The 126,582-nt window shown below is 33.3% G+C and overlaps 13 protein-coding genes across 20 annotated transcripts; 8 read left to right on the top strand and 5 right to left on the bottom strand.

The window, feature by feature from the left end:
- Window positions 1–9,711: 9,711 nt before the first annotated feature.
- LOC130640755 (alpha-1A adrenergic receptor-like) lies at window positions 9,712–19,276 on the top strand. 2 transcript variants are annotated; one of them, XM_057447294.1, is made up of 4 exons: window positions 9,712–12,756; window positions 13,146–13,221; window positions 13,300–14,448; window positions 18,065–19,276. In XM_057447294.1, exons 3-4 carry the CDS (start codon window positions 14,390–14,392, stop codon window positions 19,164–19,166), a joined length of 1,161 nt encoding a protein of 386 aa, XP_057303277.1. In that variant the 5' UTR covers window positions 9,712–12,756; window positions 13,146–13,221; window positions 13,300–14,389; the 3' UTR covers window positions 19,167–19,276. The 2 variants fall into 2 exon arrangements, with proteins under 2 accessions (XP_057303277.1, XP_057303276.1); XM_057447293.1 differs by having other exon boundaries at window positions 9,712–14,448.
- A 4,556-nt stretch (window positions 19,277–23,832) lies between these two features.
- LOC130642422 (alpha-1A adrenergic receptor-like) lies at window positions 23,833–25,377 on the top strand. The gene has a single exon (XM_057449512.1). The coding sequence runs from the start codon at window positions 24,143–24,145 to the stop codon at window positions 25,304–25,306; it is 1,164 nt and encodes a 387-aa protein (XP_057305495.1). The 5' UTR covers window positions 23,833–24,142; the 3' UTR covers window positions 25,307–25,377.
- Window positions 25,378–27,062: 1,685 nt separating this feature from the next.
- On the top strand, window positions 27,063–34,075 carry LOC130640754 (calmodulin-A-like). Its single transcript, XM_057447291.1, has 5 exons — window positions 27,063–27,375; window positions 27,641–27,919; window positions 28,488–28,754; window positions 33,389–33,545; window positions 33,916–34,075. The coding sequence occupies exons 1-5, from the start codon at window positions 27,373–27,375 to the stop codon at window positions 33,945–33,947; spliced, it is 738 nt and encodes a 245-aa protein (XP_057303274.1). The 5' UTR covers window positions 27,063–27,372; the 3' UTR covers window positions 33,948–34,075.
- A 980-nt stretch (window positions 34,076–35,055) lies between these two features.
- On the top strand, window positions 35,056–37,518 carry LOC130640705 (calmodulin-A-like). Its single transcript, XM_057447220.1, has 4 exons — window positions 35,056–35,097; window positions 35,201–35,449; window positions 36,140–36,296; window positions 37,362–37,518. Exons 1-4 carry the CDS (start codon window positions 35,056–35,058, stop codon window positions 37,388–37,390), a joined length of 477 nt encoding a protein of 158 aa, XP_057303203.1. The 3' UTR covers window positions 37,391–37,518.
- Window positions 37,500–67,663, bottom strand: LOC130640752 (dystrobrevin beta-like). 5 transcript variants are annotated; one of them, XM_057447289.1, is made up of 21 exons: window positions 67,572–67,663; window positions 52,537–52,588; window positions 51,127–51,191; window positions 50,009–50,089; window positions 49,442–49,655; window positions 49,035–49,120; window positions 48,378–48,457; window positions 48,223–48,297; window positions 47,917–48,034; window positions 47,539–47,593; window positions 47,394–47,433; window positions 46,820–46,891; window positions 44,903–45,033; window positions 44,676–44,816; window positions 44,248–44,289; window positions 43,934–43,961; window positions 42,866–42,957; window positions 42,364–42,571; window positions 40,157–40,307; window positions 39,573–39,683; window positions 37,500–38,997 (listed from the first exon to the last, which is right to left on the bottom strand). In XM_057447289.1, exons 2-21 carry the CDS (start codon window positions 52,566–52,568, stop codon window positions 38,879–38,881), a joined length of 1,941 nt encoding a protein of 646 aa, XP_057303272.1. In that variant the 5' UTR covers window positions 52,569–52,588; window positions 67,572–67,663; the 3' UTR covers window positions 37,500–38,878. The 5 variants fall into 5 exon arrangements, with proteins under 5 accessions (XP_057303272.1, XP_057303269.1, XP_057303271.1 ...); XM_057447286.1 differs by lacking the exon at window positions 67,572–67,663 and adding an exon at window positions 61,661–61,756; XM_057447288.1 differs by lacking the exon at window positions 67,572–67,663 and adding an exon at window positions 60,382–60,491.
- Window positions 67,664–69,348: 1,685 nt separating this feature from the next.
- Window positions 69,349–79,358, bottom strand: LOC130640750 (protein lin-9 homolog). 3 transcript variants are annotated; one of them, XM_057447283.1, is made up of 6 exons: window positions 79,236–79,358; window positions 74,487–74,647; window positions 73,658–74,180; window positions 72,659–72,806; window positions 71,306–71,430; window positions 69,349–70,498 (listed from the first exon to the last, which is right to left on the bottom strand). In XM_057447283.1, exons 2-6 carry the CDS (start codon window positions 74,634–74,636, stop codon window positions 69,699–69,701), a joined length of 1,746 nt encoding a protein of 581 aa, XP_057303266.1. In that variant the 5' UTR covers window positions 74,637–74,647; window positions 79,236–79,358; the 3' UTR covers window positions 69,349–69,698. The 3 variants fall into 3 exon arrangements, with proteins under 3 accessions (XP_057303266.1, XP_057303267.1, XP_057303265.1); XM_057447284.1 differs by lacking the exon at window positions 79,236–79,358 and adding an exon at window positions 78,556–78,922; XM_057447282.1 differs by lacking the exon at window positions 79,236–79,358 and adding an exon at window positions 78,539–78,921.
- A 75-nt stretch (window positions 79,359–79,433) lies between these two features.
- Window positions 79,434–86,348, bottom strand: LOC130640751 (TNF receptor-associated factor 3-like). Its single transcript, XM_057447285.1, has 7 exons — window positions 86,300–86,348; window positions 85,490–85,640; window positions 83,159–83,389; window positions 82,828–82,981; window positions 82,298–82,456; window positions 81,749–81,904; window positions 79,434–81,431 (listed from the first exon to the last, which is right to left on the bottom strand). Exons 3-7 carry the CDS (start codon window positions 83,341–83,343, stop codon window positions 80,412–80,414), a joined length of 1,674 nt encoding a protein of 557 aa, XP_057303268.1. The 5' UTR covers window positions 83,344–83,389; window positions 85,490–85,640; window positions 86,300–86,348; the 3' UTR covers window positions 79,434–80,411.
- Window positions 86,349–100,787: 14,439 nt separating this feature from the next.
- Window positions 100,788–101,462, top strand: LOC130640704 (uncharacterized protein DDB_G0290301-like). The gene has a single exon (XM_057447219.1). The coding sequence runs from the start codon at window positions 100,788–100,790 to the stop codon at window positions 101,460–101,462; it is 675 nt and encodes a 224-aa protein (XP_057303202.1).
- Window positions 101,463–102,190: 728 nt separating this feature from the next.
- LOC130640703 (trichohyalin-like) lies at window positions 102,191–103,000 on the top strand. The gene has a single exon (XM_057447218.1). It carries the CDS (start codon window positions 102,191–102,193, stop codon window positions 102,998–103,000), a length of 810 nt encoding a protein of 269 aa, XP_057303201.1.
- Window positions 103,001–103,396, top strand: LOC130640702 (uncharacterized protein DDB_G0290301-like). The gene has a single exon (XM_057447217.1). It carries the CDS (start codon window positions 103,001–103,003, stop codon window positions 103,394–103,396), a length of 396 nt encoding a protein of 131 aa, XP_057303200.1.
- Window positions 103,397–107,415: 4,019 nt separating this feature from the next.
- LOC130640749 (uncharacterized) lies at window positions 107,416–111,675 on the bottom strand. The gene is made up of 3 exons (XM_057447281.1): window positions 111,491–111,675; window positions 110,751–111,204; window positions 107,416–109,735 (listed from the first exon to the last, which is right to left on the bottom strand). The coding sequence occupies exons 1-3, from the start codon at window positions 111,555–111,557 to the stop codon at window positions 107,662–107,664; spliced, it is 2,595 nt and encodes an 864-aa protein (XP_057303264.1). The 5' UTR covers window positions 111,558–111,675; the 3' UTR covers window positions 107,416–107,661.
- An 8,030-nt stretch (window positions 111,676–119,705) lies between these two features.
- Window positions 119,706–121,267, bottom strand: LOC130640748 (THAP domain-containing protein 1 A-like). The gene is made up of 2 exons (XM_057447280.1): window positions 120,784–121,267; window positions 119,706–120,690 (listed from the first exon to the last, which is right to left on the bottom strand). Exons 1-2 carry the CDS (start codon window positions 120,982–120,984, stop codon window positions 120,421–120,423), a joined length of 471 nt encoding a protein of 156 aa, XP_057303263.1. The 5' UTR covers window positions 120,985–121,267; the 3' UTR covers window positions 119,706–120,420.
- Window positions 121,268–121,579: 312 nt separating this feature from the next.
- On the top strand, window positions 121,580–124,442 carry LOC130640747 (uncharacterized). The gene is made up of 3 exons (XM_057447278.1): window positions 121,580–122,153; window positions 122,896–122,986; window positions 123,884–124,442. Exons 1-3 carry the CDS (start codon window positions 121,866–121,868, stop codon window positions 124,330–124,332), a joined length of 828 nt encoding a protein of 275 aa, XP_057303261.1. The 5' UTR covers window positions 121,580–121,865; the 3' UTR covers window positions 124,333–124,442.
- Window positions 124,443–126,582: the final 2,140 nt, after the last annotated feature.

The raw sequence follows: 126,582 nt of genomic DNA, 5'->3' as shown, positions 1-126,582 counted from the left end.
GATGGTGTCGAAAAAAAATTAAAAGCATCTAAGCTTTGCGTTGTTCTGTCTGAAGTCCGTCCTTTCGAAGACAAATTTTTTAATCTCATTTTTCAGAACCCCTTAAAAGCCCAGTCTGGATAGGGTTAATAAGATTCATCCTTTTAGGTAATGTACAGCTAAAAAGGTTTAGTATGATTTTACTACTGTCTAAGGTTAGTCCCTGGGATTGGAGGTTAGAGTTACCGTAAATCCTCAAATGAACGCCCGGGCGTTTATTTACCTTTCCTAGTACTGAATGGGGGTGTTTATCAGTGAAAGACGTAGAAAAAGACGTTTAAAAATAAAAACTTTTATTTTTATCTTCAAACCAACCTCGGGTATTAAAAAAGCAAAAAATTGCCCTGGGAACGAGATTATGAAATCACTTTCCAACCTCGTTCCCTGGGCTCTTTGTCTCTCATTGGCGCTGCGCTTATTAATAGGTATGACAAAAAAGTTCGTCTCGCCGTCCGATATGCCAACAGAGACAACTTGTCCTGGGATCGAGGTTGATCATTTACTTCTGCACGAGAGTTTTCTTGTTGATTCGATGTCGTTTCACTGGTAAACACTGATGTCTCTGCGACGTCAGTGTTCTCAGTAGAAAGCTTGATGTTTAATAAGAACGCAGTATTAAAAGTGAAGTGTCACAAAACTTTTATGTGAAGCCTAAGAACCTCTTCCACCGTGGTTCAAGCCGGATAGTAAAGAATGCGGACCTCACGAAAACTGCCTGTGTACATGTCTTTTCTCTTCTAAGCCTAACGTATTCCAAAATATTCAAGCTTGGATAAAGGAGTATTTTTATGCATATGTTAATATATTGCTTAGTCTTTGGTGTTGGTATTGTTAGACATAATATTTTCTTTTTCCCTGTATACAAAAGATTATAATATAATATATTATATAAGAACATCAAGGCTAAAAATCGTTAAAAAATTAGGAATTTCCTAAGAATATGTCCAGGCTAAACTATTCTAAATTTTGTCCTTTCTATAATTTTTTTTGTGCTGAGAATATATTAGGAGATTAAGGCTAATAATCCAAAAAGGGTCAAAATGTTGTTTGCCTAGCCTGGACATCTACAAAGCTCTCGCAACCTACCGACTAAGGAGTATTGACAAGGTGACTCTGACTGAATCCAGAAATCAGAAAAAATATCGAAATTAAGTATCTTTAAACTTTGACATTTCAAGACTTCAAAATCTTCATAATGTCAGCAATCAATAGAATATCAATGAATAGGGGACATTGAAAAATCCTGCGACAAAATGTTGTGTTATTTATGAATATAATGATAAGTTGCATAATCATATCTATATCCAATAAAGTAGAGCTTCCTAAGAGATTTTTAGTTTCAGACAATATACATTATGTTGCAGGTGTCAAATATCAAAATTTTTCCAACAAATATAGAATAGGGTTATATATCACAAAAGTTTAAGTGAAAGCAGTTGAAACGTTTTATCAAGGCCAGTCACGTAAAAAATCTTCTTAAAATAGAAAACAGCCTTCATACGAGGAGTATTAAAAAAACAATAAAGTTAAATAAAAGCGAAATGAAACAGAACTATTTTTATAGCAGAACCTGACCAACATGTGTTTTTATACACGGCCTAATTAATTTTTAAATATTATTACGGAATAAAGAAATGGTTAATTTACTTTTTAATATTAATAAATATATTAATTTTCCAAAATAGCAACACTTACATTGAAAATTTCAAGGAGTCAAGATAGTTAAAATTTTGTTAATACACGTTTCCCGAATTACATGTTTTTAAAATTATAGTACTTTGATGTGTGGACTAGATCATATTCAGCATCATTGTATTAGTTTATCAACTTAATCCGACATGTAAAAATGCGGTTTTGGTGGTAATAATGTTACGGTAAAAAATAAGAAAAAACTGTTGTAATAGGTTGCTGTATGAATCTAAAGATTTCACATTTTATCAAGTTTCATGTGAGGATTTCAAAAATCATATTTATTTTGTTTAGTAAAATTGAGAAAAAGCAGCGGTACATCAAAGAAAATTAATTCGGGAAGGTGTATTAACCTCTAAACTAAGTCGCACACTATATCGATTGTATCACGTGTGTTTAAGTTTTGCAACCAACATATCGGCAAGTAAAAATTATCTTGAAGCTGGTAAGCCCTTTTTACTGCTTAGCTGTTTGTCAGCCATTTTTCCATGCATTTCTTGATGGTATCATTACTTAGGAGTCGTCGCTAATTTTAATTTTTGATTTTTGTACTTCCACCCTTCGCGTTTATTTCAGCAGCTCTTTATTAATTTCTTGTGATAAGCAAAGTATTAAAATAATTAGAAACATCTAGCCAATAAATATGTAAGTCGAAAACAGAATACCACGAAAACGGAAAAATACAATGTAGTCTGATGTCTCACGAAGGAAATTAAGAACGATCTTGCAGTGACGTGCTATTTAACTGAAAACCACAATGATCAGGGCTTTTTTCGAAATATCCTTGTTTTCTATTTTTGTAACCCATTTTGCCCTAATTCTTCCAACCCTCTCCTCAATTATTAAATATCGATACATTTTTCACTCCCACGTCACCACGTCCCCACCTAAATCCCTCCCCCCCACCGACTCACTTTTTTTTATTCTCAACTCTCCCCGTTTAGTAGGTATTTGTGCAGCCATTATTCGCAAGCGTATGGTCTGTTTTTATTCTTCTGAGCCTGTTCCACGGACTGGTTCAGAAGGCAAATCTCAATCAACTCTTTAATAACTTAATTCAAAATTCAACAAAAAAGCGTAAAGTAAATTAAAAATTTAAAACGTAAAATGCCTGAAGATACCCACTAAGAACTTTTTGAAACAAAATTGCAGTGGAAATAAACATTGTCTATAAATATAACCATAAACGTTTTACTTTACAAATGGGTAAATCTGTGAGAATTTAAGAAATATGGTACCACCGGTATTTTCATTAAAGATACACACTGTGTTCTCAAGGTTAAAGTTTCTTTTTTTTTCATTCAAATTTTCACTACAAATACTGTGAGAAAATATAAGAAAAAAAATGTGTTTTAAAATAAATATTTTAGTTTTGTATTTCTTTTCTTTTGAACTTGAACTTAATTGTTTACAGTTACCATTATATCTTGTGTTTTTTCTTTTCTCTTTAAATTATTAAAACCTTAAAATATAACGCGATGAAATATGCGAGTAAGTTACCCTAGTTCTCAGTCCTATGTTTAAAACACGTAGTGTCGTCAAAATGAAGAAGAACGAAGAATCTTGAACCGAGGTTGCAAGAGAGCACTTTTATTGCCTATAAGTGAATGTAAGCACCTGGTTTTAGAAAGTTGTTTATCATACTGTCAGTATGTCGGCACTTATAGAAATAAAATATCAAAAAGCAGCTTAAATCAGTAGGGAGCCAGTGTAAAACAGCTTTAAGAAGATGACCTTATAATTGACATTTTTAACCATGTAAAGTTTACGTTTGTGCTTTAAAGAAGAATCACTACAAGACACTTGCTTTGTTATATATACAAACTGGATGGTGCGAAAATTAGATTTAAAGCTTACAAGTTTTTCTGATTTGCATTAACGTTAAGAATTTATATGGAACAGTCATTAGGTAGACTAATGTTTGATTTTATGCTTCGTTGTGCATATAAAAAAATGACAACTACCTTTGATCAAATACACTTAAACTAAAAGGTAAGATTCCATTGCTTATACCTTGAAGGAAGATTCTTTTTTCTCTCCTCCAAGCATATACATAGTGTTTACATCAAAAACGTAAGTTTCTATTATTAATATATTATGTGAGTGTTTTTGTTGAATACAAATACCAACCAAAATGGTTTAATATCTTCTTATTTTATTTTTCTGCAATAGTTGAAGACGCAAAATGTCACAGCCCCAAAACGGTGTAATTAACAGAGAATCTAATATAGTGGAAAAAATTGTCGCAGCCAGGGACACCGCAACAATCTCTGTAGGGCTTCTTTTTTGTTTTGTGAATATAAAGTTAACGTTAAAAAAACAATCGTTACCAAAAAAGTAGACATAGGTATTGGATTTGTTTTGCGCATGCGCAGAGAAAACAAATTCCAGTGGGTGGTTTTAGTCAAAAAACGTGAAAACCTCACGTCAAACGTATATTCGAATCGGTGTTGAGACAAACAATATGAACTGTAATATTTATAACATTTCACACTTTTAAAAATATTTTTTTTCTTCTTTTTATATGTACAGTTTACTTGAAAATTAAATTCGTCTACAATGTTTGTGAATTAAATTGTTTTTCGACTAACATGAAAGAAATTGTGTAATTTGCTTTTGATGGAATGAAAATGGAGTTTGATTCGTCAGTAGTTGTTGGAATGACAAGTAGCTATGCATTGGCACAATGTAGCTAGTTAGTTAAAACTTTTTTATCCTAGTGGATATAACTTGAGCGAAATAAATTATGGCGTAGATTTACAATTTGGCGCACGACTCAACGACGAACAACGGTTAAAGAGGTATGATGTGAAAATAAATAAATAAAATAATTAAATTAAAAATAAAAAATTATTCATTTTAAAAATATTACCACTTATCTGTTCAGGCATCGTCATTGAATAATATAAATATTATCATGTCATGAACAAGCGAGTTTATCCTAGGCTAGTTTTCGACAGCTACAGCTGCCATCGACGGGCAATGATCGTAATCATCTTTGGCTATTTATTATTTGAAGAGATAATTAGATGATCGAAATTAATCAATCAGATCACAGCAATTAAAGTAATTAACTTTTTTACGGACCCAGATGGAAGCAATAAATTGATTAAAATATTTCCTTTTTCTAAAAGTTCGCTTTTTTGTTACGTTTGTCCCGAACCATTTTTTGCACTTTTTTCATAATGTTCGCTTTCCGAAGTGCGGGTAACCATATCTCTGGAAGTTGATAGGAAATACTATTAATATGAGTATTTCTATCTATACTATTTATGAGCTTCATGAACTTCTCTTCCAAAGAGCTTTCGGAGAAAGAGAGCAGTGTTCTATTAAAAGGAATGAATTATTGTCTAACTCCAACAAGTTTACCAACTAAAGAAATTGTTGCGAGTGCAGAACAGGCAATTAAATTATTGTCAAAGGAAGAAGCAGACACTGTCTGCCTTTACAAAATGCAAAAGTGCCAAAAAACAACATGACGAAACAGGAACGCATCACACTGTCTAAATTAAGAAAGGATAAAGATATCCAGCTGATAAAGGTCAAACGACGGTCATTTAAGACAAAAATGATTACCTTGATAAATGTTATGACCACATTAACAACGGTCCATACGCACGCCTCAAACGAGATTCAACAGAAACTATCAAGCGTGACACAAGGAATATCTTCCTATGTATACGGAATATACTATATATACGGAAAAGATTTTAAAGGTTTGGCTTTGTATGAAATAATTTGGTGTGTTTCTGTGCAATATTTAGAAGAAAATAGCTTGCTAGCTAGGCCAAAATAGTCACCGAAGTCAAAAATCAACAGCCACTTTTGTAGCCCCCTTAAACTCTTTAAACTTCTTGGGGATAGCGTTAGATCCTACTTTCCTCCTTTATGGGCCTTTAAAAGGTAAAAAAAATTAAAAATGGCTGACAAATTGGCTCTAATTTACAAAAGACCCTACGTGATGTGTTAGAATGGGTTCAAAGAATTAGTTTTGATGATGAAGAAATTATTTCGCAAACACTTCATACCGAGCAAATCTTGAATTTTTTTAACCCTATGTCAACTCCTCACCTAAGAATATCTGAAGAAAATCGATTACAACTTACACTTGTTTTAGATTTTTTGAAAGATTAGAGAATCAAGAAATGCAACAATCTGTACCATATTATAAGTATCTATTCATGCTGATAAAAGACAGGGCTGTCCGAAACTTGTTTCAGGTGACGTGTTGAAGAAGCTCAGAGGCCTTGGGTTCAGTTGGGACAAAAAAATGAAAAAAGCTGGACGTGTAAAGATTGACGACTATTTGAAGAGTCAGTGACAATGATCTTCAACACTTACAGCGTTTTGCTGATATGAGCGACGAAGGAATTGACAATTCATGGATCAACAACTGAAAATCCATTAATACCTCTTTTTTAAGAGTACAGAAAATTACAGTCAAAAGAAGAAAAAGAATATAAGATTGCTTCCCCTCGAATGAGCCCTAACCTAAAGAATTTTACCCCAAAAAATATCAGAAATATAAAATATTCTTTCCTTAGTTAAAGCTTGATTGGAATTGGATTCTGAAAACTAACATGCATTAGCATCAAAACTTTAAATAGCTGGTTGAAAGAAGACTGGATCAGTACCACACACGGTATAAGTAGTTCAACTGCAAAGGCTAGAGCAGGCCTCTGAGACGAAAGTGAAGCAAACTCATTGGGTTTCGCATATTTACTTTCTTGAACTAGAAACAGATTTTTTAGCATAATTTGTGTTATTTATGCTGCCCATGTTGTAAGGTGCAATTCTTCTCAGCCTTTCATTTCTAATTAAGGTGATTGAAGATTCTACTTGATAAACGTTGCTGTAACGTTGCTGTTACTTCTAATTTTCAAATTCCATGGAACCTTCTTCATTTCGAAGAAACTTTACCAGCTTATACAAGAAGCTTATGCAACTGGTTTTATTATTATATTAGACGCCATCTTTGATACATCACACCATCACGGTGGATAACATAAAATCGCGCTCGCCCGCACATAGTTTTTTGAAGCATTAAATTGTTTTACAATGATCGAATAGCTTAAAGAATTGATTCGTTTTTGAAAGGCTTGATAGTTTGAAAAGACTGAATGGTTTTTAAAGGAGTATATTTAAATAAATAAGTTTTTAAACCTAAAAATATTAAATTTGCATATATCATACACCTTTCTTTCCAAGAGATTGAATTTAAACAAAAAGATATGGTTGAATACTGTTGCAAAAGGGCAGGCCTTGGTTGTTACTTTTTTAAAAAGAAGTAGAAGCATAGAAAAATTTGATTGATTAAAATTAACATAATTCCGGCTATAATATCAATATCGCCAACGTAATTGACTGACAGGAGTAAATACAATATCTCGTATTTTACACCTGCCCAAAAACTCATCGTACACTATCGAATCTTTACTTACATGGCTTTCGTTAGTATCTTGTGTTTTTTGAAATTTCTTTAATTTTTTACAAAAGCACGTTTCTAATAAAATGACCATAAAAATTGTCATATAATAGTAGAAAAAAACATAATCTGTAAATCTCGTAGAAGTTTATTTGTTGATACACGCTAGACAAGATTGGGCTAGATTTTGTGTCTAGACAAAACAAATTAGTTGAAAGGGATGATAACAACCTCGCCCCCAGGATCTTGTTGCCCCTTATAACGGAGTTATCAACTTCACTAACAAGGCGAAATCCCCTAAGAACGAGGTTGGGATTACCTTTTTCCAGTCTTTTAGGAAACTAGCAACACTTCTTTTTTTTTGAAAAAAAAGACAAATAGCTAAAACAATTTTAATTTTAAATTTAAATTTAAAATAAAATAAATATTAAATAATTTTTTTTAACTGTAGAATAAATAAAAACACAAAAAGAAATTTAAAAGTAAACAAGAAAACTGTTGCTTTCAGATACTAGCTCTGGAAATGAGAAATCTGTTGTTGACTTTGGTCGACCAACAATCCAGGGGTGGCATTCGCGCGCTTTTAACTTTACTTTATCCCGCACGAGGGTGCAGGGTCAGTTATACCCCTGAAAAAAAATGTAATAGAACCTTATGAAGTTGCTATGTTAGGAAATATAAGGAGCGTTCTCTATGACTCAATGGGTCTGGAGACACAAATAGCGTATAGAGATTGATCTTATTATTATCAGGTCGCGGTCACTCCCAGCAGGCGCACGACGTCGTACAGACGTCTGTTGCTAGTCGCTGCTACGTCGCGACGTCGGCTACGTTGTTACAACGTCGCTTCGATGTCGTAATTTCTGACGCCGTATTTCGACCATAAACCGACGTCGATCCAACGTCAGGATTTCCGACGTCGCATATCAACCATAAACCGACGTCGATCCAACGTCAGGATTTCCGACGTCGCATATCGACCATAAACCGACGTCGATCCAACGTTAGGTTATCAGACGTCGGATTTGTACTTCGACACGACGTTGTACCAACGTCGCATCTCGTAAGATTCGATAAATCTTTCAGGGAAAAATTATTCTTAAAATTTTCTTAGAAACATAAAAAACGGTTTTTACAAATGCAATAACTTACTGACTTTTGGAGATTGTACGAGGGATACGTTTTTATTATAATTTTATTCTTAAGAGAGAAAGCGCAAAAGTTTCCAGTTCAAATTTATAATAGATGTGACCAAATCATGTGATAAAAATTGTGCAATTTAATTTGTTAAAACATCGTACTTTCGAACGAGGAAGTATCCGAACGGAAAAGAATCGCTTCGAATTTAAAAATACACACAACGTTTTTCTCTTTACTAAAGAAAGTTGAAGTTGCAAACGTTTTGAAATTTATTTGTCCAAACGACGTGATATATGTGTCCATTTCTTTCGCGCTAAAATCGTTGTGTGTTAATTTCAAGCATTTGTTGTTGGTAAAGTATTGTGGATTCTGTTTTTACGAAAATATAGAAGAAAAGAGAAAAGCGACAAAATGATTGCCGTTTTAAGAAGAAGAAACAGTAAGTAATTCTAGTTACTTTATAACTAACATTGTATCTAGGCACATCAATTGAAAAATGTACAATCTGTTAATATATATTTCTTTGAACATCTAGCTTTACAATTACACATCTTGTCATTTCTGAGAAATGTTCTTATATAAAAAGCGTGTATCTTCGCTATATGACTGCAATTTATATCACTAGTTAGATCATATTTTAATACCTTTACTTTCTTTCTATAGCAAACAGAAAAAATGTTGATGAACAATCGTTTCAATCCTGAAGACACACGTGAAAAATGCAGTGGTGATGAAAATGGTTTATGCTTGGGAACATAAAGTTATTACAAGCTCGTGAGCTTGTATTAAAACGCAAATGTGTCCTACAAGAATGGAAATTTTTGCCTCTCTGAGCACCGACACGGGAGTAGTCGTGTGTTCGAATCTCATCTTGGTAACTATTTTTACTTTTTTTTTTTTTTTTTACTATCTCGCCCGCGAGGACGTGTTTACAGACTGACCTAACGAAAATTGAAATTTCGAGAAATTTTCTATCAATATTATTGCCTATCCGAATAGCAAAATATGTCGTGTCTAACTTCAGCTTTTTATACACTTTTTTGGCGAGGTTGTTTGCGTATATCATACGTCTTGTTGTAAATAAATAGGAGTTATCAAGTGTCTTCTGATACTAGTGTAATTTAACGAATGTGAATGCTAGTGGATTATAAAAGAAAATAATTTTAATAATCACTTTTTGTTTTAAAGAGCCTCTCTTTTTGTTACGTCTGTTAACATCGCAGCTAAGTTAATGTAACGTCGTTTAACTTCGCAGCTATACGTTTGTAAAAGGTCGGCGGACGTCTTTACAACGTAGGAACGACGTCGATAGGACGTTGTGCTCTGACGTCGTACAGACGTCGAAGTCCGACGTCTGCGCGACTTTCCATTCTGACAGTGAGCGGACGTCGCACCGACGTTAAACTCGACGTCGCTACGACATCTCTGCGACGTTGGTGTGCCGGCTGGGCTCTATCAATAGTTTTGATGTACAGAGCTCTACAAAACTGTGCACAGCACCGTTTTTGAACATTAATTAAAGCTCAAACGAAATTAAAGAAGAGTAAATTACACTGTACCACAATCATACAGGTTCTTATTTGCTTCATTATGGTACCATCTTATTTTTATCGCATCCCTGAAATTACTCGCTGCTAACTCTTCAAAAAATATGCATAGTCTCCAAGGCACAGCCACTAGTTTCGCCTTGGTGTTCCCCAAATAAGGAAGTTTAGTCCTGGGAATAAGGTTGGTCTCTGATGCTTTTAACCAGGCCATTATTATTGAAAGGAATGAAAAAATATTTGAGTTGATTACGATTCGTAAAAATAGCTTTCAGTCGACTATCTTAAATTTTTTTAAATTTAATTACTTGGTAACGCTTTTTAAGTTTGCTGAGCTTAAAATGATTGATCATTCCAAATCAATGTCATATCGAAAACACGCGATGCCTTCAAGAATGATGACGAGGAAAAGACACGTTGCATTCCGTATACAACTTTGTTCCCAAGGCATTTTGCCTTATTGATAAGTTGATAGCAGGGAAAAACTCCGTCATAACAGCTCAGGGTCCACAAGAGTCTGGGTACGCGGTTGTTTGGTATAATGTGAAAAAAAACTAAAAAATAACTAAAAACAACTTTGGTCAAGTTGATGTTAAATGTGGTCAACCTCGTTGCCCTTGGGGACGAGGTTGACTCACTACTATACTATGTCCAAATCAGATACAGTTTTTATCAGTTTTGATAGTTATATTGTGATGTATTGGCTGAAGGGTTCGCTTATTCATTGGTGGATTTCTAATTAAGTATATTTTTCATAGAAAGTGTAATAGAAAGCTTAGCATTTTATTGATTTTCTCTTTTTAACTAAATGGTACATTGGGGTAGAGGGGTTTAAGATTGAAATATTTACACGACCATGTGACCTTTACATGTTGGGCAGTGGCTGATGTAATCCACAGAACGCATGAAACTGCAGACTTTACCGAACAATACAACAAACGTGGAAATATATCTTTAAAGGCGGAACTTTTCCAGAATCAGTTGTTGCAATTTGACGAAATCCGTGGCCTAACTTCTTAAATTTCATGTCGCTAAAATATTTTAATGTACTTTAAAATGGGTTTAAATACTAAAAACTCAGGGATAAAATAGGAACAGTTTAAGGCTGAACAAGTAGGTAATCTTTGTATTCAACGAATTAAAATGGTTATCTGCTTATGACTTTGTGATTAACACAGCTTGCGTTATTGATTAATACGGGATTATCCATGTGAAAATCAAAATCATAATTAATGGGTAGCTGATGTGACAAAATTATTTTGAAAATCACAAGTTCTATGCTTCACCAAGTCTCTGCGAATTGTGTCTGAACATCATTTCGTATATCTAAACGGTAATGTATACGTTTTTTATCAGAACCAGTAAAATTAAACCTAAGGCTGGTTGTTCTTATTTTCGAGCCTTTTTTTACCCTTATTTGTTCTCATTTTGTTCTACACAAAAACTTCAAAGCCTCCTTTTATTCTTAGTTATGGAAAACGTATAGGTTCATAATAGAAAAGGGAGTGTTTTTGTTGCTGAAAAAACTTTAAAACTGTGTCATGTACAAGAGGTTGTTCACAAATGATTCAACTGTTACAGGGAGAGGGGAGTTAAGGGTAAAGTTGGCGCTGACAGTGAAGAGGAGTGAAAGGTGACACAACTTTTGATTTTCTAATTAAGAAAGTTGAATTAATTAGATCAGTGTACACATTAGGTGTAAACGTTGTTTACACCTAATGTGTTAACTGAATCAGCAGCGTGTGAAAATCCTTCCCGTGTTGTTATTTTTGGATTTTTGTTCCAAAGTTCACTTAAAATAGACTTAATGGGTTTCTTTCCAAATGACGATGTCAACTCAGAGGGGGTAATGTAGTTGATCAAGTGGCGAGGGATTGTTGGTCACAATTTTTAAAACAATCCCATATGATATTTTAACATAAGAACAAAGCAAACAAGGGGCATTTTAAAATTTGACAAGCCTAAATTCGGTAAGCTCACAAACTTCGTGTGTGATAAGATGACATATTAAGACCTTGTTTCTTATATTTTTGGTGTTCCCAAAACAGGTTTCTGTTTCTTATTAAAAAAGCGTGTGTTTTGCGTGTTTCTGTTAATTAGTGTTACATGTTTCAGTTCAAACTGACGCATTTGTCAAAGTTTGTTTATAGTTTTGCGCCAGATTTCTTTATTGAATTACAGGATACATGTCAATTTCTTTTACATATGATTTCCGCGGGTTTTCTTTGCTTTTTGTTTAGGTCAGAATAACATCATTCTCTCTATTTCACCATCTTGTTTCACGAGCTCAAAAATCTTCTCCATCCTTTACCATAGAGTCAAACTTGGCTCGGAAAAGACTCTTGCTTGTCTGTCAGTTTACAAAAGGAATTTAGAATCCAAAAGCTGGTTGAGGTGCGACGCAATTTTAATCTCAAAGAAAACCGGAATAAAAAAAGTGTTTTTGGACATGCAATGTACACTTTCAATGTGTGAAGACATTCCAGTGAACTGCGAATATTTATAAAATGGTAGCAAAAACGAAACAAAACTTTACATCAGCTCTTACGTAAGACACTCGCCATTACTTGGTGGTAGAACTGTAGTTGCTAAGACACTGTTAAGACTAAGTTTTAAATATTTGCACATACTAAACAGTGAACAAATAAAAATTAAATTAAATGAATGTACAATTAAATTATAAATAGTTTTATTTGGTAACCTTGATGTAAGCAAACGAGTTCATTTCCAGGATGTTTTGTGAAAAGCAATTTTTCACTTTTTCATTAAACGCTGTCAGATCGTACTAAGATCGCAAGATATGTTAGATATACATGATTTAAACTACGTATACTGATAGATTTTTATAACAAACAATCAACCTTAGAGGATAGAGAAATAGAGTTTGGTTGGTTCTTTCTAGTAGAACCAACTGGGATGGTAAATTATTAGCTAATCTATTTTTAGTGATTTGTATATAAAGAAATTAAAAAGGAGCTTTTTGTTAAAGAAAAGTAAAATTTCATCAAACTAAAGTGATGACATCTGGTCGTTTAAGAAAAATTTTTTAAAAAACTATTCACTTGACGATTAAAATCTGTCACATATTCCCCATTGCGTTGAAATAATAAAATTATCTTCGGTTAAATTTATCTTTTGTTTTTCCACATAATAGTCAATATTATTCTGTTCTGTTTTAAAACGTTTTTTTAATGCATCGACTTTCCTAAATGGGTCAGTCTTACTTAATCAATATATGAAACGCGGCGTTGAGAATTTCAGTATATTATTTTTGAAACTTTTTTTAATGTTTTTTACATTTGTTTTAGATTTAGAGTTGATAATATATTGAGTTGGAAAGCAGAAGTGGTAAAGCTTGAAACTTGAAGTTTTAGAAGAACAAAAGTAGGATTTGTTTTTTATAAGTTATCACATTTACAAAAGTGTATCTTTATTTGAAGTAAGAAAATTCTTTTCCCTTAGTGTTACTATTACAGACAATGGATTTCGTATACAAACAGAGCTTATCTTTTTTGCGTGCTGTGGATATTAAAATATTTTAGGACTTATAGAGAAAAATGAAGGAAATGAAGAAAAAAGAAAAAGAAGAAAAAAGAAAAAAAAAGAATCGCAGAAAAAATTCTATATGGTATTTTCTCTATTAAACATTAGAAGATTAAGATGTGGGGCTCGTAAATTCTATTAACGTCTGCAACACTTGGAGTTACGGTGTTGCGATACACAAATAATTTATTTGCGCAGTTATTTTGCGACGTTATTTAAAGCCTTCTACACTCATGCACATTGCGTTACCGTTTTTTCAGCAATTACCAATGCATGCCGTCAAATTATACATAATTTGATTAAAATTTCGTTTCGTTTCGTTTTCGTACAAAGACGCTAAAATTAAAGATTAAAGATTATTGACTCAAAGATTTGCGTTGCCGTATTTTCATGCGTTTACATTAATCATAGAAAGCCATTAAATTTTTTCGCTTACTGGTCATGCGTAATATGATTTTCTAAAAATACCGTTGTGTTTACACGAAGTAAAACCTTCTCCAGGTTAGATTTCCTTTTCGAATTTACCCTTTCCATCAGAATTTCACCCAAAAAACGAACAATTTTTTTAAAAAATGGGTGTAAACACTATTCGGAAAATTTTCTATTTTTAGTAACATGACTAATGAAAATAGAAGAATTTGCTCCAGTGTAAACGCAGTATAAGTGAAGACAATTGGCTTAAAATTACGGAAGAATGATAAATTCGTAGTACTTTTTTTGCGCGAAAAAAATAAATAAAAAAATTACAAAACCTTTTTCTTTAATGAGATAAGAAAATGAAGTATAAAAAGGATATAAAGAGAATTTTTTTAATCATATGCGCCATTTTTTTTACTTTGCTTGGCATGTGCAAGTGCGGCGACATGCTGTAGTTGAAAATACTCATAGAGGATCAGCTGGTTTTATTTTATATTTCCTAATTTAAAACTCTTAAAACAGCTATATATACCGTTAGAGCAATTCCTTTTAAAACTTATTAAATCGGATTGCTAAAAAAAAGGCTTATTATATGAAACATGTGAAAATTTTTGTCACGCATTTTTTCTTTTGGTCTTCTAGCTGTTCGCGGTAAGTTATTTTTATATCTCGTCTCCTTTATTATTTTTTCATTTTCTGATTTTTCTGATTTTTTTCTGATCTTTTCCTAATTCTGACATTTTTTTCGTTATTAACAAGTAATTTCCTCACTTCAGAGCAAAAAAAATAAAAAATTTCAATACAGAATAGCCACTACTCCTGAAGACTTTTGGAAACCTCCGGAAACTTCTAGGTAATGTAATATGGAAAAACTTGGCCCATAAAAAGTGATAAGTTAAAAAGGTTGAATTTCTTATATTTGCATTTTTTACGTCAGAAATAGCAGCTGCATGTGCAATATTTTATGTTATTTATTTATCGATATTTCAGAAAGGTACATTTGAGTTGATATGATAGTTTTTTTAAGAATTTTTTATAACTCTTGGAATACTGTATTAAAACACTGGAATTTAAAAAGCAAGTGTATGCATGTATGCATGTACCAACCTCGTTTCAAGTCCATTTTGCCTTGTTGTTAGAGTCCAATCCGTAGTAACGGCTCAGGGGCCACAAGACCCTGGGAACAAGGTTGTGAAGGTTGGACCTAATTGTCTACACTTTATATAAAGAAATTATTTTTCGGCAATTTAAAATCTTGAGAATGGTTGGGTTTTTTAAAGAGCGGTAAGCTACTTGAAAATTTGGAATTTCGTATGAGTTTTAGAATCATAAGGAACTTTTTAGTAGCTGCAGAAATCTTCTTGACTAACTAAAGAAAATTATTTGGAACCGTATACGAACAATCAATGCTCGTGTAAATACCTTGCAATTTCGCGAATTTAAATTCTAGATTTCTTGAAAACGATTTTTCTGCTATGTTTTTAAAAACCAAAGCTGCCATCTGCAAGGAGATGTCCTAGTTTTTTGTTTTTAGGTAGTTCTGCTCCTTATATACCAATAAGCCGTTGTTCCACAATTTTTTTCCACGGGGTGTTTTGCTTACCCAGTAAAAGGGAATTGGGTGGGGTGGGCGGGCAAGCGGGCGCTGTGAAATATATTGAAAATTAACAACTGAGGTTTAGAATAGTTAATGGTTAGAAAATAGGAAATATTGGTATTTTGAGAAAAGCATTTATTGCTCATTTAGGACGTAGTGATGTGGTTAATTCATTTCTTCAGACTTTTTTTTATTTCAATGTGCTAATTAATCGAATGGATTAAAAAAATAAGTAAATTGACTGGATATTTAAACGAATTAAACACTTCAAATTAATAAATGACAAGGTAGGCTATGTTTAGCGCAGGAGGTTAGAAAAATTTCTAAAATTAACAATCGCGGGAGAAAGGGCTCTATATTATCTTTATATTGATGGTAATGGCTCCTGTTGACTTTCCACAGGTTAGCGACTACAATCCCGGACTTAATTTATTGGAAAAGAGGGCCAAATTTTATAGTTCGTCCCACAAGCAGTTATAAACACTGTTTCTACAAAAGTCAAAGTTATTACAAAATTTTCAAAGTTCACTTGTCAATGACTGCAAACGGACAAAGGTATTACGAACTTGTTAAAGCTCGCTTGTCAATGATCGCAAACGGACAAAGGTATTACGAACTTGTCAAAGCTCGCCTGTCAATGATCGCAAACGGACAAAGGTATTACGAACTTGTCAAAGCTCGCTTGTCATTGATCGCAAACGGACAAAGGTATTACGAACTTGTCAATGATCGCAAACGGACTTAGGACTTCGAATCTTAGGTGATATCATTAGTTTCAAATTCTCAACCCATACTAATTTTTGCTGACGTCAGCACACGCCGTTTCCCCGAATTTTAGCACCTTAGCGGGCCGACGTGTGGATTGTTCCGAAATGCGGACATGGCAGAAACTGCCGGTAGCGCATATTCGAGGCTATTTACCTGGCCTACACACCTCCCAAAGCGAAGCTTTTGCAGCCTGTCGGCTTGAGAGTTTTGACAAGGCGATTCCATTTGGCCAGTTCAAAAAATAGCCAAAAATCGACCTTTTCCCATAATGTTATGTCCAAGATTGTAGTCTCAATATAAACACTCTTTTTCTTTAATAATAGCCGTCGCCTGTCTGTCTGTAGGTCCGCGAAAGCCGTGTCCCGTAACGGAAACACGAAATTTTAAAAATGCGCAGCAATACCAAATGCGATATATTTCTGTCCACTTTGTTGCAACGGGTTAATTTAAAGGACGGGCGACCTCGTGGATTTTTCCACGGGTTAACTACTAATATATTAATAATAACCGTGATCCATCTGTCTGTTATAAGGCAAAAAGTTGGGTCGTGTTGCGAAAACACAAACCACGGACTAGTCTCTATAAAAAGACGTTGATCTGTCGGCTAAAACAGGGCCAATCTCAGCCACTCACGAAATCTCGTTAAGCTAAAAATAGCGACTAAAACTTGTTATAATTCCCGTTGTTAGTCTTTGAGTCAAATAAAAAGTAGCGACAAACAAATTTTCCACAACGACAACGGTTATTTTCAAGTATTTTGCTTCGAATCCAACAAAAATCATTTTCCCGCCAAAAACACTCAATTGTATTTTGGCTCTGTAATAAAAGTCCAGGTTCAAGACACCCTGAACATTCCTCTGGTCAGATGACAAGTAGTGACGGTGGAAAGTCGTGACGGTGATAACTCTGACGGCGAAAAGTCGTGACAGTGATAATTGTGACGGTGACAAGTCGTGACAGTGATAATTCTGACGGTGACAAGTCGTGACAGTGATAATTGTGACGGTGACAAGTCGAGACAGCGATAATTGGGACGATGATATGTAGTGACGGTGACAAGTCGTGACGGTGACAAGTCGTGACGGTGACAAGTTGTGACGATGACAATTCATGAAATTGACAAATCATGAAAGTGACAAATCGTAGCGGTGATAAGTTGTGATGGTGACAATTTCTGATATTCCAAAATTGCGATGTGTGGGAAAGCTTTCCCAGTATAGGTATCTCTGCCAGTAGAAAAAAAGCCTCAGGCGGAAAGAAAGAAATATGTAGCCATGTGAAAATATTAACCTTTCCGTTCCTACGTTCGTACAAACGATAAAGTTAATCATTTTATATTCATTACATAGCTGTCTGTATTTTTTGTAAACATTGTAATCGGAAAGAATGGTGTTTAGGTTACACGACATCATAACTTTAATGTCACGTTATCACGTTTTAATTTTGTGATTATATAGTCTTCCCAATGTCATAGCAATAGAAAGACAGATCTCGGTTGAGATAAGAAAGAAACACAGCAGCCTAAAAGGTTAACGTGAATGGATTTTAGTTTTTTATTATACTAAGCTGTTGTAGATTTCGTGCAGCATCTGGCAACGGGTAGTTTGTATTGTATTTACGTCCAGGAGGTTTGGTTTGCTTCTAACCTCGTTCCCAGGGCATTTTGCGTTGTTGATGAAGCTGGCCACTCCGTAATAACGGATCAGGGGCCACAAAATCCTGGCAACTAGGTTGGTTTGCTTCATTAAAAGCCAGGTTATATTAGTGTGTTGAATTGTTATGTGGAATTCTTTGCGTTTAATGCGTTCGTTTTCTTCATTTTAAAAAAAGCAGACTTGAGTTATTCTTTTTTTTCTGTTTTTGCGTACTGTCTAAATAAATTTTGTCGATTTTGTGTTTTAGTCTAGATTCAGTAAAAAGTTTGAGAGGGATGAATAATTCCACGATTGGTGCATATGGCCATAAATTGGGCACACCATTTGCAACATCGATGGCTATATATTTCATCTTCTTAACCATACTTGGTATAACATCCAACATGGCGCTTATTTACATAATCGTAGCCGCAAAAAGGCTTCACACTATTGCAAATGTGTTCATTGTCAATTTAGCAGTGTGTGATTTAATAATGGCAGCTTTGATCATGCCATTCGATGCGGAATTCTTATTGCGTGGATATTATTCTCATGGAGACATACTTTGTGGCTTTAAAGAAGTTGCTTTAATGTTTTCCTTACCGTCATCTGTAGTTAACTTGTTGTTATTAACGTTAGAACGCTTTATAACGGTAACATTTTCATTCCAAAGACATATTATATTTTCAAAACGGAATATTGCGTTATTGATTTTCGTATCGTGGTCATATACATTATTGGTGGCCATCTACCCTTTAATGCACAAAACTCACATTGTGTTTGTTGAGCAAGGTTTTTGCTGGATGGAGATACCATTCGAATACGTTCTGTATCAGCTCTCTGCAAACTTTCTGGCCCCGTTATTATGTATCATCATACTAAATATTCTGTTATTCAAAGTTGCAAGTAAACATGAAATTGCCATTCGAAATCAAATCCAAACATCACAGCGAAACCAGTCAATGTTGTCGTATATTGCGAACATGAAAGCAGCCAAAACTGTTTTGTTGTTAGTTGGTGTGTTCACATTCTGTTGGTTAACTTTCATCATCTTAGTGACAGCCAACGTCCTCTGCCATATTTGCCATCCAAGGGAAGTGACATGGACAGGCAATGCAGTAAACTACCTAAGCGTAGCATTGAACCCTTTGTTGTTTGGTCTCAGGAATAAACATATACGGAAGGAAATGGTTCGAAAGATTTCAAGCATTAGCTATTTTAGTAAATGGTCAAAAAAGGCGAATTCACATTCTGAATTTACTGCGGCTACTTTCTATTGCGCCGCTAATCCTGAATCCGCTAATTCATTATTACCGAGAACACCGAGGACATCTGCCAACACGGTTGAAAGCACGAAATCCTTATGTTAATATTTTGTCATGACATAGATGATCTTTGTAAATATGTAACCCTTCCTATATTAGCATGTTAATGTTTTCGTTTTGCTATAATTTGAATAGTGGTTATTTCCGTCTGTAAATACATCTCCTTTCTTTTTGGTTACAGCCGCTTCCTATACCAGCGCAAAATGGATGTCGCATAGTACCCCGTTAAATGGGACATATAATGCGGAACCAAAAACATAGATTTCGATATATTGATGACCATAACTAATATATTGTTTCACGTCAAGCTCTCAAGCACCTTCCAATTAAGTAGTCATTTAAGGTTGTTCCCCTAGAAAAAAAGTCTAAATTTCAAAAAATTTCTTTTACCTATTTTCAGACGACAAATTCATCTTAGAATACGGTAGTAAGTAGCGCTAATTATAAATTTCGGTTTATAATGTGCAACAAAACGTAAAAAAAACTGCGTAGCAACGCCCATAGCTGCATCTTCTTCCATGTTTACCGCTAAAATTGCTAGATGCCACTTTCCCGCCTCTCAAGACAATAAATTACAGTTTTAAATGCGAAACGTATTGTTGCACAAGCAGTCAGAAAGCTGCATTAACAGTGTACCCACCAAAGTGGACTCGTCATAAGGTCTTAGGTATTTGGTGTTTTACAGGTCGAAATAGTGCTGCCGTACACCTTTTGTCGGTCCACAAGTCAAGAATGTCCATAAATAATCTTTAAACAAGTCTTTTTGTCGTTTTACTTCAGAATCCACGCGAAACAAGAATTCTCAAGATCAAACCACACACACTTTACAATTTCTTCTGAGGTAGCAGGCATTATTACCACCTAGTTTTTAAATGAAAACGATTTTCAAATCGAAATTTTGCCTTTCAGCTATTTTGTCAAGATATTGCCTGTTTCGCCCTGTTTTAGCCTTTCCTTCGTCCAAGAAATACCGCATCAGTTCTTACGGCTGTTACTCTAAATCACCCCGATCTGGTATTAGACGAATTTTAAACTTCCGATATAATCATAATATATTTATCCATTTTGCTCGAAAGGAATTGACAGTTTATAATCAACCTTGACCCCAGTTCCTGTGGCGTTATTTTGATATGACATATCAAAAAATGCTACAGGCCCTGGGATCGAGGTTGATTTCATAATCATATTTAGCTGATTTAGTTAATAGACCTTTCCCGAATTTCCTAATTATTTCAAAACTAAATTAAAGAGGTCGATACTAAACATGATATTTATCTTTACGTTCTTTAGCAAAAGGTAGAATAAATTACCTAATTTTATAAATATTTATGTTCGTTAAGTGCCTCCAAAAACCACTAATTACTAATAAAGTCTGCTTTTTCTATTCCTAATGACTTATTTTTAAAACGCTTTACAGTTTTTTTTTATTTTTTACTCAAAAAGTTCACATTTTTTTTGCACACACAGATATAGAAAAATAAAGTCTTTTTTGTTTAAAACATAAATAATCAAAACAATTATCACAAGCATTATGCTGGTTTAAAAATTGAAATCGACAAGTCCAAATGTGATCTATTTTGTCGATTCAATGCATCACTGCTTTAATAGTTTAGGAAAAATTGATACACGACTTTAACAACAGCAAAGTATTACTATACCGTAAAAAAAATAAAATGTTTGAGGAATAATTATATATTTAAGGAAATTATTTTGTAGATTTTGGACCAAAATTAGTTCCGAAAAAGTCACACTTTTTAGAGCTCATCAAAATTCTGCTGCTGTTCAAAAAACGATTTTTAATTGATATATACATCTATTTATTGTTATACTTGTCAAACTAGCTAACCGTGATGATTAATTCAGTATTCTCATAAGAGCATCCAATCACAAAAATATATCAGCAAAAAGATATTCTTTGCAACTAAATTTTTCGTTTACTGGCATAATTTTAGGTTGAATCTTATCTGAGCTATTCCTGAGTGTGGAATAGCTAATTTTCTGAACCTGTATCTTGGTCAAAATTGATATGCTGTAGAAAACGGCTTATCGGCGTCTCTGAAAAGGGCTGAATTCTGAAACTCAGAAAGTATGATGATCATCAAACCAATCTACAACCATATCATACCAAATCTCAAGTCGATATTTTAATTTTTACTGAAGTTATGGGACGCTATATATACTATATACTCGGTTTAGACTTTTTTGTTATTTTTTATGTTCACTGTTTTGTAATTAGTATTAAATATTTTGAGATAATATATCACAGTGGTGAGCTGTTCAGTATCTACCACTTTCTTCAGTACATCCTGGATTTACCAATTGCCAGATTGAGCGCTCAATCAAAGTGTGACTTAAAATTTGATTGAGTTCGATTTTCTGATATTTCTACTTAGCGTGTTAAAAAAGGCCTAGCAAGAAATAGTTTAAGAAAGCCTTCCTACCTTTTCCCTTTCTAAATGGCTGTGTATTGTTTTATGCCTTGTGTAAAATTATCTTTTATCAGATTGGTTTAAAAGTACACCATAACAAGTTTCAGGCCAATAACTTTATTTTTTTACTGAAGTTCTGGTCACTTTGAAACAAGTTGAGTTCCTTTCTTTTGTTTTATCTTGATAGTTTGCTAGGTATAGTGTGCTAGCTAGCTACTTTTCTACTTTTATTAAACTTTCCCCGCTATTGAAATATTTCCATGTTAACACTTTGAAAAAAAAAATGATACTGATACAGCTCATTCGCCAGTTTAATACAAACAGCTTCCTCCTGTTCGTCATAGACTCGCCGCCTCGCCAAAATGTTTTGTATGACGCAATAATTATTTGACATATCCGCACCAATCAGGTTTCATATAGGACCAACCTCCTCCAGGGCCATGTTCATATCGCCGTCCCGGAGTCAGAAAAGATACAAAAGACGAAGTTATTAATTTATAAAATTTGGGAAAGGTGTATTCAGCCTAAAAATGGAATTTAGGTTATAGGAAACAATATTTTATAGTCACCATATGATTTTTATGTTAAGTGTACCAAAATTGTGTGGAAAACAAGAAATTTTCGATTTAGGTCAATCAACCTAGAACAGTACCAAAGTGGTTTTAACGTCATCGTTTTTTTAGTTTGCTTTTTGTTTACTTTGCCAAATTTTTGTCAAAAACAAAAACAACCCCCAGTCAGTAACTCATGTCGCATGCTACCAGAAAAACGGCGCTTCCTACAAAACGAGGCTTATTTAAAAGCGAGACTCTTGACCGCAAGAGCCAACCATGTTCTCAGATTTTTCTTTATAAAAAACCTTCGTCATGAAGAAAAAAAATCATGAGAACGAGGTTGTGCAGATACCTGTCCTTATATACAAAACGAGTTGCTGATTTTTTACTTACACACAGCTATGGCAGAAGAACGTTTTTGAGGACAAAATATATTATATTGGATACCAAAAAATAACCGAAAGCGCCAGAAAACTACTTTACAAATATTTCATATTTATAATTTCTTCTACATAACACTGACCTTGCATTTAAACAAAGTTTTCCGGTAACCTCGTTTTAAGTTTTGATTGTTTTCCAAATGGGTTATTACCGCAACTTAGTAGTAGCGACTACAGGGTGGGCGATTTTACTGACATAAAGTGCAACATTAACTTTTCTTTCACAATTCGCGACACTACAGACAAACAAAAACTAAGTTACAGAGACAAATAACACAGAACTAATGCCGAAAAATAATACCGAACAATACATTTTACATAAATATCAAACGCGAGAAAAACATATACTTACTACAACACAAAATTTCCCAAATTCCATCTATGTGTACACACACGGCACAGATACTTTACACACTGACGATCAGAAATTTATACGTACGCGAAACAGGACAAATACGCTATACCCAAGGGACAAAAACTTCATAAAATATAGCGCACAATAAACAAAGACAAACTGAACATATAAAAGTATTTACAAAAAAACGCAAAAAAGGAGATCCAGATACTCCCACGTAGAGCGTGAGGCCTACTCGTGCTTAATACGGGAACATCTATAAATATACAATCGTGTTATTTAGGCCACTGTTTATTTTTAATTCTAAGTTTTACTGAATGGTTGGCTAGCAATCCGTTACTTCTCTGGGTTGCCAAACTTGTGGCTAGCTACAAGTTGGGAAACTTGTTACTAAAAATATGCATTTCCATTCCGCAAAATACACAACCGGAATATACATACTAACATGAAAACGAGGTTTTACTTGTTATTAACGGAAACATGAAAATTAGAGTGGCGGGATTATTTTTTTAAAGCTGAAAAAAATTAACAAGTTTATGCGTATAAAAACACAATAAATAATTTCACAAAAAGCAATAAATTTAGCACAAATCTCGTGCGTGTAATATAAAAAAAAAACAACTTTTGCATCCTTTATAAAAAAACAAAAAAAAAACGCGCGAGAACAGTGACAAATAAGATATTTTTTAGGAGCATTTAACGTGCACTCTCTCATTCCTGAAAAGTGAATAAAAACAGCTTGGATTTTCAACAGTACAATATCATAATCACGTAGATAACATATTATTTAAACAGACTTGTTTGCCTTCCAAATTTTAATAAAAATGTCTTTTCAAAGAAATAAATATAAAAGAAAATGAAAAACAAATGATATGATAAATATAAACAAAAAAGGAACAAAAACCTAACATGTAGTGCATAGTTGCAAAGACTTTTGCGATAATATAAATGATTTTGTAGCAAAGAAATTATATACAAACACCTGCGTACGTCGTTTAAATTTCACGAGCTGTTAGCGTTCCTTAACACTTGATTGTTTATCACAGAGAAATGTAATCCAGTCATTATATTCTCTGAGAAAGCAATGCACCTATTATCATTCTCATGTATTTATTTTTAAAGTTGGAAGAAGCTATTTATGAAAGAAAAATTGTGTTGTTTTTGATGTGGAGTTATTTTCAAAGATCTTTTAGGCATTACAGAAAAAATAGCTAAATGTTTTTGCGCTGCAGGATTTATCATAATGACAATGACAACAGTGTTGCCATCGCTGTCATCATCATCATCATCATCATCATCATCCTCATCCTCATCCTACTTTTCATCCTCCTCATCACCAACAATTTCCACAACGAATTCTTTGAACTTAACTAAAGTAGGACACGATTTGAACAAAACTTTTGCATTAACAATATCAATATACTTTATAATTTTAATCATAGTTGGTACAATAACCAACGTCCTGTTGATAACCACCATAGTCTGCAGAAGAAAGCTACATACAACAGCAAACGCATTGATCGTCAATCTAGCAATATCAGATCTTCTCGTGACAGTTGTGGTTGTTTCGTCTGATGCGGAATTCATTTTACTTGGACATTATCCTCACGGGCAATTGTATTGTGGTATTAAAGAAGTTACCTTGATGTTTTGGTTGCCATTATCCGTTTACAATTTGCTGTTGTTGACAATAGAACGTTTTGTCACCATCAAATGGCCTTATCAAAAAAGTAGAATATTCTCAAGAATCAATACAGTTATTCTTGTATCTTTCGTTTGGTGCTATACCATTTCGGTTGGCATATTTCCTATTTTTGATGGTACCGATGTTGTTTATGCACAGCAAGGTTTTTGCTGGATGCGGATAACGTCCAATTATATTGTATATCAACTCTGTGCAAATTTTTTACCTCCTTTGCTATGTATCATCGTACTGAATATATTGTTATTCAAAGTTGCAAGTAAACATGAAATTGCAATTCGAAATCAAACCCAAACATCACAACAGTATCCTTCATTGATCTTCTTTCTTGCTGATATTAAAGCAACCAAAACAGTGATGATGCTTGTCGGGACGTTTTCCTTTTGTTGGTTGACATTTATTATTTTGGTCACTACCAATTTTCTTTGCAATATTTGCCATCCTAGAGAACTAACCTGGACTGGGAATGCGATAAATTACTTATCCATCGCGACGAATCCTCTCTTGTATGGATTGAAAAACAAAGCATTGCGTACGGAATTTTTGAGATTTATTCGAGACGTTTGTATAAAGTTAGCGGTGAACAAAAACAATCGAAGCAGCTGGAATGCCTCACTTACCCTTCACAAATCCTTGTTTGTGTCACATACTAACACAAGCAGTCAGCGAGCAAGTACATATGCCGAATCTGAAACATTTATTTGAGAAAAAATATTTTAATCTTATTTTAACTGTCTGGAAATTATTATTGTACATGATATACATACCCAACTTAACTTTTATTGATTCTTTCCTTTTCGTTTCTCTATTTACTAAACAAGGTCGAATGAGGACAGAGTTAAAGTATGTTTGATATTGAAGTTGCGTATTTCAATCAGTTAGAAACCAGATAGGGTGTAAGTTGTGGCAAAAATTCAGTTCTCTCTTTACATTAAAAAAATATAATTTTTTTTTTATTCAGAAGGCAAACTTGAGACCCTTAGCGCTAACTAGGGTAGCCTCTTAGGTAAAAATTACATTAAAGAAAGCGCGCGAAATGTGAAAACTCGTCACCAGGGTCTATCAACTTATGCACATCAAGATGAAATTCCAATAACTTGATGGGTTCTGGTGTGAGGTTGCGAAGTTTAATAAACACATAGATGTTCAATGATTTTTGATTTACAGCATGGTACTTTATATATCTTCATACGCCAACTGTTAAAATTAATAAAAACAAGGACCGCAAAAAAAAAAAAAAAAAAAAAAAACGAGGAACGAGAGCTTGCAAGAAAACGAAAACTGCCAAATACAAAAAAGAACTATTAAAAAAAATGTCAAAATATAAATGAGAACACTCAAAATGAAAACGAGGCCTGATAAAATAAAAAGGAAGTATGGCAAAATATTAACGAGAACTATCTGAATAAAAACAAAACCTGCAAAAAACGAGGCAAATAAACGCGCGAACTGCCAAGAGAATGAGTCCTGTCAAAAACGAAAACTTTCAAAATATGAACGAGACCTGTTAACGAGAACTGGGTGAATATAAACAAAGACTTTTAATAAAAAGTAAACTGTCTAAATATGGACGACAACTGTTAATAAAACGAGAACTCTCTAAATAGAAACGAGAACTGTCTAAATAGAAACGAGAACTGTATAAATAGAAACGAGAACAGTCATATAAACGAGAACTATAAAAATAAAAACGAGAACTATAAATATAAAAACGAGAACAGTCAAATAAACGAGAACTATAAAAATGAAAACGAGAACTATAAATATAAAAACGAGAACTGTCAAAATGAAAACGAGAACTGTCAAAATGAAAACGAGAACTTATACCTCAGGTTCATCGTAAAAATCAGTAGGAACTAGATTTATAGATACCAAAAAAGAACTAGCTGAAATTAAAAGATCAAACTTAATCTAGTTGACGTTTCCTACAATTAACGTTAATTATATGCCTAAGGATTCAGAATATACACTCTACGTTCCTGTTTCTTGTGACCTTTTTTTAAAAAAAACACCCTCCTCCGTGCCTGTATTTTAAGTCAAATAATATTAATATAATTAATTGGCAATATTCAAACTGTCTGAAAATCTCAGCATGCTATCAAAAAAGAATATAGTACCAATTATATTTTGTAATCTTATCCGATATATTAATAATATGTTTATCCGATCCATCCTCCTAAAAGTCCTCGATTGGCATTTAAAGGTTTTAACTTTACCATCAAAAAAATAAAAGTAAATCTCTTTACTTTCTTCATACTGGAGAGTTAGTTTTTTATCACTTTCCCTCATTTTTAATCGAATTATTAAAAACTATCGTAACTTTAATCTCTAATTTGTCTTTCTTTAAGAAATCATTCAAATTAATAATAACTTAGTTGACAAGAAAATTAAGATTATATTTCCATTATAAAGGTCCACCGTACTGTTACGTAGCGTCCATACGCCATGTATGGTTCATAATCTCACAGGAATTAAGTAATTATACTTTACATGCAGTCAAGATATGGAAATCAATCTTTGTTCTCTTTAAATCTGCTTATGTGATACCATAAATGAAGTTGTGATTGAGTAAAGATCGACTTGAATTGTAAACTATATAGCGACATGGAGTGAAGAGCAATTGAGCTTCTTGACTTCAAAGAAGAGTGTGTTTAAAATCCGCTTCTAGTAAAAGTTTCATTATATTGTATCTTACGACGTCTGACACTGAAAAAGTAGGAGATTTGACATATTGATATCAGAGATCAGAGGGTTCGTCTTTCGATGTGAATATGGTAGGTCTGTTGACGTGTTGTTTATTAACGTTATTGTTGTTATGTTATTTTTTTTCTGTTGTGTTGTTGTGCAGCCGCTGCTGTTGTTGTCTTTGTCGTTCTTGTTGTTGTTGTTGATGATGTTGTCTTGTTGTGCTGCCGCTGTTGTTATGTTGTTTTCATTGTCCTTGTATTGTTATTGTTGTTGACGTTGTTTTTATTTTCACTAGTGTTGTTGTTCTGGGTAATTTTACCCTTAAAAAACGGATCATCTCCTCACCTTTAGGCATACTTTAATTTCCATCAAGATGATATTGAAGAATTCAGAGCTGCTTTTCTTCTATTCGACGCTAGTGGAAAGGGACACATTACGATGAAAAACTTAGAGCTTTGTTTACGCTGCTTGGAACCAAAACCTACGGAATCAGAACTTCGCAAAATACTTCAAGAAGTTGAACGCGAACAAAAGAATGGTGGTGTTTCATTCTCTGATTATTTAAACACCTTACAAAAGACGATAGACACGTGTAAGAAACATAAAAAAGAAAAACCGAAAAGGAAAAGGGTAAATTCCAAAATAAATTATTTCCTTATAATTAATAAGTAACACAAAATAAAACAGTAATGATACCTATACTTTAAAATATTCTAGACTCGTTGCTACCTAGGGATGGAGCGAAGAGACATTTTCTAAAACGAAAAAACCAACATTACATCTTTTCTTTAATAAACACTAAAACCAAAAATGCAATTTTATAACTTTTATTGTTTTTAGATAATCTAAACAGTCTACTAAATGTTTACCCCCTAAGGGTTAACCATGGTAGCACTCCAAAAAGCTACTAAAGTCCCCTCCCTTTCTTAAAAAAGTTTGAGTCCCCAAAACCTGTTTTCGCAACCCGGGTGTTTTGCCTTGTTGATAAGTTGAAATAAAGTCAAATAAATTGATTTGTGCAGGAGCGTCATGTTCTTCTGCTTGCTTTGTTGCACTTCCGCCCTACTTTATTGCTTAGCCCCAAAAATTTTTTAAACTTTGAACTTCTTGTGTAACATTCGTCTGCCACAACTACAAGAACCAATTTCAGCCTTTATAGATGAGTTTTGAATTTATCAAGTTCCTATCTTGATTTTAGAGTTGTCACACGAATCTGTCTGAAGAACAGATCGAAGAAATAAGAGAAGCATTTAATAAGTTTGACCAGGATGGCGATGGTACAATCACAATAACTGAATTGAAAACAGTTTTAAGTAGCATGGGTCAGGATGTTAATGAAAATGACATCAAAGTCATGTTGGAGGATCTTGATACAACGAATGGTAATACAATTGAGTTTCCAGCCTTTTTGGCCATGATGACCAGGAAAGTGGATCAAAAGGATTTAAAAAATGAAATTTTACAGGTATGATTTCTTTCTCTTTTTGATCAACATAATGTATTATGACTGGGAATTTCAAATGTTATTTAAAATCCAGAAGCTTATGCAATTTTAAGTTGAAGTGCGGTTTTAATCATTTCACCATGAAAGTGCAGGAACTACAATTTTTTAATTAAATATGAAACATAATCTTGTGATAGGGAAAAATAAAATGTTATCATCAGTTTCATGTCTTGGTCAGAGATGCAATCAATGACCTTGAAGTATCGAAACTGCCAGTCTGTTTCCTGTTATCGATCTTACACTAGAAAAAATATATAAAAATATATCATTATTTATTAACATTTTTAATACCAGTAAAAAAACATCTCCTAAAAACGTATGGCAGGGAAGTGTGGCGAGAGAGATGTAAATATTTAACGTGAGATCTTCAAAAAAGATTTCAACCTTTTCTTTGGCGAGTTACTACTATTTGGCGAGTTACTACTATTTGGCGAGTTACTACTATTTGGCAAGTTGTGTCTTATTTGAGCTCAGAGGGATTTAAAACTATTATTTTTTGCGTCATTGTTTATCAAAAGAATATATCCGCTATATTGGCTTTATTTGATTTGTTTGACAGAAGTACAGAAAGAAAACGTCAAATTTCTAAAATGCTCCTTCTGTGTTGAGTAATGTTAATAAAATGTCTAATATGCGCATGCGTAGAGCTCTTGCATCCGCTTTGTCGGAGCAAAACAGGCTTAGAGTGGTAATGAGTGAGATTAACATATATTAATACAATAATTAACATCGCAGTAGATAAGTAATATGTTTGTAAAAGGTCAACAATAAGGCATGAAGCAAGTTGAGAAAGCAAACCTAATTACAGTACATTGAAACGATCATACTTAAAAAATGCTGATTCATTTATCAGCGCTTGCGCCATATTTTCCTTTTCTGTATTTAACACACAATAGTCCAGAAGGGTTAATATTATAAAACTGCGCACTCCTTAAATGATACTGCATACTTCTTTTCCAACACTGCGCATTCCCAACACCACAGTGTGCTCTTTTAACACGACAGTGCACACTTTTAACACGGCAGTGTGCACTTTTAACACGGCAGTGCGCACTTTTAACACGACAATGCGCACTTTTAACACGACAGTGCGCACTTTTAATACGGCAGTGCGCGCCTTTAACACGGCAGTGCGCACTTTTAACACGGCAGTGCGCACTTTTAACACGACAGTGCGCACTTCTACGCGACTGTGCGCACCTTTAACACGGCAATGCGCACTTCTACACAACAGTGCGCATTTTTAACACGACAGAGCACACTTCTTGAATATTTTTTGACATTTCTTGTCTTTTTTAAAACAATTCTCAGTAAAGTTTTTGGCAAATCAAATATTGGTCTGATATTGGTGCATGGTCTGTATTTTTTATGCATTTTGTGTATCTGGTACTTAAGTTATAGTTCTCTGTAAAAACATATATGCGAAACCTAAGTATGTAGTTACTTGTTTAGAGAACTGATAAAAAAAGATACTCCTTTGTTGCTGTACCTCAGCTAATCTGGGGATGCTTTTCCAAAGTGTAACTTTTCAGCTTACTTCTTTAACTACGTCTTAAAAGGTTGTAACATCAAAGAGGAGTAAACTAACAAATTTAGCAAACTATTTTGTAAAGATGTCAGGGTATTAAACTAACAAGGGATCCATAAATTTTTTAATTTTATCCATATCGATGATGGGCAGTCACAATTATATAGCTCTGGCAAAGAATATAATGTGTTTGACTTTACAAGTCGATTTATTTACAGTTATTTGTGTCTATTTGTATTGAAACAGTATCTTTAATATTCTTAACCTCCGTCAACAGGTTAAAGTGAGACCACAGGCTTTCTATTCGTTGATTGGCTGGTGCAGAACCAATCACAAAACTAAAATTTCGTCTGTAGAATGGTCTATAAAAACACAACATGACATGCAAAACTTCGATTAAGCTGACTTCTGTCCTTTCATCGGAATGGGTTCTAGTTAGAATGGCTTTCAGTTCCATTACTGTATTTAAAAAAAACACTTTTTTTCTTGTTGGGGGGTCCAACATGCAGCTTATTATCTTTCAGGGAAAACCTATCGATGGATCCATGTATACAGACAATGTATAGCTTCAGCTTGTCAAGTTTGGACCTGGAACAGAATACGCTTTTCCTTTCAATTCAATTCAATTCTTTCTCGTGGTTAGCATCTCTATCTGTCTCAAAACACTCTACATCTTTCTTCTACAAAGAAAAAAATGAGTGCAGCCTGTCGCGACTGTTTTACGTCTTCTCCTTTCCTTTTTCTACTAAGGACTCCAATATGTGTTAAATACATATAAATAAAACTTCTAAATTATTGAGTCCTTATCTCTCCTGTCGTGTCCCATTGGTACGTTGCGACGAAGACCAAGTGCTCCCAACTGTCTTTTAACCGTAGATAAACTCTTAACGATAAGACGCCTTAGGTTAAGATAGCCAACAATCTCCAAATTTTTGCATTCTTAATTGAAATACTTTGAGATCAAGGCATTATGTCCGTCTTTAGCAGCGACAGCCATATTGAATAATATTGACCTACTGACCTTTAAAACCAATTTTGAAGTCTTTTCTTTTTTTACTGTTTATGAAGAAAGGCATGGGGACGACATTGGTAAATATTGCATAGAATGTTCGGCAAAAGGAAAATCTTTGGAATCATGCATTCCTCTACTTTTGAGAAGTGCAGTGTTTGACAAGAAATGTGCAGTGTCGTGCAATAAGTGCGCAATGTTGGACAAGAAGTGCACAGAAGAAGGACAAAGTGCGCAGTTTTTGGTAAAAAGTGCGTAGTGTTAAGTATATTGACCCTCTTGGGCCATCGTATTAACAGGAATGAAAAATAACCATTTCTTCCACAGGGAGAGAAAAACAACGCAACTTCTCCAAAGTAGTCTTGCTTAGTATAAAAATCACATTTTTTTACATATAAACAAACGGCGCGCTGAGGGATTACGTAATGTTTTTTTGGTAAAATAGAGTGAATCCAGTTAAAATCCAGTGAAATGCGCATTGCACATGGTTTTCAAAGGAATGCTGAATGACAATTTGTTAACAACACTAGAGGCAATTTCGACAATATTTATAACCAAACCTCGTCTCCAGGGGTTCTCACCTTGTTGACGTCGAGGTTAGCCGTCAAGTAAGCGATAGCGTCTTTGACATCAGGCAACAAACCCTGGGAACGAAAATGTATTTTATAACACTAATTGTGTGGACTACTTTTGCGAGAAACCATATTTTTTTAAAATTCGTGAAAATAAATTTCGTAATTAAAGAAAAATGTGGAAAGAGAATATTTTTGTCTGTCAGTAACTTCTTTCCGCTCATTGCTGCTTTTATCGTGGTACAGACGTTCGGAGAAGAGAGAGAAAGAAATGAGGATGGGCATTTATGAAACTTATCACAGTCTAAGTTGAAGAAGATTGTCCTGTGAGTGGTGTTTAGTACCTCTTTTGACATTTCATTCTACCAGGAAACGTGTAGCGTGAAAAAAACAAGACGTTCGCTTACTTCTTCTATAAATGGTATTAGAGCTGTAATTTGGACACGACTGGTAGTTTTGTGGTAGAGCGTTTGCTTCTAGTGCCGGAGGTCTTGGGTGCAAACCCCGGACGAGTCATGCCAGAGACTATAAAAGTGTGAATCTATCCTTTCTGCTTAGCGCTCAGCATGAGAATAGGATTGATACCTTAGGCGGTTGTCTAGTTGAGCGATTGCTGTGCTTCCGCGACTTTCGTAGCTCAAATGGGAGCTTTAAATGCGCTAGGACCCCCTTCGCAGGACCCTCGTTGATAGCAGTACCAATAAGAACTGAAGAGGCTATCCTGGGTAAATAATAAATAATAATAATAATAATAATAGACATTACATTTCAACAATATTTCCCATACTATGAAAGCCATTCAAGTACAAAAAATCTGGGGTAGACAGTCTCAATCTTCTATCGTTTCTCTTTGTTCTACCGAAAAAAATCTGTACTAAAATCGATGTTGTAGATTTCGACCTAAAGGGTCCTCCAGTAGAAAAGCGAGTGTTCTCCGCTTCTATACTTTCATGCTTTGTCAAGCCGTTTTCTATTCGCGTTGCTCTAGCTCATTACAAAAGATATTACTTAATATATACAAGCGAAATTAAAACTAACGCTTGTTGGAGATAAAAACCAAAAGTTTCTAACTTTTTACTTTATTTGCGCGGGTAAAGGTGAGCTGAATCATGAATACAAAGGCCTTCAATTAAAGTTCTGAAAACTTTCCTTCATGCAACAAAACATGCCTGCTATTATTTGGAATAGCAGGCATGTTATAATCTGCTATTATAATCTGCTATTATTTTTATTATTTCCAAAAAAATTTCTTTATTTTCGGAGATATTCAAAGTTACTACTGTGTTACTAACAAAAAATTTGGTCCGCCATCTCGTGTTTCGGCACTCCCGGCACTGTGTTGCTGGCATTGATTATAATGACTACAATTCTGAGTATGAGAAACAATTGAAAATCAGTAACCCTTTTTTGCTGATTCTTCGCTTTATTTTACAGCTTTCTTGACAGGGGATAAACTTTTCTTTTTCAATTTATTTTTGCGTTATAGACATTTCAATTTTTTGACAAAGATGGTGATGGTTCGATTACTGGTGTTGAAGTAAAGGAAGCCATGTTAAAGCTAGGAGAAGATCTTACAGAAGAGGAAATCGCTGAGATGGTGAAAGAAGCCGATGTTGATGGTGATGGAAGAATTGATTATTCAGGTTATTTTAGTTGCTACTTATTTACATGTTGTTTCCTTGGTAACAGCTTTTACTAACTGCTCTCCAATCCTTATTCTTACGTTACAGAAACATGTTTTTAAAACCCCGTTTCCAGGCTTTTTCTAGGGAGCCCTAGGGAGAAGGTTTCCCTATAGATATGAAGTAAAACCAATGTTATGTGAGCTTAGTAGGTAGAGCATACGGGATGTCAGCAAATAAGTCTATTATTGGCACTTTACAAAAAATACAACGGGAACGAGGTTGGTGAATAAAAAGGAAAATGAACAAAAGATATTACTTTGTGCCCAGCTTTCGCAAAATAATTGTCCTTGAATAGAAGTTGAGTGATATTTTCTTTCTTTTTTTGTAGAATTCGTAAAAATGATATCCTGGCCGAAGTGAAACTTAACAATGAGGAGCTTTTCCTGGTAACGAAGATGTACATAGGGTTGGCGCGCAAACTAATTTCAACACATTGTATTTATATGTAAATTGTTACGCTTAAAAGAAATATCAGTAATTTTAACTTTTTTATTGTCGTTCTGTATTTTACTAATTTTACCGAAACCACTATGCGGCAATTGCGCGTAAAATATTTCAAACGGTGCCAGACGCAGTAGTCAAGCTGGGCATATACGAAAGTGAGTTTCACCACGATGGTAAGCAAAATATTTTTTCTTAGATCAAGTTTCATAAAGATACCTAAAATCTAATGTTCATCCACATATCCATCCTTTTTATGTATGGAGGATATATAAACAGTTTCCCTATCTGTTTATCTATCCTTTTAGCTGTAATATAGTTATGACGGTTATGTAATCAAGGTACCAAAGCTACAAAACGCATTCTAAAAAAACAAAAAAGTTAAAAGAAAATACAAAAGAAAATTTTGGAGATATATACCCTTTTCTGGTGTCTAGCATTTCTCCTTTTTTGAAAAAGAAGGGGGGGGCGGGGGCGGGGGGGGAGCAGATGGCATGCGATAATAACTTCGTTACCTCTCCCCTCCTAATTTAAAAAAAATAAAAAAACATTCTTCAAGCTTCGATCGAATCTTAAAACACATAAATGCATTGTTTTAAATGATATAACGATGTTTATAAATTTCTTATTCTCAAAGTTTAAAAAGATTATCATAACTTTATTATCAAGATTCTCAGTCTTTGTTTTCAGGTCCTGGGAACGAGGTTGTTGATTCGTTTTTATTGAACTAGTATCTCTCCCTACTTTTTTATGCTGCATGACACTCATTTTAACATGTAAGAACACTAAAGATTTTTGAATGATACCTACTTTTTTTTACATCAACTCAGTTCTTATACCTTTGGTCGTGGTTACACCCAAATGTACACCTCATATTAACGTTATTTTAATATTGTGCTGGTGTTTTAAAAGTTGGAAATTTTATTTGAATTGCTACTATCACAACCTTGTCTCCAGGACCCGTTAATAGGCTGGTGTTAAAATATTCATTGCTTAGAAAACGAGATTTGCTTTTTTTAAACTAAGTATGTTCCTACACAAAATCAAATCCGGTTTCTTTAATTTCTTGGTATCTAAAAGAAAGGACCAAAAAACAACTTGTTTATTTTTATGAACCAAACACCAAAACACCTCGATTATTTTCTTTTCTTGATTGACACGATGTATTTTAGTCCAGGTTATTTTCAAGTCAAGATGAGCAATCCTTTCGGGGAGCATTTAATAACGTCGACAGTGACTCCGATGGGCACATCACACTAGAAGAGGCTATACAAGCTATGAGCTTATGTGGCATTCGACCAACACAAAGCGAAATACAAGACATGTTTACTGAAAAACCGGGATCGCTGGATTTTCCGGATTTTTTGAAGTTGCTCTACAAAAGAATCAAAAATGTAGATGACAATTCGGAAATGTTACAGGTATATTAAGTAAATGATAATTCAACCCACAACTTTCAAGATAAGCCCAAAAAATTAGTATCACTCTTTTCTTACTGATTGCGCGTAACTCTGTTCCTGATTTAAACAATTTTTTTTATTGTAAAAATTTTGGCAAAGGCTAAGAACTACAAATTGCATTTTAAAGCCTACAAACATGGCAAAATGAGTACCATAAAAAAAATGTACAAATATATGTCCAAAGTCTCGTGTTCCTATATATGGTATGTTCTTATCACCAAAAAACATGTATACATTTGCACTTCCTTCAAAACCTTTTTAGGCGCCATATTGTTTACTATTTTTAACTGGTAAAGGTGCCACTTACCCGACTTTTTTTTACAAATATATTTTTTTCAAAAACCAAAAATATCAATAGAGGAATATTAGTTGTCGTGAAATCACTTTTTGCACAAGCATATGGTTTTTGCCATATTACCAAATGCAAGACATTTCCAAAAGGTCATTTGCACCCTCGTTCCTAGGCTTTTTGTATTTTCTGGCGCTGCGATAATCTGATGGGAATATCTGAACCTCAGATCTATCAAACAGCGTCAATGCAAAACAAAGTCCTGGGAACGAGGTAGCGGCATTCGATAATACTTTTAATCAGAAGTCCCTGATTTCAGATGTGAATAAAAAAATATTGAACTTGCGCCTAATTCGTTGTAGGCTTTTCGCATGTTCGATACTGAAGGCAATGGAACTATCAAGACAACAGAATTTCGTAATATTCTTCTTGCAATAAATGACCAATTTCAAAAAGAAGAAATTGATGAAATGCTTAAAGATGCTGATCCTGAAAAGAAAGGAGTAATCGAATATCAAAGTACGTTCTGTTTCGGGTCTTCCTGTTTTTTAAAAGACCATTACTACCTTATCAGTCCAAATTTCAAGTCGGAGAATATTTTTTGGTAGAAATTTGGGCTTGGGGATATACCAAGAGCCTTATCTTCATCGGCGAGTTTAAAAAAAAACATTTTTAATGATAAGATAAAAAGACTCGGTTTTCTATTTACTTAAAAGTGGATAAGGGTAAGAGTTTTTGGCACAATAAGTCAATTTGTCGGCCTTAATTTTTCGTCACTCCATAATTTTTCGCGAGGTTTAAATTTTTAATTTTTATTAATTAGACCTAGTGTGAACATCAAGGCATTTGAAAAATAATAAAGGTCAAAAATGGACCTTCAAAATGGTAACTGCTTCGCAGACTTTCAAATATGCCTTTGACTTATAAATTAATTTTTCTACGAATTTTGGTCATGACTGAAAATATATATATAGGATTAAGAGTCAACAAGAAAGTATTATTTTAACTTCACAGTTGATGTGTAATCCATAACTTCTTAACTTTGACATTCAAAGCAGTGATGGTGTAGTGGTAGCGCATTCAGCTTGTACTCGTAAGGTTTCAGGTTGGATTCCTCCCTCCGGCGCACTTTAAATGTAATGTTGTCAGCCCATTTGGTGGCATCTACTGACCGCAAATGGGCGTGGGCAGAAATCAAGTCAGAGCAATGTTATACATATCTCTGGTCGTAATGAACATAGTAACAGTCGGAGGGGAAAAAGAGCCAGTCGTTTGAATAGAATCCCAAGGACGTTAGATTTCCTGTTATACTTACTTATGATAAAGTAAAAAAATTAGGTGCAGCAAAATTTTCAATTCTTTTAGCGTTAAGTAGTTTTAACGGAGATTTTCTTTCACTTTCAAGGGCTTTAAGAACAATAAGGAAGCGTGGTCAAACTCTGCATTCAACCCAGCTCGTGTGTTTTTTGTTGAAAAAACATCTAACGTACATCAATCAGAGAAAAAACAAAAAAACATAAAATGATAAGATATAAGTTAATCCACTTTTTGCATTAACCTTATGTCGTATTTTTTATATTTTAGAATTTATTCACAAAATGAAACAATCATAGATAGATGGATAACGAGTGTTCAACACAACTCGAGTTTCGCGCCATTTTTATTGTTGTCATGAGAAGAGAAATTGAAATCAATCTTTATCAAGAAGAACAACAAAAATCATATAGTGTGATGAGTTGATTTTTTACTAAAAAAACTGTTAGCAAATATTACATGATGTGAAGAAACAATAACAATAATAATAACGAATAAAAATAATAACAATAGATATATAAATACGAATACTTTTATTGTACATGTGAAACAAATTATGGAGTTATTTTTTTACAATATTTAAATAAGAAACATTAAAAAAAGAAGAAGTTTCACTCTTGTTCTAAAAATTAATAAAAAAAGTAATAAAAAATCTCGCTCTTGATTTCCCAAAACTCGCACAAATCGTACCTACATTGTATAAAAGGGTTTTTTTGTGCGAGATTACTTTAATGGGATAAATTTTTGCGGAGATTAAATTTCGCGCATTTCGCGGATTTGGGTACTATCCGCGAAAATATGTCACTTTGAAAATTTTGAAACAGGCCATCCGCGAAAATTTGTCCCTGCGTATAGTTGAGTGAGAGGCTTCCTTTTTTGTAGGCTTAATTAATTAACCGAGTACTGAAGATGAAAAGATAACTTTTTTTGAAATCAATTAGAATTTAATTTCGTTTTTTATCTAATTGTGTTTATTCTACCTGACGTTATAGTTGTGTTGAAAGAGCTTTGAACTAAAATGCAAAACTACATTTTGTCTCGGTTCGGTGTAGAATTGACCGGTGTAACAAGGGTTGACGAGATAGTTCCATTCGGCTCAAACCCTTTAGACAACTTATTTTACTTTCTTCAAAAATTGCTATCATGACCTTATCCGCGAAATTAAGTCCCCGCAAATCCAGGGCAAGAATTCAAGTTCAACTTAAAAACTCTAAACTTATTATACCCCAGAACTATTACATTAACAACTATTAGTTTTCAAACAATGAGAAAAACAAATGTAAAAAAAGTTAAAATAAGAATAAACAAAACTGAAATTAAATAATATAAATTAAATAAGAGAATAAATTCCCGTCAAACGGTTGTTTCGCGCCGTTATTTAGCAAACGTAAACGGCGCGAATAAGCGTGCTAAATACGCAGAATTCGTGGATATAAATCCGCGCGAAAATTAATTCGCTTAACGTAGCTATCAATATATCCTAATAAGACCGTGGTTGAACGCGCTATAACATGATTTTGGTGCAGTTGCTAACGTGGAATAACATACCAGATTTCATTGATATATCATAGAATAACATGTTCTATCATGTTGTCATTTCTCTCCAGATACCAGATTAAAAACTTGTTGAGAAAACATTCGTTTTAGAAGTGTACCATCATCAGCTTTGCTTCGACATATTGTGTTTACCAGAATATACAATTATGCGAGTGTCGGTGACATTAAAGTCAATACAGTGTACACATCCTTGAGACCAAGTTGACGAACAAAAAACACAACCAAGTGATCTAGTATACGCGAACTTCGGTGTTGTTAATTTGAGTGCTATTCACAGGACGGATATCGGTTAGTTTTGCATCATCATTGCAAGACGTGGCGTGAGACGATGTTGTTGTTCTCCCTCCATCTAGCAGAAAAGAAAGATTACATAACTGACATTGGACAGTTTTCCATGCTGTACTGTCCAATACAAAGCTAAGACTCAAAAACATCGGCCAAGGTTACAATAACTTTGGATTTTGCAGCTTTATATTATTGGTAAATACAATAGCTAACAAAGACAATAATATGACAACACCAACAAAGGGAACGGCACAACGAAAACGACATTAAAAAACAACGACATTTACCATGACAATGACGACGGTAATTACAATAACAAAAATGATAACGACAATAAAAGCAAAAAAAATGACGAAGACGTAATAATTCTGGTCAGCAATGACGACGAAGACGAAGGCAAGGACACTTGCATAGTCAATAAACAGTGATTATTGCAGTCGAGCATCTTTAAATGAAGGAAGTCATTAAAAAACAACGACAACGTTATAACGACGACGACGACAAAGAACACATGGAAAGCAGAACCAACAACATTTGTTACACCAAAAACAGCACGGCAACAACAAATGACACAACAAACATAAAGTCAGCGATCAAATCTGGAAAATTCACAATGCTAACACAAATCCATAGTTTTACCTTTAAGTTCTTTGACAACACTCGTCATAGCAGTTGTAACCTCTTCAACTGCAGTCATCAAATCAACACGTAAATCCTGGCCGCACGAGCCTTCTTTGACTGTAGTTTTGCCTAATTCATAAAGTTAAAACAGAACTGTTAAAAGAACAGATACAAAATCATCACCCCGTACCTATGGTTGGGTTCTTCTTAGAAAACCAGTCCACAACCTACATTTGACGCACAGGAATCTTAGAAAAACAGTTCACGGACTAAATTCGACGCATAGACATCTTAAGAAAACCGTCCACACCCTAAATTTGACGCATAGATTTCTTAAGGAAAACAGTTCACGGTCACATTTGACGCATAGATTTATTAGAAAAACAGTCCATGGCATAAATTTAAGCACAGATTTTTTAGGAAAACAGTCTACGGCCTACATTTGACGCATAGATTTCTTAGAAAAACAGTCCACGGCCTACTTTCTACGCATAGATTTCTTTGATAAACAACTTATTATACATTATTGTACTGCATTATTGTACAACTCGTATTTTCTCTGCTTTTACTTTAGAAAACTAAAGGTAAGATAAATAAATTACCAAAGGCCTCTTTTACTTCGCCATTTACTCCGCGCATAAGTAACGAGTTACCACCAGCGGGCGGTCCAGAAGGGCGTTTAGATGCCATCTCACTGAGCCCTGCGCCTGATGCCACACGTGTCACGTGACGAGGACTATTCATCTGATTGTGCTAAAAAAATAGAATAAAAACTTAAAAAACAAAGTGTAGAGTGACAAATAAATAGCTTGGTGGATGTGTTGATACAGTTGAAATACTTATCTACAGAATTCACTTTTACATTTTGTAATTTTATTATGTATTATGTATGAACTAAAGTTACAAAGGCATAAAAATTTGAAAAATAACCTCTACTAACATAATTTTTTTTACAATGATAATAAGTCTATATCGCGACCTCGACACAGAACAACAAACATATTTAAGTACGCCAGAAAAGCAGGACTCGCGAGTCAATCAAATTAAAGACAATCTGTACGTTAGGTATTCAAAAGAATATCGCGCTAGGTATTTTTTTGGGGAATACAAGCAAAGCATACTTTCTGTTGTGGTAAATTTGGTGCAGCCCTTAAACAAGTGCAACCCTTTTGTAAACAAAAAATATTAATATAAACAATACAAATAAAAAAAAGTATAAACTTGAAAAAAATGTAAACAAAAAATTCTCTTCTATAATATTAAAACTAGAGTTCCCAAAAGCACCATTTCATTGGTGAAAAAGAAAGGCGAATTTTTATTGGTCAGCTGATAATTATAACGTTCTTATTGGCCAATAAAAAGAATTTTCGTGGTGCCTGGTTAAATGATAGTGTTTTTACAACTAACCTAAAGAAGTACATTGATAACATAAAAAATTTGTTTTTTACAAAAAAAGTAAATATGCAAAAAAATATATCTCTATTATTGATATTAAAGTTTTATTGCCGATCTTGGTGTATCGAGAAAAGTGGTGTGAACTAACTATAGAAAACTCTTGATTTAACGAGCCCTGTAGAGACACAAAGTTTAAAAATACTACAGTTCATTTCATCAAAGGGTTTCTTAAGGGACAAATTAATTTGGTTAAACCAAGATGTTTGTTAAATGACCCGAGGGGGTGGAGGGCGGTTATTGTATAGTACACATAATGCTAATGGAACCCAAAGAAATACCTGATTTGATCTCTCAAAATACTAACGCCCCCTGTTCAACAAAACCGGCAATAAATTATTCTATGTTATATACATAAATACACTACAACGTATCAAGAATTTGCTTTCGTGTGTGAGTATATGGCGCTAGTTATGAACTGAGAGTAGAAGTAAGAAACCAGTTTTATTATGTTCCGCCCTGTCTTTGCGCCCTATGAGTAACGCTCACACTACCAAAACTAAAAAGCACAAGACTGGCAACAGTATAACATCTAAAGTTATATATATATATATATATATATATATATGTTTATATATTTATATTAAACTATAAGAAAAATGTTTTGTGAGTATACTGTACAGAAAATTCATGTAGCCTTTTTTTAAGAGCAAATAATTTCTCTCTCTTCAAGCTGTCTATCCGTGTAAGTCTTCTGTAAACCCAAAAACAATGAACAACAATGTCTAATCTTGCTCAGTCAATTCCAATTAACACTCAATAACAGATGAATATCGCGGTAATCGAGTAAAACATTTTGTTTGTTTTTAGTTTTTTTAGTTCTCGTGCGTCGCGCCATTATTTGCATCTGAGTTCTGCAAAAAGAGAGGAAAAAACTTTAATAAAAATAAAAGAAAAATACCATAATGCTTTGATTAAACTTTCTCTTTTTTCAACGCCCTTTCTGTTTTGTGAAAAGACGCATCCTTCTAATTAACAACCTGTCTAATAAGAGGCGTTTATACAAATCTTTTTCCAATAAATAGGTAACTTCATTCGAAAATTGAAAACGACCACAAGTGCTTATAATTCAAAAAGTAAAACTTGACATACAAGCCCTAAATTTGATAAACGCAGGCTTAAATAAAAACAAAATTTAACAAGCGCACGCGAAAATAAATGACAAATGAACGCGCGGCATTTAATCGAAGCATTACAGTACACACATATATATTCGATCAAACTTTGAACAAAATAAAACAAGCTATGTGTATAGACGATGTGTTTGTTGTGATTAGTAATGAGATTTAGTGAGTTGTTAACACAAGAGCAAGATTAAACATTAATGTCACCATGAAAATTGTTACGTTAAACTCACCTTTAATAACTTCATCAAGCCCTCCAATTGGACCATGAGTTCGCGGCGAGTTTCTTGTAACGCCGACATTCTCATTTCAAGTTCGTCTTTTCTTTGACGTAATGCGTGCAACTCGGTCAATAGGTTAGGATCGCAGCCCATTTGCTGCGCGTTTTGAATGGCTTCTTCATGTTCGGCTTTTAACAGACGAATTTCTGATAGAAGGGACCTGAGTTAAATAAATGTCAACAACGCTGAGTCAGCATAAACTTTTTAAAAATAAGTACAAACCACAACATTTGTAAAATTACATATCCGCGAAAATTGTATGACAGAATGAACCTATGCATGATCGATATCAGTCGGATAAAAATAGAGTCCTAGAAACTAGGTTGCTTTTCTCTTTTTTACTAAGATTTTCCTTCAGTGCGAATAACCAACCAACAATCCTCAAAACGTCCCTTGTTGACATTTGTTTCACCAACCAATAAATAAATAAGAAAGTATTAATAAGCTGCGTTACTTGTTACGTTCTTCCAGATTCGAAATCAATTCTTTTTGTTCAGAAGTTGGTTCAGATGCTGTGATGCTGGAACTACTTGTTTTGCTCGGGCTCTATGAAGGGAACGCAGAGTGAAGAACACACTTTTGTCAGCATACACAAAAATATTTTTTGAAACCTGCAGAAACAAAAAAAGGAACTTTTAAATTTAATCAATTTCTTTTTTCGCTTTTAAATCCAATGAATTAGGCAACACTTCCCATTCTGTTGACACTACACCCGTTGTACTACCAGCAACACAATCATTTGGCAGCACATAGATCGAGTGCGTTGTACACAGTCATACAAACAGATGGATAGTAGCCGACAAAGCGAATAGCGTCAATTTTTTTTTAGAATACGTTCGCTTTATTAGTCAGTTAGGGCACGATATTTTCCCCCATATTATTCCGTTTTTTATGTATAGAGTTGAACTTTGGTGCGCAGATTTGGTGCCATGTTATCTATTGTTTTCGCGAGGCCAAAAAAACAGTACTCGTCGGATTTGGGAGATCATTTACACTCACTCAAACATATATGTTTGAAATGATCAGTCGCTACGCAGGAACGAGTTCTCGACGGTGATAACTAGTTTGTATAAGTGAAAGTAACACAGTGGAGCAGGTACACATGCGTAGGTTGCAACTCATTCTATTTAAACAAAAAAAAGTTGCCTGGCGGTTGCACCAATGTGTCACTGTACTGTAAAAAATCTGTTTGAGATTTCAGGTAAAAAACAAAAGGTTTATTATTTAGAAAAATAGACCAGCCTGGTTAGAATTATGATATTCTTATAAAGCATCTATGGCGACAGTCCTAAGTTTAAACGTCGGCGCTTAATAGGCTCGATTTTTATTACATTAAAACATAGGGCGTTCGGAATTTTTATTGGTTGTTAAAATGTTGTCCAGACGCAAAATTAAATAAATTCTTTTCCCTTTTTTATTACAAGTGATATGATGAACAATGAGACTGTAAGGTTATCAAGCAGTAACTTTTTCACACAACTAGTGTAAAACTAAACAGAGAAATGTTAGGTAGGACACATACCTTGCGGTTTAATGAGTCCTCAGCCAACCTATCGAAAAATAATCCGCACTATAAAGTAAGTATGACGAGAACTGACAGTTAAAAACTGCACGAGGATATTTCTTAAAGAGTAAAAACAACCATTCTATAATAGGCTACCTTTGCAATGTCATTTCAAGTTAGCATATTTTTCCCGACGCAAAATAAAAAATGAGAAACGAGCGTTGAAACAAGCAAGAAATAACATTCGCTCCATCTAACACATGATCGAATTAAAAACAAGAAACAACCGTTGTATTGTATACATACCAAATATGACACGAGATTTAACATACCTTTGCGCGTAAAGTGATATTAACCGGTGTTCGTCGTCTTGTCTAAAAACATTACAAGGGTTGGTGAAAAATATTTCATAACAAAATAATACACAGGTTTTATAATAGGCTAGCCACAAAACACAAATTAAAACGCCACCCTCAAAAACCGGAACCTACCAACATAACTGACATTCAAATTGTGCTTTCCTGTAGCATGTGGAAGATGCATTTGTTGCTGCACTTGCGCACTTTTATAGTTTTACATTTTTTAAGGAGAGCTGTAGACACGCCCTTTTGAAGCACCCTTATTAGAGCATCAGTACATAGTATATGATGATAAAATCGTATCATTCTGGGTACGGGTGTTAGTAAATTTACATGATTGATTTTGTTGAGGTTGAGTGAGTTATGGCATTGAAAACTAAATATTGTTGATGTTAAAATACCTTGTGACAGAATCCTGCGAGTATTTCGTGCTGCTGGTTCGTGATAAATTAGAATGCTGACTCACGCTGCCCATCATGAAGCGAGGCGTTCGAGTTAATGTTGCGTTTGGCGAGTTAGGCTCTGAAGAAGGTAGCGGTGGACTGAAAGAACACAAGACGAAAGTAATACTTGATTTTGTTTTACAATTACAAAATTTCCAAAGAAATGTGATTAGGTAATTACTTACACAATGTTGCTCAAATCGAGAGTTTTATTCGGTTCCGGTTCTTTGGGATAATCAGGAAGTTTTTGTCCACTAGCTTTCGAAGGAGAGCATAACAGTCTCTTCCTCACTGAAGTTCCTTTCTCACCCTTATTCTAAAGAAAGACATAGCAATCTACTTGTTACTTTTTCGTAAATACAACGTAAGGAATGTTGAATAAACAAGACCAGAAACCCCGCACGTCTGTCACCTAGTTTAACAACATTTTGAGAAACTATGCTTGACAACCCGTGACATAACCTCTTTTTTATAATCGGTAGAGATAACTAAAGTTTCAGGTTGCTTTTTTGTAAAACTCGTGCTTTCGACTTGAATATCAATAGTGACCACCAGGTTTGTTCCCAGGCTCTTTAGTAGTTCCTAACAAAGACGATAAAGTTGTACGTCTGAAAAACAAAGTACTTTAGATACGCTTTTTTGACGTCTTAAAATATAATTTGACGTCTTCTTTAAACACTATCTTGTGACGTCTCCATGACGGATTAAAAGACGGTCAATGTCATAAATTGCAACACCAGAAAAAGATAAAGTGTACGGATGGAAATTGTTCTACCTTACTGTGCAATGGCCTACAGAAAAACATACAAGATGGCGACCGGTTAGCTTCCATATTCCCAAGAAGTAATTACATAAACAAAGTTTCGTTCTTAACCTATTAATATCAATTTCATTTAAAACGATCTCGTCGCTTAAAAAATATTTGTTAAATTGAATAGTAGAGAAATAGATTTAGCATGCAGGTGTATCTGGGTGATTGCCTTTATTATAAGTTGTTCCAATTTTACTGGCATTACTCAAAACCACCTGCAGCAAAAAGAGATAAAAAGGAGAAGTGAAAGAATTAATTCTTTTGGAAAGAAATGTACAAAGAAGGTGAAGATCTTAACACGAAATATTTCACAACAAATAAAATTATTATTTCATTCTCAAATGTGTTGATCAACTTTGTCTCACTTACAGGAAGAACATGGTGGCCCAGATGTGCAAGGCCATCGTCAACAAATAACAACATGCAAATAGCAAAGTGGACTTACCCAAAAAAAACCTTGAAAAAATACCAGACATGCCATAACTTAATTTTAATATGAGTTTTACTGTGTTAAACATTTATTCCTTTGATAAAGATTTTTTTTTGCATATTCTGAACGTTCTAAAATTTGGTTCACTCATCTTTCATTATTAAAAGGTAAAAAATAAAGGGTCAAGGATTTACTTTTTGTGGTGTACGTACTTAAAAGAGATCGTTTTACGAATATTTTAACTAAACTTATTATTACATTCTCATAAATTATAAAACGAAATCCACAGATAAAATGATTTACTCCTATCTTCTAGCATAACCAATTCTTTCTTTTGTAATTTCATATAAACAGCCTATTGTTGCAAAATATACGATGAAATCATAAAAGAAACATCAATCTCATTTACACAAATTAAATAATCATTTAAACCAACTAGTTAGAAGTTTTTAAGTGGAATGGAAAACTGAGTAAACACAGTGCATGCTCCCCATTACTTAAGAGCAACAGTCGGTCAATCAAACAGCTTTGCTTGTTTGTATCAGCAAACATAACTTATAGTCAGTGTCAACTCTAAACATAGTCCAATGCCAGACGTTTCCCGATCAGATAATACTATTTTCTTATAAAAATGATTAATACACAGAAATAAAAATGGAAGAGAAAAATGCCAAATGATTTTTAACAGACTAGCGCGAAAATAATTTTTTTAGGGAAAGGCAACTTCAACGGACTCATGAATTTTTTATATTTTTTTGATTGGTTTAAATTTTGATCACTTTCTTAACTCTCTTCCAATTTTAATTAATTTGTTGCCAGCTTACTGAGCATGAGAATGACATTTTCAAATATCATACATACCCACGAGCTATACTCCTTCATATCATGGTCAGCCTTGTGAGATCCAGACACCCGCTCACGCCAAAAACAGTCCTAACACACAAAAAAATATACAGTGAACTCCAGGTAACTGAAACACCGTCTAATTTGAACCTTTAAACTTATCTCTATACTTTTTTATAAAAAAACCGGTTAACTTGAACTTTGGATAACTCAAACATTCGTCAACTTGACCTACTTTTTAGTTCTCCGAGGTTAATTTCTTCGGGTAAGTTTTTACTTGAGAAAAGGAAATCAAAGACAAACTAAATGTCCGATTTTAAGTTTCCTTAGCTTCATCAAATCATGACGTAATATAAATGTTCCCTTTCAAATGCAATTTACAAGGGACTTGCATGCTCTCTTAAAAAAAACCGCTCTAAATCGAACTACTATTTTTTGACTAAATTTGACTTAATGAAATTTTCGTTTAATTCAAACATTTAAGAAAAACTATTTCACTCAGTCCCTTGAAGATTCGAGTTATCGAGAGTTGACCGTGATCAACAAGTCTATTAATAGCTTTATATTAGATTTCATACTAAAAATAACCTACTTGGCAGAGTTGATAGTTGTAACATGTCAGGCATTTATATCTATAGAAAAACAAATTTTGTAAATAAATAAATAAAGGAATTAAAATAATTAAAACATTTATGATTCGGCAAAACAAAATCTTTATCAGGAAGAATTAAACATACCTTAAGCCTGTAAAATCCTTTTTGCCACAGCCTTTGCATAGGATAGCATGTTCAACTGATAAAGAAAGCAAAATACGAAATAAACTTTGAATTTATTTATTCTTTTGTTTCAAAGGTTCGGTAAAAACACTTTATTTCTACCTATAAAACTTGATGAATGCGCGACTAATACACATTCCTTCATTCTTTTTACGCTTATACAAAGCAAGTTAACGAATATAACTGATTTATGCAGGGTTTTAAAAAGTTTCAGCAAATGCAATGCTGCATGAAACATAATTCATTTATTCATTCATTCATTCATTCGTTCATTCATTCATTCATTCACTCATCCATTTATTCATTCATTCGCTCAAACATAAAACGAAACATTCTCACCACATGAAGCTTTTGAAATCTTATTGAACATATGTAACCACAACAGAACTCCATTTGCATTCTCATTCATAAAGGCGTTCAAGAAATCATCCAGTTTTGTATGTGTTCGATTTAATGCCTACAATGATCACAAAAGGTATATACTACAACACCATGGTTGCCTCGAATCAAAAACACGCGTTGAAGTATTTGAATAACGTTAAAACCGAGGGTAAAATTAGCCAATCAAAGCAACGGATTTCCCTTAAAACCGGTTGAAAATAGCTATCAGTTAATAATGATACATTATCCAAGTCTATAACTTACTCCAGGTTGAAAAAAAGAATCCAGTATATCCTCGCTATAACTGAAATTCGGTTCTTCGCCAACAGCACAAGGCAACTAAAAACAAAGAAACACAACTGAAATGTTTGCTGGGGGTAAATTCCAACAAAGCAATAATATTATAGTTAGCCACTCACCGTAAGTAGATCTCGCAAGTAATTGTCAAGTTTCGCTACACTTAAAATTCCGTTGCTTTCTGAAATTTGTGTGAACACATCTAAAATAGAAACATTGAGGATCTAACATAGAAACATTGAGGAAGAGGCACAATAAACAGTATGAACATAAATACACAAATAAAGAAGACACGCGAGAATGTTGGAAATATGTGGACGATCATTTCTTAACTCCTATTTAAGTAATTTTTTTTATTTTTTGCTTATTGTTCTTTTATAAAATACGCTGTTGTTAATGTGTACTTTACTGACAGTCCTGCAAAGCAGGCTCTAGTGCATTTAGAGCACCCATTTAAGCTACAGAAGATGTGCAAGCATAACAGCTACTCAACTAGCCAACCGCCTCAGATATCAATCCTATTATTCTTATGCTGAATATTAAGCAAAAAGGATAGATTTAAACTTTTATAGTCTCCAGCATGATTGGTCGAGGTTTGAACCACAAGATCAACAGTAGCATGTGGTGCAGAAAAGTAGCAACAATTTAACAAGACCTTCATTGAGCATGTCAAATTCCTAATTCACATACACTGTAATATCTTTAGTGATTTACATAAAATAATTAAGGCTCCTTATAGGACGGAATAATAAGTGCAATTAATTGATACATAAACTTACATCTGAATTTGTCAATAAGCCTTCCTTCACATAAAGTGGACAATGCTGTCTTTACAGATAAAACTCGAATCCTACCAATTCCATCACTACATGAAGAAAAGAAGGAGGTAAATACATTAAAATATATTTACTTTGTATCTGTTGCTATTCTTCAAAAACTTTCTTCAAATTCAGAATGAAGTCTGTAAGATCAATTCTTCATGATTTTATGGTGCCACTGCAGGGCAAAGCCAGCCATAATGATGCTTAATGTTCTCAACTTACAACTATGCACGACTTACAAGTCATGAAGAGCACCACAAAAAAATGGACTTCGGAAATGGTGTAGAGATAAATTCACAACCACTATTCACTGGAAACTTTTTCTAAAGTGTAAAAATGGCAAGGTAACAAAAAAGCATCATCACCTATCATATGTATGCATGATCCATTGTGTTAGTATCTCAATGCAATTTTCCACATCAACAGCATGTGTAGAAGGTAACCGTTTGTACAATGCATAGTAAATACTGGCTATGATGCATTCTAAGCGTGGCTCGTCAAGCTCAGCTGAATGATCTAATGTATTCAAACCATTTTCACGGAATGCTTCGATAATGTTATAAATATCCACAAGGTACACTAGAAATTATAAAAAAAACAAGTAAAAGATTAAGGACGCGCTTTATTGCCAAAAAAATGATGTATTGGTTCTTTTGTGTTGCATGTACACCATGGCAAAGATACTTAGAAGCTTTAAGTATCTTTGCCATGATAAAGAAAACTTTCTAGTATAAATTCCCCATCAATTATGTAGATGGTATCAATGATATGTGTAAACACTGGTGCCCATCATGAAATTACCTTCTCTACTTAAAAATTTTAACACCTGTGATGTGTTACCAATATCATCTATCTGCTTACTTTACTTCTACTAAAACCTCCATGAGACAAACATAAAAGTTTGGTTACAGATACAATCTAAAATAACTTACAGCTGGTTGCTCTTTGAACAAAAAATAACTTTGCAGCTGCACGGTTTGTAGCACGTTTTATATCATCAAAATTTTTACTTTCTAAAACATGATAAACAAATATCCTTGAAGATATGAAAGGAATAAATTAAAAAAATTACAACAAAATAAATAGTGTAATAAAATCAGTTCTCTTATATCAGCAAATGAAATTAATGTTAACAATACGACATAAGGGTGGAGACATTTTAAACAAATTCCCCATTCCCACCTAAAGTTAAAACATGTTTTAATGTGGTTTTATAAAACCATGTTTTATATATACCGTTCATACCACAGTAAAACCTGTTATAATGAAGCCTATTTTAATAAACTTAGTTTTAATAAAACAACTTGTTGAGGTTGTTTTATTCATGCTTTATTGAAAACCATGTTTAAACGTAAGCAAAAATGGCGTATCGCTGGTGTGCTCGTACAGCACGAGAAAGTTGTTCACAACATTAGAAGATAAATGAAGTAAAATATAAAAAATTAAATGTAGCTAGTTGGACTGATATTCGAATTAAGTTTTTATTCAGAAGAAAACCTTTTGGTGTATTTTACGCTGGTGGAACTATTATAGTGGTTATGCATATCTAGAGAAGTAGCTAGCTACAAATTCATAGGGAAAAAGGATTCCAATATGCAAAGTAAACACGAGGTTGTACATCTGAAGACACTTTGTTATTAGGCTACAACGAAGTTTTAAAAGGAAAAAGACGATTGTTGTTACAGTTAAATATATTTTAAAGAAATATTATTATGGGGTAGCTAACCTAGTTATCAGATAGATTCTTTATAAACTTTATTCATGGTTCTGACCACAGAATATTTTTTACTCCTTTCAAAGAGGCTTTAAGTCAGAATATTAAGCATACTTAATTTTATTCTTGATCGTGGCAAACGTGTTTTGAACTTTAGGTGTGAATGGTACATGTAAGAACCAAGTTTTAATGAAAATCAGTTTAAGTAAAAGCAGTTTAATTTAAACCAGTTATGTTAGGTGTAAATGGGGTATAAGCAAGTTATGGCAATTTTACATATATTTAATAAAATCAAATGTGTTATAATATTTTGATTTTTCACCTATTTATACTTACTCATTTCAATCAAAAACTTTTTCAACGCATTGCCATGTTTTTTGTTCATCGTACCATTTAAAGAACTAAAAACAAGACAAGTAGAAAAAAACAAGTTGGTGTAATAAACAGGGGTCTGAATTGACATGTTTCAAATCGCTACACTCACTAGACAAGGACAGATACATTAAACTATAGTACAATATAAAGAATCAAATACAAATACAAGCTTAAATGCAAATGTAAGCACAAAAAAATACAAAAAATATCTTTTTTAAGTCATACACACTTAAGGTATGCATTTATTCAAACATTTGTATTTACATATACTATGCTTGTTTAGTTAAGACTGGCCCTGTTAGTAAATCATTTATTTTATATATTGGAATTTTTCTTTTAATATATAAGAGTATATAGATACAAATTGTCCTTTGTTTAAGTCATACACAGTTAAGATATGCATTTATTTTAAACGTAGCATTTATTTGTATTTAGATATACTATGTTTTTTCAAAAATATTACCACTTATCTGTTCAGTCATTGTCATTGAATTATCATGTCATGAACAAGCTAGTTTATTCTAGACAATAGAATGCCTAGAATAAACTCACTTGTTCATGACATGATAATATTTATATTATTCAATACTATGCTTGTTTAAGACTGGCCCTGTTGATAAATCATTTATTGTATTGGAATCTTTTTTTCACTCTCATGCAAAAAGGGAGGATATAAGAGTATGAATATTACTTCCTGGTTACATATTTTTTATTTTTTTCTTATTGTGTGCAAGCGAGATTTTCTTGTCAAAAAATTATGTCTAATTGCCTTCCAAGGGGCTTCCAGGGGCTTAAGATTTTTTGCAACCATTTTTGACACAATCTCTCAATTAGGAGATAAAAATTTTCAAAAGAGCAATGTCTCCGACTTTAAAGACAATCTCCTGAAATGGATATAATATTTGAAATAAGATATGTACTGTATTGAGTAGCTGTCTTCCCTTTGTTATAAATTGTACTTCAAAAATTCAGATTACAAATGAAAACAGCTGCTAACATGTAATAACAATGGGAAGACAGCTAGTCAGTACAGCACAGACAAGAAAATTATATATGCATATTTTACTGGAGAGAACTAGAGCCAACTTTTTTCTGGTAATTTCAAAGATGAATATTAATTAACAGAATTTTCAACTACAGTTTTTAATAATTGTCATTATTTAAAAAACCACTGAAACTTTAACTTGAGAAGAAATACATGTTATTTAGGGTTAGGAAAGGGTTTATGTAATTGATTTCATTTTATTATTACCTTTGAAACTCATTGAAAACATTTCCTGGACTGCTCTGTATTAGGTATAGAAGGGTTTACAACCTTCATATTTAATCAAACAGATTGATGGGGAATGTTAATAAACAAAATGAACTTACATGGATCGATGATAAAGTGCAGGCGAATTCATACCTCTACTTAAATCCAAATCTACAAAAACAAAAAAGGGGTTATCCAACAGATATAAAAAATTATTACAATCTGCAAAAAGTTGTTCACAACTCGCAGCACCAAAACTGTATTTCTAGTGCTATGTTGCTCATAAAGCAATATTTCCAGACTTACTTTCTACACACTGCAATTAAAAATTGAGATTAAAATTAAAAAATTAAGCAAACTCATTCCCTAATAAAAAAGAATGTTAAAACACTTTAGCATGAATCTCAAATTCTCAATCTCAAAATTTTTTCCAATCCATATTGCGCCTTTAAAAGCTCAATAAGGGTGGTCACCAATCTTTTATTGCATTTTTCAGGTATTTTCATCAATAAAATATGAAGTCTAGTAAAGTAGGCAGGGATTACCACTAGTTCCTATGGAGTGTTACATTTTCACGTTTAAGTTTTATGAAGTAAATACTTGATTAAGCCACCCACCAAACCTCCCACTTTAAATTTTCCTCCACCCTAATGGGTCATAACTCTGTCCAAACAGCTGCATTATTTACTCAGATCCAAAATTTATCCAGAATAACAATATTTCCATGCACAATCATAGCTCGCTATTCTGTGACCAATTTAAGTAAAGTTATAAAGAAGCAAGAACAATCATTACTCCACCACAAGTCCTAAATTTAGGATGTAGAAGATTGCTCTTCTAACAAACATGCTCCTATAACAGAACATAATATTCTGTTACCCAAAAACTGTGTTAATGTTTACAGGCTAAAACTAAACAAAAGCAAATGCAGTAGAACAGGACTTCCATATACAGTTTAAGGGAATCGAAATACACAAAATTTTAGGTGGGTCATTGTGAAGGAGGTTTGCATATAGTCAGGAATTAGATATTCTTATTATTCGAGGAAACACGGTTTTTATGTCATTTTAAAGTGCAAGAAATGCACTTCTGTATAGCTGCTAAACAAATTCAGCTATACAAATCATTGTCACTGTTGTTGATAGTTTTAATTAAATTAACATATTAGGAATTTTAGTGCAAATTATTTTTTAGCTTTGTTTAGTACACTGAAAAATAAGTTGTGAAAGGTCTTGGGTTAAGACCGTGCCAGAGACGATGAAAGTGTAAATTGATTCTTACTGCATAGTGTTCACTATAGGAATAGAATTGATTTCTTAGGCTGTTGTCTAGTTGAAATTGAAATGGACCTTTAAATGCACTAGGCCCCCTTTTTAAGGAGCCTCATTTATAGCAGTAACAATAGAACTAAAGACCAAATGCTGGGTAAATAATTTTAACTCTAAATTCATTCTAAAAAAGTGTTTTTGAACCACTCAAAGTTAACCATCTGCACATACAATCATCTCCATAATAATACGGAGCTTCTTTTTATCTGTCTGTGTCTGTGTTACTTTTCAAAGACGATATTTTTTTACCACCCGAATGCACAAGTTTTTTGAGTTTTTTTTATCAATATCTTTTAGCGTCAATATCTGATATTAAATTAATGAAGCCATTACGATGCAAACTTTGAGGTCAAATAACTTGGAAACGAGGTGGTGACGTCAATGATTTTTCACCGCGTGGGTAACTAAGGACCACCTGGGATCAATTTGGGTAAGTTTCCCGAATCTGGGTCCCCAAATCAGTTTCGGAATGGCAGGTTGATGTCATCAAAAAACCTGCAATCCCTAATATCTCTGCAACCGTTTGTCAATAATACATGATCCTACACATATTCTTGATCAGCATTTTAAGATCTATATGATGAAGGCAACAGGTATACAATTTTCTAAAAAAAAAGTTAGGGTTTTGAAAGGCCATTGCTGACGTCAGCAAAATTTTTAAACCCTTATATCTCCTTGGGCGTTCCTCCAAAACATATGATCCTATACATTATTTTGATCAGCGTTTCAACCTCTTACACATTATAGAAAAGAATAAACTAAATTTTGCAATTTTTTATTTCATCTGTACTGCGGACGTCAGCGAAAAATCTAAAAAACCTAATTGTCCATTGTCCATCTGCCAAAGTGGATTTCTCCACGGGCCTTATTGACTAGTATCATATAATTCAATTGTTGTCTTATTTAAAATGATTTGATCATTCCCACCTTCGATTAAAATTTACAACAGACTTTTTAAAATTTTGCTCTTGTTTTAAGATTTTTCACACTAATGATAAACTAGTTATTGCACTTATACCACATATATTTTTTCTGATATTTTTTTTTTATTTCCCTTGGCTCGAGGCTCAGAAAAAAAAATAGACAGAAATATTAGAACAAGAAAAGTATAGGGTATTTTGCATTTATGAATGTCTGAATGGATAGAGACTTAATTAAAAGTTGCCAATATTTTTGCAAAAATATTGGCTTTAGAAAATAAAAGATTACGCTGTAAAAGTAATAATCTCCATTAACCATTATAAATCAACTTCTTAAAATTGGAAGTTGGAGCCTTTGTTGTTATATATTTATTAAAATATTTAACTCAATTTAAGGTCTTAAGATTGCAAAGTCTTTGAAAATACAGTAATGTATTTTTTGCATGAGAGTAATTAACTGATGCAATTAAGGCCAGGTGTATTTAGAATTTTGTATATCGTCTAACGTTGCGTTATCGGATCCTCCTTTCAGTGTTATCGCCACATTGTGCTTAGATAAAATAATTTCAATGTAAAAATATATTCATTTTTCCTTTTGCAGTGGTGCAAATAGTAAGTTTAGTCTTCAACAAATATAACAAGTTTGCATCAACGAGAACAATTATGCGAAAAAATAGTAAGGTATAAGGAATTAAATTTTCTGCAAATTATCACCGCATCCAGCATTTCTGTTTGAAACAACAAAATGATGATAAACATATTTCAAAAGGACAATAAGCTATCATAATATTCATTTGTGTCATGTTTTGGATCAAAACCATTTGTTCAATGATTTACTGTATTTTAAATAACTTAGTTCTTAAAACATGTTATCTTTGTGCACAACAGTACTTATTATACGAAGGCAAAAATGCTATACAAATAGGAATATTTCAGATTTTAAAACAATTTTCAACAAGCTTAACCTCAATTTTTTTTTAGTAAAATTTGAAATAAAGCTTTACTTTTTTCTAATGAATTACTAAATGCTAAAAATAACAAAGCAAAAAGCTCTAAATATACGTCCCTTGTTAAATGTAGAGTTATAATAACAACAATGTTGCAACTCAATGGATCAAGTGGCACAAATAAATATGTGTTGTATAATATTCTTTTAAACAAAATTGTAGTACATGTTTTATGTTTTCTCTTCTGAAAATATTTCAGAAGTGTTAAATTTTTAAAAAGAGCTACTGTTTATTGTATTTTCCTAGCATATGAGACCCTATTCCATGCACAAATCTACACCATATGCTTTAGGCCTTTATTAGGTTTAGTTTTTAAGACTTTCAAGCCAAGGAGACTGTTTAGGAATTGTATGTTGTAAGGCTAAATTAGAATGCTACAGAATAAAAGAATAAATGTATAAGTTGAGAATAAATATACCTGACTATTAGCATTCACAAGCCTAATTTAAAAAATTGTCTTAGATAGAATGCAAAAATACAAACCATGTATGTACAGTAATGATGGTAACCATTGATAAGATTTTAATATTCAAAAACAAGTTTTGCACCAAAAACCAAAAAGAATTTTCGTTGGTTTTGGATCACAGAAAAATAAGACTTTGTAATTACTCTCACATGTGAGTTTATATTACAGTACATTAATCACGATATTATGACAAATGCAAAAATTTGGTAACCTATATACAAGACCTATATTATTTTAAAAGACACTTTTTGATCTTCTTTTATGTATTGTAATATATAAGCACATGTTTCATTACAAACAAACAAAAATCAAGCTAAAATTTTAGAAAAGTAAAAAAAAAATCACACCTATTTTAAATATATCAGTCTAACCTACAGTTTAAACCTGTTATACATCCACCGACAAATACTCTTTATCTTTTATATCAATAACATATTGAATTTATTAACTAATAGTCAATTCACTGTTTTGTAAACATTCCACATTTTATGTAAACACACGTAGCAGATTTTTTTAGAAAACTGTGACTTATAAGCTAATTGATTTTTTTATATATCAAATAAAATACCACACAAATAATAACAAACAATATTCTTTTGTTATTAATTTAATAAGAGTAAATAGAGGAAAAAATAAATAAGCCGAACATAATACCTAAAGAAACGTAAATGACTTATTAGCTATTTTATCATTAATCTCAGTCACTTAAAATATTTTAAAGATTAAAGTCTTCATCCTCGCTTATGTTGAATGATGTATACATATCTTGTGCCTCTACAAACATAATTTATAAGAAGCTTGCAATTTAAATTAAGACATCATTGTAATCACACAGATTGAAACAAAAGTTAAGAAATCCTCCAAACAAACTTTGCACCATAATCACATCATTTAATGATGTATGGCAGACACAAAATCAACTAGTGGTTAATAAATAAAGAGCTACCAGACATTTTAAATGATTTCATGTATTAGGTCATAATTATTTCACACAGGAACAAACCACCTTGAGTAGAGAAATTTTAGCATTGGCAGTCTCCCAAAAACAAATAAAAACCACAATTAATTGAAAATGCTAGATGTTATATTAAACCAAAATTCCAAATCAATAGTTTTTCCACTTAGCGTATAAAAACTAATAATAAATCGTAAATACTTTCAATTTAGAGATACTTATTATAGAGCTTAATAATGGAAATGCATAAGACTTTAAATTTTACTACATATATACCTTATAGCATGAAAGTAATAATAAACAACAAAATTAAAAAAAATATATTCTCAAAATCTTTTTTAAAACACTTTTTAACAATATTATTTTTATCAATGGAAAAAAACAACGTTCACAATAAGTAAACACAGTCATTAATGTTGAAAAATACAATTAGAACAGAGATTTTTACAGTTCCCAATAAACAAATCATACAGCCTGGGACATGTCAATTATAGGTGAAAAAACTTTTCAATGTTTTCTTTTTCTTTGTTTGTTGACATAAGTTTAAATTAAAAATAAGGTGAGAACATAAATGTTAAACATAACATGAAAATTATTTTCATTCATCTGTAAAACATGTTAAAGAAAAATGTTAATGTTATTTGTAGCGGGGAAAATTCTCCTTGTGGCACAAATTGATTCTCTTACAGTAACAACAATAAACACACCACCCAATAAACCATCAACTAAGTAGCAAATCACCACAATAGGGAAGTCCTACCTACTATGGGGTAAAAACAAACCACAACAGGGAAGAAACAAACCACTAGGTGACAAAAACAAACCACAACAGGGCAGAAACACACCACTAGGCGACAAAAACAAAACCACAACAGGGCAGAAACAGACCACTAGGTGGCAGAAACAAACCACAACAGGGCAGAAACAAACCACTAGGTGACAAAAACAAAACCACAACAGGGCAGAAACACACAACTAAGTGACAAAAACTAACCACAACAGGGCAGAAACAGACCACTAGGTAGCAGAAACAAACCACAACAGGGCAGAAACAAACCACTAGGTGACAAAAACAAAACCACAACAGGGCAAAAACACAACACTAGGCGACAAAAACAAAACCTCAACAGGGCAGGAACAGACCACTAGGTGGCAGAAACAAACCACAACGGTCCAGAAACAAACCACTAGGCGACAAAAACAAACCACAACAGGGCAGAAACAAACCACTAGGTGACAAAAACAAAACCACAACAGGGCAGAAACAAACCACTAGGCGACAAAAACAAACCACAACAGGGCAGAAACAGACCACTAGGTGGCAGAAACAAATCACTCGGTGCAGAAACACACCACAACAGGACAGAAACAAACCACAACAAGGCAGAAACAGACCACAATGGGTCAGAAACAAACCACTACAACAGTCTTGTTCATATGAATTTTAGTAGCTGAGTGATACTTCACTCACCTCAATTGTCGTAGGTATGTGATGAATTTCACGCGTCTTGCCTTAACTGAGGAGAGTCATTATTTAGTTTTCATAATTTGAGGTGCGTGATAACACATATAAAAAGTGTGGTCGTCTGGCAGGCCTACTGAGTAATTGAATGTAAGTATAGAAAACATTAAAGTCGGCCTCTTTCTTTCATGCTGACACTCTTATGCTCAGTTGGTGCATTACACTGAGACTAGAACGGAAGATGGAAGACCATTTGGAACCAAGCCACAAGTCAGTCCGACCTTAATCGTCACAGAGAATACTGCGAGCAGAGTGCGCACCCATGCAAGTTAAATATAACCAGAACATGGGAGAAGTTAGGTGTCCTGTACCTTGGTGGCGCTGTAGATTAGTGGTTACAGCTCTCGTACTCTGTGCGGGAGACTGGGGTTCGATTTCTCTTGCCAGCGATTCAACATGGGTGAGTGAATGTTACCATAGCCCCGGGTTAACCCAAGCCATGGGAGGGAAATTGGGAAGATGGCACACTGTGTGGGCCGTTGGATGTTGCCGGGAGTTGTCTAGTAGAGCGCAGGCCCTAATTGGGTCTGCGTAGCATAAAATGAGCATTAAATACTCTAGGATTCTTAATCTAAGCCATGGCCCCTCCTGGAAATAATAGACAGGGTATATCCCTCAATATTTGTGAGGCTAGCCATGTAAAATATGCACATCTATCTATCTACCTTAATACAGCTTTCGGACAAATGTTCTTGTGATGTAATACCAAAGAGAAAACATGTTTAATAAAGTTTAAAAAATCTTTCTAAAAGGGGAAAGAGAAATCAACTATGTTTAGTAATAATAATTGAAACAATTGCATATCGTATTAAAATACAGTCCAGAAGTTCTGTCTTCCACACGACACAGCAGGCAATAAGTTAGCCCTGCCCTCTGTTTTGTGAGAAGAGATATTCTGTGAAGACTCTAACAATTAAGTCTCCTGTACAGTTTTGCTTCATGTTAAGCTGTGCCAGTGACAAGCATTTTCAAAGCATGCCACCGGCGACTTCTGCGATATACAACCTAATGATGCCCTAACCTAATGAATTCATTTCGAAACATAGAAAGTGTTAAACTGGAACTCATCTTATTACTTTCATCCTTTTCCTTCATGTTTTTCTTTCATATTTTGCTGTGGCAGTTGAAAATTGTTAATTATTAATAATGTGAGCACTTTATCTGCACATTTTATGTGCGAATTATTGAAATGAAAGTGTTTTTGGCGCGTGATTGAAAACGCTGCTCCATTATTGTAGGAGCGTGCGGAGGTGCGGGGGCGCGATCACGCACTTCAAAAGACCAGGACTGTGCAAAGCAGAAACAAACCACTAGGTGGCAGAAACAAAACACTAAGTGGAAGAAACAAACCACAACAGGGCAGACACAAACCACTACAGGGCAGAAACAGATCACAACAGGACAGAAACAAACCACTAGGTGGCAGAAACAAACCACAATGAGCAAAAACAGACCACAATGGGGCAGAAACAAACTACTACAAGGCAGAAAAAAACCACTACTAGGCAGAAACAAACCACAATGGGCCGAAACAAACCAAAACAGGGCAGAAATAAAACATTACGTGGCAGAAACAAACCACGACAGGGCCGAAACAAGCCACAGCAGGGCAGAAACAAACCACAATAGGGCAGAAACAAACCACTAGGTGGCAGAAACAAACCACTAGGTGGCAGAAAGAAATCACTAGGTGCCTGAAACACACCACAACAGGACAGAAACAAGCCACAACAGAGCAGAAACAACCTAAACATGGTGCTCTTTACCTGACACATTTTTAATTCTTGTAAATACTTAATTACAATAATGTCTTCTTGTAATTTCTATGCTGTAAGCGTCCATGTTCCAATCAAAAAAACTAGGTGGACATATATTAATTTACAACTTGCAAACATTGTTCTATAACACTAAGATTAAACTCAAATTCAAAAATATAACACCATTTTCTTACCATTCTTTAAAATTGCATAAAAATTGTTTTCTTTTAATAAAGTGAAACTTATTTAATTACTTGAAAATGATGTTTTTAAACTCATGGAACAAAAGGTACATAAACCACTATTTAATTTTTTACTAAAGTTTTTTCACTAACTGATGAAACATTAAACTGTAATTACCTGTGACATCAACTGTGTATTGACACTGACAAGATTTACTTCTATTTTGAACAACAACAATAATTTTTTTTTTACAAAAACTATAAAATTTTAAATACTTGAACGAAAAGATTGTTTAAATTCTTATGTTTGCTTTCTGTTTCATTTTAAAGGAGGAGCATTATTGCTAATTCATATTACAGAAATAAAGGTTAGGGCCTACAGCATCTACATATTTAGCCCTGGGTCATACTGTGCCAACAGACCAAGTACCAAACTCCAATTGTATTTTGTGAGGTGTTATTTTTGGCATTTTTAGGCTACCATTTTGGATTATGAGTTTTTCCAATGATGGTTTTTTTAGTATTTTTGAGTTGCCCAATGGAGTGTTATCATTTTTAAAAAATTTTCAGAGATGCTTCTGGAGTAGTTCTCAAGATAACATCCTGTAATGCAATTTTTAACTTTTTGACAAAATAACAGCAATTTTTTAAGCTTTGCGTGATTTAATTTTATTTACAGAAAGAAACAAATTGTAGTTCTATTTAGATGACATTTGTCCCAAGATGGTGATAAGAAATGAACTTGTCAATAAAACCTAATTTTAAGTCAATTTAAGATGAATTTAAAACAATTTTAGGGAAATTTAAGCTTCTTTGAGATGAACTTGAGACAAAGTCAATTGTTATGCCAAATTATTCTTAAATTTTTCTCATGATAAACTACAAAGTTTAAATCTAATAATTAAGGAGACAATGACAACGAGTCAAATCAGAACAAAATTTGTAGATTTTCTCTCCTAAAACTATGATGGATGCAAATAAAAATAATTTACTAATATTTTCCATGAAAACCTTGTTTTTGCTACATAATAGTTCAAGACCATATTAGTCTAATCATTTAAGTAGAACCTGACTTATACATGCATATATACACACAAACTTCGTACCTTTATTTAGAACCATGCTTTTGACACTGCAGTTATTTTTTTCCTTTGTCTAACCAACACAGTCATTTGTAATTTATTTTAATCTACATAAAGAAAGAAAAAAATATTTAGTTCTAAACATATTGCACTGCACCAAATTTAAAAAATAAATATATATTATATAAATAAACACAACCAACAAAGCAAGTGTCATAGAAATGCATACACAAATTGATTTGTCAACTCAGGCTAAAATCTTCCGTTTAAGATGTACCCTGCATAAGTCAGGCCATTTGATAACTAGTGTTGTTATTTTTAGGTCACTTTAGGGTGTGAGTTAACAGAAGTCTATTGTATAATAAAAATATCTGCATCTTAGATATCTAAAATTTAAGTGTGAATTAAGTCCTTTATTTTTTATACAAGTCCAGGGTTTTAGCTCCAATTCACACTGGCAGTTTTCCAAAGGGCAATGCATAGTGGTACCTGGAGGAAAAACTTCGAGGTTCTATGATTTTATATGCCCAGAAACAGCTCTTTCAATCTTTAAAGTCGTTAAAAAATTTGATGCTTATAGTTGGGAAAGTAGTCTGTCTAAAGGACAAAAATAAGACTTAAAACACCCTGATGTCATTGAACTTCTCACAAAATGTTGTGCAATGTTATTATAAACAGCAACACTTCTCTTAAAAAGGTCTCAAAGTGAAAAATGACATTAAATGTATGTTATTTTTAACAACCCTTTAAATTTTTTTCAAAGCTTTTTATTCTTATAGTATAGTAAATACAGCAATCACTAAATATAAATGGCAAGTTCTGTAATGGCGAGATATCAGTTATCATGTATATAAAATGTACAGATAAACATACAGATACACCCTCTTATCCTATGCTATGTTTACTAAAAAAAAATTGAAAAGGTTTCAACATTGTCAAAATTTGAATACAGTTTAATATTTAACCATTCATACCATTCCTACACTACCCACGCCTTATATAAATCCTGCATCAATACACATAAATCGATATTGTAATAAATGCTATAACTGTTATGGACTTAAAAAACTTGAAAGGTCTAGCACATGCTCATTGCATTTATATCTCGTAGAAGATAGTGTTTAAAAAAACAATTATTTAAAGATCAATAAAAAGTTTATTACCTGTAATGTCAAAACTAAAAAAAAAAACTATACTACGATATCTATGTTTACTATTATTATAGTTGTGTCAATGAAGTTTTAATTACTTCCTCTACAAACCCGATAAACTCTAGATTGGATAGTGGAGGTAAAATCTAAAGTTTTAACACTAGCATGGGTCTTCATAAATTTCAACATTATTTTAAACGCAAAACATGCAAATATGAAAATTCCTCAAATGTCTATTTTATATTTTATATTATTATAGTTATTTGCACAAACCGATATAATGCATAACAAAAAACATTTAATGGACAAAACATTTATTGGACAAGAATTCCTCTTGTAATATGTACAAAATACAAAAACAAAAATTAAACGACTTAGAAATCCTTACTGCATACAATGTCTACAAGTGTTCCATAAGTGTTCCACCTCACTGTTAAAATATACATTAGATGTATTATCAAAGTCTTAAAGGACATCAGATCTATTATCATCTAAGCACTCCATTATTTTACAATAAAGACTAATCTAATGTTTGTATACTTCTTACAATAGTCACATACTTTTAACTTTATCTTTTTAAAAACAAAATGGTAATCACATTTTATACATTTACAAAATGACAATAAAAGGCTTTATGTATAGAACAAACTCAACAATCTTACAAAGTAGAAATCACATTCTAGCTGAGTACCATATATGGACAGTAAAATAAAGACATCTCCATTATTTAAGTTGTCTTCTGCACTGTGGACAGCTTTATTATAGCTTTGTGTTTCTAATATAAACAACACAATAATTTAAATCAATACACAATTGATTTAAAAAGCACAATCTAAAAAGGCTAATTATAAAACGATTTATAATTGTTTCATGGTATACAACATCCTGATCCTAACCTCAACAATTAAAAGACAGTCTCCTAACACCAAAACAATAAATGTGGTTTGAGAAAACATAATTATTAATACATGGATGAACAAATATATAACACATTATCCCAAGGAAATAACACATAGTAAAACATAACTTTCCAAGGTTTTAAAAAACAAAAAAATCTTTTACACAATTATAAATTCAATTTAAAATATTCTCATATTTAGTTTTTGATACAATATCATTACTTTATTAAACGAGAATAAGTAGAAGGTAATCAGGTAACATCACAGAATATAACAATTACAGATCATTGATATATGCACCAATACAATATTAGTCTTCCAATCAGAACTTTCACAATTTAAGGATATGGTCATGCTAGTCAATTTATACCAAAATAATTTTAAATGCAAAAAGTATATATATAAAATATATGTAAACACGAAGTAATTTTTAACACAATTACAAACAGAGTGCTCAATGTATAACAGCAGTTATGTTATATTTGTTTTGTTTTCAAGAAAAAACTACATTTATTTTTGCTACTTAAAGTTTCATACTTCTTAGCCATCTTCAGGCAAATAATACAAATTATACAAGTTGGTACTAACTAAAGTATAAACCTTTTAACAGTTTTTAAGGATACCTATAATATATATCTTCACAACAGAAAATAAAAGATATTGTTTTGGAGAATGTATTTCAAAAGCGAAAAACTAAATTTCCAACCTTAAACGTAAGATTTAGGAAAAAAGTAAGTAAGTATACTTTTATATAACCTGGAATAAGAGGGGCGTCTATTCGAGGGGGGCATCTATTCAAGGGGGCATTTATTTAAAAAATGACTGAAAAGGAAGGGCGTCTATTCGAGGGGGCGTTTAATAAAAGGGGGCGTTAATTTTTTAATACCTAATGGAAACGTTGATTACTAATTAGTGCACCTGTTTCAATTAGCGCAAGTTAAATTAAAAAAAAAATATTATTTTTAACGCCAAATAGTACAAACACACTTTTGTATAACAAATTTGAGCATATTATGTGTGCAAAAGCCATTCTCACAAAGGCAAAAAAAGTTTATATTTAAAAGATTATATATAATATTAAATCTTCTAGAAGATGGTTATATTCTCCATATTGCCCTTGTTTTAAAATAAATTCATGTCCTAAAATCTTGACCATTTTTTTTTTTTTTTGGTTTTAATGCCCTCCTTAATGTTGTTGGACGTATTTTATCAATGAAATGAATTAAATCAGCGTAATTTTACTTATGTAAATGCCTCATGCTAATTGGTCAATATGATTAACTCTGAGGTCAAAAATTAGAGCAAAAACATTAAAACAATTTGCCAGATGGAAACCAACTTTTACGGCCTGGTTGTTGTTTACTTAACCAAGAAAAGTGGTATAGAGTTTTGTAGCCTGTATCAGACCACCGTTTAAAATGCTTAAAGGAATCATCTATATATTATTTTTTACGTTCATGAAGTATGATACAGGACTAAGAGTTCCATTTCAGGCTAGGAATCAATGTTTCAGCAGAAAACAACTATTTTCAAGTTTGTGTCAGCTTTCGCCTGCTTCATGCAAGCATGATCACACAATCAAATATTTTAATAAAAATCATTGCATAGGCATAGACTTAACCGACCTAAAGGAATGGTCATTCTCACTCAATGAGGTAGAGAATATAATTTATTATTTTCGTTTTAGTGAAACGCTGTTCCATCAGGTTGAACTGTTTTATATTGGTTATTCTGTTTAATCTTTTTGAACTTGTGATGCCTTCGAACTTGTGACAATGCTTATTTATATTGTATACTCCTGTAAACAGTGATGATTGCTTTTGTTAAATATTTGTCTCCATTATCAACTCTGTCTGTCTGTCTGAGCGTATATATAGGCAAAGAGAAGCAAGAAATGCAGGGTGTAGAAAGAGAGTCTCCTACGGAAAAGAAACAAAACTCATTTATGCATTTTATTCTATGTACAGCAGACATGGACACAATTGATGAATATTATTTTTTAGGGTAGGACATGAGATAGTCATATGGCTAGATCATGGCCCCAATGTCATGTTTTTCTTGATAAACCTGTTGTTTAACTTTTTAAATATTTAGCCTAGCAAACCTTTTAAGAATGCAAAAAGTATATATATAAAAATTATATTTTGTTTTTATTCACTTTCAAATGGTTGAAATGAACTGTAACGAACAATGTATTTATTTGTATTTATTTGTTTTATTACGTTTTAACACGTAACAAAAGAGACGAAGTGCAAAAAATTTAATAAACACCCCCCTTGAATAGACGCTCCCAAAAATGTCAAAAAATTTAATAAACCCCCAGGCGTTTATTCGAAGCATTACGGTATATCAGTTCTTTAAGTCTGTGTTTGGCAAGGCTTAATTGGAGAACAGCAACAACCAATGAACTAGATAACAACATTGCGCACATTATTAGATTCTTACTCAAGTAGCAGAAATGATTGATGTGATAATGATAATGATATTTCAACACACTTTTGAGATAAATATAATAATAGATCTAACCAGATTGCCTTGCCTGATATATGGTAATTTATATTAATTCTTGTTTTACTACTTTATTTTAACATTTATATATATGTGTATATTTTTAATCATATATAATTACTTAATCAGTATAAAAAGGTGTATCGCACTGTTTCAAAATAGTGCAAAGTGCAATTTACAAAACTTCAGGTTATTATTGTATAATAATCTAATTAGAAGGTCAAGAAATTAGTCACAGAAATTATATACCAGCAAAATGTTTTAAAAGAAAATTATATACTTTTTGTATATGCATTTTGCAAAAACCGTTTTACAAAAAACTGTTTTTCTTCTTGTTAATTTGCCGAAATTTAGTCTATAGGAAAATTGCATTAAAAATCTATTAGGTAGGCCACATTTTTTCCTCAAACCCAAATGAAAATGGCAACAGAGAAAAAGCTTCTTCCCTGGCTAATATTTTGCAACTTTAACATAGAATATCTTGCAAACAAATAAAAACCAATATAAAAAATAATATTATTTTTGTAATTAATCTATATTGTAAAAAATGGTTAGACTAGTATATGTATACAATACTTTGACAATCTGGAATAAGTTACAGATGTGGAAACCGTTTCTGAATGAAACTTTAAAAAAAAGAAACAATTTCCGAATTCAGAAAACAGATTTTATATTGTTTTTTTTTTGTAAAACAGAAATTGTTTCCAACTTTGGACACTGTTTTTCAGTTAGGCTGGGAGTAAAATAGCTTAAGACGGGAGTAGATTTCATTACAACTCAAATTATTGGTAAAGAGCTTTTATTGGCCAAAAGATCATAATGGAGAAACCCAATGTAGCTTGGGGGAAATTGAAAACTGAGATTGGTTTCAGTATTCAGAAAATATTTCTTATTTTTACACAAAAAAAGTTTCTTAACATGGAAACTGCTTTTTCAACAGGGAAACTATTTCAAAATCTGTACCTTATCCGGAACTGTTTGAGCTGATTTTCAATTACTTTTTTTAAAGAGGGAGGTAAGCTTCAATGTGAAGATATCATGATTTAAAAAATCATGCTCATTCCCCTACTTCACTACAGTATCCGTAAAGACAACAACACCCGGGACGACAAGGGGTCTGTTAGTCGATGAAAATTACAAAAATAACTGACAAATGGTTGATAAAATAAAAAAAAATAGGGATAATGAACTCTTTATGCAGATGGTGGACGAAAAAGATTGATGTAATTACTATTTTGGCATTCTCAGCTAATCTAAGTTTGCAAAAGGTTGGGTGCAAACGTCACCCTCGATAAAGCTATATGCCCTATATACTAGTATAGCCGACAGGTACGTAGCTAATTACACTAGCTAGACATTCCTAAAATTTTAAAATACCTAGCTAAACAAAATCATGCAGCAGCCGCAGGTCTGTTGTGTGCCTCTGCTGCAAAATGACCTTTCGACCAGAAGTCCTACCGCGGTCGTGTCCTACACAAAGTCAAGTGAGAATGATTTTCCGTTTTTTTGACGCCGAACTTTAAGAGCTTTTACCCTACGTGGTGCACGTATAAAGATCGCGTGATGTCTTTAAAAAAATATTTTCGGGTTCAAATTTAATGCCTATTTAAGGATATTATTAAAGATGATTAATTGTATAAATTCTACAGAAAGTGGATCGTCAATTTGTCGATATCAAAATAATCTACTTTATTCCGAAAGTTTTGCCCTACATTCAAATTCGGTTTCACACATACGTTGATTTTTAGTATTAGTATGCCTTTATTGCAAGAAAATAAGGCATAAAATTAACGATCACAAAATTTTAAAAAAGCGATCAAATAGAAATTGACACTAAACATGTAAATAAAATATGCTATAAATTATTTTACGTGAGCTTTTTTTCAGAAGAAAATCCATTACTGAGGAACACACCATTTAAATTGTTTTGATGGCACAACCAGGCAAATTATTTTAACAAGGACTTTGCATGATGAAGCTAAGTTGAGATGGAGTATAAAGAAGAAATTGTGTGTGTGTGTGTGTGTGTGCAAAAATTTCTCTTAGGGAAATAATATTTGCGGACTTACGGTTAAATATATAGTTTAGTTAATTTTTGGGACAGAAAATGTTGTTTAGCTGCAAACTTTGAAAATTTTGCCTTACTTGGGATATCCTTAAAATTCTAAGGCAGCCGCCCTACTTCGGGGAGAATGGTCGGCCTATTTCAGTCTTCTCAAACGTGAGCGTACAAACAAAAGGTTGTACGTAGTAAAGGTGGATTGTCACAAGCGAAATTGTGAAAGAGCGAATTTGAAAGAGAAATAAACATTCCGCTAGAACTATCCGAAAGCGCAGCGTTGTTGGGAAGCAAATAGTTCTGGGGACGAGGTTGACACCAGAGTGGGAAATATCTCCACTCTATGGAAGGAACTTTCACGGCGTAACTAATATCGATTTTTACCAAAGTTTCTTGCGGAAAACCGCTGAAGTCAAGGCGTATTTCCACAAGGCGAATTCAGTGGTAAGTAGCACTTCAAATTTGTGTTTTGAAATAAATTTGAATGAATCGCCATCCATGGATCAAGGCATTAAAGTGGAAACCAATTTTAACAAAAAACGCCATTGATCGATTCGACCACATTTGTTTGAGTGGAAACCGGCCTTAAAAAGCCTAATGTTAACACCTTAAAAAACAATTAATTTGAATTCTTTCCCGTATCAGTAACAGGGTTTTCCAAAAATTATCGTTAATTATTGCAGCAAAATATTTCGCCTGTAACAAGTAGGAATTTCTACTTTTGCGATGTAGCAAATTTTTCGAGGTAAAAACTGCGCAACAAATTTAGGGCGTATTTCCAGAAAGCGAATTTGTATGAGCCACTTTTTTCGCGCGAAGCAATGTTTTGATTTTGCGTTTCCGAATAATAGACATGCGCACTTATTTCTGTAGGTACAAATGTTATGTTTTTAATGTTGCAGGCAGAGAAGAGATCTTTCGGGGAATTAGTTTGCTGATTTTATTTTTAAAGTTTATGTCTTAGTCTCAAATTAGAAAGAGGAAGGCTCGGCCAAGAAGATTTTGCTTTTTTGATGAATTTGATTTGCGGCTCCGTAAACGGCTCAGGGGCTAAGAAACCCCGGGGACGCGAAGGATATGAGAGAAGGCACGGTCTAATTTAGTACCTAAAAGTATTTCTCTCAAAAAATCTCAATTTCCAATATATATATGAAAGTTAATTTCTTTTTGCTTGTTTCAGCGAATTTCAACAGTGTTTCACTCCATCATGATGTTTAATCTTATTTTTTTACAAAACATTGGGTCTTTGCAACAAACAAATAAGTTCGAATTGAAAACTTTAAGGTTGGCAAGGTGTCCGCTATATAAATTGTCTGCTAGAAGTGTCCCCGTGAAGATTTTTCTTGTGGAGAGATTAACCATGATTTAGCCGGTCGCAGGTACTCGTGCTATACAGCAATAGACATTAGGTGAAACTTTTTTCTCGTATCATGAATACCGATCTCCTACATTATACCAATGTCAAGCTCTTCCTCATCGTGCTCTTCTTCTTCCTCCTCCTCAGACGTCAAATCATCGTTATTTTCGCGTTTTTCAGATTTAACCTTTCGTGTATTAAAAGCTGAGAGCATGCTTACGCCTTCTTGCAGGTCGTTCTTTATGTACGCAACGTTTGTTTCGACTTTATCTTCGAACAACGGTATATTACTTACGTTTAACGTGCTTTTAATATCGCGTAAAGCTTCGTCCAGAGAAGACATTTCAAATGTCCCGCTGTTTCGCGCCGCAAAACTGTTAACCTGTAGCATCAATGACGTCAATTTCGTTACCAATGTCTTCATGCGTTTGCTTTCCACGTAACAATGCGAGCTTTCCACAAGATGGGTCGCAGTTTCGTCACATTCGTGCTTAATGACGAGTGACTGGTCAAACATACCCAATTGAGGAGCAACAGTTCTCATAAACTCTTGCAAATTATTAAAAGTTGTGTTTAACTCGTGATTTATTTTTTCTAACTCTAAAATAACGAACGCATAATTCCTTTGGAACTCCCTTTTAAAATTGTCTTTAAAAGGCTTGCAACGCTCTGCTTCGCTATTCATTTCTTTCAGTTTGTCAACGTACTTTCTCTTTAAAGCTATGATTTTTGATAATTTAGTCAAATAGATCAAGAAGCGGACAGGAAAGCCACCATAAGTACCAGACGCTCTGTTGTTTAGCGCTTCCGCCAATCGTATTTGAGCTGGCAATGCTGTCACCAAATCTTCACGGCTTCGCCTTCCACTAATACCACCAATAATAGGTTCTAACAAGAAAAAATATAAGTACCTGTAAAAGGAAGTAACTAAAAGTAACTAATCACTCCACCGCTTTGGGGAAGTTATAACCACAACCACAACCACAAACTACAGGTTCTCAGAAAATAAACATCGAAATAAACGACAGTTAAAACATCCGCTTTAAGGAGACACTAGAATTGTTTAAACTAAAACTTCGGTTAGAGTGTAATCTCAATTTAAACATTTTTAGCCTGGCACAAAATTGTATTTCGTTGCGAATTAACACGATTGTAAATACGCTTGGCATCTTTCTTGTTTCATTTTTTAGAAAATAGTAATGAATAAATAGGAGAATTTACAAACACGCCCCTTGATGAAGTTGAGCCCTCAAAGCCCTCGAAATAGCAGTCGGAGATCGGACATTGTTCAACCCAGACGCAAATATGTCAGATAAAAATCAGTTCTGGCCTGTCATTTTTTCTAGAACGTTTCTGTAGCTACATCTGTATACGTCTGTCCGTCTGTCACGCAAAATAGTAGCTAAGCTGCGCAAATAGCCAGAAGCACACAATGCGTTACAAAAAGGACGGGCGAACCCGTGGATTTTTCCACGGGTTCGCCCAACTAGTCTCCCCTATTTGCCAATTTCAATTGTACCAATATACGAATCGCATATTGTTACAATCGAAATCGGCAAAAGTTTGTTTGTTTTAAAAGATGACAGATCTTTTAAAAATATATATAATCATTAACAGATTATAACAAAGTTAGCGATATTTGTATTTTTAAGGGCTGTAAACGTTTCTTAAAAATTAAGGAATATATTTACACACCTGGTGGTGAGCTAGCACCAACTATCTTTGGGCGCTCCTTCACGATAAACAACTGCAGGTTCATAGCTTCATACTCTTCACTAGCAACTTCCACATCAGGAACAGAGTGCGTGCCGATCCCTTCCCTAATACAAAGTGCAAAACCAAGTTACACAAATTAGACAATTAGATCATTTAAAATGAGAAAAGGTATAAGCCATAGTAGGTCTTCATAATTTCAGCCAATTTTTATTTTCATTTTATGTTATATATATCACGACTTAATTTTGTATAACAAAATTTCCCTGAAATTCGAAATATTAATAAAATTCCCTTCTACTGACATTCAAATCTAATTTAATTTTTTTTTCGATTTGTCCAGGAATTACAGATTCCTGGACACTCTAATTTCATTAGCCGCGTTATGACCTATTACTACCTAAACTTTCCTTTATCTAACATTCTCTATATATGTTGTAAGGATGGGGCTTCCGAAACAGCTAGATATAATGGTTAAAAAATACTCCTGCACATAACACGAAAGTTAAAACATCAAGTGAAGTTGCAGTATAAGAAAGACACCTTTTGAAATTAAGAAACACTCCTTTCGATATTAAGAAACACTCCTTTCCAAATTAAGAAGCACACCTTTCGATATTAAGAAACACTCCTTTCAAAATTAAGAAACACACCTTTTAAAATTAAGAAACACTCCTTTCAAAATTAAGAAACACTCCTTTCAAAATTAAGAAACACACCTTTCAAAATTAAGAAACACTCCTTTCAAAATTAAGAAACACACCTTTCAAAATTAAGAAACACACCTTTCAAAATTAAGAAACACTCCTTTCAAAATTAAGAACAACTCCTTTCAAAATTAAGAAACACACCTTTCAAAATTAAGAAACACTCCTTTCGAAATTAAGAAACACTCCTTTCAAAATTAAGAAACACACCTTTCGAAATTAAGAAACACACCTTTCGAAATTAAGAAACACTCCTTTCAAAATTAAGAAACACTCCTTTCAAAATTAAGAAACACTCCTTTCAAAATTAAGAAACACACCTTTCGAAATTAAGAAACACTCCTTTCAAAATTAAGAAACACTCCTTTCAAAATTAAGAAACACTCCTTTCAAAATTAAGAAACACACCTTTCGAAATTAAGAAACACTCCTTTCAAAATTAAGAAACACTCCTTTCAAAATTAAGAAACACTCCTTTCAAAATTAAGAAACACACCTTTCGAAATTAAGAAACACTCCTTTCAAAATTAAGAAACACACCATTCGAAATTAAGAAACACTACTTTCAAAATTAAGAAACACACCTTTCGAAATTAAGAAACACTCCTTTCAAAATTAAGAAACACACCTTTCGAAATTGATTCTGTATGCATTACTTGTGTTGTCGACAGCATCCACAGTACCCGTAAACAATCGCAATCCGTCACCCTCAGGATGGACTTTTGCTGTCACTCTGGTGCCTATCACCATGGGTGTTGGAATTTCTTCTGGAAGATCTAACAAAATAGAGAGAAGTTGTCAACATAGACCGAGTACCATAAAACATCTGTGAAAATAACTTCGTCTGATAACTCCGTGCTGATGCTGAGAAAGAAAAACTCCATAAAAACCAGTTTAAAAGAGATTTAAAAGTTACTTTGCAACTAATAGCTAAATTAGAAAATCGATTGTTTTTTAAAAAACTTTAACTCTTTAGCTATGAAAGCAGTACATGAAAAAAGCTCAAGACTGATCTTTTTCAAATTCTTCAATAAAAATGCTTATACGTGGGCTTGGAATACGTTAAAGCAATACTCCATTGACCAGAATGCATTATTAGGAAGATTTACTCATAACGAACCCTTACCACAACAACAACAACAACAACAAAATACAGAACATTATTTTAAAAATAACAAATCAAGGGTAATTTAATGCTCCTCAATGGAGATGCTACATGCAGCCTTGATGAACGTAACATTATAATATAAACCTAGCTTATAGAAAGACATTTTTTGGGTTTATTTTCAAGTATTTTTTGCGGCTTATGTAATCTTTGTCACCTGACTTAGACACAAAAGTGAGAATCACATATAAACATAAAAAGGACCGGGGTTTAAATTAGGACATTCAAAGTTTACCACAACATATTCATGACTTGTTCTGAAATTTCCATGACATGTTACCATTCTAAACATGTCGTTTAAAAAAATGCATAAATATTTATTTCCTGTATGTTATTAAAAAGACTAGTTTTATCTATTGTTAATTGGCCAAACATTGAAGATACCTCAAGTATAACAAGAGTTAAGAACTTACAAAGACAGAAAATAAACTGCATTATACCATAATAAATCGCAAAAATTACCTTTGAATTGACTCATGTCAGTGACTTCAAATCCCTTCAACTGATGTAAGTATCGTATCTTTTTTCTTTTTTCTTCTAAAGAAACTCTCTCTTCTTGAAAGAACGCCGGAGAACAACGCCTAGGCTTACCCATCAGCCTTCGAATCATAGACCACTGGGTTCTCGTCAAGTTTTTTATTTTAATATTCTTAAACATTTGTTGAAGGCAACTTTGGAAGTCATTTTCACCCAACAACAGCGCTCTATCAATGTTTGAATAAAACCATTCGTAATACACCCAACGGCGACCAGCAGATTGCTTGAGGATGTTGTTTATGTTATTTAAAAGTCCCTTCATAACACGCTGCTGTGCAGCAGTAAAGTATGGTTCATTTGCCAAAACACCATCTGGCATTCTTGATGGATAAGACTGCTTTCTTGCGTGAGTATGCACGTCTACATATGATTCCAAGCTTTCATGTGATGTTCTTTGATCATTGTGTACATAAGGCCGTTTCAAAGGTGAAGCATCCTGGACAGCTTCCTAAATATTTCCAACACATGATTAGTTTAACAAAAATATCGTTGGTATATTAAAGGCTAGTTTATTACGAAGATCACAGGGTTCAAGCATTAGGTGTTTCTTGCAGCAGTGCACCTGAAAGATTGTATATATTACTTTTTTCAAAAAAAATGTCTGTGAAAAAAATGTGTCAAATATGGACATTTATATACGTCAAATTTATATATATATGATGTGCAAACTCTGTGCACTTAAAGATCTTTTCAGGGACATGACAAATTAAGTATCACATTTCTAATTTTAGAAGATAGTGTTTGTACTCCGCACCTGCAATGCTGATTTATGTTTTCTTGGCATATTTTGGACTGAATCATGAAGTGTCACTAAAGCTTGTGCAGAGCCCATGTCTTCAGTTTCATCATCTTCAAATTCCAGCTTGATAATTTGGTCATCCTCAATCTCATCAACAACATCCATTATTGCTTGTCCTATAAAAAATAAAAAGAGTAGAATTTGAATTTGCAAGTTAATTTTTTTAATTAGTTATTGAAATTGCCATTGAAATTTATAAATAGAACTTCAAGAGCTTAACAGACATTATCAATGTTTAAAGTGTACCAGTCCTACTGATAAACAATGTGTGAAAATCTTCTAAAATTTTAACAAAACATCCATATTGTAGTGACATTAAGCTCTTAAAAATAATGTTTCTTTTCTATTATTAATCATAAGCAACTGAAATTTGGTATTTTGGGGTCATTCACAACGTACACACTAAAATTGCCAAAATTAGACGCAAGTTTTCCTCTTGTAAGCAAACATACACTTTTACTAGAACACCCCTTTTTGCATATGCACTTTTAATTATATGTATCATTTTTTAAGAACCAATTCAAACCAAAATTTTATAACTTAATTTACTGATCCCTGAGATTTGGTAATGCGAAAAATATGTATGCTACAATGAAAATCACCCCATTTTCTCTGGTACGAAATACTAAGTTTTTAACTTAAGATTTTGTAAAGATTGAGAGCATTGGTCTCGTGCATGCTATACTACGTGGAAGTCTCCCCCCCATGATAAATCCTATTCCAAATTTTTCAATTTTTTAATGAAAACAAAGAGTTTTTTTAAATACTTCCTGGATTCTCTGCATCGGCTATTATGTAAAAAAATCCTATAAAGATTCCAATGTTTACCAATTCACTTTTACTGAACCAAGACTAAAATGACAATTTCTGAAATATCTCTAGGTGAAATTGTGGAAACAAAAATTATGAAAACATTTTAAAGGCACTGTTCTATTTATACTCACAGATACCTTATCAGCCCTTTTAATACTAGATATAACTAGCGTTAATTTTTGAAAACTAGGGCCAGCAAAATTAAAGCCGGCTTTAATAAGGACTGGTTAAAAAAAGACCAAATAATGGAGAGAAATTGGGTAAAACCAGTGATAATTTTTTCACCCTTCTTTTTTTATAGCGTACTATATTGAATTACACTTCAAATCATTTTGTCAATTCACTGCAATCATAGGTTATCGTGTTTATCAAAATTTGACATGAAAAAATATATATACACCTACATTTGTTGATATGAAAAATTAACAACTTGTGATACTGCTAAACATCTTCCAATTGAGCTTTTAAGATTCATGTTTGTACATTAGACTGTTGCTAATTTGGAGCCTGAATAAGTTAGACTTTTACTATGTTGGACTGATTTCTAACTTAGACTAAAATCATCCGCTGAAGTCATATTCTAGGTTTAGTTGGGTCATTTATTAAATTGAACTGTTTTTGGGTCCCTTGACCAAAAACTCTGCTTAACTAGGATTTTTACCTTAAATTTGTAAGATTTGAAACATCAAATGTTTAAAAATAAAGTAAATACCATTATGTCAGGCATGAAACAGAAAATTGCGGACATAGCGTTCAAAAACAGATCAACAGTCTGACAACGAAGAAGGGGATGACAACACTGAAAAATTGAATAGGAGTCCAGTCAGATGTAGAAATACATTCATTCAGGAGAGTGAGGCCATTTGTGTCCGGGACAAAGGATTCCTCAATATTGACCACATGAGTAGAGAACCATACAATTAACCAATTAAAAGGGCGGTCAGTATTAAGTTCACAGGTATATCGGTTATTCCAATTTTCTGGTGGTAAATTATGCTGGGTTTCCTAGCTACAAAATTCACTGAAACATTAGATCATTTGACTTTTTATCCCTGTTACAAAATTCGTTACCATTTCCATGTCTTCTATAATTTAGAAAAACAATCAAATTTAAGTAATTTATGTTTTAAATTCAGAATGAAGATGGAATTTTTAACCAAGAGAAAAAGCATAAGAGCATCTGATAAGTTTCATTGCATTATGTATATTTTTCATTTTTAGGCAGATAAAACAACGTACATTAGCTATGAAACAAAAGAGTTCTTGTTTCCCACACAAACTTGGCGTAAAAACAATTGTTTATATCTTAATTACTGGACGAATGACAGAAAATAAATTCACATAAACATGAGTAAGTTTTGCCTGTTTTACACGTTAATAGTTGTATATACATAAAAAAAGAAATCCCTGTATTTAATTCTGTAAAAGGGTGAAAGCAGCCATACAAAGTTTTAAAGTCATAGTATTTTATTTTGGAATGACAAAAAAACAACCATACAAAGCTCAAAAATCATGGTATTGCATTCTAAAATAACAGGGATAACGTCTCATAGAAGCTTAAAGGCGCGCCATTACCCTCATCGAAAAAAATTAACACATACATTTTTTTTATTTATTCTAAGTCCAGGACGAGTCATAAATATCCTAAAAATGTGAAAAACTGAGAGTTGCTAAAACTTCAAACAACGATTTTTTTAATTTCTTAAGTTTTTTGTTGTTTTTTCCAGTCACCATATTTACCAATATCCTTGATCACTCATTCCCGACCAAGATGTTGGCCCTCACAAAATAATCGTTTTTGGCAACCATTTTTAGATCTGTTCAATCGCAATCATTAAAAATTAAGGACGGGCAAGATTTAGCCAACAAACTTACTCATTTTGCAAGGTCTCTTGGGGACAAACATCACAAATCTTTGATGTGGCATAATAACAAAAACATCCAAATTTGAGGTGTAACAAGCAAAGTGGATGTGTTTGTTTTTCTTTGCTCTAGCCAAAAAAGTTTCTCAGATATCAAATTTTCTAGCGTTACGGCACAACGTTAATAACACATCAAAATCTTAGATTAAATTTTTTAAGCCATTACAATGCAGCTATATCTTTAAGGCCAAATAACTTGTAAACGAGGTGATCACATAAGTCAATTTTTTTCGCATGTTGTCAAAGATACAGTATTCTATACATTTTCTTGTTCTGCCTTTCAAGATCTATATATACAATGAAGGCAACATGTATAAATATTTAAAAAAAAATTTTTAACTTGTGGGGGTACCTTCATATATCTCCTTAACCCGGGAGACCGGGGTTCAATTCCTCTTGACGGCAATTCAACATGGGAGAGTAAATGTTACGATAGCCCCGGGTTAACCCAAGCCATGTGAGGGAAATTGGGAAGATGGCTCCATGTGTGGGCCGTTGGATGTTGCCGGGAGTTGTCTAGTAGAGCGCGGCCCCTAATTGGGCCTGCGTAGCTCAAAATGAGCATTAAATACTCTAGGACTCTCCATCTAAGCCATGGCCCCTCCTGGAAATAATAAACAGGGTATATCCCTCGATATTAGTGAGGCTAGCCATGTAAAATATGCACATCTATCTATCTAAGGCCACGTGTGTAAAACAAATTTCCTAAAAAAAATTTTGTGTACTGACGGGTCCTGGCAGATGTCATCAAAATTCAGGTTATGGTTCTCTTTTCCAATTACTCCTGCTTAAGTTGATTTTTCCACAGGCCTTACTGACTAGTATTAAATAAATTATCAAGTATAAAAAATAAAGAAGTGCTTTATGTGCTGAATGGAGTAACGTAACTATAGGACTGGTGGTACAAAACTAAAAACAAATGTCTTATTGTTATGTGCAGTTTTATTTTTCTGGGTAGTGTGAACTGCATTCTTTCATTCGCAACAAATGACGTTAACATATGGCAACCTCCAGTTTAGATGTTATTTACCAATTGACCAAATGCACCACAGAAGTTGTTTTGGGTTATTTTTTATAGTTTCTTCCTGACTGATTAATCAAGGGACAATCACCAAAAAAATGTTCGAGCTTAGCATATGAGTAGCTTGATAATTACACGATCAGATTATCCGCACGCAAAAAATGATGCAAATTCGTAAAACTATAAGCTAGCTCTCTTTAGCTAGCTAGATAGCTTAACTTGTCTAGAAGAAAGAACTGAGATTATAATACCTTTAAACTATAACCACCTTAGCTGTTGTCTGGTAAAGGCAACATCAAAAACTTGCCACACATAAAAATTCCAGCCATGGGTCGTCAGCACTGAAGAGATGTTTTTAAACTGAACCGCGAGCACCCCGATATGCGTTCTTCGGGACCATTTAAACAGTCCCGGATGCTTTAGCCGGGAATCGGATTAACTACTAGGCCACGAAAACAAGGCTTGGACGTGAGCGGAAAGAGAAGGCGAACACGATGCACTTTACTATTAATTTTTGCGCAGCGGAAAGATCTACGTCGCACGCATTAATTTTCGCGCAATTTTTACTTTCTTTGCAAATAACAAGAAAAATAGTAAAGTTCTGGAAGACAAAATATAGATGCGTTGCGATTATCGCATTTGATATTTGTGTTTCCGTAACATCATTTTCTAACTCAGCGGGGTCCGTGCAGAGACAGACAGAGGACGGCTATTATTATAGAGATTTTTGCGACTAAATTTAATTCAGAAGGATATAAAAATAGAAAATAATAATGAACATTTTTGCATTTTTTTCGTATTCCTTTTAATGGCTTTAAAATTTCATCGACGTCAAAAATCGCTAGAGGTCAGCGATAAGCAGAACTTGGCGATTTCTTCTATCAAGTCATATTATGCCAATTTATCTCAGACGCAACATAGAATGACGTGAGTACTTTCTTTACTTACAAAACACTCTTCAAATGTCAACCATGAGCAAGCATTGTTATTTGTCGAGTCTAATTTTGCGGCTGGAATGTTTTACTCTGTCTTTTAATATTTATACAACTAAGAACGATTTAATTAATAAATTAATCTAAACCCAATGAATCTGTATGATTACGGGGTTTGTGGTCTGTTAAAGCACAAAGAAAACCGTAAACATGCTTCAAACAATAAAAAATTTAAATATTATTGAATAGAACATGTACAATAATTTACAAAATTTCCAGAAATTAAATCATAGCATTCGTCATGTCAAAAAAATTAAAGACAGGGAGGTCAGTTTGCTAATTATTTGAATACACACGCAATAAAGGCTGCCCTTTCGATTTCAGAGTTCCAGGTGCTATCGAACCTTTTTCAGGGAATGATCTGGTTTATCAAAAACAGAAATTTTATTGAGAAAAGAAAGTTTCGCAGATAGGTTTCGTAAGCAGATGACTAAAAAAGCAGACCTTAACAAAAAAAGATTTTCATGCAATAAACATTCGAAATAAGATGATCAGAAATATGAAAAAGTTTACACTGTACAGACTTCCATAATATTTCCAGTGCGATTTTTATCCAAGAATTCTCCCTATCCACCGTATTTACATGGGCTGACAAGCCAAAATAGTCTTCGTGCAAATCAATATATACAAAGTTGTACATATGTTTATTTTTTAAAAAACGTATTCTTTTACTCGAAGTTATTGCTATTTAAGCCAACCATTTAAGCGCCCAGAAAACACAAAATAAAAAAAAAATCACTTTTTCATTAGATTTATCCCAGTTATCTTAATAGAAAACAAAATCGAATAACATTAAAATAGATTAAATAAAAATCTCCACCATGTTAGTCCTAACAATGAATTTAACCCATTTTTATTTATTAACCTAATTTTACCAAGATTGCTAAAGTATGGAATTCGACCTGATGATGGTGTTAAGTGGAAAAGCTTTGTCAGAATGTTTTTAAATAAATGTGTTACAAATAATTTTTTTCAGCTGGTGTAACTTTAAATTTACATAAGAGATTTTACTTTTGTTATAAAAAAATACAAAAACAGTTAAGAAATAATGTATTTAGTATAAAATTATTAACATTATAATATATCAACCTTACCAATGTCATAATTTCTGCTCAATACAGTATCTGTGAACTTACGTTTTAGCATTAGGTCTCCTGTCGTCTTCCACCTTAGTTTCAATAAACAGCGAGTCGTTAATAATAAATCCGTCATTTTCAAGTCTGCTTTTTTCAAGAAACATAGGACATCCAGCTGCGATGTTCATTTCTTTTGTGGGTCTCTGAAAACTTGAAGAATTTCGATCAGACAAAAAGCTCTCCTTTCTCGTTTTCGACACGTCTTCGTGATTTAACAAACGAAAGGAAATTCGTTTCACAAAGGGCCATTTTAATAACTCGTCATATTGTGATTTCATAACAACAAAAAATATGGACAAATGAGTGTTCTTTCCCATCCCGTCACCATTCAGATAAAGTCTAGTACAGAATTTATAACCAAACACTTCCGTGAACGAAGGAGCACTGTGCAAAGCTGTAATTTTACCTTTTTCAGCTTGACTCATCCGATATTTAAAATTGTCAATTTTCCACAGCTGCCTACCGTTGTATGAAGTGTTCTCTAACAGCTGCAACTTTAGCTCCATATCTGCTAAATTAGAACTTGCCATAGCACTGTTAATATCTAATTTTTCAATTTCCTTACGACAATTTTCAACTTCTTTTGACATTTTGTTTAAATTATTATTGTAATCCACAAGAGGGGAAAATTGTTCTTTTTTTAACATGTCGTTCAAGTTGCTTTGAATACTGAGGAGTGTTTCAATTTGTTCTTCTCTCTCGGTCTGGCTTCTTTTACTTGATTCATATTTCGTTAATCGGCACTGGACGTCATCTATTGATGTTGCAAACTGTTCCTTTGTTTTGATTTGACTTTTTAACTGTTCAATAACTTGTTCAGACATAACTGACTGATTTGATGATTCAAGTTTCTGCAATTCCTTCTGAAGTTGTTGATAGTTCCTTTCCAACTCGTTGTGTATTTTTATCAATCGTTTGTTATCACATTCTAAAAATACCAGTTTCTCCACAACAAGAGCTGCATGTAACGTCTCAGAATTTTGCAAATGTATGGAAAGTGTTTCATCATCATTTATCTAAAAAAAATTATAGGTTTAATTTCATATACAACTATTTACCACATAGGGCTTGTACAACATGGTATGCAAGAAGTTTAATTAAGAACAGAGAATGAGAATTTTGTTTAGGTTTGATATATACTTTTATATGGAGTAATCAAAATGTTCCACAACAATTGTTTTGCAAATTTTATGCAAAATAAAAATAGATGTTAGCAACCCATAGAAATAATGTTGGCTTTCCATGTTGCCAATGTAAAAATACAAAATATGGGAATTACACCAAACATAACTGTAAAAATACCAAGGAAAACATGTTTAAAACCAATACACACCTGGTGTTTACATCCAACCACAGTATACGGGCACACATTTCCAGCTAATATATTTTCACAATTGTGAGTGTGATTGAACATCTTAGTCCTTGCTATCATCGAACCACATTTAAAGGGACATTCTATTGGTCTTTCTTCACAAAACTCTTCATGCAACTAAAAATAAATCAAACTTTACATATAGTGTGAACTTTTCTTCCAACACTAACTAGGTGTGAAATAGAAATTAAGAGGAGGAGTGAAACATCAGGGGGATGCATGATAACATGTAAACAGTTTGAAAATTTTGTGTTAAAAATTTCTTTATGCTTTCTTTTTAGAAATCATATTTACAGTCCTGCTTGGCCTCCATGTCAGTTTCTTCACTAAGTAATCATTTTGAGGCACTTAAATTCTAAGAGTAACAAAAAAGCAGATTACTTTTCTGCAGAGAATTACGTTCACACCACAAGAAGCTTGAACAAGGCTATTTGGCATGTGTTGCAGTTTTGCTTAATGATTTCATAACAAAAGCTTATATAAAAGACCGCATTTAAATAGTTTCTTTACCTGAATTTCTTCATATGGTATTATTTTATTGCAATTTGAGCAAGGTACTTCACGTTTCGGACATTTTTCTGATTTATGTTCTTCACTTTTCGACTTTATAAATTTTTCACTGCATGCATTGCAAGTAACAGAAATAAATTCACAAGTTACTTCATGAGACTAAAAAAATAACAGAAAATAGTATATATTTATGAACTCATTGTTAAGTGGAAAACCAATGCAAAGTCACCAATCACAGCAAAGTCAACAAAATGTTAATACTGCATTTGTTATTCATAGCTTTAAGCTGGCCGACACAAAACGCTAATTATTAGAGAAATATTATTTGTGCAAGAAAGGGAAAGGAAAAATCTTGACAAATCATCACAAATTTTGAGTGTCCATCTAAAAACTGATCTAACTTATTCTTAAAAAGGAAATACAAAAAAAAGATAGAAGAAAGAAATGCTCATATTATACTGCATGTACAGGTTTACCTGAAATCTGATCTAAGAACCTCATTATTTTAATTTTAATTTTATGTGACTTACATTAATATCAGAAAGAGCTCCTTTCCATGTGCACCCATTTTTTTCATTCTCACATAAACATTCCAATTTGTTGATTTCTCGAGAAACACTTTTATCTGGAAATATATCAATGTCTTTGATTGGCTCCCCATCAATAGGACAATATCCAGGATTGCTATAAGATGGGAAGCATATTAACACATTTGTTATATAAAAATAGACAATATATTTAAAAATAACAAATATTATTAATACAATTTAATTAAATTCATTTTAATCAGTTGTTTGTACAAAATTTCCAGTTAGAATACAAATTTTTAATCTGGTGGAATTAGATTTTTTTTTTACTTACATTACTTGTTTTTCCTGGTAACACTTTCGGCATGCCAATTCACCTCTCGATGTCTGCACTGGATCGTTCATTATTTTATCACAAAACTTGCATATGTACTTATGGTTAACTTGTTTTGCTAATATGACATGCCGATCACCAATATATATTGGAAAATGATTGTTTTGATTTGGTAGCATCTCCATTTTTTATATGATTTACCATAGACTGGTCTTAACAAATGAAATAAATCTGAAAAAAGGACACAAGGGTGAGCATCAAAGGTGTATCAGTGTTTCCTGGAAAGTTTATAAGCTTTGAAATTTTAAGTTTAATAAGCATCAATTGACGCATCATTTAAATTTTGATGACGTCAGCAATGATCACTCGATGCATAAAATGTTTTCACAATTGGGCTATTTCCTGTCCAGGATGGTCTGCTATATACGTTTTTTACAGCATATAATGTGGTTTGCACTCTTAGCTAGCTAGCTTTTGATCTTATATAGATGGCCATCACCTACATTAGTATTTACAGGGGCTAACACAGGTCAATTTAGACATCGTTATAAAAATTTTTAGGACATCCAATTTGAGCGCCCAAAATAGAGAGATGAAAACTGCCTTACTTCTTCTAATGATGGATAGGGAAAAAATGTGGTGGTAACGGTTCTTGAACTTATAGGTTCACTTTAAAATATTAACTGTTTGACACAAAAGAAAAAGGAGTCTGTGCACGAGCTGGTTAAAAAGCGCACTACAAATTTTTAACCAATAGAAAGGAAATATTTTCCCACAAATTTTCACTGAAGGAAAAAAAATTATCATAGCCTCTTTCCGCAATTCCGTAAAATGGTTCTGAGAATGGGTAACGGTTTCCAAAAAGGGAAACCCAAATTAGAATAAAAAAAATTAGTTTAGGAAACAGTTTCTGGGAAACCATTTCCCTATATGACATGGGAATTTCCCTAAAAAACATTGGAAACCGTTTCCCTTTTAGTGTCATTGTTCTGCCCAATCTTAGGACGCTGCCCAATCTTTGAACATAAAATTGCCCAGTCTTAAGACTGGCCGGCCAGTCTTAAGACTGGGCAGGGCGTCACAAGATTGGGCAAAAGACCATGTTAGGCCCGTCCTTGGCGCCTTTTAGATTTTAAGAAAGGGATGTCCCACACGAGCTCTGTTTTTTGTGACTCCCAACAAACATTCTCAGGCACATTAAAACATCATATTTTGGGTACTGTTGAATTGACCCGACCCGTTTTTGAACACAGTAGAGTGAAAATCGTAGCTAGCTAGCTAGGTAGGTAGCTGGTAGAGCACGTGTTATACATTTAGCATTTATATACAGCTTGTAGCAGTGGCTAAATTTTAAAAATAAAATGTTTATATTTATGAAGTATCAGAAAAATCATATTCAACCATATTATTAGTTAGCTAGCTGTTATTTCATTGGATGAGATGTTTAGCAAGCTAGCTATAATATGGTTGAGTAGTTTCAATGTTTTATACATAAAATACATGGTATATATAAATTTTTGGCTTTTGATTTTCCAAGAAAAGTTTCAATTTAAAGTTCCTATTAAGAGGTAAATTCTAAAAATTTTATTGTTCTGTTTGTCTTCCACAATTGTTCTAAGATTGGTCATGTACGTGCGTAGATTGGGCAGGCCAGTCTTAAGACTGACCACCCATTTGTCAATGGCCAGTCTTAAGGGGCCTTTGAAAATTTTTTTCGGGCCCTGTTAGCGGGATATCGCCGCTAAGATTCGGACCCCCTCCCCCCTCTTTTAGCGGATTTCCGTCTGTGAAATACACACATTTGTATAAATCTTGGAATGCTCAGGGGCGTGTTTTGTAGATAAAAGTTATCGGAATTGATGACAAGAGGAATTATGCTCATGAACGACGAAGAATTTTCAGGCCACAAACAAATTTTTGAAATTTCTCAATCCTTAGCGCATTTTTTTTTAAAACTTTAGACCCCCTCCCCGCCTTAGCGGCGATATCCCGCTAGCGGAGCCCAAAAAAATTTTTCTAAGGCCCCTAAACATCCCCATCTTAAGACTGGCCAAGAGCGTTCCAAGATTGGGCAGAACATCATCTCCTGAACTGTTAATGTAAAAGATACAGTTATCTCACAAAATAAATACTACTACTACTAGCTATGTTTACACAATCTTTGGGATAGTTTACACAATCTTTGGGATAAATATATTCCACTGCCATACTCCTGGATGTTTTTAGTTTTTTTTTGTGTGTAAGACCAGCCGACTACCAATGGCTAGTTCAAAATGGTAGTTCAAATTCTACAGGTTATAATAATTATAATAAATGTATATTAAGCTATACCTCAAGGAATATTGCTTTTCTTCTTCTTTATGTTTTCTTGGGCCTGCAACCACAAGATTTCACGTAGTACAAAGATTATGCAGTTCAAACTAACTTTCGTCGTGTTGAACGTTTTACCACACGCTTGTTGATCAGCCGTGATTAATATTAACTATAAATTAACGTATGGCACAAATTATTAAATTGCCCAGAAAAATGTTTTTTACGAAGCAGCTTACTTGCACGAAAGTTTTTTTTCTGGACAGGACGCAGAGAACTGTTCTGTCATCTTAAAAATAAAACTGTATACTATGTGCAGAACATTCCAAACACGTCTCGTTTTAAACAATATAATGTAGTTTCAACTTATCAACCTGCGATTAGCTCAGTTGGTGCCTGTTTTCCCCGGTGTTATGGGAATTTCCCAAAGACCGCAATCTATACTCATATTTTGATGATCTGAGAGCAGGGGCGTTCGAAACATTAGTATTTTAAGCTTATTTTGTAAGTGTTTCCTGCAAAAACACGTTCAAAGGTGAGTCAAAAAAGATTTCAGTAGATTTAGTGACGCTGACGCTCAGGTCAAGATAATGGAGGATGCTCGTTCTTTAAAACAGATCAGACAGATAGTGCAATTCAGCGCAATAAAACATATGACTTATCTACCCCTACAAATCCATGCCTGTTATCACATATTAAACCGAAGATTGTTAGAGCATTTCTTATTTTACCATTTTTAACTAGTTGTCAACATCAAAAACGCAAAACAGGCAAACAAAGTTCTTTTCAATGACAGCAAAACTATTTAAAATAACTCGCTATATATTATACCTAAAAAATTGCTTCACTAGAAACATCATAGACTTTCAATAACTTCTTGCTTGAGATGTATTGTAGAAATAAAAGTTATGTTGGATAAACACAACTATAAATATAATTTTGGGTGTTTCCACATTTCTATTTCTTGGAATTATATAGACCATAAAAACCCTAAAACAGGGAAAAATTGTTTTTCGGAAAAATCGTTGTTTTCAAACCTGCCAAAAATTTGTTATTATAGAAAAACTACAGCTACAAGTCATAAATTATAAAAAACTTTTAATAAAGCGAAGATGTTTTTTTAGTTTTACCTTATCAGTAAATAAATTGACATAAACAAGTCGGTAAAAAGATTTTCGTTGGTAAATATTGAAATTTTTAGAAAAACCCTTTGGCATAATAATTTCAACTGAAAAAAATTGGGCTGACAATATTCAAGGTTTGTATCCTAATTCTTAACCCATTTGGGTTTTTTAACGCATTAAAAAAGCAAACCAAAAATAGACAAAAAAATTATTAAGAAAACGACAAATTCAAAACATATATTCTCATTCTCAGTAGCAAGCTTTCGCCGTCCTATTTTGAATAGCACGGTCTATGCCTTTAGAATTATTTTAATTTTTTTTCTATTGTTACAATTTTATTCCTATTGTTACATTAGCATTTTATCTCGTAAAAAAACCGGGTAGATTAACCCGTTTTTGTGGGGAAAGTCCCTTTTATTGTTGTTGAGTTCGTAAGGGAAATTTAAAGTTGTAAGAACATTCCCTATAATAATTTCACACAACTTTACTGTTTTGTGGAACATTTCAATTGTGAACCAGGAAAAAATGGAAAAACAATTTAGGATAGGTAACCTTTACATGGTTGCGGAATAAGATGCCGAATCACAATTATATTTTGCTGTGTTTACATGGGGATTTCATATCTGGGTTGTATGAACTGCGCATGTGCCATAACCACGAGCATTTTAAACATTGTTTACGTGAAAATTTTAAGGACAAATAAGTTAAATTTGGCCAAAAAATGACTAGACTGGAGGCTGGAGCACCCTAAAAATAAAATTTAATGTAACTTTTGTGATGGTTAGTAACAAAATTTAAAACATACTGAAAAAATCCACAAAAATGTTAGCATAAATATTTTCTTTCGTTGCTTCCACTCTATCTCGTATCTCAATCCGTACTTTTTTATGATCCCCTTTTTAACTACTTAATATGTGTTTCCAGAGCCTGTTAACTATTTACATTGAGAGCTGTCATATGCGGAACGTTGACGGATTCTTGGCACTAGGTAGCCACAACCTTGTCCCCAGGGCTTTGCGTATCTTATCGGCGCTGCGCTTATTGATAGGTTTGTCGATATGCGAAAAGAGACAACATGTCCTAGGATAGAGGTTGTAGGCGACTGTAAATAACGCAGAACTGTTACGGGCAGAAACGTTTTAATGAATTCTGAAGAGACAAAAAATTAGTGAAATCAAGATATTCGTCATATTGTGTTGGGGGCTTGTACTATCGAGAGTTCACTTTCTCTACAAAACAATAAATTTTAAAATACACGCCCCGATAAAATCGTTCCATCGCGTTTCAGCAAAATCCTAATATAAAATTACAACATTTTGTGACCTTGAGAAGTATCATTGACACCAGGGAAATTTCGTGAAACATCAAAACATTTTGCGTGAGTAACAGCATTACATCACGTGTCTGGATTGGTTATAAAGACGTGCTTTGAAATAGATAGTGTTATCTTTTCTAGGAATAAAAATTAAGGGTTATATGGGCTTATATAAATTTTAAGTGATGACTCAGTTGCTTTTCTTTGGTGATATTTGCAAGCTTTGGTTCCGTTGTATCCTGAATATAGCAATATTGGAGTTGCACGGTATAGATTTTGGAACGAAGATATATTCTGTTTCTAAATGTTTTACTCATATTATCTGGGTGCTTCTTAATGATCTTAATACACAACAGGTCTAGGGTTACCATCAATTTCTAGCACGGATTAAAAACGCCTCAAGATTTATAAAATATTTTTAGCGCTGGCATTTTCGTCGGGTTAAAATTTTTTTAATCGAAAAAGAACGTTTTAAATAGTGCAGTTCACACCCTCGTCCCCAGGGTTTTTGGATATATCAAAAAGACAAAAAAACCTGGGGACGAGGGTGCAGTTCAAACTTTTAGGCGAAAGTTTCTTTTATAGAAGCTAAAGCGCTTGCTACTGGATAGAGCAGAGTAGAAGGGATGATTGGTTATAAAACATAATGTAAATCGGTGTGCCAGATACCGGCTGAAAAAAAAGAAACTTTCTTACCGAATCAAGAATGTTTTTTAGAACTTGCTATTGAGTGCTAGCACCAGTTATTAATGATAGAAAAACCAAACTGTTCAAATTATCATTAACCCTATTCGGTTCGGGGTTTTTCGAACATACTATGACCGGGGGGGGGGGGGGGGGGGGCGGATTCCGCCCCCCCCCTCAATAACTTTTTATAGGATTGTTCAAATTGAATCAAACTTGGCACACTTATAGTACGTCATAAAAGGAACAAAATGGCAGCAATAAATTTTTGCTTTCTACAGCACATTTTCTGTGACGTCATCAGAAACTTGAAAATTGTTAAAAATGCAACTATCTGCTTAAAATATAATTACTTTTGTTCTAGAGTGAATTTTTACATTCTGTTTGAAGTTTTTGAAAGCTAAATAAATTTTTTTTAACATATCGTCTGGTTTTTTCATGGATCGGAAAAAAAATTGCCGAAAATTGCCCGAAAATCCGTTTTTTTCCGATTTTCGGGTAAAATCCGATAAAATCGGGAAATCGGATTAGTCACGTGTCAAAATTATTCAAAATGATTCTTCTTGATGAAACAAAGTTGTGTTGCAAGTTTCAAGTTCTAAGGATAATCCTAACAGGAGTTATTATATTTTTCTCATTATAAGGATTTCATAGAGATTTTAGGGGTAGTTCGAGTAATGGCCAATATCAAAGCCTCTGAAAGGTATGGGAACTAAAAATTTAGCATGCAGGTGTCTAATAGATAAATGTTGGAACTCAGTAAGTATCATAGCTATATAGGAAAGCAATCAGGAGTTATTAAAAAAAACCGTCAGGGGGGGCGGAATCCGCCCCCCCCGGACCGAATAGGGTTAAACAGAAAAAAGCTAACTATACTTTAACAATCTTAAAGATAATAGTTTCCTCTGGATGACTGGTAATATATTTTCGTATATATCAATGTACAGTTTCAAAAACAGTAAAAAATGTTTGTGATGTCATCAATAGTGGTCTGAAACATTTTTAAAATCATATGGAAAAAAAAAGAAAATAAAGTTTGAACTAAAATCTGACATGATAAATTGGTTAAATATCTGGCAAAATATTCGCAGGATTATTATTGTCCCAAGTAATTTTACTCTCTAAACAAACAAGATGTTTGTTATAGCAATGATGACAGTCAAAGCCATTTGATACAATGTCTCAGGCTTCCTACGACTTGCATCCTCGTCCCCAGGGGCTTTTGCCTTTTCGGCAAGTAAGCGCTAGCGGCTTTGACATAGACAACAAACCCTGGGAACGAGGATATACATTTGTTGATTAGTAACGATGCAGTCCCTAATTACTTGATTGCAGTTCCTGCATATCCTTTACACCATCTTGCATGAGGGAATAACAGGCTTGCAGACTTAACACGAGGAATATATTAACATGCGTCGTTCTGCTCAAAATTTAATTAAATATACTTTTGGTAGATTTTACATAATTAAGGTACAGACAAGATACAAACATTTCTATTGTCGCCCACATTCGTTCGCCATAACATGGTGAGCATCTTTTGTATAAACAATATTTGATGCCAGCAACAATTGGTTTTCGACTGTGGTTTCGAAAATGGATTGATCTTGACCACGTTAACCTTTTTTCTGTGTTCCTAAGATCTTCAGTTAAATTCATTTGCAGAATAAACAGGCTCCTGTTTTTGAACCAAAAAGTTATTTACTCTAGGCATTTGGTAAAAATTTGACGTGAAATCAAAAAAAAATTTAGGTGGCTCTCTTGTAACAAGGCAACAATAATGTCAACAACGAACACAAACTTACAAATCCACAAATTAAAAATTAATGAACAAAAAAATGTCAACAACGTTAATTCATCAATCTGCGTATTAGAATTAATCAACGCAACTTGCAAAACAACAAAAATTTCAATAACGATCACGAAATCATCTGCAAATAAAACTTAATCCAAAATATGCTGGCAAACATTAAAAGACAAGACAACGCCGACTAATAGAGATCCATAGACAATGCCAACAGCTAAAAAGACTAACTAAATACCACACTTACCCTCTGAAATATCGGTTGATGGCTATCGTGTTACGTGCACCGCAAGAGCGGTTTCGTACTCCTGTTGAAGACGCTTGAAGAGGAATTATTACAACCGACGTGACGAAAGCGGTTGCGTGCATCGTAAAAAGATAGGATGGAATTTTGTTAATCACTAAGGTATAGTATAATAAAGCATAGAGAACAAGAAGACTTCAGTGAGATCTCTCCTTTTGTATTTGTTGTCCTTCTGGTTTTTCTCAAGCTTTGTAATAAGTAGTGTCGTCGATAAAGACTTGTGGAAAAATCCACTTAGGCAATAGGACATTGAAAAAGTTGGTTTGCTGACGTCAGCATTGCAAATCCAAAAAAAATTGGCGAAATTTAGTTTATTCGTTGCCTGTAACGTGTAGAGGTTGAAATGCTGATCAAAATGATATATAGGATCATATCTTTTCTACGAACGACAAAGGACATAAAAGGGTTTAAAAATTTTGCTGACGTCAGCAATGGCCCGTTAAAACGCAAAAAAAATTTTCAGAAATTTATATCCCTATTACCTTTATCGTATAGACCTTGAAACGATGATCAAGAAAATGTATAGGATCATGTACTTTTGACAAACGGTTGCAGAGATATTGGGGTTTAAAGGTTTTTTGATGACGTCATCAACCCGTCCATTCCGAAACGGATTGGGGAACCAGGTTTTGGAAAATTACCCAAATTGGTCCTAGGTGCTAGGTCAATATTGCTCTAACGTCAAAGTTTGCTAATTTACAGAACAAATTTATACGCGATGTTTTATAGACTTTATCAAAGAAATTTTATCCACTTTGCAAAAGTCACAGACAGCTGGCGTATTATTATATAGATGTTGTATAGTATGCAAGGTAGCAGATTACGCGCATATAGATAACCTATGGTAACCGAATTTACGATCATTACGACCATTGAAAAGAACGATAAAGAATTAATATTAAAAAACACAGGAACCTATACCAATCCAGTACGGATTCACTAAGCAACTTTCTTATGAAAGGCAAATTTTTGTAACTAAAGCACCAGGTCAACAGATAAGTTGCTTATCAAAACATATACATGCAACTACGGGACAGGTTAGCTATATTGACAGGAAAAGTAAAAGCCACTTGTCTATAAAACTTTTATTTGCCCAAGCAATGGTTTAGAAGGGTAAGTATATTCTTCTTTTCCCTTTTTGATATACCTGCCCGTCCCGTTTTGAAAATGAGACAAAGAGCCCGGGGGTCAAGGTTGCCAGTATACTTAACATTGCGTACTTCCTTCACGCTTTCTGTATAACACTCACTGCGCACGTTTCAGAATTTATCTTCGGTGTAGAACAGGCCTTACATTACTAACCTCGGTATCACGTTGTCACGTGATTTTAAGCAAAATTCAATCACACGTCGATTAGCTTTCAAGTATTCAAGCAGCCTCCCACCCACCCTAAAGTTAAGGAGAAAGTTTATTATGCCATTGCGCAGGCAAAAATTATGTTAAGGGTACTTTTTGTTATAATTTTTTAGTGTTCTTTAACAGTTTTGTGAGAGAAATAATGATATTGTGGTTTTGCAGAGTATTGTAAAGTTTTGTAGGGTAAATTATGTGACGACCTTTTAGGCTAAAGAAGCCAAGCTAAGACGACTCCTCTTCTCAAACAACTTGTTTTTATTCTGTCAGGTCTGGCTACGGTAAAATAAATAAGGTTAATTTCGTTTAAGCAAAGCGAATTAGAAATTAATTATTAAATACTACACTCCTCAAAAATAAAGAAATTTTTGATACGAAGTTGAAGAAGCATTTTTGAAAACAGGAGATGTGATAATGCAGCAACCTCAGTAAGCTGAGCTACACAACGCTGAATTTGTTTGTAATGTTTTTAGCCAATGAGTAGCTGTAACTCCGTTGGGTACATCTGGGCATATCTAGTGATTACCGCTACCTTAATGGAATCCTTCAGAATACTTCGATATGTATATGTACACCTCGCACAAAAAAATATTCGCAAAATCTCAAGTCCCCTAAAGCTGCATTCACATGTGCGTAAAGCTTTGCGTAAGGGCTTACGGACTGGGCAGTGTTCATTTATTCTCTTATGTTGCGTAAAATATTAATGTACATGACATGTTTAACGGAAAGTACGTAAACACTGACAAAGTTTCGTAAGTGCTTACGTAGATTTTCTTGCAAGCGAAAATTTTTGTTTGTAAGAAACTGAACGTCAGCAAAAGAAAGTATATAATTTTATCAATGTCTTCATTTCCCAGATGATCAAACTTTTCACGAAGAGTATTTTTAATTTTCTTGAAAACTAGAAATGTGATACATAGCAATACATTTTGGATATACGTATAAATTTCTAGAGGATTCCTCTCAGATACGCTTAACGAGTTTCTGTTATTTTGTATGCTGACATCGTGAATAGGAATTGTTTTTCGTTTAGTTTTAGCAGCCAAAAAAAATCCACGACGCTCTAATTATGTTTTTATTTATCACCAAAGAGTCGTCAGAATTAAAATGTTAAATTTGTGAAATCAGGTCAAAAAGATTAAAGTTTAATTTAATATAATATGCTTTTTATTTCTTACCTTAGTGACATGACTCACTTGGTTTGGTAACTTCCGTTAACAATCGACAACAAGTGGAAAGTTTTGAACGTGTGTAAATATTTTCTTATCGTTTACTATCGTTTACTATCTTCATCATTGCATGAAATGAAACAAAACAATATAAAATTTAACAAAATTAAAGCAATAATATTCTGCTCTTCAAATGTAGTTAAAAAGCAAAGGCAAGGCTACTACAAAGCAGAAATGTTCCTGGGACGTTGGAGAACGAGTGAGTAGATATCCCGATTTATAAGCTACTCTACAACCTGTCCAAACGTCGTTTTCGTTGGGCATGTTGAAGAAAACGTAAAAGTTATAAAGCTAATCTCAATCTCTCAACCTAGAAACCAAAATCCACCCCTTTCCCCTTCAGCTTTTTGTTAGGATTGCAAGATCAGAATCCATGGGTTCGCCCGTCTTTTTTATACCGCATGCGCGCGACTCGCTACTTGCGGCACCCTTTTGCGTGACAGACGTATATAGACTAGTCGGTTACCCGTAAAAAAATCCCCGGGCTCGTCCCTCCATTACATTCTGCATTTCGTGTTTCTGTAACCCTTCTTTTTTTTTTTAGGGCGGAAAAACAAAATACGGTTATTATTAAAGAGAAGTCTACTGTGTATTTACAGAAATTTAACATTAGTTAAAAAAAATTAAGACTTTATTATTACAAAATGTATGGATAAGCAATAAATCAGTCCGCTTAATTATCTTATAAAGTTTATTTACAACTATAGCAACACCAAAGCAAATAACTTATATCCAACTGTTCAATAAAACTTATTGAGTAATCTTTTGCATAAGACAAGTAAATAACTGTACACGGTTTCTAATGTCATAAATACTGAAGGTCTGTACAGGAAAAAAGAGAGTATGGCAAAATTTTTAAGACTTTTTTTATCCTGTATGTTTGACGATGAACAAAGTGAAAGCGATAAACATGTAAACGAAACAGACGTAAATAAGAAAAAAAATAACGAAAAAAGAAAGAAAGAAATAGCAAAAAATGGTAATCAGAAAGTTGACGAAAAAGTAAAAAATTCTCATGAAATTCAATTAAACCTTCCAGATCAAACTTCTCATGAAAATGTAAACAACAGAATAAGAAGTAACACAGTACCTACGTATTTAAAAAATGAACAGAAAAGTCGCAAAGTTTCATGTTCTGAGATTTATGCGTATAGACAGTTATATCTGGAACTTGATGACAGTAAAATAACTAAAGCTTTAGAAGTGCCAATCCATCTGAGTCGTATAAGAGATGAACCTAGGAAAAAGATGAGTGGTAAAGAAAAGAGAATGTTAAGACGGGTTTCGCAGCTGAATAATTAATAATGATGTTGTAAAAAGAAAACAAAGGATAGAAAGCAGAAACTTACATTTTACTGTTCCTTCATAACGATTTAGAAGATTCCAAATGCTTTTTTTATGGCTACAGTATACAATGTGTCCCGCACAACAAGGAATTATTTGGACAGTATTGACAAGATAAATGTAAATATTCTACAGTTGAATAACTTCAATTTAAACAGATTTTAATTCTTTAGATGCTTAGTGTTATCACATAAAGATTTATTTAATACTAATGCTTGTCACTTTCGGTACTTACAGCGCAACGATTCTTATAAAAGAAAATATTCTAAAGAAATTTGTAGGTATGTATAAAGGGGGATTTTCACGAAGCGAATTGAGCGGCGAATTCGACGGCGAATTGTATCTGAGCATGCGCAGTTCGATGCAAAATCAAAACAAACAAAACTGCGCATGCTCAGATACAATTCGCCGTCGGACTCGCCGCTCAATTCGCTTCGTAAAAATCCCCCTTAACATAAAAAAATATATCAGAGTTACCCATGAGTAATCTCCAATCTCTGTAGTTCAAAGCCGGGTCATGTGAAACCACGCACGAAATCTTCAAGCTATAAATCTTAAATGCGATATTGTTTTATCGTCCTTGCTGCGAGGTTAAAAGCACAGACTTATCTTTAACAAGGTCGCCTTAATTATTTTATTGTGACAACTGGTATCTATAACAACAAAGCCACAACAGCCTGATAACAAAATGTTCAATAAACCCTATTAATTAATCTATCGAATAAAATAAATACCTGAGCGATTTTCACAATTTACAATGCTAATTTCAAACATAGGAAAAAATAACAGGATGGGAAATTTGTTAAGAATTCTTTTATCATTTTGTTTCAACGATGAATCAAATAAAAGCGAGGAAAACAAAGCAAGGAAAAATGGAAAAAATGATAGCAAGATAAAAATTAGTAAGGATGGGAATGGCAAAGATGACAGAAAAGTGACTTATTGGCATGAAATTAAGTTGAATCTACCATCTGTGATTTCTCAGGAACGTGAAAATCCACGACTGCGAAGTAACACTGTACCTCCGACTTTAACAGTTGAACAAAAGAGTCGTAAGATTTCTTGTTCCGAGAAATACGCGTATAAGCAGTTATATCAGGAGCTTGATGACGATAAATTGCCTCAACTTTTGGAAGTACCAGTCCAATTAAAGCAAATGAAAGATAAATCTGGAGAGAAAATGAGTGGTAAAGAAAAGAAAATGTTAAGACGCGTTTCGTTGTTAAGTCGTTAACAATAGTGTTGAAAAAAGAAATGAAAAGAGATTTACATTTCCCTGGTTTACACAAGGAAATATATAGCGGAAAACAAAGAGATGTAAAGATACACTTCTCCTATCAACGGGAAAATTGAGTTTTTGTATACATGGGCAAATGTCCATTCAATGTCCAATCGAGATACTGGTCTACTTGACAAACGTACACAAGCATTATAATGGGCGTAACCGTGTGTCAGGCATGCAAAGTATTTACCCTATCTGCATGGTAGACAACTACTTTTGTTTGGTAAATTCTGGAGAACGCAATTAAGAACAAGTCCACAGTTGCGTTATTGTATCACCTTTTCATTTATATATTCATATATTTCACAAAGAATTTCATCACCTTTCCATTTATATATTCATATATTTCACAAATCGAAAAACTTTTATATAGGGAAATATTTTTGAGAGATTCTTGTTCTAAGCGATTTAAAACATGCGTAAGTGGCTCTCCAAAATTAGTGGCAAAACAGTGCGATATACAATGTCCATCTTCAGAGATAATCTCAATTGCAAAATATTATTTCTCCCTTTTTAGGTTCTCCTCCAGATACCTCTGTTATTACACAATCATTTTTACTGTTATTTTAATCTTCCATATCGGAGGGATTCAATTTGATTTATATTTAATTTAAGGTGCAAACTTAAACAATGTTGTAAAATAAAAATCTTTGCGCATAAAATGGTCGCTTTTGACTTCTCTACCACTTTCTCTCTGCTGACAGGAACTTTTCAAATCTAGAGAATTTAACAGAAGAGTACCAGTGGTGGGCGATTATCCATTCTATTGTGAAGTGTTAACTTTAGCAATATAGCAAAAATAACTACACCATCTTCTTTATTCGTCAACGAGTTTTGTTACATTTTCTATATACTACACAGCAATGTTTAATTAGTACCGTGCGTTTTTTTTGTTTCTTTTAAATATATATAAAATATAGAAACTCATCTTATGGTTAGAGTTTTTTTCGCACTGGTGAGTGGTTAATCTACTCGAAATATATGCTATAATATTATTTTCTGCCGAGAAACGAGTGCAATTTTTACTTATTATTCAATTCTGCAGTGCAAAAAGCTAATATTATTTTCCTGATTGGTTAATAACTCGCTGAGTAGAGTTATTGTTTTTCTTGAAAAACAAGAACTTGTCCGTGAATTTCTTTTTATCGACCTTCTGAGAGTAGTCATTTTCAGCCGGTCACGTGCGAAAATTTGCAGTACGGTTCAAATCTCGCACGCAGCTAATCTTTCATGTTTTCTATTGTTTTCAAAAACCGTCGTACCCATGGGCAAATTACTACGGTGGTAACCACCGTAACGAAATTATCGTTGTTCCGACCCTGCACCTATCCTGGGTCCCCTCTATAGCCGGGCGATAGAGTTTTCTCACAAAATAGTTTCAAAATTTCATGTTTTAAATTTTATGCTTGCGAAGAAATATTTTAATGTGCATTTAAAACACTGGAATTCTCCTTTTTTGCCACTGCTCTTCCCCAGGGTCCTTTGGACCCTAAAAAGACAAAATGCTCTGGGAACGAGGTATTTTGGAGTACTTTATCCTTATTTAATTCTGGGCGTACATTTTCTTAAAGTGATAATCTTTTGTAGTCTTTTAACTGCCTGACTTTTTACTTTCTGTTTAGCTAGCTATCTATACTTTCTATTTTTCAATTGAACTTGGATGTTCGAGATAGCGCAAGATATGACCGTATGATTAAGAATTCTACGCTAGGGTAGGGGCAGTCGCCCAAAAGTGATTTAGCGTTACCTAGTAAATATTCACGGTTCAATTATTTGTTTGTTCCCACATAGTCATTTAAGAAAATAGCCAGTGCTCTCCACCGTAGAGATTTTTAGTTTAACTGTGAATTAAGAATATATCCACAGCGCGTTGAAGGAGTTTTGTGTTTAATTCGATAACTTATCATACATCAGCGGTACTGATTAGGCATAATATTTTTGCGAGATAAAGGCAATTTGCAACGATAACTACAACTAAACAATCGTCTGTGGAATATACTAAATTACAATGATTTATACTCGGTTTACATGATAAACTAGTTATCGCACTTGTTCTAGAAAAACATCGTTATATTTTTCTCGTTTTTTCGTTTCCGTATATTTCACTCGCCTTAAGGCTTCGATATTTTCTTGGCACTGTGCAATAACTACTACATATTTCTTCAGAGATTTAAAATTAAGAACATATCAAGAAAATTTGACAATACCAAGAGTTACTGAAATGTTTTAAACTTTAAATTTTGAAAATGAATAGAGGAAAATTAAGAACAATTTAAGAACATTTTAAGACTTTAAATTTAAAAAGTTAAGAACATTTTAAAGGCATTCATTAAGTTAAATTATAAAAAAACCTGTTTAATCTGGATCAATGCTTTCTTATCCATATAAGCAAAATGTTTTGGCCGGGTGAGGGTTAGTGGATAATTATTTTAACTGGGTAGGGTGGGTGGATAATTTTTTTAGCTGGGTAGGGTTGGTGGGTAAATAATTTGGCTGAGTGAAGGTGGGTGGGGTAAGTTGGGATAGGTGGGGGCAAGCACACGATTTGGTACTACCCATTATAATATAGATATTTTACGGTTTCCAGTCTAAAATTACAAAATAAACTTTGCTGAAAACATAAAAAAAAATTCGTGTTAAATACAATAAGTACAAGCTGTTGCTTGGTAACAAATAGGAAATCCAATTTAAAAACGGTTTTTATAATGAGCTTCCCGATGCAAAAACTATTTAATTGCCTGGGACTCTCTCGTTTCTAAAATTTAATTGCTAATAGCGAGTTGTAAGATGTAGCTAACAGTCAGAAAAAAAACATGAGAAAACTGGTTAGATTTATTTTGTTAGGTTGTTACGACAATAACGAAAATAACAACAACGAAACCATGCCAAAGAATGGGGAAAATAAAGGCCACAACATCAAACGGGAAAATAAGGAAATTGAAAATAATGTGATAGCGAAAAAAGACGACAAAGAAGAAGAAAAATGGAAAAGAATTCAATTATATGTTTCTACTCAGAATTTATATATACGTGAAAATCAACGGTCAAGAAGTAAGACCATTCCTTTATACTTAGAGGTTGAAGAACAGAATCGCCGTCTATCATTTTCAGAGAAATTCGCATATAAACAGTTAAATCAAGAGCTTGATGACAAAACCATTTTTACTACTACAAGTACTCCAGTTCAAGTTCGACATACGAGAAATAAAACTGATAAAAAATTAAGCAGAAATGAAAAACAAGTGTTACGACGTGTCATGCCGCTTACTCACTAGTAGACGGCCTTGACAAGTCCATCAAAAGAGAAAAACAAGATTTTATTTTCATAACTACTAAACAGATGATTTCTTTTCATCTTGCAAAATGATTGAACGTATCATGGTGATTTAAGATGGAAGTTTTAGATAGTGGCAGTATATTTTTTGTTTAGCCTAAATTCTGTTCAATATTAAGTAAATTATGTTCGCACCATCGTTCGTATCAATGAATATGTAATTTAATAGCATAAAAATAAATGCAAAAAAAAATAAAATATAGATTTAAATTTAAAATAATAAAAGCGGTCAACGTGTACGAGAAAAAAAACGAGAAGAAGTTCGCATATTGAAACAAAGGAACAAAATGGCGAACGAAGAATGAAAATACGAACAAAACAACGAACTAAATGAGGCTTTAAAAGGCCCAACACCTTCACACGAAAGAGTGAAATCTCTCACTTATTCACAACCAGCCTACACTAAACGACTACGTCACAGAAAAGAGAAGAGCTGACATCATAAGGACGCAGAATATCTTATCCATGCCATTATGTTGTCATATCTATGTCCTGTTTTGTCAGCAGTACGTTCTGCGAGATGTTTTTTGATATATTACATTTCCCTTGCCAATTCCTCCGTTAATGACACATCTCAAAAAAGTAAATAAAGTGTATAAAGACAACAGCTTAGTTAAAGCATACAAAACGTTGCAAAATTGAGTGCAATGGGTTTTGTCTAAAGCGGACATGCTCTGAAGTAAAAACCTTCTTATATAACAGAACTTAAAACTCGGAACAGATTGGTTAATTTTACATTAAAGTTTATGGAAAAATTTTTAACCTCGACTTTTATTTTTGCACCAGTGGACCGTCGCCTTTAGACTGATTCCACTACATAGAAGTTTATAAAAAAAGGCACTTTTAGTTTGTTTATATTTGGAAGCACAGTTGTGGTTTTTTGCAGATGATTATTGTGTCTTGTAAATAGGAATGCACTTTTTTTTTATAAACAATATCAAATTTAAACAATCACTCTCAAAATTGCTAAAATTTGGCGGGGATGGTGTAGGTAAGGCGCTGTTAACTAGAAATCATAAGGTCGCAGGTTCGAGTCTGCATCTCGGTGCACTTCAAATGTAGTGTTTTCAGTCCATTTGGAGCCATCTTCTGACTGCTAATCGGCTTGTGTACTGTCAATTGGCAGGCAAGCAAGTTACCGTCTCAGGGGACAAATAGCCAGCCATTAGGATAGAATCTTCAAGGACGTTAAACCTACCGGTTACTGACTTTATTACTACTTTATTTTCCCCCCGTTTTTTCCCAAGTAGCTAAAAAATGTTTGGGACGAAAAATCGATTGTTTATACAAAAAAGTGTATAAATTAATTTTTGAATACTTTTCAAGAGACGACTCATGTATAGGGTCGGATGCATAACGTCGCATTTATAGAAAAAGCTGTTAAATGGATACTTCGGTTAACTTATATGTTAATAAAATTTAGTTAGTTATTTGCAAAAAAAAAACAAAAAACCTCAGACGCAAAACACAAGATGCAAAAAAAAACCAGAAAAAAAAACATCAAAATTAAAAACTTCACATGCAAAATCTTAACATGTAAAAACGTCAGATGCAAGAAAAACGTCAGATGCAAGAAAAACATCAGATGCAAGATAAACGTCAGATGCAAGATAAACGTCACATGCAAGAAAAACATCAGATGCAAGATAAACGTCAGATGCAAGATAAACGTCACATGCAAGAAAAACGTCACATGCAAGAAAAACGTCATATGCAAGAAAAACATCAGATGCAAGAAAAACATCAGATGCAAGATAAACGTCGGATGCAAGATAAACGTCAGATGCAAGATAAACGTCACATGCAAGAAAAACGTCACATGCAAGAAAAACGTCATATGCAAGAAAAACATCAGATGCAAGAAAAACATCAGATGCAAGATAAACGTCGGATGCAAGAAAGACGTCACATGCAAGAAAAACATCAGATGCAAGATAAACGTCAGATGCAAGATAAACGTCAGATGCAAGATAAACGTCACATGCAAGAAAAACATCAGATGCAAGATAAACGTCAGATGCAAGATAAACGTCACATGCAAGAAAAACGTCACATGCAAGAAAAACGTCATATGCAAGAAAAACATCAGATGCAAGAAAAACATCAGATGCAAGATAAACGTCGGATGCAAGATAAACGTCAGATGCAAGATAAACGTCACATGCAAGAAAAACGTCACATGCAAGAAAAACGTCATATGCAAGAAAAACATTCCACTACATAGAAGTTTATAAAAAAAGGCACTTTTAGTTTGTTTATATTTGGAAGCACAGTTGTGGTTTTTTGCAGATGATTATTGTGTCTTGTAAATAGGAATGCACTTTTTTTTTATAAACAATATCAAATTTAAACAATCACTCTCAAAATTGCTAAAATTTGGCGGGGATGGTGTAGGTAAGGCGCTGTTAACTAGAAATCATAAGGTCGCAGGTTCGAGTCTGCATCTCGGTGCACTTCAAATGTAGTGTTTTCAGTCCATTTGGAGCCATCTTCTGACTGCTAATCGGCTTGTGTACTGTCAATTGGCAGGCAAGCAAGTTACCGTCTCAGGGGACAAATAGCCAGCCATTAGGATAGAATCTTCAAGGACGTTAAACCTACCGGTTACTGACTTTATTACTACTTTATTTTCCCCCCGTTTTTTCCCAAGTAGCTAAAAAATGTTTGGGACGAAAAATCGATTGTTTATACAAAAAAGTGTATAAATTAATTTTTGAATACTTTTCAAGAGACGACTCATGTATAGGGTCGGATGCATAACGTCGCATTTATAGAAAAAGCTGTTAAATGGATACTTCGGTTAACTTATATGTTAATAAAATTTAGTTAGTTATTTGCAAAAAAAAAACAAAAAACCTCAGACGCAAAACACAAGATGCAAAAAAAAACCAGAAAAAAAAACATCAAAATTAAAAACTTCACATGCAAAATCTTAACATGTAAAAACGTCAGATGCAAGAAAAACGTCAGATGCAAGAAAAACATCAGATGCAAGATAAACGTCAGATGCAAGATAAACGTCACATGCAAGAAAAACATCAGATGCAAGATAAACGTCAGATGCAAGATAAACGTCACATGCAAGAAAAACGTCACATGCAAGAAAAACGTCATATGCAAGAAAAACATCAGATGCAAGAAAAACATCAGATGCAAGATAAACGTCGGATGCAAGATAAACGTCAGATGCAAGATAAACGTCACATGCAAGAAAAACGTCACATGCAAGAAAAACGTCATATGCAAGAAAAACATCAGATGCAAGAAAAACATCAGATGCAAGATAAACGTCGGATGCAAGAAAGACGTCACATGCAAGAAAAACATCAGATGCAAGATAAACGTCAGATGCAAGATAAACGTCAGATGCAAGATAAACGTCACATGCAAGAAAAACATCAGATGCAAGATAAACGTCAGATGCAAGATAAACGTCACATGCAAGAAAAACGTCACATGCAAGAAAAACGTCATATGCAAGAAAAACATCAGATGCAAGAAAAACATCAGATGCAAGATAAACGTCGGATGCAAGATAAACGTCAGATGCAAGATAAACGTCACATGCAAGAAAAACGTCACATGCAAGAAAAACGTCATATGCAAGAAAAACATCAGATGCAAGAAAAACATCAGATGCAAGATAAACGTCGGATGCAAGAAAGACGTCAGATGCAGGAAAAACATCAGATGCAAGAAAAACATCAGATGCAAGAAAAACGTCAGATGCAAGATAAACATCAGATGCAAGAAAAACGTTAGATGCAAGAAAAACGTCACATGCAAAAAAAACGTCATATGCAAGAAAAACATCAGATGCAAGAAAAACGTCAAATGCAAGAAAAACGTCAGATGCAAGAAAAACTTCAGATGCAAGAAATACTTCAGATGCAAGAAAAACATCAGATGCAAGAAAAACGTCAGATGCAAGATAAACGTCAGATGCAAGATAAACGTCACATGCAAGAAAAACGTCACATGCAAGAAAAACGTCATATGCAAGAAAAACATCAGATGCAAGGAAAACGTCAGATGCAAGATAAACGTCGGATGCAAGAAAGACGTCAGATGCAGGAAAAACATCAGATGCAAGAAAAACATCAGATGCAAGAAAAACGTCAGATGCAAGATAAACATCAGATGCAAGAAAAACGTTAGATGCAAGAAAAACGTCACATGCAAAAAAAACATCAGATGCAAGAAAAACGTCAAATGCAAGAAAAACGTCAGATGCAAGATAAACGTCACATGCAAGAAAACGTCAGATGCAAGAAAAACATCAGATGCAAGAAAAACATCAGATGCAAAAAACGTCAGATGAATAGATCTGCATGTTGTGACCAGGAAGTGCATGGAGTGGTTTTTCTCCAACAAACGATAATTTTTTTTGCAGCGGTTAGAAGTAATAGCGCAACTAGACACCTGTTTTGTCAAATTTTGATTATTTAAATCAAATGTGTTTTCTTCCATGTATCTTTCTGTTGGCGTTTTATTTTTTTGTCTGTTACCTAGGAGACGAAACTGAGAATGACATCAAGACTTAGAAATAACCTATAGAAACGAATTGTATAGCTCAAAATTTCGTATATTCTTTTGAGGTATAGAAATTAAAAATGTCGGAAATGTTAACCTAAGGGACTTTCACTTGCGGTCTAATTACTTCTTTTTATTTTTAATTTCTATCTTACAGTTATAATGCTTAATCATTCTTTCCATTCAAATGGTTTTTCTTATTGCACGAGATTTTTTGTATAACATTGAGAGATTACCAAAACGCGTGGTAACACTTGAACTTGAGTTTTTATAAGTAATCCTGCACATTATCTTCCCAAGTGCTGCAAAGATATTGGATCGAGTGGGACCTGAAACCACGATCTTTCGCTTGACGGGCGATTGCTCTACCGACTGTGCTATTGATTCGATCCTATCTCACTAGCACATGTAGATGACGAGGCGAGGATACTACCTCCTTCCAACATACCACGAGGGCGAGGCGTATGTCCTCCTTTCCACATACCTTTCTACTAACACATGCCATGCCGAGACACATGCGAGATATCACCTCATGATGCACAATCAGAGCTCAAGTACCAACCTGACCAATCAAATTTGCCGTACTTGTTAAGCTCTTAGCACCCGGGAGAGGCAGTTGCCCAACAGAGCCCAGTTTCGGAACTAAGTTGCGGAACTGAGTTTTTATCTTGCCGCAGTCTAAAAATACTAAGTGCAAAATCTTATGGGCACTAAAGTAAGAAATATAAAAACATTTAAATGTATTTATCGGGATAAAGCTAATTTATCGAAATGAATTCTTAAATGTACCGCAAACCCCTGTGTATTTAAAATATTTGCGTTGCTTAAATGCAGGCAGAGTAATTGTTTTTATAATAAACGATAACACTGTAAAGGATACAGCAAAACTTAATTGTTTTTCTTTTATAATTTTATTGATTTTTAAACAAAGGGTATGACCTAATTGGGTATGATAACATTCATGGAAATCAAGCAAACCAGGGAATGACCAACAATGCATACATACTGTTTGTTTTCTTCTATACAAAGTTAAATATTTTAACAATTCCATTTTAAAAAGTATTATAATCCCCGTATACGTCTGTCCGTCTCTCACGCTAAATGGTAGCTTAGCTGCGCGAGTAACGAGACGCACGCAGTACGGTATAAAAAAGAAGGGCGAATCCGTGGATTTTTCCACGGGCTAACGACTAGTTTTAAAAAGTATTTAAACATTATTTTTTTTTATGTTAATACTATTTATCTATTTATTATGAGCTGACCCTAGAGGTTGTAGTAACCTGAAATTATTGTCAGAATATACTATACTATACTATACTTTACTTTACTATACTATACTATACTATACTATACTATACTATACTATACTATACTATACTATACTATACTATACTATACTATACTATACTGTACTATACTATACTATACTATACTATACATTTAGTTTGCGTGTAGCTGAAAATACCGAACAAGTTCTGCAATTTTTATAACACATTGGAATCAATATACACAACAAGATTAATTTCTTTCCCAAGATTAATTCACGTAAATTTATTGTTCTGTCTTACAAAAACTTTGACGTTATTATATATTCGTTTGACGTCAATCGCTCAAGATTAGTAAAGCCAGTCCACTGCACTTATTATATTCCAAATACACTTCTAAATTGTTTATTTTCAAAGTGTTTATTTCATTTATACTATTATCACCTATTTGCCCCAAAACAAATTAGTTAGCAATTTTGGTGCGATTGTTTAAATTCGGCAGTTTATAAAAAATGTAACTTTATAAAATTTACTGATTTTTTACTACGTGAAGTGCCCATCTGGGGCTAAAATTAGCCTTGCAAAGCATAAACGATTAGGATGTTAATACATCATTAATGCTGTTTAAACCGAATATCTCATTAGTCGTTTTACAATAGGACAACACCCTACACATATTTGGATCAGCAAATTAAATCGACTTAATCTTAACCCTTCAAGGCCTTACGATTTTTAAAATGTTCAAGAACAGTTTCAGAATAACTTTGCTTTTTTTATCTCTCACTAAACGGAAAGCCATTTCTCAACGAATATTTAGCTGCGCCCTTAATTGGTTAAAATATTTCTGTAAAATGTTTTTTTTTGTTATATGGACAGGTCATAGGTGACGTCACAACGAATTTTCAAAATTTATTAAATGTTTGATTGCTTGGCTTTACCAAAAATAGAATATTAAAGGGGCTACGAAACGGTTCAATAAGCTTAATCCCTGCATATTTCGAAGAATGGTGTGTAATTAACAGACCACTCAAAAGGTCAAGGTGCAAGAATTATACACATATAGGTGAATATTTATCATAGCACATCCGTATTGCATTCTAAACAGAGAATGCTTCACCCCGATCAGAACTCTGATCATGACGGGCGAGTATAATGCGTGTAAGTCATATTGAAGAAGAACTACTTTGTTCATCACTAACATACTGTCAAGCAGTGAGCGGGATTCGATCCGCGGTCCCCAGAACTGGGAGCCGCAGACAAACCCACTACACTACGTGCGGCAACATGTTAGTGACAAACTTAGATAGTTTATCCGGATGGTGTGTATACATATAGATTCGATCCGCGGCTCCCAGTTCTGGGGACCGCGGATCGAATCCCGCTCAATGCTTGGCAGTATGTTAGTGATGAACAAAGTAGTTCTTCTTCAATATAAATTATACACACTTTAGAACTACACAGACGTCTAAACAACATGAATACTTACTTTTTATGACCAATTAGCTTTATTTTCTAAAAAAAAAAATATTCCTTCAGTATTCTTTTTGGCGGTAAAATAAGCTACGGTCTGTAAAATATATTAAGTATCAGTAAATAGAAAGTTTGTTTTGATAAGGAATCAAGACAACACGAGGAGCCGTATTTGTTAAAAAATGTTATGTTGCTAGCTTTAAGAAGGTAATTAATACCTCTGGCTTTGTGTACAATAAACTTATGTCTCTATGCAAAACATCTAAGGATATTATCTAGCCAGCTAGTTCAAAAAGTGTGAAGTTTATTTTGCTAGAAAGCTTGAGTTAAAAGCAAGGTAAGTACTTACACCTTTTCTGTCTTTTTTAGTTATAATTGGATGCCCAATTTGATATTTAACATGATGTAAGATGTTGTTTTTATCCTTAGTTATAAAATTTTTCACCGCAATTAGCTCGACTTTTGTGTGAGTTACTAAAGTCGAAAACCAAAAAAAAGGTTTAAAAAATGGTTTAAATAGACCTACTGAAAACATTGCAGCATACCATTTCAGTTAAAGATTTTTACTTTTAAACACAAAAACAAACACAAAATCAATAAAAACTGCAATTTTTAAACTTTTGTTCTCGTTATTTCCAATTTTGCTGAGGCTCTATCTATAAAGTTTGATCCTGAAGACCTTTTTTAAGATCTTGATTGAATATATGACACTACAAATGCTTCTAGCCTTCTTTTTGTGTCATTTCCCGTAATCATTACTTTTATAATTTGGTTAAAATTCGTTCAGAAGACTTACCCATACATTTTTTGACATCATAAATCTTGTCCGAAAATTTTTCTGCCGATATAAAAAAATGTGTCCGTCCGCCGAAAATTTTAGTACTTAATGTAAATACAACAAGAAGAAGATTCAGATATAGCGATATATACCTTATCAAGACTAATATTTACACACTAAATAACACTTAAAGAACTCATCTAAAATAGATCACTCCGTAAAAATAAAAACGTGCAAAAACATGTTGTTAATTAAAACTCGTACAAATCGGCATATTTTGAGGCTTAAATTTTGTAAATTATAATTGATACGGATAGGTATTTAACCTAATGTTTATAAAAAATGTCTAAATAATTAACATTAAGTTCAAAAACTGTTTATTCTTCCTTTTTGGCTAATCCAAAATTTTGAAGTTTATTTAAATATTCTTCAACAAGTTTGATGTACTTTACGATATCGCAAATTTTGGCTGTACGGTAGAGCGTATCCTTCAACAAACCAGTATAAAACATTAATCCTTCAACAAACTCCATAGCACGTCGGTTGAAATGTTTCGACTTACTCATCGCGCATGCTACGGTCAAATTCTCCATCAGCTTGTAGCAATCATGCAACAAACCAAATGCTTGATTAGTTACGCCAAGCAACGATGAAGATGGTACGTGATTTAACTTTCGGATTTCCTTGTTTACCTTCAGTTTTGTTTTCCAAACATTCACACCAGTAGACAGCATAGCATACTTTACAGCTTTCCTTTGAAATTTAACTACTCTAGAGCTGGTATTGCTATCGTCCAAGCTGGTGAAAGTCATCTTTTGGTCATCAGCCATTGAACAGCTTGTATGCTGTGCAAATGATTTCAAACAATACCAACAAAATGATTTACCACAAATGCACGACATGTAATTACAACCTCCATTTTTCACGATGGGATTTCTACAGAAAGGGCATTTTTTGTAAACGATTTCCACTTGAAATAAATTTCCATTTTGATCCAAAACCGTACCAATATCTGATTGTTTTTGTTCTTGATAATTTTGAAAAGCTTCACATGAGGACGGCCAGTGATCAACATTTTGGCAGTTAAAGCACCAATTTTTAGTACATTTGCATCTCACGATAGGGTTATCAACAATAACTTTATTGCTTAAGCTTACATCAGTAGGATTTACTGCCACAACTTTGCAACGACTGTTCGGACAAAATTTCATTGACTCATTCTTTAGTACGTAAGCCTCCATTTTTTTCTTTATAACCATGGAAAACTCCTGGGGACTTATAAGCTGCAAAATGGTAACCACATCTAATTTGTTACTGCATTGAAACTCAGGGCATAACAGTTGGAAATATCCCGAGTTCATTTGGGTGCTTACGTATTTTTCCAAACAGCTCTTACATGCATAATGATTGCACTTCTTTAAATGTATGATCACAACAGAAGAAAAGCAAATTGGGCAGGTTGTTTTAGACTGTGATTCAATATTGTCAACAAAACGCTGATTCAAGTCGTCAAAAACATCTGGAAAAAAGTTGTTAAATTCAACCAGATCTATTTTTGGTTTAAAACATTGCAACATAGATGATGAAAATTCTTTCTCCAAATGATTATGTTTCATAGTGACAGAGTTCAAGCCTTTAAAAGCATAGTTGACCAAATTTAAGATATCAAAATTTTTCTCACTTACTGGAAATTGTTCAATATTGCTATTAAATGTTTTAATGTTGACTGTGGAAAAGCCATCCACATACTCAGATTCGATTGTAAACAAAATGGCAGCATCTGCTAAATCTGTAGTGCTTTTAAAAATTGCAAAAGATCGTGGGTAAGAGGCTCCTTCTCTGTACTGACACCCAAAAAGCCTTTTGAGATTCTCACATTTTATTTGGCTGCTATCTATTTTTAATGAGAACTCTAAACTTTTCTTTGACGATTTCCTTTTCATTTTTTTATCAGATAAAGTCCTGTCATTATTAATTTCAATTGCAGCATCCATACTAACAAATTCATTGTTACAATTGGTTACTTCGATTATTTCATAACTTCCCTTATCGTGCTTCTTTGTGAATTGACCGGATGCTGGATTGACTCTTTCTAACTGATGGTCTATGTTTGCATTTAAGTTGTGTGGAATATTTGCATGTTTCTTGTCCACAACGAACATATTTAAGCTGTAACCACCAGTTTTAAAATTTGATCTTACTGCGTCTTCACAATAGTCTTCACTGTCTGTTATATCACTATCGACGTATACTTCCCCATTTTTTTCATAATCAACTAGTTTGCAACAATTTTTCGATTCCCTGTGATGTTTATTATTCTTCGGTTCAGAATAAGTTTTTCTTTTATCATTATGGTAACACCATGTATTCGTCTTTGTTTTGACAGATGATTCAATAGTATAAACAATTTCTGCTTTATCTTCACAACGTAATGTTGGTAAATTAGCTCTCCTAAATAAAGTCAAAATAATTTGTGCTACATGCTTTGCCACCTTCCTAGTTCTATTTGCTAAAATTGAACTTCGCAGAAAGTTAAACTTTTTTTTGGTAAAGTGCTGAATTTTGGTGGTTAATAAAATAATTGTTAGTCCCTATAAGATCAACTTTAAAGGCCAACTTATCTCAATAAACTGAAAATAAAATAAAACTAATAGGCTATTTGCAAAAAATAATGCATTGAAAAAACCTCAGAATGATCCATTCATAATAGAAAACCTATATTATATACACTAAATTATCAATTATACACTAAATTATCAATTTATCAATATTATTTTATATGTATAATAATTCCGAGCTCAAGATTTATTAGCATTTGTTAAAAAAGGTCAACATTGAAACCAAAAATGAAACAAATCATTAGCTATAAGGGTCAAATAGTAAATAAAACAAGGAAAACAAGTAAAATATATAAAACAAGACTTTATTTTTAGTGCAAAAATGATATTGTGTAAATATTAAATTGGCTACACAATGAAAAAACACAAAACAGTCATTTTTTATGCACTGAAGCAAAGAATAATTGTATAGAATATAAGATATTTTAAAATTTTAAGTATCTATATAATAATGTGTTTATTTTCCTTTGATGTAGCTAAAAAAGTTATGTCTCAAATGTTAATTGACAAATTTAACATGCAACCTCAATAACATTAATGTAACGCCAATATTAAATTAAAGAAGCCATTACAATGCACTTAAAACTTTAAGTCCAAAAAACTTGGAAATAAGTTGGTGACGTAAGTTACCCACACGGTGATTTCTCACTGTGTGGGTAACTGGGGACCACCTGGGACCAATTTGGGCCAGTTGGGTGACTTTGCAGAAGTCAGCAAAAGCGCATCATCCTATTATATACAATTTCCAATGTAATCCTGTCTAAGTGGATTTTTTTATGGGCCTTATTGACTAGTATATATATATATATATATATATATATATATATATATATTAAAAATTTGCTTACCATTTTTTGGATTCTCTGGCATGTTCGTTGGAACTGGAATCTAAAACATATTTGCAACTGTTTCTTAAATTGTTTGCAAACATCCAATCACCAGGCTTTTCCAATAAAACAACACCACTTTTTTCATGCGAAAATTGATTTGACATTTCTTTCAACTTTTTTGCTTTTTTTTTTGGTCGCTTGACACTAAGTTTTTCTTTTGCTTCTGGTACTTCCTGCAGGGTTTCTTTAAGATGGGCTGGTAGATGCCATCTTCCCTTTTTGTTCATGGAAAATCTTACATTAGAATTGGAATTAAGAGAAGCATTATCTGTGGCCCAAGCATTAATTGATATTCCATCATCAATCCAAAATTTATTCTGTCTTTTCTCATCATTTAGTAAGGTACCAGAAACATGATCCGTTTTCCTTGTGATAAATGAAGTTGATGAAGCTTTTCCAACAGATGTAACTCCTGTAAAACAATAATATAAAAAAATAAAAAATGATAATACCTTGAGGAAAGAAATTGTTTTCTCATAAATTTGCAAATTTTAAGGTTTAAAAAATTATTTTTGTGATGCTAGCTGGCTATAGCTAAATATTTGCATTCTTAATCTTTTAGCATAAAATATTGCGATTTTTTTATTTTACTTTAGGGTTAACCTCAATTGTCTAATTATCCAGTTAACTACCAAGTTACCATTTAATTTCAAGTTTTCTCTGCCTTTTTAAAAAATTAAAAAAGCTTTTTTACGCACCTCGTTTATAACTATTTCTTAAAGTGTTTCCAGTGTTACCACCGTGCTTGCACTTTTTCAACACCATGCTTACTCCAGTATTGAACTGAGTTAGCTTGTTTTAACTGGAATTTCATTTTGACTCGTATTTAAAACAAAAATGTGAGCTAAGCCTGGTGCAATCAGTTTGTCAAAACAGCTGAACGAATGTTTTTATTTTTCGGCTAATGGTGCAATATTGCATTTCTAGCTAACCTCAAACCTCCGGCCCCCAGCCCGGCTGATCAACCCTGTCCTCGATAAATTTTCCTCGTCTCTCTCCGAGCTTCTCTTATTCTCTTTTCTGTACAGGGCGCGGGACCCGAAATAGAAAAAGAAGCCCCTAGGGTCGATGTTGTGTGCGTGGAGGGACATTTAAAGACACTTTTTTTATATATATAATCAATATAAAAAGGGTTGCGGAGCGGAAACAGGTCCCCTATGCTCAAAAACGAAAAATTATACTCCACGGTGTAATCAAGAAAAATAATTTTTATTATAGCGGTTTACAGGTCTCCAGGGTTAATGTAATGTAATATATTTTTAACTTCCAAGGTATACAATGGTAAAACGTTGCAAAAAGTTCTAATATGTTAAAATTTAAAATAGACAAACAAAAAATAGAAGAGAGAAACGATAAAAATATAAAGAAATGCCATTATACCTTCAAGTCAGGAGACTCATAGAAGACAAAAATTCTTACATTAAGAACCTGCGGGATCTACCCTATGCGTAGTTCACGAGCTTGTCGATAACCCAAGATAAACTTCTTCACTTTTATATTGAAGAAGAACTACTTTATTCATCACTAACATACTGCCAAGCAGTGAGCGGGTTTCGATCCGCGGTCTTCACTTTTGATTGAAAAGTTTTAACATTTGTCCTGTAAGATTGATGGTTTCATTTTGGAGATCTTGTTCCAGATATATGGGCCGCGATACGAAATGGAAAGTCGACTGAACTTTGTTTTCCTAAATGGCGTGTAATACAACTCAGTAGATCTAGTGACATATTTGTTTTTCATCACAAAAAACGTGTTTGAGAACACCACTGTGGTTTCTTTTCTTCTTGACCTGTTCATAAAACAAAGTGTCCTAAGGATATTTATTCGAATTATGTTTATAATGTTCACACGTTGAAACAAAGGCTTTGAATGTGTCAACTTGTTCTGAAAGGTAATTATTCTCGTGGCATGTTTAAAAGTTCTTAAGTTAATGATAATGATATGTTTATTCCAGTTTACATTCTCATCAAGTATAACACATAGAAATTTAATATCTGTCACGCAGTGAACTTTATCAATTTCTACTGCCAGTTCTGGAAGGGGGTAAATTTTCTTTTTCTTTTTGTGTGTTTGATGAAAAAGGATGTATTTAGTCTTTTTTATATTTAGCAAAAGTTTGTTTGAATCAAGCCAGTCCTTTAATTTCGCTAGTTCTGTGTTCATCGTGGCAAAAGGCGTTTCTATGTTATTATGCGAGTAAAATATATTAGTATCATCCGCGAACATAATCGGCTTAGGTCGTTTACGTATATTAAAAACAAAGTGGACCAAGAATGGAACCCTGAGGAACTCCGCATTTGATTGCTAGTTTGCTTGTTTTTATTTTGTCGTCAAAACTGACATATTGTTGTCGATTACACAAGTAACTTTTAAGCCAATCAAAGTCAGATCCATTGATACCAGACGCTTTCAATTTTCCCAGTAATATGTCGTGATCAACAGTGAAATATTTAGACAGGTCAATGGAGATTCCTAAAGTATACTGACCCTTCTCAAACGAGTTTTATATGTCACCAATAAGTTGCATAATTGCATGATCTGTAGGGTGCTTGTTTCTAAATCCAAACTGTTATTCGTAAAATACTAGTCATTAGCCCGTGGAAAATCCACGGGTTCGCCCTTCCTTTTTATACCGCATTGCGTGCTTCTCGCTATTGCGCAGCTAAGCTACCATTTTGCGTGACAGACAGACAGACGTATACGGGCATTATAATATAGATTGCGTGATCAGTAAAATAATAAAATAATCTGTTATACATTATTTTTTCTAGAATTTTTAAAAATGTTGGCAAAATAGAAATTGGCTTGATAATATGTCAGTATCACCTGATTTAAAAATTGGTGTCACTTTTGCAACTTTTAATTTATACACCCTGTGATATTGACTTACTGAAAATGTTATGAATTACATGTCTTATTGCTGAAAATGTGTCTATAACGACATTACTGCAAATATTGTCATAGCCAGGTGCTTTATTGCGTTTTAAGCTGCTAAAAGCTGTATCTAATTCATTATTGCTAACGGGTAATTGTTATGTTTAAGTTTACATTTAGGCAGATATGTCGTATAGTCTTTATTGTTTCTAATATTTGCTGCTAGACTAGGTCCTACGTTAACAAAGAAATCGTTAAATGCATTAGCAATTTCATTTTCATTTTCTATTACAGTTTCACTCCTATTCACTTCTTGTAAAAAGCGCTTTCCGTACTGTGTATTTCCTATCACTTCTTTCACTACGGACCATGTTTTTTTGGGATCGCCTTTATATTTATTAAATAGGTTTGTGTGGTGATTCTTCCTACATAAGTTTTTATAAGTTTTGTAGTTTTCAATATCTTTACACGACTTAGACTTTAATTGTTTGACGTAAAGCTTTTATTTTGCCGACTTTATCAAGCCCTTTGTTATCCATGGGGATTGCAGCGATTTGGTTTTAATGCAAGTTTTTTATTAGTAAAAAGAATTTTTCATATTCTTGTGAATATATATTTAAGAAGAGCTCATATGATCGGTTTACATCCATTATATTTAATACCTCGATCCAATCGGTATGATTTAGCGAGCATTTGAAGCTATTAATAGCAGTTTAAGAATAGATTCTCGTATAAAAGTTTGTCGTTTGCTGCTTTGAAAAGGTACTTGCGATATTTTTAGAAGTAAAAAATATTGGGAAGTGGTCAGACACATCTGTTTGAACTATTCCTGACAACACTTGGTTTTCAAAAAGGTGCAGAGACAAGATAAGGGAGTTTTCTTTACCGGCAAACACATTTAAAGTTCTCTGCAATTTTTGGTGAAGGCTAAAACTATCTATTACCATCACTAAGCCAACTTTTATTTTAGTGTACAAAGAAATAAAAAGCGGGCTCAGAAGTTTATTGAAAAAATTCGTTAGCTTACTATATAAATAATAAAGTAAAAGAGGATTGTTTCTTCAGCTAATAAAGTTAGAGTAATATCGTAAAACCTGACTTTGTCACTCTACAAAATTAATTCATAAAACACGCGAAAATGGTAAACTTCATTGAATATTCTTTTTATCCCTCATCTAAAATGACAAAACTTTAAGTATTTATAACTTTCATTTACAGTTTTCAGCACGCGCTTGCAACCGCTTTTTTATTTAACTGCTTTTTTTTTTACAACCCCCACAAAATTAACGTTACCTTCTTGTGATGATATTATTTTGTCGAGATGATATTACCTCCTCCAGATCATAATACTCCTTATAAATACAAATAAGCAAACAGAGGCACGTTATTGTCACTTTAATTGCCACTTCAATTACCAAGCCAGGATAACTTTGGCATCTAGCATCTTCCAAGACAACCATATCAAAAATAAGAACAGAAATAGTCAATGCGCATGTCTTTCGCCTATAAGCCTCTGCTTTCGTGAAAGTTGTTAACTTTTATAAACAGGCTTTTATTCTGTAAGGTTTTGTGTTGTTGTTTTTTCGTATGTTTGCATGAAAAGTGATAAAAAGAAAGGGTTTGCTTGAGGATTCAATGTGTCGCAAAAGAAGTGAAATTGGAACCAGCCCCTTCTTCTCTTGGAGAACATTCACTAAAAACATGCAAGTGCGTGTTCTGAAAGGGATATAGGCTAAAAGTATCTAGCAGTGCCTATATAAAACCATACTTTTCGCTCAAAATAAAAGTCATATAACTTCAGTGAAAATTGAAATAATAATATTGAAAATTGCGATGGTTTGCTTTCAGACCGGCTTGATAAAAAAGAGTAAAAAAATTCCCCCTGATTTCCTGACTTTAGCCTTTTTTGGAGGCCCCGATAAGCTATTTTTGACAGCATATCTGTAACAAAAAAAACACAAAAAGCATTTCTCACGTCCTACCGGTAAAATACGGTAAGAATTTAATTAAAATATTAGTCACTTTGCACCACGCCTGCACAAAATGTAGTTACCTTTTCCGAATAAATTTTACTAACAAGCTTGCCATTTGTGAGCAATTTTATAAAAAAATTTTTGTGGGAAACATTTTTTCCAGAATTTTTTTTTACAATTGATCAACTTTTGTGGAACTTATTTTTGCACCTTGTTAAGTATTACAATTTTGCAGAACTTAATTTGGGGAATAGAGTCAAAAATGGTTCTATTGGGCTCTGCAAATATTTTGTCCTGTAATAAATCTTTCGGGCCTAATATGTTTACGGCGGACGTCACAAATATGTAATGTTATTTATATAGGCAATAAAATATATTACAAAATCATGTTCAGAAACAACCGCTGTTTTAAAATAGTTCTTCATGATACTCCCTGCTATATTTAAGCTGTGGTGAGAAAACAAGGATATCGTTTTGTCTTTCTAGCAACCTTGATCCCAGGGCTCTTTGTCTCTCGCTTTTTTGACTCTGAGCATAAAAAAAATTTGATCAGGCGACATTAAATGTTCGTAATGCGTGAAGTATAAAAAACAGGATCCCATTAAATCAGATGCACAACACTTATAAAAACAATTTTCACAAATTGTAAAGCCGTCTAACCAGCTAGAACTTTGGAGAAAAGCCTTTTCATAAAGTTAACTACTGAAAATCACAAAACTAAAAATATATATCTAGCCTCAGTGTGTCATTTAACGAGCGAAACTAATAAATACGACCTTTTTTTAAACATCTATTTTTTATCGTCATTGTATCTTGTATCGGGGCAATGTATCTACTTCCTGAATGTCAGTAAAGATTCAAGATGCCCTGGGGATGTGGTTGGCCGAGTTGATCAATATATAGCATGTTTTACTTTTTTTAAGCGGTAATAGCAAATTTTTGGTTTACTTCTATTGGCTGAAAATGTTATCTAGTTTCCTCGTTACTAACGACATTCTTTGCTATCTGAATTATTATTTACTACCCGTAAACGAAATGTTCGTGGTAATATTCTGTCTTGCGTCACCTTCAATAACAAATCCAACCAAACACATTTTGATGACACTAAATTATAATTCAGTAATTATGTTAAATGTTTAACTTGTTGTTATAAAATTCGTATCAGTTGCACAGATACGAACAATATGATGAATCTTCCTGCGGCAGCAAACACGTTACATTTGTTGTCATAGTCTAAAAAATTGCTTCATATTCTAATGCCTTAAAAAGCTAACTTAAAGTACTAAAATCGCATCACGAAGATGGAAAATAAGTCCCATGGGACATCGTCATTAAATAACTGCTATTGTATGTTATTTGTCTAATTATAATGAATATTGATAAACTTAGCAACAAAAAAGCAAAGCCTTTGTTAAAAAAACAACTTTCAAATTGTGTGGCTCTAACCATGTAAGGTTAACATGAAGTTATTAAATTCTGCAGTTACAGAACAAACATGAGAGAATTAGTGAGATTTATTATGTTTAGCTGTTGTTACGTAGAGCAAAATAAAAACGAAGAAAAAATAGTAAAGAATAAAGAAACTAGGAAAACCGACACCAAGCAAGACAATAAAGAAGAAGAAAATGAAAGTCGCAAAGATGTCGAAAAAGTGAAACATTGGCTTCGAAATCAACAAAACTTCCTGAAACAGACTACTCATGAAAGAGAAAATGTTGCGCAAGAGAATCTTCAAGTTTCAAGTTTAGAGAGATATGCATTTAAACGGTTAAATCAAGAAATTGTTAACAATAACATGTTTACCGCTGTAGATAAGCCGGTTCATGTTCGACTAATAAAACATAAACTCGATGAAGAATTAAACACAAAGGAAAGGCAAGTTATGAGACGAGTTGCTCTTCTAACTAAGTAACAGTGACTTCGGAAACTTAGTTAGAAAACATAGTTAGGCATAAATTTTTATTGTTGACATATTTATATACACAATATTAGGTTTTTTCTGTACAGGCTTTTCTCTATAAAACTAGTCAGTGGCCCGTGAATAAATCCACACGTTCAACCGTCCGTGTTTTCCGTGGTTTGCTACTGCGGTACCATTTTGCGCAGAGGCAGGCAGAATACGGCTATTATAGAGAACTAGTCACTAGCCTGTGGAAAACTCCCCGGGTTTGCCCGTTCTTTAAATTATCTGATGTCCTCTGCAATCCAATATAATCCAACTTGAGCAATTTTTTAATGGCAGATATAGTGACTAAGTTTTAATTGCAAAATTATCCTTGAATATACAGACTGCAGGAAATTTTATGTTTTCTGCAAATCTACGAGAAGACCACAAGAAGTTTGTAAAACTATGAAAAATTTCAAACACCATGTTGTTATGTTTACTGTTTTCAATATGATGTTATTATGTCCCCTGTAAGAAACATCATGTTGCGTGTTTTTTTAAAATCTACAAAAGAAAAACATGAAGTTTCTGACATAAAGGAAAACTTCACACATCATATTTTAGCGTTTTCTGTTTTCTATTGTGAAGTGTATTGCTTTTCCTTCTCAAAACTTGCTTTTGCATATTCTCTAAGCAGGAAATAACTGTAAACATCATGTTTGTGCGCATCACAATTTCAACGGAATACGTTGCTACCTGGCGCTTTCCCGTGTGCCTTTAATCCTAAATTTTTGGCAAGTAATCCTGGTGCTAACTTCGGCTAATCCAATCTTAAGTAGTTTAGCTTTACTGAATCTTACCAATTAAGCCAACCAATTATGTACGGGTATTGAACACGATTTGTGTCATAAGAAAAAATTTTTGTTGTTCTTCTTCAAAAGAAAAGTAATAACAAGGTTTTCAAAAAAAACAAACATTTATTTTATAAAGCTTACAGACGTAGTTCTAAAAAGAGTTCTTTCCATTTGGGAAGTAGTAATAAGTAGTCAAATGACAGATCCCTTTGAATTATTTTCGTGATATACGCTACTTACGTAATAGTTATGCAGCTGACGTGTTAAAGTCGCTTTCTTAAGCTATTTAATAAGTAGCCAGCAAAAAAAAAAAAGAACGGCGAGTCAATTCCGCGATATACGCTACTTTCGCAAAGGTTTCGTAGTTGAGAAGAGTGGCCCCAGAAGCTTTTGTCTTAATAATTTTGTCCAATTGTAGCCTCAAGAAATATGGGGTTCAAATGACATACCTAGTTGCAATATACGTACAAGTCGCAACAAGTGTAATTATTGAATATCAGGATTTATAATGCTGATTGAGCGTGTTCTTTTCCAAAAAATCAGGACACATTGAATTTAAAACTTTTTGTCCCTTCTGACACGGACATGCTTAGCTTCACTGTTGCCACAAGAAGTAAGTAATAAGTTTCCTTTCGCCCGAAATCATGTAAACATTTAAAAGGGCTAGACAAGAGAAAGAAATGAAACGAAACTTCATGTAAAGGCTGCATAAGTTCATACTTATAACAAAGCTAAAAATGCTATGATTAAGATAGCAAAAAATTCTAACTACTTAAATTAGAATAATTCAAAAATATTTTCATCTTTATCAGGTTCCCAATTTTGACCACAAGTGGAAACACAAGAGCATTGTTGTGTTTCCACTTGTATCTTACAAGTGGAAACACAACAATGTATCTTACACTCTTACAAGAGCATTGTTCGACAGCTGCAAACATTATTACTGTATGGATTTCGTTTCAAAGAGTTTCACCATCTTTTATACCTCCATAGTTGTACGGAGTAAAGCGTAGAATATTGTCTGAGCTAAATTTGGATCTGTCATGTTTGTTTCACAATTTCCATTTGTCAAACGCCCTCTCTAATCAGTTGGATCTAATTGTGTTATTCCAGCTTCGTCCCCAGGGCATCTTGTATCTTGACCCCGGGAGAACGATACGAACATGTTTGTATCGCCGTCCCGGGGTCAGAAAAGATACAAGATGCCCTGGGCACGAGGTTGGTGCTATTCCTATTTTTTGCAAAGAATTGTTTTATTTGTAGCTAATGGTTGCACTACAAATTTTAGTACAATATCTCTTGTTTCATTTTTATTATACAACATGTGTTTTCAATAAAGTTGTAACATTAACTATTGTGAAACCGTATAAATAGAGTATAAATATATTTAAATGAAATAACTAATAATTGCTAAGTGTTGCCACTAACATGTGGTATAAGAAAGAATTATTTTCGGCTAAAGAAAAATGAACTTTTCACATTCGGGTTTATTTCGTATCGGTATCACCTTGGAGATATTTTTTTATTGATCCATGCATAATTATTAGCTCTAACTGCTACTGTTGTTTTGAGAGGGAATCTTTGCAATCCTTACAAATCCTTGCTTTCAATTCACAACGGACACGTGTTATTAAATGATAATTTAACGAATCCTTTAAGTTGGTTTACGACTATAAAGATTCTATCAAATGTTATCTCCAGGACGCTTTTTTTTCCGTTGTTGCCTTATTGTGTTCTTTTCAACATCAGTTTTGTTATCAGACTCAATATTCTTGTATTTACGCAGTCTGCTGTGCTAGCAAAGAAATTGTTTATTTAGGTGAAAAGGAGACATAGTTAATGTAAATTTCTTCATTTTTTAACACTCATCACTTATATTTGATAACATTTTAAAACATATATTTTTCTTTTTCTCTATACATTTGTTTAATTGGACTTTAAAGGAGTGGTTCAGTCAAAAAAAATTTTCATTTTCGTCATTATTAGCTGCAACTTGAATGGGCTTATAATCACATTGAACTGCAACATTCACTTTATTTGCGTTACTTTGTTTTTTTCGTTTGAGTAGATACACAATTTGTTTCAGGTGTAAAGTCAGCTTGTGTACCTTTAGAATTCATCTCAAGTTCCAAGTGTTTTACTTCTTCATTGTGAATGATTGCATCTTCACATAGTTTTCGTTTGACTGCAGTCTCCTCTCTTAGAATGCCGGATCTTCGCTTTTGTGGTTGTTTTCCTGAGTTGTGAGGAAATAAAGTTGGAACAGCGTCATCTTTGAGCAAACGTCTGAGTGGTTTGTTAAGAAGTTCGTTCTAAATAAGACAAAGAATTACTTATTATAGTTTTATTTCAAAAGTTAGAACAATTTAATATGTGTTATACCTTTCCTCCAAGGTTATACAGACCTGTAAATCTCTTGTAAAACATGAATTCTCAAAATGCTGATGACAAATCTTCGCCTCTTTAGGTGGGTTTTCTCTTTTAATGTTAGCTAACCATTTCTTTTTCAAGGTAATGTTTGACGGAAAACGAAAAAAACTGATATTTTTTTCTCTATTTTTTGTAAAAGTATTATTACTACAACCAACAACAACACACCAGCCCATTTTAATAAAAAAATTGCTATCTTTTTAATGTTGTTTTTAATTTCGTTTAAACTTTCACTTTCTCAAACCTTTTGACACTATCTCCTCACATGCTGTTTTTTTCAACATATGCCCCAATGATGTCAGAATATTTAATTAGTTTAAAACCACTGTAAAAACACTTATGCATATTAGGCCTTAATTGCATAAACTTTCGTTAAAAAGAAAAATAAATATACTTTTATAAATATATTAAGCATTTAAAACAAAATTTAAAGAAGAAAAATTTAATGAATTTTAAGTGAACCACTCCTTTAAAAGGTGTGATCATAAATTTGTTTAATTGGACTTTAAAAGCTGTGAAAATTCGAGATAAATGATGAAAGATGAATGATGTTAAGAAATGTTTCAATATATTTTTTCTAACTTATCTTACAGTTGTTCTATTTCTCTTTTTATTCTCCCAGTATATAGTAATCTCCTTCTCCAAAGATGGAAAAGCTCTGAGGAGAAGCGTAAATAGTATTGTGTTGCTGACACCCCTGAAAAATATGTAAATATATTTTTAATATTTTGCACATTTCTTTCGATAGTCATCGCAATCGAAAGTTAAGAAGAAAAAAAACTAAAAAAAAAATCAAAATTTTACAACTGTGCAGAACAAGATGAGAATTAATTTGATAACCAGATGAGAATAGTCTTGGAGTTTTTTTTTCAAAACCGCATTTCTCAACCATAACTATACTGCATTCCAATGGTATCTTCTTGACTCCATAAAAATAAAGATTTTATGATTTTAGTTCTGTGAAAATAAGAATCATATTTAAGGACGTGACAGTACATTGGAAATGGCAGAATCAGATTGACCAGTATTTACTGCCTGTTTTACTTAAAGAGAGATAATGTTTAAATTCTTTTTACTTGGGCTAGCTGCAATCCAAATAACGTTCGTTGGGACAGCTTTATATACTCCAGATGAAGAAATACCTGATGGAAGTATAACAAAATATTTTAAAGGGAAAACTGAAATAAGCTGCCTGTTGCATTGCGAAAGAGATGAACAATGCGACCGAGTCATTTTTAAGTTGCAGAATAAACAGATGAGAAATGGAGAGTGTTGGTTTGTGGAAACAAACACAGGTAGTATACAGAAATTGAAAAAAGATAAATCAATTAAAAGCTATAAAAAGGTGAGTTTAAAAAAAATAGGAGAAACTGGACAATGTTAATAATAACTGCTCTTTACATTTCATCAAAACCACTTGCAGACTGAGAAAATTTCAATTTCTAAAAGCACGATTTATTACTTAAAACTAGAATGAGGAGGGGTTAAAATGATTTAGTCCCCAATAGCCTAAATATGATCACAAATGCTTGCAATGAAGAATAGTTTATTTTAATTCGGTCTGAAGTTCATTGTTTCTACATAAAACGTGTGTTTTGCTAATTTTTACACTCACTTTTATATGATTATATTTTCTTGCAAAATATAGGATTTTATATTTCTTATCTTTGTCAATCAGCTTTAATTTTTTTTTGAACTAAATAACATTAAACATAAAATTAATAAGAAGAATAAGAATAAAAAATGATATACCAATATTTGCAATATAAGGGGAAATAAGACATTTTATTTACTTTAAGAACGCCCAAGACATTGAAAAAAAAAATCATTCCGCAAAAATCCGCCGTCCATGATATATGAGGGAAGTCATACCAAACGCGGGTTAACGCGGTAATTTTTCAGACATTTTAATGGGGAGTTTTAAACACGGGCAACAGTGAAGAAAATAACAAAGTTTCAAAATATAAATGTTAGAATAAGTATAAGCTAACAGTTATTTGACTTAAGACTGTTTATTTCAAAAAATACCATAAGCTTCTTTTTTTTTAATTTTTTATTTTTTTACGTAATATTGTCATGAATTTTAGATAATGCCCGAATATCTAGCACAACCTGTATGTCATTTTGGGGATCTTGTTGTTACGAATACATCTATAGAATACAAGTGCCAATGCAAACGTAAGTAGTTTTTTAAGTGAATTAAAGTTAATTTTCGTTTTCCACCCTGAAGGCTTTAGTTTTTTGATTGCGGCTGTGTCTTCAGATATTTTGATTAAGTTTTTAACATTTGTAAGTATTAAGAAGTGCACTTTTTAAGCCCTGTGTTACCAGCCCTTATATTTTGAGCGAAAAACATCTGCGTCAGACAAGGCCAAAACATCGACATGCAATATATTGGCCATAACTCGTAGTCACTCTATTTTGATATCCTAAAAAAAGGTGCATATAAAAGAGAACTAAAATTCATTCCGGCATTTGTCAAACTCAGTCAGCATTGAAGGGGCAGCTGGACAATAATCGTGTTTATTGACGGGAAAAGACATAATGTTTTAAGTTTTTTAGAAAATCTTATGTTAATAAACAACCACAGAGTTTAACAATCAGTCTTAGATTTGCCAAAAAATAAGCAACTTTTGATACCATTCTCCCAAATTATTTTAAATATTTTCCATGTAGTAACATGCAAGTTAAAAAGCCACAATAAAGTATAAATGTTATATTTTAGAAGAACTACTTTCTTCATCACTAACATACTGCCTGGCAGCAAAGTGGGATTCGATCCACGGTCCCCAGAACTGGGAGCCGCAGACGAGCCCACTACACTACGTGCGGCAATATGTTAGTGATGATTTCAAATAGTTTATCCGGATGGTGTGTATGCATTAGTGAAAATATAAAATTTTATGACAGATACGTTCTATTACTTACCTGATTGACATCTTCTGAATTTTGTGATATTTAATTTATGGTTCAATTTATTTTTATTTTTTTTTTCGCGTGTTTATCGAGCTATAATGTCGTTGTTTTATCTTCCAGAACAAGCAAGCAAGTTTTTAATATTAAGATATTTCACAGGTGAGTGGACATTGTTAAAACGTAATGTCTGCTTTGGAACACATCCCAACGAATTCGGAACATTTGAAATACAAAACAACGCAGTTATGACTGACATAAAATTGGTGCATGTTGGCAAAGGTGGTGTAACATGCATAGCGAATACTCCATTGACCAAATGGGGATGCGATCATAATCAACAATTCGTCATTGGAAATATCGGTGTAATAATTACAGATAATCAAAACACAATACTTTATCCATCCATGGAATATCATATTTGGAGCGGTTTTTTTTCCGTACCGGGATACAACGCCAACTCGCCCTACTTGATTTTTAACGCCAAAAATCACACTGTTAAAAAAGGAGAAGAGTTGAGATTACATTATGCTGAAACTTTATTCGGATACCATGAAAACAACAACGGTACATCATGTGCGGATATTTACGCGAAGTTGTGTGATGCATAAATGAACTGCTGATTTTATTTTGTTTTAACGTCCTTGGGGATGCCATCCTAACGGTTGGCTTTTCCTCCCCTCTGACTGTAACTATGATATATTACCGCCAGAGAACCGTATACCATTGTTCTAATTTCCTTGCCTGCCACACAAGTCGGCTAGCGGTCAGTACATGGCACTAAAAGGGCTGACAAAACTGCATTTAAAGTACGCCGGAGTGCGTACCTGATCCTAAAACCTTATGATTACAAGTCGAAACACTACCACTACACCATCTCCGCTGAGTGTATTTTTAAGACGTAATTGTTCCTATTTTTGCTTTTTTAAAATATGAAGTAGCTGCACTTGCAACACATTATGTTATTTAAAACCTCTCCTGTCTTTAAAGTTTTCAACTTTTTATTTCAAAACAACACTCTGGCTTTAAAACAAAGAATTATTATGTCCCTTAAACATGTCAGGCGTGTTTCAACCTATCGAATATTTTACTAATTAGGAAGAGTGCTTCAAATTAAAATTGTTTCGTTACTTTAACTGAAGGAAAATATTTGACCTAAATTTTTTGCTAAAGTTTTGTTTGTAAAATTTTGAACTCTTTAAAAATGCTGGAAGTTTTTTTGCCTCGGAGGAAAACATCTTTCTCTCTCTTTAACTCTTACAAAATAATATACATAATTCCGTCACATGAATCTCTACTAGAAACCTTTTATTTAGTGCCCGTTTTTAAGATAATTAAATTGCCATGGAATGGCGGAATTACGTAGGGTAACAAACACAAGACACGTACTTCGTTATACGGCTCCGTATACCATTTCCTTCCAAGCTTGAACCTTTCAAAATCGTATTTTTAAAGAAGATTGGAAACATTTGGTCTCCCTTCAATTTTTTTTGTCGACTTTAATTATGGTATGAATTGTAAAAAATTTATAACCACATCCTTGATTTGTTATTCTCTGGTTTAAGTTTAACATATTTATTTTATATAACGAATGTTTTATACAGGATAAGCAATTTAAAAATATTTACAATCAATAAGTGAAAAACCTTTTCTCGATATGCGTCCTGTAGTAATTAAAATGCATGTATTAGTAAAAAATTATAAAATATTATGAACAATGAAGAAAACGTATGTATTAGTAAAAAAATATTAAAAAATTATCAAAATATCAACAATAAAACGTTAAAGTCAAGGAAGACAAAACAGAGCTCTCTTAAAAAACGGAGAAAAAAAAGTAAATATACAAATAAAATAAAAAATAAAATCGGACAAACAAACACTATTTTCCAAAATTTCACAGTAAGTTTGGTACTGCGAGATTTTACAAAGAGATGAATAAGGCCTGTCGAAAATGTTGACACGCAGCTGGTAACATCGAAAAAAATTTCAGTAAATTTTTCTCAAAGCCAGGTGGAACTATGAATCTATTTGCAATGTGTCTATTATAATGTCAATTTAATGAGTACCACAAGGACATGATCTTTTTGCTGGTTTCCTTGCTGGTTATATTTTGTGCTTTACCATAATACCACACAATTGAATCTTCCTTCGTATAAGCCAGCATAAAAATAAAACATTTCAGGAGATTCTTTTAATGACTTATAGCAAAATTTACTGGCTGAAAGAGTTTTTTTTCTGTTTCTAAGTCCATGTATTTCATTCATTTTATTTGTATAGTCACCTAATTTCGTGTGTTAGTTTGAAATATAATGTTTTTCAGCAACCTCGTATTATTTAAATCGTTGGTTCTTGTACCTTGTCACATAATTCTGACATTTGAAAGCGCTTTGTTTTTCCTGAGTATCAAGAAAAATTTACGAAATTCCAGAGAAAAAGTTCATATAGTTGAGGGAGTCAGAAAACAATGATGCTTCACACTACTTTAGAAATAACTTTTAAAAAACAGTGAACTAAGTCACTTACCAGATACAAAAAGTAAATGGCACATTTTGACGTTCTTTATCAAGTCTTCTGATCATTCAATTGTAGTCAGCCATCTCTTTTTCAATACAGGATGCTTTTTATTCAAAATTTTGTAAAATCAACCTCATCACCTGTCTTCCGAGGATTTCTACAATTTCAACAACTATCTGGTATTGTTATGAAAATAATAGTTTATTAAAGTATTTGAAAATAATAATATCTACACAGCATAACACGTCTGTTCTCCTCAATAATCTCCAACTAAATGTTCTGTGCGCCCTCAATATTTTGCCTGTTGATTTTTTTCAAGCATGCGCAAAAAAGTCGTAAAACGTCAA

The sequence above is a fragment of the Hydractinia symbiolongicarpus genome, chromosome 4 (assembly GCF_029227915.1).
Source record: "Hydractinia symbiolongicarpus strain clone_291-10 chromosome 4, HSymV2.1, whole genome shotgun sequence".
Lineage (NCBI taxonomy): Eukaryota > Metazoa > Cnidaria > Hydrozoa > Anthoathecata > Hydractiniidae > Hydractinia > Hydractinia symbiolongicarpus.
The sequence above is the reverse complement of the archived record's forward strand: the minus strand, read 5'-3'. Positions and strand labels throughout refer to the sequence as shown.

What these genes read in the sequence shown, in the direction of transcription:
- LOC130640755 (XM_057447294.1), top strand. Translation starts at nt 14,390, where the DNA reads ATGAAACATGTGAAAATTTTTGTCACGCATTTTTTCTTTTGGTCTTCT. An exon ending in TGGTCTTCTAGCTGTTCGCG is followed by an intron (nt 14,449 to 18,064) that starts GTAAGTTATTTT and finishes TTTGTGTTTTAG; the next exon opens with TCTAGATTCAGTAAAAAGTT.
- LOC130642422 (XM_057449512.1), top strand. Translation starts at nt 24,143, where the DNA reads ATGACAATGACAACAGTGTTGCCATCGCTGTCATCATCATCATCATCA.
- LOC130640754 (XM_057447291.1), top strand. An exon ending in TAAAAAATGAAATTTTACAG is followed by an intron (nt 28,755 to 33,388) that starts GTATGATTTCTT and finishes TTTGCGTTATAG; the next exon opens with ACATTTCAATTTTTTGACAA. An exon ending in TGGAAGAATTGATTATTCAG is followed by an intron (nt 33,546 to 33,915) that starts GTTATTTTAGTT and finishes CTTTTTTTGTAG; the next exon opens with AATTCGTAAAAATGATATCC.
- LOC130640705 (XM_057447220.1), top strand. Translation starts at nt 35,056, where the DNA reads ATGTTCCTACACAAAATCAAATCCGGTTTCTTTAATTTCTTG. An exon ending in ACAATTCGGAAATGTTACAG is followed by an intron (nt 35,450 to 36,139) that starts GTATATTAAGTA and finishes AATTCGTTGTAG; the next exon opens with GCTTTTCGCATGTTCGATAC. An exon ending in AGGAGTAATCGAATATCAAA is followed by an intron (nt 36,297 to 37,361) that starts GTACGTTCTGTT and finishes TTTATATTTTAG; the next exon opens with AATTTATTCACAAAATGAAA.
- LOC130640752 (XM_057447286.1), bottom strand. An exon ending in GCTTATTGACAAATTCAGAT is followed by an intron (nt 48,458 to 49,034) that starts GTAAGTTTATGT and finishes TTTCTATTTTAG; the next exon opens with ATGTGTTCACACAAATTTCA. An exon ending in GATTTCAAAAGCTTCATGTG is followed by an intron (nt 47,594 to 47,916) that starts GTGAGAATGTTT and finishes TTTCTTTATCAG; the next exon opens with TTGAACATGCTATCCTATGC.
- LOC130640750 (XM_057447283.1), bottom strand. Translation starts at nt 74,636, where the DNA reads ATGGATGTTGTTGATGAGATTGAGGATGACCAAATTATCAAGCTGGAA. An exon ending in AACATAAATCAGCATTGCAG is followed by an intron (nt 74,181 to 74,486) that starts GTGCGGAGTACA and finishes GGAAATATTTAG; the next exon opens with GAAGCTGTCCAGGATGCTTC. An exon ending in TACAGAATCAATTTCGAAAG is followed by an intron (nt 71,431 to 72,658) that starts GTGTGTTTCTTA and finishes ACTTTGTATTAG; the next exon opens with GGAAGGGATCGGCACGCACT.
- LOC130640751 (XM_057447285.1), bottom strand. Translation starts at nt 83,343, where the DNA reads ATGGAGATGCTACCAAATCAAAACAATCATTTTCCAATATATATTGGT. An exon ending in GAGCTCTTTCTGATATTAAT is followed by an intron (nt 82,457 to 82,827) that starts GTAAGTCACATA and finishes TTATTTTTTTAG; the next exon opens with TCTCATGAAGTAACTTGTGA. An exon ending in TACCATATGAAGAAATTCAG is followed by an intron (nt 81,905 to 82,297) that starts GTAAAGAAACTA and finishes ATTTATTTTTAG; the next exon opens with TTGCATGAAGAGTTTTGTGA.
- LOC130640704 (XM_057447219.1), top strand. Translation starts at nt 100,788, where the DNA reads ATGCAAGAAAAACGTCAGATGCAAGAAAAACATCAGATGCAAGATAAA.
- LOC130640703 (XM_057447218.1), top strand. Translation starts at nt 102,191, where the DNA reads ATGCAAGAAAAACGTCAGATGCAAGAAAAACATCAGATGCAAGATAAA.
- LOC130640702 (XM_057447217.1), top strand. Translation starts at nt 103,001, where the DNA reads ATGCAAGAAAAACGTCACATGCAAAAAAAACGTCATATGCAAGAAAAA.
- LOC130640749 (XM_057447281.1), bottom strand. Translation starts at nt 111,557, where the DNA reads ATGGTGTTGAAAAAGTGCAAGCACGGTGGTAACACTGGAAACACTTTA. An exon ending in AAGAAATAGTTATAAACGAG is followed by an intron (nt 111,205 to 111,490) that starts GTGCGTAAAAAA and finishes ATTGTTTTACAG; the next exon opens with GAGTTACATCTGTTGGAAAA. An exon ending in GCCAGAGAATCCAAAAAATG is followed by an intron (nt 109,736 to 110,750) that starts GTAAGCAAATTT and finishes GACTTTATTTAG; the next exon opens with GAGAGCTAATTTACCAACAT.
- LOC130640748 (XM_057447280.1), bottom strand. Translation starts at nt 120,984, where the DNA reads ATGGGCTGGTGTGTTGTTGTTGGTTGTAGTAATAATACTTTTACAAAA. An exon ending in GTTTTACAAGAGATTTACAG is followed by an intron (nt 120,691 to 120,783) that starts GTCTGTATAACC and finishes TGTCTTATTTAG; the next exon opens with AACGAACTTCTTAACAAACC.
- LOC130640747 (XM_057447278.1), top strand. Translation starts at nt 121,866, where the DNA reads ATGTTTAAATTCTTTTTACTTGGGCTAGCTGCAATCCAAATAACGTTC. An exon ending in CAATTAAAAGCTATAAAAAG is followed by an intron (nt 122,154 to 122,895) that starts GTGAGTTTAAAA and finishes CATGAATTTTAG; the next exon opens with ATAATGCCCGAATATCTAGC. An exon ending in ATACAAGTGCCAATGCAAAC is followed by an intron (nt 122,987 to 123,883) that starts GTAAGTAGTTTT and finishes GATATTTCACAG; the next exon opens with GTGAGTGGACATTGTTAAAA.